Source organism: Neomonachus schauinslandi, chromosome 5 (assembly GCF_002201575.2).
Source record: "Neomonachus schauinslandi chromosome 5, ASM220157v2, whole genome shotgun sequence".
Classification (NCBI taxonomy): domain Eukaryota; kingdom Metazoa; phylum Chordata; class Mammalia; order Carnivora; family Phocidae; genus Neomonachus; species Neomonachus schauinslandi.
This window is the reverse complement of record NC_058407.1, coordinates 90,272,648-90,416,826: the sequence shown is the minus strand read 5'-3', so window position 1 is coordinate 90,416,826 and position 144,179 is coordinate 90,272,648. Positions and strand designations below refer to the sequence as shown.

General features: G+C 35.9%; 2 protein-coding genes and 1 non-coding gene across 6 annotated transcripts in view; 1 reads left to right on the top strand and 2 right to left on the bottom strand.

Annotated features, from left to right (window-relative positions):
• Window positions 1-39,661: 39,661 nt before the first annotated feature.
• LOC123325028 lies at window positions 39,662-39,783 on the bottom strand. The gene has a single exon (XR_006540196.1). It is a non-coding gene; the product is annotated as a small nucleolar RNA SNORA40 (small nucleolar RNA).
• A 21,996-nt stretch (window positions 39,784-61,779) lies between these two features.
• Window positions 61,780-131,620, top strand: LOC110581104 (activating transcription factor 7 interacting protein). 2 transcript variants are annotated; one of them, XM_021690828.1, is made up of 14 exons: window positions 61,780-63,318; window positions 72,276-72,356; window positions 73,934-74,079; window positions 75,618-75,755; window positions 85,966-86,031; window positions 96,295-96,371; window positions 96,927-97,015; window positions 100,217-100,852; window positions 119,420-119,484; window positions 120,935-121,013; window positions 121,992-122,147; window positions 124,223-124,405; window positions 126,485-126,597; window positions 130,187-131,620. In XM_021690828.1, the coding sequence occupies exons 1-14, from the start codon at window positions 61,785-61,787 to the stop codon at window positions 130,604-130,606; spliced, it is 3,783 nt and encodes a 1,260-aa protein (XP_021546503.1). In that variant the 5' UTR covers window positions 61,780-61,784; the 3' UTR covers window positions 130,607-131,620. The 2 variants fall into 2 exon arrangements, with proteins under 2 accessions (XP_021546503.1, XP_021546502.1); XM_021690827.1 differs by having other exon boundaries at window positions 72,273-72,356.
• A 4,085-nt stretch (window positions 131,621-135,705) lies between these two features.
• The window catches only part of PLBD1 (phospholipase B domain containing 1), a 69,946-nt gene continuing 61,472 nt past the window's right edge, over window positions 135,706-144,179 (bottom strand). For 2 of the 3 annotated variants that reach the window (XM_021690604.2, XM_021690603.2), the window contains exons 7-11: window positions 142,584-142,784; window positions 142,337-142,477; window positions 138,612-138,797; window positions 137,892-137,998; window positions 135,718-136,004 (exon numbers count right to left, since the gene is read on the bottom strand). In XM_021690604.2, the coding sequence (XP_021546279.1) occupies window positions 135,822-136,004; window positions 137,892-137,998; window positions 138,612-138,797; window positions 142,337-142,477; window positions 142,584-142,784 (818 nt within the window). In that variant the 3' untranslated portion in view covers window positions 135,718-135,821. Of the gene's footprint in view, window positions 136,005-137,891; window positions 137,999-138,611; window positions 138,798-142,336; window positions 142,478-142,583; window positions 142,785-144,179 lie in introns of all 3 variants that reach the window. The other variant, XM_021690602.1, reaches the window with a different exon arrangement.

Below are 144,179 nucleotides of genomic sequence, written 5' to 3'. Positions count from 1 at the left end.
GTAATACTAGCCTTATAAAATGAGTTTGGTAAGTGTTCCCTCCCGGGGCGCCTGGGTGGCTCAGATGGTTAAGCATCTGCCTTCGGCTTGGGTCACAATCTCAGGGTCCTGGGATCAAGCCCCATGTTGTGCTCCCTGCTCAGTGGGGAGTCTGCTTCTCCCTCTGCCTCTCCTGCTCCCCCTGCTCATGCTCTCTCTGTCTCTCCCTCTCAAATGAATAAATAAAATCTTAAAAAAAAAATAAAAAAGAAAGTGTTCCCTCCTGTTTTTTGGAAGATTTTGATAATGATTGATATTAATTCATTTTTATTTATTTATTTATTTATTTATTTATTTTTTTAAGATTTTATTTATTTATTTGTCAGAGAGAGAGAGACAGAACACAAGCAGGGGGAGAGGCAGGCAGAGGGAGAAGCAGGCTCCCTGCTGAGCAAGGAGCCCGATGTGGGACTCGATCCCAGGACCCTGGGATCATGACCTGAGCCGAAGGCAGCCGCTTAACCAACTGAGCCACCCAGGCATCCCTATTTATTTATTTTCTAAAGATTTATTTATTTGAGAGAGAGAGCACGCATGTGAATGAGGGAAGGGACAGAGGGAGAGGGACAGAATCTCAAGCAGACTTCCTGCTGAGCGTGGAGCTTGATGCAGGGCTTGATCTCACGACCCTGAGATCATGACCTATGGTGAAATCAAGAGTTGAATGCTTAACTGACTGAGCCACCCAGGTACCCCTTAATTCATTTTTAAATGTTTGGCAGAATTAATGAATGAAGCTATCTTGTCCTGGGTTTTATTGTCAGATGGTTTTTGATTACTAATTCTCTTTACTAGTAATCAGTGTGTTCAGATTTTCTATTTCCTCATGCTTCATTCTTGATAGATTGTATATTTTTAGGAGTTTATCCATTTCTTCTAGGCTGTCCAACTTCTTGGTGTATAATTGTTCACAGTAGTGTCTTATGATCCTTTGTATTTCTGTGGTATCAGTTGTGACATCTCTTTCATTTCTGATATTATTTATTTATTTTCTTAGTGAGTCTAGATAAAGTTTTGTCAGTTCTGTTTATCTTCTGAAAACCAGCTCTCAGTTTCATTAATATTTTCTATTGTGTTTTCAATCTCTATTTCATTTATTTCCACTCCGATCTTTGCTATTTCCTTCCTTCTGTTAACTTTGGGCTTTGTTTATTCAACTCTTCTGAGTTCCTTGACGTGTAAAGTTAGGTTGTTTGAGATTTTTCTTGTTTCTTTTTTTTTAAATTTTATTTTAATTTATTGTTATGTTAGTCCCCATACAATACATCATTAGTTTTTGATGTAGTGTTCCATGATTCATTGTTTTCGTATAACACCCAGTGCTGGGGCGCCTGGGTGGCTCAGTCGTTCAGCATCTGCCTTCGGCTCAGGTCATGAGCCCAGCGTCCTGGGATTGAGCCCCACGTTGGGCTCCCTGCTCCGCGGGAAGCCTGCTTCTCCCTCTCCCACTCCCCCTGCTTGTGTTCCCTCTCTTGCTGTGACTCTCTCTGTCAAATAAATAAAATCTTTAAAAAATAAATAAATAAAAATAACACCCAGTTCTCCATGTAGTACGTGCCCTCCTTAATACCCATTACCAGGCTAACCCATCCCCCCACCCTCCTCCCCTCTAAAACCCTCAGTTTGTTTCTCGGAGTCCACAGTCTCTCATGGTTCATCTCCTCCTCCGATTTCCCCCCCTTCATTTTTCCCTTCCTTCTCCTAATGTCCTCCATGCTATTCCTTATGTTCCACAAATAAGTGAAACCATATGATAATTGACTTTCTCATCCTGTTTCTTGATGTAGACATTTATTGCTATGAACTTCCCTCATAGAACTGCTTTTGCTGCATCACATAAGTTTTGGTATGTTGTATTTCCATTTTTGTTTGTCTCAAGGTATTTTTTTCTCTTTTGATTTCATCTTTGACCCACTGGTTGTTCAGGATCGAAATAATTTTATTAAAATGAAATCATTTATAGTTCTAGAACTCGATGTAATTTAGTTGCTAATTTAAAAATTGAATATCATGTTTCATTTATCTTACATCAACATCTACACGTATGGTGTACAAATATAAAATTAATATGGATTATTTAATATTTCAAAGTTTTTCAGAAGCTAAGTACAAATGTTGAAAATACTGTAATAAGTTCTGAGTACCTACAGAACCACAAACTGGAACATGAAAAAAAGCAAGAAAATGGAGGCTTGACACTACTGGCAAATGATTGTTAAGGAAAAATCTATTGAAACTGTACTAACGGGAGGAAGGATCTGAAAAGTTAATTTTTAAAATTTATCTTGCTGCTCAAATCATTACATACTCTGAAGTTGTGTGTTTGTCTCAATCCACTGACCTCCATAGTATTCTGATAATTGCCTTTTGTTTTGAGGACATGGAACAAAAAATATGGAGAAGCATTCCCCTGAGGCCTTTGGGAATATTAACAGAGCAGATGTTTTAAGGTCACAGTTACCATTATGGTACTGCTGAGTGTCAGATTCTGAGCGACAAAGGCATCCGTCTGTTCTTGTAAGTCTGTGTGTGTATGTTTATGATATATAGGGGCCCACTAAAATATGGGGACCAGAAAAGAGGCCCCTCTTGTTGAGATATAATTATAGTACTGGTTCTACCCTTTTTATTGAGTGCCAGTTAAATATTTTCTAATAGAACCCATTTCATGCATTTAGATCACGTATGTACCTTGGAAAATGGTTTAGATACCCCTTCCCTTCTCTGATGACTTCCTGTATTAGTTTTCTATTGCCAAGTAACAAATTACCACAAATTTAGTAACTTAAAGAAATATGTACCTATTATCTTGGTTTCTGTGGGTCAGGATTTTCGGTATGACTTAGATGGATCTTCTGCTCATAGTCTCACAAGGCTTCCAAGCTCATTTAGTTTATTTATAGAATTTATTTCCTTATCGCTATATGATTGAGGGTCCTGGCTTTTTCCTGCCTGTTGGCTGAAGCCCACTCTCAGGCTACCAATTTAGTAAATTTCCATGTTGGTTTCTTCAACATAGTTGCTTACTGTGTCAAGCCAGCAAAGAGAAACTCTCTCCCCAGGGAAGGCCTAGCTCCTTTTCAAAGGGCTTTTTCTAGATTCAGTCAGGTCTTTCCAAGGTAATCTCCCTTTTGGTTGATTAACTTGAAATCAATTTATTTGAGACTTTAATTACATCTGCAAAATTCATTCACCTTTGCCATATTCTATTGCCTAGAAGTAAGTCATGGGTTCTGCCCATACTTAAGGGGAGAGGATTATACATGGTATGAACACAAAGAAGTGGAGATCATCCTAGAATCCTGTTTCCCACATTTCCTATTCCCAAAATTGCTTCCTGAGTTTTCCCAGGGTTGTCTACTTAAAACTTCAGTAAAGTTCTCTGCAAATTGGAGGACAATAATAAAAATTATCAGGTTAATTCATATTTTTTCTTAATGATAGTATAGCATGTGCAGATAGAAACCACTCAAGCTGGGGCATCTGGGTGGCTCAGTCATTAAGCATCTGCCTTCGGCTCAGGTCATGGTCCCAGGGTCCTGGGATTGAGTCCCACATTGGGCTCCCTGCTCGGCGGGAAGCCTGCTTCTCCCTCTCCCACTCCCACTGCTTGTGTTCCTTCTCTCACTGTATCTCTCTCTGTCAAATAAATAAATAAAATCTTTAACAAAAAGAAAAAAGAAAGAAACCGCTCAAGCTTGAGCTATGTCTGCACTTTTACCATTTTGACAAGTACTATTATTATTCTACTACTACTACCACTAGGATGATTACTATTAGCTGACCACTTATCAACATATTACTATATATTCAGTATTGTTTGAAATGTTTTATCAGAATTTAATCTTCATAAAAACCTCATCAAACAGAGGCTATTTTTTGTCATCCCCATTTCATATTTCTGGAACCATTTGTATAGAGAAGTTTAGAATGTGCAGCAGTAAAGAAGTAGCGACAAGATTCCAATTCAGGGGGCACCTGGGTGGCTCAGTCGTTAAGCATCTGCCTTCGGCTCAGGTCATGATCCCAGGGTCCTGGGATCGAGCCCCGCATCGGGCTCCCTGCTCGGCGGGAAGCCTGCTTCTCCCTCTCCCGTTCCCCCTGCTTGTGTTCCCTCTCTCACTGTGTCTCTCTCTGTCAAATAAATAAATAAAATCTTAAAAAAATAAAAAAGGATTCCAATTCAGGTAGTAAGCTTTCAAAGCCCATTTTTGTAATCACTACATTAGGTGGTCTCATTTTGTAGTACTTAGAAACTTCAATTTTACTCATTAGCTATTCCTTTTTCAAGTTTATGCTGTTTTTCAAAAGTTCTGTCTTCCTTGTTCAATTGCTGCTCAATAGCTACAAATGAAATTCATTTATGTTTATTATTTTAGGGTTTTGTTTTTTGGATTTTTTTTTTTTTTGAGAAGCTCTGTGGTTTACTAAAGCTTTTTTTTTTTTTCTAGAATTTTCAGTGTTTGTATAAATAAGGACAAAATGGTGGATAAAATCTAGAAATCCTTAGGTACTGATTGGCAAGTAGTTGCCCCACCTCTGAATACTCCTCCTACCATCCAGTCTGCCTAGGTCCCCAGCTGAAGAAGCCCTGGACCTCTTCACAATCCTATAACTAAAGGATTGACATCTGACAAAGTAGAAGGTCTTCAAGTCGGCTTCCACTCTGACTGGCCAGTGCCTAGTGCCATAGGGAATGAGAAACATTTTGCATTTCTGTTTTACCTGACTTGAATTCTCTTTCTTTTATATTATTCTGACAGCCACTTTAAGCTCTTCATTATGAGTCAGGTCAAGCCTCACACTTATTACAAGAAACAGGCAAGAAATTTTCCTATATTCTATGAGGAAGATTTAGGTCCTCTTGTTCTGTATTTCTTTTATATTTAGAGTATATCTTCATTGTAGTAATGATTTCTTTGTTTTTTTAAAAAGATTTTATGTATTTATTTGAGAGAGAGAGCACAACGAAAGAGAGGGCACATGAGCGGGGGGAAAGGGGGGTGGGAAGGCAGAGGGAGGGGAAGAAGAAGACTCTCCGCCGAGCAGGGAGCCCGATGTCGGGCTCGATCCCAGGACCCTGGGATCATGACCTGAGCTGAAGGCAGAAGTTTAACCACCTGAGCCACCCAGGTGCCCTGATAGTAATGATTTAATAATGTTCATCTGTATATATGTTTCTTTCCCCATTAGAGGGAGTGTCATTTCCTCTGGACATCTTTAGGGCCTAGAATAGTGTGTGAGTACATAATAAATACTGTACTTGTGGAATGAAACAAATAAATGATTGGTTAGGCCAACCAGCAGGTGGAATGGCTGAAGAGACTATAAAGGTGTGGTTGAGTATATTTGGGGAGATTCAAATACAATAAAGCTGTCTAGTTAGAGTCTTAGGGAGGCACGTCTAGAATATGAGCATATCTATGAAAATTGACTAACTGGTGAGTTAATGCTGAATTATTTTTCCCTTTGGCATTAGTCTAAACAATTGAGAGTGAACTATTATAAACATGATTCTTTTTTATTTGTTTATAGAAAACATACAAAGTGAAACCTGATGGGCTCTATTATTCCAATCCCATTTGTCTTATTATTATAGAGTGAAGCTTTTAATATCTATATTAATATTTATAATTTGAGTATATATATAACTGAGCACCTATGTACTAAATAAATTATAATATATAATGTTATCATTGAGCCTGTATTTATAATTCTTTTGAACAATCATGTACAATGTTCTGTGCAAAGTACTTTACAAAGCTTAGCAATAAAGCAATGCAAATCTGTGTTATTTCCTGACTTATTACCTTTCAAGTGATCCCTCATTGTTCTACAATGAAGTTCAGTTTTTAGGCAAAAAATCTTTTAAATCAGTTCTCATTTTAGAGTTCACCTTTTCTAGGAAGGCATTACTGATTCTCCAACTCTGGATTAGGTGATTCTCCTAAAGCCACCCAGTGTTTCAACTAAGTTGAAAGACCCAAATTCTAAAAATAAGTATTAATCACCCTCCACTAATTTCTTATTACTTACACAAATGTCCTGTTTACTTTTATTTCCTCTAGTATAGATTTCTTGAGGACGGGTGCCTAATATAGTTCTAGAACAGTGATTGCTAAATAAAAACTGAATGAATGAAGGGAAAATTACATTAAAAAACAAGATAACCAAACCTTATCTGCTCTTCTTGCTTTGCAAAACACCTTTACATTTATCCTGTCATTTTGTTCTCTTAACCGATTTGAATCATAGGCATTATCACCATTTTAGAGATGAGAAAATTGTGTCAACACACCTGTTCAAGAAACAGGCAAGAAGGCAGGAGTACTTGGACGTGAGTCCAGATCTCCCAACAAACTGAGTAGCACCTTCTCCACTACATCTCATGGCCTTCATTAAGGACTGGCTCCTAATATAAAATTGCATATAAGGGATATAACTTCCGGTGGAAGGGTATGATTGGAAGTGCTAGCTCTGGCACAAAACTGAAAGAAAAGATGTGTTTTCGCCATTCTCTCATTACTTACAGTTTAAAATATACTTTGTGAATTTTTAATATAAATGATGAACAAATACACTTCAGCCTTTTCCGAAAAGCTTTCTCTCAGCTCTCTCACCTACCTATTTCCTTCCTTCTTTCCTAAAGCTCATAGAGGGCGCTAACAAAGTGCTACTCACTGGTTGAGCGAAGCTCCACTCAAAACACACCTCACACTGCAACTGAAAGGCGCAGCGCCACCACCTCAGACTTCCTTCTCCTTTCCAAGGCAGGAGGCGTGGTCAATTTCCCTCATTCAAATAAAAAACCAGGAGATTTGCATGGGGAACGGCTGAGCCGAGAGCCTATTGGCTGTTAGTACCATGGGCGTGGCCAATATTACGACCATGTAGCCACGCCCACATCAATTTGCATAACGGCCCGGCGCGTGCAAGGGAGAAGCGGGTTTGTTTTTGAATCTGCGGAGGCGGCGGCGGCAGCGGCGGCGCGGCGACTGAAGCGCGCGATACTGAAGCGGCCGCGTTGAGGACGGTTGCGCGGAACGGCTCTGTAGGAAGGAACTTGGTTCCCCCTCCCTCATCTCCCGCCCCGAAAGGTATATGTGACTCCTAGGGGCTGTTATAACCACATTTTCTTAAATTACTATTGTATTTATGAAGAGTCAAGACCGCATTATGGCGGCTGCGGGAGTTGTGTGTGCGCCTGCGCGGTTGCGGAGCTGCGGGCGGGCGCTGCATGGGAGCACGTGATCTTGCGGGGTCGGGCTCTAGCTGCAGTTGTGCAGCTGGCGGGGCGGTGGCTGCGCAAGCGCAATATTCATTTTCAAGATCTAATGTTCTTGTTGGACGCCATTTGGGTTCTAGATTTAATTTTCCTCATTCTTGAGGAGTTTCATTTTCATATCCTCAAATTCCCACATTTTTCAAGGAAAACGTTTCTCTTGTGTTTTACTCTTATACCGACCTCAAACTCTTTTTATATTTTTCTGATTCTCTGAGAAGCTGTGAACTTAATTTTCTGTAAAGATGATTGTCACTTGTGGTTCTCGATTATAATTTCACTTTTAGGGTATTGCTGGTTTCAAGTTTATATTTAGGGAGATAAAGATCAGCACCTAGTGGTGGTCTCAGGGGAAGTACATTTAATTGAACTGTATATTTGCAAATACATTTTTGACCCTATTTTTACCAGTTCTCTTATCAGGGAATGTTTACAAAACAGAAACAATTTGAGTTTTGGAAATATGAGGGGGAAAGGGTATTGGAAAAATCAAATCTCAATCTAAGTTAACGAAGTCTTAATTTTATCAGTTTGTGTGCTTCTGATACTACTTGCATTTGAGTTTTAGATTTTTTCAGTCTCTGAGCTCTTGGCCATAACTGCTTCAGTTTGGACATTTTTGTTACTCTGACTTTTAAAATTAAGTCTTTTTTTTTTTAGCATTTTATTTGTTATGTGAAATAAAATTTGGTTGGTAAACTTTTCTTATAAAGGATTCTGCAAAGAACTAACTAAACTGAGGCCTTTATGAAGAATTAAAAAGTTAACCATCAATGAAAAAAAATCAGTTGATTCTTTAAAAAAATGCCCCATATACGTGTGTATGAGATACAGTTTTGTTTGATTTCTTAGTGTTCCTAGTTTTCATTTCTTAAAGAAGGTAGTTGTAAGTATGCTACTGATTTATTTTAGTTTACAATGGTTGTGTCACTATATTTAAATCTTATATAACACCCCTGGAATAAGTGTTACACAATTTGATACAATTCTCTTGTGCAAATTATTTCTTACTGGACTAAAAACTTGTAACTGGTTTTCATAAACTTCACCTGTGGTTTGTGTGTACAGTAATTGGTTTCTTGGTTGGTTATATAACACTAAGTTTAAATCAGTCATCTGCCAAATGAAGAAGTGGCTAGTACTTTATAATGGTTGGTTAGGGACGTTTTTCTTGCCCAAAGCAAGTACTGTTAGTATTAAGTAGATGTTATTGAAAGGAAGAGTTTTGGTTGGTGGATTTTTTAAAAATGACGTCACATATGAGATAGAATGGAGTGATAGGAAAGAGAATTCTTTTTTCTCAACAGAAAATTAGCCGTTCATATAATTCCTGGGCCTCTGGACTCTTATACACAGAAATATATTTAGAGGGCAGTTGTGTAATCTCTTCCCTTTTTATACTTCTGGGGTGGATTACCCAGCACACCCTTCCCCCACTTCCTGGGTCATTATTTCAGATGTTTAGAGTTGAAAATATGTTGTATTGTCTATAGCTCTATTTTTGTGTATTTATATACACATACATATTTAAGTTAAGAAAAGAACTTTGATCTTAGGGCATGGTACACTTTGCACTTCCAGAAAAGTGAAATATTTTGGTTTGTATATTTAAGCTTATGTTTTCATTTGAATGTACAAATGATTGCCTCTTAGGTTAATGCTGAAGATTGTAGTACTTGAAAACACTGAGGAACGTAATGTATAATGTAAATATTTCTTAGTAAGATAATTTTACTGTTTGTTAGAAAGGCAAATACACTTCTATAAACTTGGAAAACCAAGACCAACGAATTGTCTGACTGTCCACTATTTGTTTATTATTGTTCTTTCAATAATAAGGGTGTTTTGAAATTTTAGTTTGGTAGTTATGATACCACAAAATTTTGGCACATATGCAACATATATAACATTAAGACTAGATTACTTATGGAACAAATACTAAGTTACTGGGGTCATTTAAAACCTTTTTAGTTTTGTAGATTTTAAATATCACAAAATGTATTTTATTTTTATTTTTATTTTTTTTAAAGATTTTATTTATTTATTCATGAGAGACAGAGAGAGAGAGGGAAGCAGAGGGAGAAGCAGGCTCCCAAGGAGCAGGGAGCCCGATGCGGGACTCGATCCCAGGACCCTGGGATCATGACCTGAGCCGAAGGCAGACGCTTAACCGTCTGAGCCACCCAGGCGCCCACAAAATGTATTTTAGACAAAAGGTTTGTTTAAGCCATAAACCATTAAAATTGTCTTTTTTTCTTTAAATTATGATCTGAATATATGATACATATATTTAAATACTTTTTTTTTTTTTTACTTATTATAGCACATTTGGAAAGTATTGAAAATTAGCAACATTTAGAAATAAACACTCTAAATGTTTTGGTGATTTTTTTTTTTCCATGGTTGATCAATCAGTAAATATGGATTGCTCAATAAATATTGATCAGTTAATTTTTCATTTGAACCATAATTTCATTCCTATTCTTTTAATTCAGTGTCATATATGGACATTTTCCCATTTCCTTATTCTTTTAAAAATACTTTGATTTTTTTTAATATATAATATTCTTTTGAAAATGTTTAATGGCTACATAATACTGTGTTTTGAAAATATCCTAAATCATGAAATATTTTTCGAATGTTTTTAAGTGGTTACATAATATTGTTATCTCTAATAAGAATGTACTGTGACTTACTAAACATTTTTTTTTTTTTTAAGATTTTATTTTTTATTTTTTTGACAGAGAGAGACATAGCGAGAGCAGGAACACAAGCAGGGGGAGTGGGTGAGGGAGAAGCAGGCTTCCGGCAGAGCAGGGAGCCCGATGTGGGACTCGATCCCAGGACCCTGGGATCATGACCTGAGCCGAAGGCAGACGCTTAACGACTGAGCCACCCAGGCGCCCTAAACATTTCTTTTATTGACCATTTGTTTGTTGTCTTTTTCTCTGTTATAAATAATGCTACAGTGAACATCCTTGCGCATGAGTCATGAACTGCGTCTCATAATATTTCTTTGAAATTACTGCTTCAAAGGGCTTTTAAAGTAATTTACACAATTAATAAAAACTTAGTTTTTTTGAAAAGCATTTTCCATACCACCATCAATTTGGTGGCTGAAAAATAGTAGCTCATTAGTTGTTTTTCTTTTTTTCTGATAACTAGTGAAGTTGAACTTTTTAATGTTTATAAATGCAGTTTTCTCATTTTTGTGAATTAGCTGTTTGAGGCTTTTTAATGTATTTTTCTATGGTGGATGTTAATGTTTTTCCTATTGGTAACAGCTATTTATCTAGCCCTTTGCTATTCATATTTTTGGCAGGTTTTTTTTGTTTGTTTTTATTACTATTAAAATTGCTTACGGTTTTATATATTCAGAAGTTTTCCATTTTTATGTAGTCTAACGTACTGCTTTTTTTTTTCTTATTTGTGAGTTCTTCCAGGACTTCTTTGCCTAGAAAATATGACCTGTTGTGGGATGAACTAAATATTCACCTATTTTGCTTATTTTTTCTACATATTGTAATGATCTTAAAAAATATGGTTTTAATCTGTATGGTGTTTATTTTGCCTTATTGTATGAAGATGGGTTGCTAGTTTCCAGTTTTTCCAAATACCTAGTTTTCTTAGAATTTTATTTTGGTGATCTCTTTTCTTACTGCTTTGAGTTGCTAATTTTGGTCATAAGTTACTAGGTTTGAGCTATAGTTCTGCTTCATTTACTAGGGATATTTAAATTGGAGTCCATTGGCCTCAGGAGTTCCTATAGATAGGCTTTAAGAGGAATCCTTGATCGTTCCATGGATTCCTTGATGTATACAACTTTATGTGAGTGTGCATATGTGCATTTTTCTGGGGAAAGAGTTACAGTGTTCATCAGCTTTTGACAGGAATCATGTAATATAAAATCTAAAAGCAGGTTAACAAGCACTGGGCCTTATTCATATAGCAGTACTGTATTGTTTCATTTGCTCTAGTGCTGTAGACTATATAAATATGTGGAGGGGCAATACTCATAATTCCTTTTCAATTTTCTTAGCTAGTCTTCCCTGATTTTGCAGATGAACTTTAGATTCATTTGGTTAAATTTTTAAAAAGCCAGTTATTTGAAGTTTTGTTTAGAATTGCATTAAACCTAGATTGGGGTGAGTTTACATCTTTATACTGTTCGTTTTTTTTACTCATGAATAGAATACACTTCCTGCAGATTCCACAAAATCTCCTTTTTTAAAGAACACTGGGAAAATTTGTGGTATCTGTTACTTTTCATTAAGGTGTTATTTTACTTGTTACCTAGTGCTGATATAATGTTAATAGGGATAAATTGTTAGAGGATATAGGACTGCATTTCTATTTTTAATCTGCCTTAGGACGTGGTGATATGAAAATAGTGCAAGTATGAAGTTAGAAGTGGGAAAATAGGTTGGCAAGTTAAAGAGTTCTACAACATTTGAAACCAAAATTTTTCTTTAACATAGCCTTTTTTTTTTTTTTTTTTTAAATAGAGGAATGTTGAAAAATTATTCATTTTTCTGGCCAGGATGGAGCCTAATCACATCTTTATTTTTAGTCTCTTTGGTAACTGTAAGTTATTCTCTCATAAGGATGTTTTCCTAATTACTAGTATAAATTTATTGTCCACTAAATCTGTTCTTTGTGCTGATGGGTTTCATGAAAATAAATCTAGGAAATAGGCAGAAATCAATTGTTAAGATATTATTGGCTCTTATCAAACTTTTTAAATGAAAAATTCCCATATTTGGGTCTTTTCCAAGCAAAACCATTTACAGAAATTTGCATATTTTATTTTTTTTATGAGACCTTTGCTCTTACTTGAAAACTTTTTCTAGTTCTGACAAAGTATGATACTTGGTTTTTTAGACTATAATAGGTGAGGAAGAGCAAAATAGTAACAGGAGAAATGCTACTAGAGAAACATATGGATAGGAGCAAGAAGTGCTGGCTAGCATCTTGATAGTGAAGAGGGGTCAGGTTTCAGGTGTTAGAAGCAAAAATTTAAAAACTTTTTTTTTTTTTTAAAGATTTTATTTATTTATTTGACAGAGACACAGCGAGAGAGGGAACACAAGCAGGGGGAGTGGGAGAGGGAGAAGCAGGCTTCCCGTGGAGCAGGGAGCCCGATGCGGGGCTCGATCCCAGGACCCTGGGATCATGACCTGAGCCGAAGGCAGACGCTTAACAACTGAGCCACCCAGGCGCCCCTAAAAGCTTAGTTTTGAGGTCATTTAGTTTGGGAATTAGTATTCCGAGAGCTGAATCAGTCTTTGTAACATATTCATTATGGTAATTGATGATCTTATTAAGGATTTTGGGTCATAGAGAATGTTTAAGAAGGCAAAGAACTGTATGATTTAGTTTCGAAAGGCTTCTATTGTAATTTTTAAGATTCATACATGGGCATATGTACTTTCTCAAGAGAGTCGCATGTGGGGTCTATTATGGGTAAAAATTAGGTGATGTTTTAACATACTGTAAATGGTAGAGTACAAAAAATCATCAAGTAGCTCTGGGAAGCCATAGTCCCTGTAAGTTCCCTAGGGTATCTAGAAATTACCCATTCATTAGTGGAGCTTCTCTTGAAATTCTTGCCCATTTGACCTCATTATGTTCTTTACAGAGTACAAAACTTTAAAAGTGATTTTGCAGTGTTCTTTCTCAGATTGTCTTGAAATCTAAAGAGTAAGTCAGTGGTTTATCCAGTCATTTTGGCTTGTTTAAAACAGAAATGTGAATTCCAAAAAATTAAACTTTGTTTATATATCCTTCAAGTTAAATGGTAGAAACCCATTTTGTATTGGAAATAGAGAGTATGAGTGCTGCGCAGCATTTTCATTTTTTTAATGCCTGCAAAATGAGAAGGCCAGGGCACCAGTGCTTGTTTGTACAATGTGAATGTCTTCAGTTTTGAATTTTGATCATTTGCATTTTTGAGTCTTTAAGAGAATGACTCAGGCATCTCCTTGGCCTCTTTCCAAAAAATGTGATAGGCCTAAGGGTACCGTTGACAGTGCTTTTCTCAGAGACTTTCTAATTGGACCTATGTAAATATGAAAGTCTGAGAAATGAAGATGACTTATTAACTTTATCATGAAAAATATTCATTTACTCATGTCTGTAGTTTTTCATTGCTCAGAAGATTATAAAAATATTTTGTCACTTTGTATCTAAATAACTAGGAATAACTAGCTGTATACCCTTTAATTTGGGAGGGAGGGCCCCTTTGTATGATGTGAGGTTGTATTGTCATAATGTCTTACTGTACAGTTCTTTGTCCCTTTCTTTGTTGTTTGTATAGCCCTGTGCTCTTTGGGGAATTATTGTCTTGGTGGGTGGGTACCTAGGAATTATGTGTCCAGTACTTTATGGCACTTTTACATTCTAATGAGAATTTGACTCGAATGTTAGAGTAGTGATTCTCCGAACTGACAGAGCCATTAAAGGATTTCTCCTTGAGTCAGTAATTGTCAAAGATAATGCCGTCCAGTTTGTAAAAAGGTAAACCTAGAAGGTGAGAATAGAATCTGCCATTTTGAGAGCCAGGAGAAAGTTTGGTGAAACAGTGAATGATGTGACTGCTTCGCTCATTCTCAACTAAGGCTTTGGAGTTTAGTAGGAATGTATCTGCCCTATTACCCTTATTAGATTAAGTGATTTAAAGGGAAGAAGTAGTGAAAAATACGGAAGAGGAAAGAGAATATCTTTGAAATTTTCTCTTATTTCCTATTAGGTGTTAAATGTCAGGAGCTAATTGGATTAGAATAAAGGCTGAACTGCTCTGTGAGACTGTTACCATGGTTTAAGGATGATAAATGTTTATTTCTTTCCTGTAACAATACAGAAAAAGACTGTTTAGGGTTTAAGGTGGCTTTGACTTAACATATGGTTCCAGGTTGAACATGGCTACTCCCCAGTTTAACCAACCAGGGACAAGAGAGAAAGGGCAATGGGAGTATACACCTCATTCTTTTGAGAACATGATCTGGAAATGGCACGTATCACTTTGACTCATGTTTTATGGGTGAGAACTTAGTCATTGGAACATACTTAGTTGGGAAAGGAAGGCTTGGGTTAATGTAGTATCTAGGTGGGCAACCATGTGCTCACCTAAGGAATTTTATAAACCAAAAGAAATGGGTGTTAGGGAACAACTAGCCCTTTCTGCTATAAAAGTAAGCTGGAGAAGTAGTCTCTCAAAGTAATTCATAATTTGATATTGAAAACTAGTTTTTTGTTTTAAGAGTTATAGTTAAAATTCTATGTCTTCCTTGGTTTCTTCTTCTTCTTTTTTTTTTTTGAGAGAGAGAGAACAGGGGAGAGGCAGAGGGCAAGGGAGAGCAAGAATCCTAAGCAGGCTCCCTGCCCAGTGTGGAGTCCAGTGTGGGGCCTGATCTCATGACACTGAGATCATGACCTGAGCTAAAATCAAGAGTCAGACGCTTAACTGACTGAGCCACCCATGCACCCCTCTATATCTTCCTTTGAAGTGGAATTTTGAGAGCTTTGTATTCATGATTTGTGGTTGAGATTCTAGTTATTATACTTACCTTATTTGGTGGAATACTTCCCCTTTCTGCGTGACTTTGCAAACATATTAAAGTCATGTTTAGCTTTGCAAGATTGGAATTTTAATTTAATATTAAAATTTCACTGTAATATTTTTGTTATTTATTCAGTTTAATGTTTTTAAACTTTGCCAGTTAACTTGCTTATTTTAAAAGGATGAAAGATTGTGGGTAAGGACTGTGGGTAATGACAATTGTGAATGACAGTTGTTTGAACTACTTGTTTTAATCTCAAAGTTGAGTTTATATTTAAAATTTTTTTTTTATTTTTAAGTAATTTCTGCACCCAACTTGGGGCTCAAACTCATGACCCAGAGATCAAGAGTTGCATTCTCCACTGACTGAGCCAGCCAGGTGCCCTGAAGTTATGTTTTTATCATCTTTCCAGATCCTATTTTTTTTGTAACTATATATGTGAAATATACATATTGAAGATAGAAAATGTGATTTTTGAGGACCTTGTAATGTACACAGGTAAAAAGATCGTGGTTGTAAATTCTTTGCATATAGGTAAAACTTACTTGATTAATAAGTAATTAAAAGCAGCTTTCTATATAAGTAAAGAAATAGTATTCATGTAAGGCACAGAAAATGAAACTGTAATAGGGGGAGATCAAGGAAATCTTAGGGGAATTGTATTTTAAGGGATGAATTAGAAGGATATTCTCAGGAAAGGAAATAAATAGGGTGTTCAGAGTATCAGAAATGAGAAAGAAGGTAGTGTGTTTGGAGAACTCTGAATAGCTCCCTGGTATACGACAGACATAAGAGCCTTGATTTTTGTAAGAGTCAGTGCTGCCATGGTGCCTACATAATATAACTAATAAAGGATGTTGTTATTCTTAGCTGGAAGTTATCTAATTTTTTTTTTTTTAACACTCTGCTTTACTTCCTGTCTCACTTAAAGGCATTTATTCCTTTCTATTTCTATGTTTATAATTGTGTAGTGCTTCATAAGCTTTCTGAAGTTAGGAATTATATCTTATTGATGTGTCTGGCAAATGTCACATTTTAAAGAAAAACCCCATCTAATTTGGAATGATAAGGCCACTATTAAAAGTATAAGATTGCTTTCCACATTGCCTTCCTTAATATTCAATAAATATTTGCTTATTGAAAGACTAGAACCCTTTTGTTTTGGGTGGAGGTGCAAGAAAGGGAAGTAAGATATGTTAGTTGCTTTTTTTCATTTAACTCATGATTATCCACAGATGTCAGACTTTTTTTTCTAAGTAATTAAATACATAATTTACTTAAGCACCCACTGGATAAATTGTCAAAAGATTTTACAGGCACTTCGCATATGAAAATTACAAATTGTAAGTCAAGTTTTAGGAAAAAACTCTTCCATTCATTCATTAAAAAATAGAAGAAAACAAGGAAACACCATTGCTGATTACCTATTATTAAGTTTCTGAGATATAACTCTGTGGGACATAATGTATGCAACTTAATAAGGTTTTGATGAAAAGATGGAATGACATAATTATTTTCTGTTTTAAGTTTGTGTAATTCTTTCCTTTCCCACCAAACTTAAGTGATTTAAAAGTTGGAAGATAGCAAAAATGAAGAAAGAAAAACGCAGAGAATTTTCCTGAAATCAGTAATATGGTGACCTGGAAAGAACAGTAATTTTATATTGGGATCAGGGCATTTAGAATCTCCCAGTTGTATTAATATAAAATGGTGGTACCACCTACCTGGTAGGGTGGTTGTGAGGGTTAAATGAAATTAGATATAAAAAATGGTTAGCAATTTTTCTTGGCACATTTTTCTTCTCTGTCTTCAGTCAATTGATGAATCAATTAGTCAGGCATGAATATTTAAGAGGCAGCTAGGTGCAGCTATAGAGAGCCCTTTAATGCAGGAGATTTATAGAAGATGACAATTCTTGATTACTGGAGCTAGAATTAAAAAGTTTAAAAAGTAATTTAGAAAAGTAGTTTTATGATACCACTCACTAGTAGGGCAAAATAAGCATTTAAAGAAGTAGTGTATCTGCAAAGGTTGAAGGAGTCTAGATTTAGGACTGTTTTATTTTAGAAGGTGTTTAACAAAAGCCCTGTGAAGTTACTAAATTTACTAAGTTTACAGTAAGCTTCTTCATGGTAAAGAAGCAGCCATTTTCTCACATTAATTATTTATCTTCAAAGTTTGTCAGTTTTTTTCAGATAATCATTATTGCCAAATTTAGAGATGAAATCATTTATTCTGGGGATTAGATCCACATATGCTTCCCCCCCCCCCCCCCGTGTGCAAAGTGCTCCCTCCCCCTTTATTTACTTTAGTATGGAACTTGGTGGACATGCTCACTCAAAGTTGAGGCAAAACAAAGTGTCAGTTTTCTTCCATAACCATTCCTGTGGCCAAGCTCCTGCCGCTTAAGACACAAATTTGACTGCATAAGTTTGTTTAATGATCTTATTCTTTATTTTTTTTTTGATACTTTATTTACACAGGTCTAAAGAGAAGTTGTTTAATACCGAAAGACTTCCTTATTGTCTTGTTAGCAAAACTACATACGTTTGACAAGAGGTTTAAGAGTTAACTTCTGTCTAGACGTTTTGTAAAGTGTAATAATTTATTTATCTGCTTGATTACAAGATCAGGAACCAAGAGCCGCTAATTCATCTCAGTGAGTTTTCATCTGCAGTACTTAAAACTAGGGTCTTATGGTTCTGAGATTTCCATATTTGTCAATATCATTGTCAGTTGGGAAGTGATATTCTTTATTCCTATTAAACCTGGGAATCTATAAATTAAAGAAGACCTACTAAATTAGGTTCTGGGAGGACTTACTAGGCATCATTTCTACATTTGAAATGCAGTCATTTCTACATTTGAGGAGCAGTCCTTTTTCCCTGTCATACCTTATTATAAGCTTTTTCTTTTTAAATGTCACATTTCTCTTGTAGTCATGGTTACCAATTTGATTTATCCAGTTTTATCCTGATAGGAAGGAAAACATTCTTATTGGAACTATGTAAAAAAGTAAAAAGATTCAGTTTGGATAAGGCCAATCAATATATTCAGTATTTTTCTATAGAATTGCTCTTTAATTGTTCTGGTGGCTTCTTATAACCCATATTAAGATCTTTCACAAGTTAGTTTTTCCCCTGGAATTCTGAGGATATTGGATCAAGATATTATTTAAATTATTATTCATACAAAGTACATTTTAAATTGAAGGTTAAAGATAGATTAAGAAGAGTTTTCCCTATATAACCATTAAAAATATTACCCATAGTTAAATCAGTTCATTTAGTCCTAGGTAATTATTGTTTTACTCAGTTAGGGTTAAGTAATCTACTTACACAAAGTTGTCTGCACTGGACCAACAGAATCATAGAAATCCCGACCCATTCTCTTGGTATAGTTATGACAGATGTTGATTCATGAAGGTAATGTCAACTTTATACCAGGAGGCCTGTATCCTGGAGTCTCTTCTACATAATAGTGATAGTTAAGATGATTTGGTATGGTCCTTTACCTAAGGATCTTTTGATGTTTATTTAGTAGACAAACCTCCCTCAGGTACAGTGGCAGCAAGGATCTTGACTCATTTTTGTTTGAGTTTCATTGCTACAGTTGGCCTAGTTGCCCTCTACATGTGGACACTGCTGTGATCAGAATTATATTTACCATGTAGGGAATTCCTTTATTCTTTGTGTAGCACCTTTGTTTTCCATGTATCATGTCTTCTTATTGGTTTATTCTGTCATTAGGGGAAGGAGACCCTATTGTCTAGTAACTTTTTGAGAAGGAGTAAATGGGAAGTATAGTCTTTGAAACCAGGAGTGTGTGAACATTGTCACTATATTTTTAGATACTTGATTGATAATTTGGCTAGGTATAGAAATCTAGGTTGGAAAATATTTTTCTTCAGAATTTTAAAGGCACTGTTTCATTATCTTTTTGCTTCTTTTATTGCTGAGAAATCTGAAGCCATTCTTATTTCTGATTTTCCCCTCACTGGAAGTGTTAATCTGTTAATAGTCTTTAGTGTTTTGCAGTTTCACTGTAATTCTTTGATGTGGATCTGTTTATCATTGTTTGCTGGCATTCATCAGGCCCTTTCAGTTTGCCAACTCTTGTTTTTCAGTCTTGGAACTTTTTCTTAAATGATTTCATTGGTGATACCTTTCTTCTGCCATTCTGTCATTCCAATGTGAATTATTGGAAGGGTACTCCACTTTTCTTAGATTTTATTTCCCTCTTACTTACAACTTTGTATTTTTGTTCAGTTAGATTTCTTCAACTTTATCATCCAGTTCTTCTACTGAGTTCTTCATTTTTTCTATCATGTTCATCATTTCTACTTTTTGGTCCTTGCCTGTAGTATTCTACTTTTTTTTTTTTTTTAAAGTAAACTCTATGCCCAATGTGGGTCTAGAACTCATGACCCTGAGATCAGGTTTCATCCTTTGCTGATTGAGCCAGCCAGGTGCTGCTAATATTCTATTCTTTTTTTAAAGATTTTATTTATTTATTTGACAGAGAGAGAGAGACCGCGAGAGAGGGAACACAAGCAGGGGGAGTGGGAGAGGGAGAAGTAGGCTTCCTGCAGAGCAGGGAGCCCGATGCAAGGCTCGATCCCAGGACCCTGGGATCATGACCTGAGCCGAAGGCAGATGCTTAACGACTGAGCCACCCAGGCGCCCCAACTAATATTCTATTCTTGACACATGACTGCAACATCTTTTCTTATCTGTGGATATTAATTTTTTTGAAGTTTTTTTTTTTTGCATAGTTTTTGTGTTTTTTTGTTTTTGTTTTGGCTTGTTTTTGGTGTCTATTTTCCATGTTAGACTTTAATCAGGTGCCTTTTTCTTCCTTGCCTGACTATATTATATGTTGTGGAAGATTGAAAAGTTGATTAGAGGGGCACCTGACTCTTGATTTCAGCTCAGGTCATGATCTCAAGGTCATGAGATTGAGCCCCATATGGGGGTCTGTGCTGGGTGTGGGGCCTGCTTAAGATTCTTTCCCTCTCCCCCTGCCCCCAGAACACCCTCACCCCCCCAGCTTGTGTACATTCTCTCTCTCTTAAAAAAATTTTTTTAAAAAAGTTGATTAGAGGGATGCCTGGGTGGCTCATTTGGTTAAGCATCTGCCTTCAGCTCAGGTCATGATCCTGCGATCAAGTCCTGCATTGGGCTTCTTGCTCAGTGGGGAGCCTGCTTCTCCCTCTGCCTGCCTCTCCCCCTGCTTGTGCATGTGTGTGAGCGTGCTCTCTCTGACAAATAAATAAAATCTTTTAAAAATTTTGAAAAAAAGAGTTGATTAGAATATCTACATTTGTCAGCTTTTAACTTCTCTTTGGTTTATCTGGGTGGGCAGTTTTTTGAGAGCTCCCAAGACCTTAAGATCTTGGGTCTTGTGCTTTTTAGATACCCCCAGAGAATAGTTTTCCATTATCTTGAGTGATAGTAAAGCAAAGTTTATTGAGTGACAGTACAAAGCTCCCAAAGAGGGAGGGGATCAGAGAGCGTTGCTCTAGTTTTCCATTTTCATACATGGGGAATAAAGATCTGATTGTCAGCATTTTGGAAGATTAATGGAAGAAGAAGACTAGGGGTCTCTGCAGTAAGCACTCAATCTGTCTCTTTTTGGTATGCTACTCTGATTTTTACCTGTGGATGTTGTCTTCATATTTTTTTTTTTTTTTTTTTTAAAGATTTTATTTATTTATTTGAGAGAGAGAGAATGAGAGAGAGAGCAAGCACATGAGAGGGGGGAGGGTCAGAGGGAGAAGCAGACTCCCTGCCGAGCAGGGAGCCCGATGCGGGACTCGATCCAGGGACTCCAGGATCATGACCTGAGCCGAAGGCAGTCGCTTAACCAACTGAGCCACCCAGGCACCCTGTCTTCATATTTTTGCTAGGATTGGGGAGAGGAGGTATTCAGTGGAATGTGGTGAGGATATGTAGTGTATCTTATTGATTCCCAAAATGCTTTCACTAGTATTCCCTTTTTTAGTTACACCATCCTACTATTTGCTCCCTTCACCTTAGTTGGCCTAGTTCTTTTAGTTGCTATGTCTTTTGAAGTTGCTGTCATGTAATTTAAATTGGTACTTGTCCCCAGTGAAGCATGGAATATGATATTTGGGGAACTGCTAAATTAGTTACCAATGGTTCTGCTTATTTTCCAGCTCCCAAAATCTTTTAGCTCTTTTCTCTTTTACTTTACTCCTTATTCTTTAGGATTTATGCTTTCAAAATTACTAAGTTTTAGTGGGATTTGAGGGAGTGAGATTAGGTGTTTTCATTTCATTATCTTAACATCCTTTTAATGTTGGTTTTCTTTGTATAAGGTTGGTAATAATATGTAACTAAAGTGTATTAACTAAATAAAAATATTTACTTTCTGTAATACAGTGAAACCTTTTATTTAGGTTCCATGGAATTTTTAATATTTTGTATATGCAAAGTATTTTAATAGTATGATATATGTGTATAAAAAGTTATAGTAGTTGATTATAGTTAATTCTCTTCCAATTCTCATTGTCACTTGCGCGACCCCTAGCAAATGGTTACATTCTCTGCTCATAAAACTTTGAAATTATAACACTCTTATTTTACAGGATCATTGTAAGACTGAAATGAAAAAAATATGTGAAAAGTGCTAGTTTATATTTAGGAAGAGCTAAAACATTGGAAAATCATGGAAATGTTTACGTGACATTAGAAATAGCTTCCAAATGTGTTTGCTTTTACAAATAAACAGTGATTCAGTTTATTAAGACTGATCCTATCTAAAATAAGTTTCTTATATGATATATAATCAAACAATATTCTTTCTTAGTAAAATTTAAGAATTTAAAAGTAAATAATATGCTTACGTTCCATAATTTTTTATAGACACTTTTTAGAGTTCAGCTCTTCTAAGCATATAGTAGTTTCTGTGTATTGCCTGTAAAAACTCTCTAAAAGCTGAAAAATGCTCTACAAAAGGTATTTTTTCCATCTTGGATTTTAAAGATTTTATTTATTTTAGAGAGAGAGAGTGAGAGATGGAGAGCATGAGCAGGGGGAGGGGTGGAGGGAGAGGCAGAGAATCTCAGGCAGACTCTGAGCTGAGCATGGAGCCCTATGCGGGGCTCGATCCCACAATCCTGAGACCACGACCTAAGTCCAAACCAAGAGCAAGACACTTAACTGACTGAGCCACCCAGGTGTCCCTACACCCTGGGTTTTAAAGTACAGAGGCTTTTTAGACCAAGGCTAAAAACTTAGTTATTAGTTGACAACTTTGTCCTAGAAAGTAAGAGTTGAGATCCTGAAAATGAAGGTTCTTAACGATGTAGAATTTTCTGAGATTTTTTGTGGTAGAAATGAAAACACTGGGAATTAATTTCATCTCACCATCTATTGAGCAAATACTGTGTTTTGCACTATGGAAGTGAATGGAAAATGAATTAAGATGTGATTTCTGTCCTTGGGGACTCATATATAAAGATAGAAGGAATGAAATATGGTAAGTATAATGATGGTATGCACAAAAGATCTTGAGAGTGAAATTATACCTGGCTTGGGGGATGGGTATAGTAAAGGGAAAAGAGAGTAAGGAAAAGATTGTTACTGATGAGATAATTTAGGTTGAGTCCTAAATAGGATTTATCTGGTGAACTAGGATTGTTTCTTTGGGATAGAGAGTGAAACATGTTGGCAGTGGCACCAGTTACCTGAATAACAGCCTAACCATTTTCCTTTTCTAAACCATTTTCATGATGTGTAGAAACAGAACCAGTGTGGGAAGGGATGGGTGAAGGAAGCTCTATGGGCCCAGACTGAGTGTAGTCTAGCATGTATTTCAGCTCCTAGTACTTTTGTGAAGTTATTTAATCTTTGAGCCTGTTTCCTTCACTCATGAATTGGAGGTAATACCTACCTTGTAGGATTACTGTGAGAATCAATTGAAGTAATGCATGTAAAACTTATCTGAAGGCTTGATCTATATTAATATATCTCCCTACTACTTTGTCTTCTAAGTGCCGTGTGTAAAGTAGATAATCAGTATAGTTACTGTTTTATGTCTGTGCCTTGGGATATTAGAGAAAATCTAGTAAATTGGTAGTAAAATGATTGTAGTGGCTGGGGGATAATTGGTACAATGAGGGAATGTATGTCTTTTACTTTGATATCTAAAGTGGGTGAAAAGTAGTTCTTATAGCCAATAGTAGTAGCCAGCAACTTAGCTTGCTCAGGAAAACTTAGACTGAGAAAAAAGTAGTTAGGATTTACATTGGGCAGGTATTTGGCAAGGCAGGGGAGGCTTAGGGTGAGGAGAATGGGACAAGGTACATTTGAAGGTGTGTTACATAATTTAAATTTTTGTAGAACAGACATCCAAAAAATCTACTATCTGAATATCGGAAGCTGCTCACTTGGCAGCTCTAAAAGTTTTGGTTATTTGTCTCCCCAATAACCTTAGTCCCATTTCAGTGCTACAATAATGTCTATCTTGTTTGAATCTTTTCCAGTTTACCGACCTCTTGCTTTTAAGGAATAAATTTGAGTGACCCTCAGAGCATGTTATTTTTTTGAAGAATTAATGTGGTTTGGTTAAGTGTAACTTTTTTTTTTATCTAGTGTAGTACTTGAATAGTCTTTACATACATTGTATTATCCAGTTTGCCTCTTGGAGAATAAGTAAGGATCTTTTAAGAAGCTCAGTTAGTTAATTAATTGAATTTAAATAAAAAAAAAGCTGAGTTATTTTTGTTTCATTTTAAAATTTTTATTATGGAAAATTTTAAATATATACAGAAATAATCAACTCCATGTGCCCATCACTCAGCTTGAACAGTTATCAACTTATGGGGCCAATCTCCTTTTGGCTATACCCCTCCCACTTCCCTATACTCTTAACGAATTTTAGTAAATATCTACATTGTGTGGTGGATAGACACGAGATCACATAGGGCAGCTAGATTTTAGGAAGGTAAACCAAGGAAAAGAGAAGGAAAAGGTGGATTTCCTAGATGATTATGAGTTATCAAGCAAACAGGTTTTTTCTGTGCACTTGTCCTTCTCTTCTCTTGATGGGTGGGTTACTGCCACGGACAGATTTGTTGGGCTCTCTCTCAAATTTGTTTTGTTAATATACCCACTTTTAGACTGAATTTTACTGTTGTTCTCCCTATTTGCTTTTTTTCCCCCAGGGGTGTCTACATTCTTTATTTTTATTTGTTTTTCGCTCACGTTAAAATGTTGGGAGGTCTGTGGCAGGGCATGAAATTTAATTTGCCCTGGGACCAAACCACTCACCTAGAGATGTCTTTGTGGCCATCTGGACTACGAAAGAGAAGAAATTGTTTTTATCTTTATGGCAGATTACTCAAAATAAGTTTTGTTGCCATCATAGCTCTAATGACTCTAGTCTCTTCCCCACAGTTATTTAAATTATTGTCAAGATTCAAAAATTTGACTGCAAGCTTTAACCATTTTGCTAGATTTGAGTACTTTGGGGCTTAGACTCTGTGGGGAAAAAGATCTTTAATTAGCCTTCTATAAATGGAAATTGACTATCAGGATTTAAATAACTTAATTTTCCAGAAATTATAAAAATTGGCACTCTTTTCATGATAAAAGTACTATAAAAGGCAAAAAAAAAAAAAAGCGGGGCCTTGAGCAGACTTTTTTTTTTCTGGACTGAAATGGAGGCTTTCTTTCAAGCAAATTCCCTGGTGTTTGCTGTGTGTGATTTGGCTCTATCTCTGTAACTGCTAATATGTGGCATGGACTTTAGGCTGTCTGGGATCTGGATGTGCCCAAAGTCTGTATTGCAAGTCCGGATTCACAGGCATTGTGTTACAAAACTGGCTTGCTGCCTTCTCTGGTTTCTGTGTCCTAAGCAGCTGCATTGTTTGTTGCAGTATATGCATTAGCTGTTGTCTGTGTTCAGTTTCCTGCAGACTGACAAAGTGGGAGGGGCTTTATTTGATACATAGCTGAGTTTTCACTGTGTGAGTTCTTGAGTGCACGTTGCAGCCATCTTAATTACACTTTAGTGCAACTGAGACAGTGCAGTTGTCTCAAAATGGCTGCTGACCTAGTCTTTGTAGCTGCTTAGGCAGCAACTATGCCAGTGAGGAGACTTGGCACATGCACCAGGACCAGAGGTAAGAACCAATTACTCTTTATCTTTGAACATTTTAATTAAAAAAAATATTTGAATTCTACTGAGTTTACATAGCAAGGTTAACTTAGAGCTTGCTTGCTAAGAAGTTGAAGTGTTTGCTTTAAGCTTCTTTTATGGAAAGAGTACATAGGATGGTGAGGTCAAAGGTTAAATTCCTGTAATTTCTCCCCATCTTATGTTCTGTCATTGCCAGAGCATTTGATCACTACAATAGTGTTTTCTGGTCCTAATTAACTTAATATTCTTTTTGTGTTGGATATTTTAGTTTGCTTGATATTTTTTGGTATAAATTAAAAACAGTACATGTACTGAATAGATTTTTTTGGGGGGGGGGAAGAAGCCATAAATAAGCCTTGTTTTGCATGAAAAGAGATTTTTCTGTGTGTGTGTGTGTGTGTGTGTGTGTGTGTTTTGGAGCTGTTGTTTGGTAGCTTTCTGGGAAGAATGTTAATTCTCTGAATATAAGTCGTAGTTAGAGAAAGAAAAAAATTTTTTAACACTGTTATTTTTTTGTACTGGGTTCTAATTCTTTCTTGTTATGCTGCCTCCTCTTGGCCATTCACTTCTTTCACATTTTTAAGGGTGCTAACTTTTTATTCTAATTATTTTTTTCTTAAATTGTCATTCAGATTCAGATTTTGAATTTAGAAACAAGTTCACATCTAGGTCTGGATACCCCTTTTCTTTCTAGCTAATGAATTTTAATGCAACAGAGCTGAAATAAATATTCAAGTTGTTTTGATTAATTGATATTGTTGATGCCCACCTTAGTCTTAGTTTAAACCTGTGGTATACTTAAAAATAATGTAATTCAATGATTTTGTAAATTTAGTTTCACAATTTTCAAAAAGCTTTCTTAACATTCTTCTGAAATTGAAACACTTACTGAGATATAGTAAGTCCACAGTGACCCAGAGAGTTAGGAGAATGAAATTCTTATTCACATAATATTTCAGATAGCAGAAAGTTTAAGCTCTAAATGCTTAAATTGTGGTATTTACTAAAATTTTTTTATAAATGGTATAGTACATTTCTCCAGTTTTGTTAAGAGTATTATGAATATACCCCTGACTAATATTACATAGAACAGTAAGTCTTGAACTTTAGAAAACAGCAACTTTTGCACATTAAATTCTTATGAAGGACCCCTGAATTTAAAGGGGATACGTATGGTATTTTATTGTTTTGTATTTACTTTATAATTTAAAGTATTACATTTACTTAATATAAGCTTATTTAATAAAATGAGAACAATTAGGCTGTTATGATGAAAACAAAAGTTTGAAACCAGATCATATATCACAATTATAATCTTGTATTAGTGTCAGGATCAAGGTTGCTTAGTTGTAGAACTTCAGGTGGTAAGGGACTGTAGAATTCATTTTGACAGGTATTCTAGAATGTGAATTCTTTATGTTCTTTTTTAATTTCATGAAGTTAAAGATCTATAGTTACACGATTTAACAGTTATTTGAAATTGCTGCCTTGCCACAAAATTGCATTTATATTTGTTCTAATTTTTTTTAACAAAATAATTTTTTTCTTAACTTAATCATTGGTCATTTATTCAGTGGCTTCACATGTATTTGGGATCACTAGTTCAGTTTCATCAACAGCTTTAGCATGTTTATTTCTCTTTCATTAGCTTACTACTTTGTGAAGTTGTTAGGACTCTTTTTATGCGATATAATGGATTCTAATAACCTGAACATTACTTTATATAAATCCAATAATACGAGCTTACCCCCAAAAGAGAAGAGCAACAAGTTCAGTGCTGTGAGAGAGAGAGATTTTATCCATTGTGCCTTTCGGTAAGGTTTTGCCTTAGAGTGAGTATGCCTAGGAAGTGAATGTGCTGTGCCCTTAATCATTATTATTTTCATGCTTCTCATAGTATGAACAGCTTACTGTATTCAAATATTTCATACAGTGTAAGCCAGCCACTCAGTTTGTTCTTTGTTGCTAGAGAAAAATTGGCTAGGTTGAAATTATTGAACCAATTTATGTTGATCTTCAGAGTAAGACCTTGGGGAAATTTTAATGATCCATTCTTTTTGTCTTCTGTTGTGGATTATAAAATTTACCTTCACCCTCTACAAGGGGACTCTATTGATTTTACTTATACATGGGGAAACACCAACAATGTGGTTACTCAGGATATTATTGCTAATTCTTTCAGTGCCATGTTGCATTTTTGCAACTATAAGCATAAACTGCACCTCAGTGGGATTATTACTTTTGGGACTGGTGACAGTTTTCAAATTGTCCATACTGAATTTCAGGTTACCTATTAGGCTGAATAATTGAAGGCATGATAAATCTGGGAGCTGGATAATTAAGGTTTAATGTTATTATTTTGTCACTTTTTGTGCTCCCTATTTGTTTATCCTTTCTCCTGAGCCATTTCATTAAGCATAAGACTGTAAGGAAAATGTTGAGATAGTGAAAGAAATTGACTAAGAGTTTAAACCTAAATTTGAGTTGTTTTTACTACTTGCTTCTTATATTGGTCATCTCATTCCATTTTCTGACTCTTGTTTCCTCATTCCTATCTATATGGCAAAGATATACTGAGAATAATGTTTCTGAAGAGTACCATGAAATATTCTGCATGCTGATTTTCCAGTAATAGTTTGAATGCTTTTCAGGTTTTTTTGTTTCTCAGATGTCATGTACTTTATCAAATGTGATTGGATTGAGGAATGTGGTATATTTAAACAGTATGGGAAATTTCTTATATAACTCATGCTCAGAAGCAAGAAGTACTGACTTGATAGTAGTACATCCATATCCACTTGGTAATATGTAGTATTCATGTTTGTACTACTGATCCCATTCTGTTACATAGATTAGCCACCTTTTGCTGTATGTGGATATGGTAGATATGTTTATTTAAGTAAAGCCAATATAGAATGTTGGTATTACAGAATTAAGGGAGTAAATGGGAGAAATGTTTCAATTCTAGTCTGACTGAGTCCTCCAAATATACAGTGAGAAAATAATTTCTCTAAAGAGAAGACTTGAATTCAGGGCCTAGAGTTTTCTGTGTTTCAGTACAAATGAGAATCTTAAGAACAGTATAGTTTTCTTTCAGTAGCCACAAATTGGCAGCCAACAGACTATATTCTTTAGCCACTGGTCTATTACTCTGGTTGTTAAAGCTAAATTGTTCCTTTTAAATCCCTCTTCTACTTGACAGATTGTTGGCAGCCTTTTATATTTAGAATATAGCTTCTAACCTAGAAGAAAGTAAGCATAAGTAAAGTCTAGCCTACTTTACTTGGTAGGAGAGACTGCACGTGTAAAGACCATTTATTTAGAAGATATGGCGCCTTTGCTAATCTTCAGCTTTGTCCTGATTTCTCTATATTAGAGTACTATGGTGCTGATTGAAGGAGATCCAGTGACATCAGCAAAAAGTGACAATAGAATGAAAGTGAAGAGATTAAAGAAATAGTAATTAGAAACACGAATACCTTGAGGTCTTTTAATGTGATAATAGGTTCTCTTTTCTTTAAATGTTATGACAGCGATAAAGATACCACTGTTTATCATATTGATGTTCTTTTTTTTTAAAGATTTTATTTATTTATTCATGAGAGACAGAGAGAGAGAGGCAGAGGGAGAAGCAGGCTCCCAAGGAGCAGAGAGCCCGATGCGGGACTCGATCCCAGGACCCTGGGATCATGACCTGAGCCGAAGGCAGACGCTTAACCATCTGAGCCACCCAGGCGCCCTATCATATTGATGTTCTTAATGATGATATTGCATAAGAAAAAGTTAAAATATATTCAAGATACACAGTTTACCAACAGGTAAATGAAATACATTTTATAAAAGATTTGTGTCTAAATTGGTTGAGTTGAGAAGTCTTAGCACTAAAAATGAGAAAGTTGCTAGTAGAAAGTTTTCTTAACTGCACTAGACTAATTTTAGAGGCCATTATAAAGTTATTTTTCTTAAAAGTTTGCTTTTGTTTACATAACATTCACTGTCTTAACTATGTTGAGACTACTTTGATGATGCAGGAAACATGGTAGTTTATGATCATGATGTGATGTGATTTTCCACATTTTCCAGAGTGAAAGCCAGCTTCTTAGCATTCATGTATACCATGACATTGCTAACTCCAGGGAAATTTTACTCTTTTTTGGAAAATGGCTTTAAGTTAGAGGAAACTTCAGTGGAAATTGAAAAAGCATTTAACTTGCACAGGAAACACTGACTCTCCTGTTTTCCAAACTCTTCACACTCCCAAAAGAGAGTGATTTGGGAGAAAGCTTAAAGTCTGTTCAAATAAGGGATTTTTTTTTTTTTTAATTGCTCAAGTTAGAACTTTCACAGAATTCTCTATTAGTAATTTGTAGCAGTCTGTTCTTAGTCATTAATGTGTGAATGTGGAAACGATGAAAAAAGTGCTTATTGACTCAGTGAATCCTTTGAGTTTAATGTAAAAGGAGTTTAACACCATATCTGAGGAGTTGCTTCTCCACCTGCCTAAGGACTTCTGCCTTTCTTATAGTAAACCAGGTGCTACTATCCAGGAGAGTTGTATGACCTGTTGCTTTTCTTTGCTGACATGGAAGTATCATGACATGCATTGTGGAAACTATTAGTGTAGAAGTCAGGAAATGATTATTTTTGTCTCGTACTGCTATTAAGTAATTGTATAGTTTTGAATAAATTACTTAAGCTCTTAATGCCATTCTGCAACCATTAAAAGAGAGAAGTGGTTGGATTTGGGAGAAGACAAACTTTGGAATCAGTCAAGGTGAACTCATTTTCTTTCACTGACTAGTTAGACATTTATATGAGAAATGTATAAATCATGCTGAAAGTGTAATGCCTATCATAAGTAAGTGCTCAGTAAGTCTTAGGCATTATTTTTTATGGGAAGAAGCTAGTTGCTTATTTTCAGACTTTAGTTTTCTTTAAAATGGGGATAAAGTCTACCATACAGAGTTGATAATTGGGATTTAAATGAGCATAGTATATATAAAGCATTTAGTGCAGTGTGGGACACAAATTAAGTATTAGTAAATATTGGTTGCTTTTTCCTCACAAGTTTCCCTCTGGCACAAATTTTTTTTTCTGTTTTTTTTTTTTTTTTCCAATCATTATGGTATTGGGGAGAATTCTGGGCTACTTGGATACTTTAGAAAAGGATCTTTAGGGTGAGGGGTTGTTAGGAGTCTGGCTGATTTATAGTAAAAATGCCAGAAAGCAAGGTGCTTTAATCTCAAAGTGAAGACTTTAAAGAGCTTGAACGGGACACAGTAAGAATTCTTACTGGTGCTAAGGCAGTATGATAGAGTGAAAACAAAAATGGATTGTGAATTGATCAATTGATTCAACAATTTTAGCAAACATTTATTATGTACCTGTTATTTGCCAGGCACTGTTTTTTTTTTTTTTTTTTTTTTAAGATTTTACTTATTTATTTGACAGAGAGAGAGACAGCGAGAGAGGGAACACAAGCAGGGGGAGTGGGAGAGGGAGAAGCAGGCTTCCCACGGAGCGGGGGGCCTGATGTGGGGCTCGATCCCAGGACCCTGGGATCATGACCTGAGCCGAAGGCAGACGCTTAATGACTGAGCCATCCAGGCGCCCCTGCCAGGCACTGTTTTAGTGTCTGGCATACAAGATCCCTGCCCTCGAGGAGTTTACACTGGGGCAGGGGAAACAGGAGGATAGATACTAAATATGAGAAGGTTAAATTACCCAAGGGTTTGAGAATCCTGGGTAGGTGAACACTACCAAAATGTGGTCTGTGGATCAGTTTCAAGGTCAGTTCAGATTAGTTTGTCTGTTTATTCCTGGTCTTCCATGAGATAAGAACTGAAATTAAGAGGGTCTAGAAATTTTTATATCAATCCAATAAAGTAACTTTATGTCAGTTGGGTCAAATAATAAAAATAATTGACGCATACATTTTATATGCTTTCACTTTATTTCACTTTCCAAGTAATTCTTTTTCGTTGAGTTTACAAAAGTGTTGATCTTTGATGGATTAGAGATAAAACATTGGCTCTTTACCATCATTTGCAAAGCATTGAGCTAGATTAATAACATTGTTGGCACTTCAGTAAACAGGTTATAGAGAATTTAAGCTTCTTATGATTAATTCACTGTCAGGTGATTGTTTTACTTATTCAGCTTAACAGATAGTTATATACATTATATTTTATGATGGATTAAATGATTTTAGGTCCTTTGATTTTCAAGTACTTTTATTCAAAGAGCTGGCTACATAAAGTAGGAAGAGAGAGGGCGGACACAGCTAACAAAATTAAAACCGGAAGGAATACAATACTTGGATGATTTCCAACTCTGAGATGTTATGATCAATAGCCAAATATTACTTAAACAGTGTACACTATGTGGAATGACACCATATTATATATATTTGTTTCTTTCCTCCTTCTGCTGCTGGTGGAGTACAGATTCTGAAAAGAATATATAGTTGTTTGAGGAAATCCATTATTGCTTATCAAAGAAAACCGAGGTAACACTTAGGATTATGCACACATTAAAGTCTACTAATTACTGTTGATGTGTGATAACTTTATTTTTCCTCTAATTTAGAGCCCCATTGTCTTTATTGTGTAATAGGGGTAGTTTAAGACTGATGTTTTAGAACAGCTGAAAATACAGGTGCCCTAGGTGGCTTAGTTGGTTAAGCATCTTCCTTCAGCTTAGGTCCTGATCCTGGTGCCTGGGTTCAAGCCCCGCATTGGGCTCCATGCTCAGCGGGGAGCCTGCTTCTCCCTCTCTCTCTGCAGCTGCCCCTGCTTGTGCGCTCTCTTTCTCTCATAAAATAAGTAAAAAAAAAAAAAAAACAAAACAGCAGAAAATAAGATTAAAAAATAAGGAACATGGGCACCTGAGTGGCTCGGTCGGTTGGGGGTCCAACTCTTGATCTTGGCTCAGGTCTTGATCTTGGGGTTGTGAATTCGAGCCTCGCGTTGGGTTCCATGCTGGGTGGGGAGCCTACTTTAAAAATAAGGAACATATTTTGGATAACCCTTGGTTAGCATATTAAGTACTTTCCATTTTATTGTCATAAAATATGTGGCACTAAACTAGTTTCTAGGCTATTTGAAAATGAAATTTAGTATAGTTAGACTCACTAAAATAAATGGAAAAATAGAAGTGAAGAGATAGAATTATGTATTAGGTGATAAAGTAATTGAAAAAAATTTAAACAAAGGACTTCATAGGCAGTGACTCAACTCTTAGATCTGGCCAATTAAAACAGCATAAGAATGATTTAGGTTAAATGAGAATGTGCCACTGACAAAATAAGTTCTTGTGTAGATATTTGTAACTTAACATGAGCTTTTTGAAAAGTTTAGTAATATTAACTAGTGGTAAATATGTTGAATTACTTAATCATTGTACTAATGTTACTTGAATATGCAGTAAGTCTTATTTGGTGACACATAAAGCTGTGTGGTTCTAAGAGCAAATCTATTTAATGATCATTTACTATTTAAATGATTAACAAAGTTTGAAAGGTGGCTGTATAGTTGAATGAGGACAGCTTTTACCTAATGTGAATTATAATTTATATTTTTAATGATTGTTAAAAATAGTAGTTACTGGATTTATGTAATATATTGGTCTATGTCACAGAAAACTAAGGCTTTTGAATATCTCTGGGTGTTAAACATATTTTTGGTGTGGTGGGGGTAAAATGTCAGTTACATAAGAATTATAAATTGATTTTGTCTTATTACCTGGATTTGAATCATTGGTAAATAGATAACTAGATACATTCTAAAACCAGTCGGGGCCTGTTGGGGAACGAATGGGGGAGGGTTTACTCAGCAGTATTTTCCTTTAGTTTGGTCATGAAATGAGGACTGCTTTATGTAAATTGTTCTTACTGGTGCCAGCTAGCTGTAACTGCAGTCTGGCTGTGCTAGGGCAGCAAATAATATGTGTCATGGATTTTCTGTTTGGAATGTATAAGAATTCAGCCTTTAGGACTGAAAGGACAGAGTTGATGCTTTAGAATAAGAGTACTGAGACCTCCACAACTGACAATATGTGGAATAATGAGAAGCTATAAGCCTTTGAAGCTTTTAGTTCTGTTTTTATAGATTTATGCCTATTGATACTATTGGGTAATATGTGGGAGGTACTTAACTGCACACAGTTGCTGCAGTCCTAATAGTTGGCAGAATAGAAAGCAGTACAAAAGAATTCTGATTCTAGGCATCTTCACTTGCAACAGTCCTTTGGAAGATGTACTTTGTGTGTTCTGTGAGCTTCATTGGCATACTGGCTGACGTTTTTTGGCTTTTGTGGTTATTGGGTTGTTTGCTGCACAAACTACACAACAGATGTGAATCACTGTTTGCAAGGAATTTTAATATGTAGCCAATCTACTGTATTCCTGTTTTTTTATGATTATGAACCAAGCAAGGAATTTAGGCTCAAGAAGGCTGTTCTAGAAGTCTGCATTAGCTTTTACTGTTTATACAAATGAACTAAGTTGCAGTGGTTTACAGAAGAGGAAGTCCTTTCCACAATATCAAGCTACCCACAGGTAAGAGATTCAGGTCCTTTTTTTTGTGACCACCCCCACCACCCACCCCCCGACCCCTCAGGCCTTATATCTGTCTCTCACTTTTGGAAGGTTTTTTGTTTGTTTTTAATTTCAGTCATACCAGGATTGGTAGATTGTTTAATGTAAATTTTCAGGGGATTGTGAATACCATATTTGGATTTTTTCTTTTAAAAAATGATTTTTTTAAACAATTTTCCTCAGGTTTATATTGAAATGAACTAACAGTGGGCTTCATATATGAACATTACTCATGCATGCAATATGTTCATATTACATAGAAATCAGTTTTAGACCTCTTTTCATTATAGTCCTGTTACTGTGTTTTCAGTTGTAGTGACACCAACTGGTACATACAGAGAAATGACGTTTTGTAACCTTACTAAACTATAAAGTTTTAGAGTAAATGTACCACTTTGAATTCATCATCAAAATCTGACTGCTTCTGTTTTCACAAATGGTTCACTGACATACGTTAGATAATGTATATTTATACATATAACATGGTCAAGTTTTCCAGTTCCACCCTTATGCTTCCATTTCCACATATTTAAACTTATCACTGTCTTAACAAAGTGAAATTAAGTCTAAAACTAAAATGAATATTAAAAATTTTAATATTTTATTAAGTTAGGTGAAGGTGACAGAGGCATTTGTTATATTATTTTTTTTTTTTGGTATGCTTGAAAAATTGCATACAGAAAACCATTATCTCATTGAAATAAAAAGTATATAATATAAAGAATATGTAACCATACTATAAAGATATAAAGATTTATGTTTATACAGAAGTGCAGATATGTGCGTCTGCTAATTATCAGTATGGCCAGTGATAAAATATATTACTGATTGATATAATTTGGGGGGATGAGTGTGAGTAGGTGACAAAGCAAAGGGTGATAGTGAGGCTAGCTTTGAGAAATAGAGGAGGAAGAAAGGTATTAGGCAGTTCTTTGGTCTTCACTTCCTTTTCTAGAAGTTGAACAGCAGGATCTTTCTGCAACTTTGAAGTGTTAGTTTTAGATGGGACTTTCAGTTCTCTAGACTCTGAAAGGCCATTGGTCATTTATTACTACATGGTTGGGTACTTAAAAGCTAGAGGCCAGCTAGATTGAGCATGATAGAAGCCACACTCATGTTTCAGGGGTACAAACTGTTTCCTCTTGCCTTTTGAAAATGTTGCTTAGGCTTTTGAAAATTATTGTTCTAATATATGTTTTGTTGAAGTATAAAAATTTGTATGTTTGTGGATGTTTCATTTGAGTAAGCACCTTCACTAGGATTAGAGAAATGTTGGTACTAGAAAGATACCAATTTTTATTAATTTACTAAAGGTTGGATTGGGAGAAAGGTATGCTTCTCTTAGTGTGGAGAACACATATATCTAAAACAATTGGGAAGTTTTCACACTTACCTAGAGCAATAATTGTTAGGGAGAATGTTAGATCGGGAAGATAGTTGAGAAATACTGAGGGGGTTTTATTAATAGGTAAAGAGGCAAGGAGTTAGACCAAAATAGCATTCAATAAATATTCAAATGGGGGTCATAGCAAAGCAAGAGGAGGGAAAGTTGCACAGAGGAGTTTTTGTATAGACACAAATAAATCTAAAGGGAATCATGTAAGACAAGGGATAAATGTCTTGAGGATAAAGATGTATAGTTTTTGAGACTGTTTAAGTTGAGTATGAATGATCCAAAAATCTGAGGGATACATTTTGAGTTTTCAGTTTTTGTGTTCCTCTTAGGCAACAAAATTTATTAGTAAGCAATGTCAAATAACAAAATCTTGAAAGTGGAATAGACCTAGGTGGTCAAGTAGTTGTAACATCACACTTTCTACAGGAGCCTACTGTTTATTATTCTTGACAGATAATTATCTAGTTTCTGCTTCAACATTTCTAATGACAGAGATCTCTAATTTCATAAGGCAATTAATTCCTTCTTTTGTTGGATATCTGAACAAATCAGTATTTGTTGATTTTTAGGAGAAATTGGCCTTTCATTGTTTTTGTTTCTGTACTCGTCTGTCTGCCTGCCTGCCTGTTTTTCTATCTTTATCTGTTATACACACATAATAGATCTGCACTACTTAAAGAAAGCCATTAAAATTCCTGTGTTTTCTAGGCTAAATATCCTCCATTTTCCCAACTGTTTCTCATATAACATGTTGTTCTAGGTCATTCTTTAGCCTGGTCATCCTGTTTGTCCTACTGTTTCTTTAAGAGTCCCTCTTTATCTGGGCCACTCAGAACTAAATGTAATACTAAAAAACGTCTCCCTTTCCTTAGACTGTGTGCTTCTGTTCTGCAGCTTAACTTTGTGTTGACATTTCTGGCAGGCACCTAGCACTGTTGAACTTTATTGAGTTTGCAATAAGTTCAAATCCCTCAGTATTTTTCACACATACCATTGGTAACCTTAAATATACTTGAATATTTGAACCAAGTGTATTGCTTTATATTTGTAGTTATGTCTTTATTATTTCTAATATTGTTTATTATGCTTTTTTTTCAGTTTTCCTTGATGTATTTTCCACTTTTTAATAGTTTTTTTTTTTCCCAAAGAACTGGCTATTGGTTTTATTGTTGCTTGCTGTTTTATTGAGTTTTCCCTCATAATTTTTGCTTTTATTATAATTCCTTGCTTTGGGTTTGTACTTTTCCTCCTTTACTAGCATTTTTGAGTTTGTGGGTTTTTTTATTAATATGTGCAGCTTAAGGCTATCACTTTTCCTCAGAGTTATTATTTCACCACTGATTTCCTCCTTAATCCAAAATACATATTTTTTTAATTTATAAGGCAATCCTTTTCCTCTTATTTCATTGTTGCTCATCTAACTTTGTTATCTTATGGCCAGAGGATGTGGTTTTGTGTGATTTTTTTTGTTTTTTTGTCTTTGAATTTATTTCCTTGTTACCACATATGTGGTCAATATTAATGTATGTTGGATGTGTTCATGAAAAATGCATATTCTGGGTCTGTTGGATATACGGTTCTATTTTTCTATTAAGAAATACATGCATTGTTTATATTACTTTCATTTTCTTCATCTGTAGATTTTATAATGAGGTATGTTTATCTCTTGTGGATTTATTAGTTTCTTCCTGAAATTTTTAAACCTGTTTTGTTTTATGTGATTTGAAGTGTTGTAATTTTATCTATAGGAAATATGTTTTTTTTGTCCAGTAACTTGATCTTCAATTTGAATTGTTTTTAATATACATTACTTACCCTTTTTTGGTTAACATTTGCTTAGTGTATCATTTTTTTTTTTTTAAGATTTTATTTATTTATTCATTTGACAGAGAGAGAGCACAAGCAGGGGGAGCAGTGGAGGGAGAGGGAGAAGCAGACTCTTTGCTGAGCAGGGAGCCCAATGTGAGACTCGATCCCAGGACCCTGAGATCAGGACCCGAGCTGAAGGCAGTCGCTTAACTGACTGAGCCACCCACGTGTCCCTAGTGTATCATTTTCTATCCTTTAAAATTTTTAACCTTTCTATGCTATTTTGTTATAAGGTGTATCTCTTGTTTATAATGCATATCTGGTATTTTTGTCACTTTTCCCAGTTTGAAACCTGGTAAGTTATTTTTAGACTGAGAGTTTTCTTTATTTTTGCCCCACATTTCACAGCCCCTAAGTTGGCTATCTCCCATCATATAATTATCTTGAGATTTTAATTCCAGACTATTTATTTTAAAGATGATGGATCCTCAACAGCCAGCCCATGAGTTCTACTTGTTTTTTGGAGCATTGATGTTTCCTTTTGGAGCATTATCTGAGTTCCCTAATTTGAATTCCTCCCCCATTTCTTAGGGTCTTTTGATGTCTTGAATCTGTATTGTATTTTTATGTAATTGTTTTAGCAAGGGTCTATATCCTCAGTCTTTGCTCAGAAATAATATCTTTATTTTTTCATCCTGTTGATTGCTAGTTTTTCTGGCAATAGAATTCTAGGCTAAAAATAACTTTTCCCTTGAACTTTGAGGATATTGTTGTTTATTTTAGCATTCAGTATTGCTGATGACAAGTCTGATGTCAGTTTAATTCTTATTCCTTTGTAGTTAAGTGATCTTTTACTCTAAGTTATTAATATTTCCTCATACTGGTTTTCTGAAGTCTTAACACAATATGTCTAGGTGTTAGGGTTTTTGTTTTGTTTTTTTTTTTGGCTTGTTTTAATTTAGTCTGTTTTGGTATAATTAGCAGGTCTTTTCTCTGGAAAACATATATATATATTTTTAATTTTAACTCTGTGAATTGTTTCTTTTATTTTCTTTCCTTCTTAGTTCTTTTTTCTAAAACTCATCTTCAGTGAAAGTTGTTGCTTCTGTGTATGTTCCCCATCAATTAGCTTTTCTGTTTTTCCTTTGTGTAATATTTTGAGAGGACATCTGGTCTTGATTACCTATGTCTTACTTCAGCTGTGTCCATGCAGCTCTTGTTTTGAATTTCTAAGGTTTCAGATTGATTTCTTTTCATATCTGCTTGTTCTTGTGGGTACAATACCTTTTCAGAATATTTAATATACTATTTTAAAATGTTTTCTGTTCATTTTACTAAGTAGTTCTTTTGTTTGAGGGGTTTGGCATCTATTTGTGATTATACTCATTTTTGTATTCGAGATTTCCTGTTTTACTCTGGGTTGATGCTGACTGAAATGATTGTGAGGGGGTGGGAAGTGGTACTTGTACTTGCTGCTCATGGGAAATGCTGGCAATTTAGCTTTTGGATTGTAACTTCCCTTCTCTGTCTCTTCTGGAGTTTAGTGTCTGGGTGGGTCAACTAATTACATTTATAAATGTCATTGCTGCTCTGGCTTATTATTAGCATGGAAGAGATTGGGGAAAGTGGAATGAGTTTAAGATACAAATTACGTGACTGTGCCTTCATTGTGAAAATTCAAACTGGCACATCTAAGTGAAACTTGGTATTTATATTCCTTTGTCTAGTTAGGCATTTATCCTTCCAGACTTTAAAATACCACTTGTGTGCCTGTATTAATGTTTAGAAATATATTATTTTTGTGTGTGTGTTTTAATACAATGACATAAAACCTGGAAACAATTTATTGACTACTTAGGCATCTAAGTACTTTCTATTTTATTATCCCATTTAACCCCTTTAACATTTTTATGAGGAGAGGCATTGTTAGAATTTTAGTTTCATAGTTGAGGATACTGAGGCAAAGAAGGAATATATTACTGAACAGGTAACTTAGCTAGGAAATGATAGTACCAGTATTCAAAAAGGTATGTCTGGCTTCAGATTTTATGTTAAAGTGTTAAGAATTCTGCAGCTCCTTTGTTGTACCCTTAATATTCATGCCCATGAAAGAAACCTACTACATTCTTAACTTTTTAGTGTTCTTTAGTGAGGATTCTTTACAGTATTTCTTAAAAGTTATTATCTTAGTGATGGATGTTATATTTCTTGGTAGTTTTTTAATTTAAGGTCGACAAATTGTTATTTAAGGAATTTCACATGTGACTCCTACCACTGTCAATCACCCTAGTTCCTCCGAAGTCAGACTCATAATCTTCAAAATAGCCCTTTTAAGAAGGACTTTTGTTCAATCCACAGTTGTCACTGTCAGTCCACAGTTTTGTTTGGTTTGGTTTGGTTTGGTTTGGTTGGGCTTCTTTGATTTCCACTTGAATATGGACATACTTCAAAAATTCCCCACTTGTAATTTTTTGGATCCAATTTCTTTAAGCCATGTTTAGGATCTGCATAGTTCTCAATTTCAGACACCCTCGAACATGACTAAGTTCAAATCCTATTCACCTCTAAATTATCACACCCTAGAGTTGTACAGATTGTTGGGATATGCCAATACTTTTAAGTCCAGACATTGTGCTCTCAATTGAAAAGCCTAAAGAAAGAAAACATCTTTGTTTCAAGTCAACATTAAAATTAGAATACGAATTCAGTATAGCTGAGATTCCCTTATATCCTGTGCTTTTAGTTGTTCTGTAGTCCTGGAGCCAACCTTCATGTTTATGAATGCTCTCATCACTTTAATCTTTTTTAGGTATCATATTCCTTCTTATATGTATCAAAACTCATACTTGAACAGTGAGTTCTGGATTACAAAAAAAGATTTATTTTTCCCACTTGTCTAAGTCTTTGTGCACAAACTAAACAAAAACAATTTGTATTTTTGCTATTTTGGTGCAGCAGTAGGAATCCTGATATGTTCCTTTTAAAAAAAGTTAGTGTATCTTTTTTTTAAAAAACTTCTTATTTTTATTTTTTAAAGAGGGTAGTGGCAGAGGGAGAGGGAGAGAGAGAATTTTAAGCAGAGAGAAGTTTAAGCAGGCTCCACACCCAGTGCAGAGGCTGATCAGGAGCTTGATCTCACAACCCTGAGATCATGACTTGAGCTAAAATCAGAGTTGGACGCTTAACTGACTGAGCCACCCAGGTGCCCCAGTATGTTAGTATATCTTAAGATATCTCAATGTCTTTGGTGTGTCAAAATGGTGCACAGTTTTTGCCTATTTGTCTTTAAAAATGGTTATGACAATGATGTCTTTTACCATCTGTGTATGAGACTACTCACTGCTGTATATTATTGCTAACTATAAATAGTTGCCAGTCAGATATGTAAAAATGTATCTTCTTTTTGTTTAGTCTTTCTGTGATTATTAGTGAAGTTGAACATCTTATGTTTGTTGTTTTATGATTCCCTATTTATGATTTTTAATTTTTATTTTGAATTGTTTATCCTTTTTATTCATTAATAGGTGTTCTTTTTTATTCTGGATACTAATTCCATATCACTATGTTTTTTAATTTTCAAGTATTTCTTTTTTTTTTTTTTTTAAGATTTTATTTATTTATTTATTTGACAGAGAGAGACACAGCGAGAGAGGGAACACAAGCAGGGGGAGTGGGAGAGGGAGAAGCAGGCTTCCCGCGGAGCAGGGAGCCCGATGCGGGGCTCGATCCCAGGACCCTGGGATCATGACCTGAGCCGAAGGCAGACGCTTAACGACTGAGCCACTCAGGCGCCCCAAGTATTTCTTTTTTTTTTAAAATTATTTTATTATTTATTTATTTATTTATTTATTTATTTATTTATTTATTTGACAGAGATAGAGAGCACAAGTAGGCAGAGTGGCAGGCAGAGGGAGAGGGAGAAGCAGGCTCCTTACTGAGCAAGGATCCTGGGGTGGGACTCGATCCCAGGACTCTGGGATCATGACCCGAGCCGAAGGCAGATGCTTAACCGACTGAGCCACCCAGGTGTCCCTCAAGTATTTCTCAAAATTTGTGATTACTTGTAGTGCTTTCTGCGCCTTTGAAATTTTATTTCATATCTAATCTGTTTGCTATTGTACTGGTATGCTCAACTGCTATTTTGATCCATTTTCAACCATTTATTTCAAAATCCACTTAATCCCTGTTAATTTGTGATGCTGTTTGTCAGATATTGTATTGCTTTTGTCTGTCTTCTAGATAATCTATTGTACTCATCTCTTAATACTTAAGATAATTACTGCTTTGTCATATTCTCTCACATCTGAGAGGGCAGGCATCATTTTTTTTCTTACTTTTGACTTTCAATTTTCTTCCTGTTTTGCCATTTTTTGTACAGATTAATTTTTTTTTTTTTAAGATTTTTTTTATTTATTTGACAGAGAGAGAGACAGCGAGAGAGGGAACACAAGCAGGGGGAGTGGGAGAGGGAGAAGCAGGCCTCCCGCTGAGCAAAGAGCCCGATGCGGGGCTCGATCCCAGGACCCTGGGATCACGGCCCGAGCCGAAGGCAGACGCTTAACGACTGAGCCACCCAGGCGCCCCTGTACAGATTAATTTTAAAAGTTTGTTATGATAATAAAAATAATTAGGTGACATTTGGTTTGGAATTACTTCTAATAAGTTGCATCCAGGAAGAATTGATAGTTTTCTACATCAAGCCTTAAGCCTTATGTCCAGCATAGCTCTAATATTTCACATATTTTTATAACTGAATTTTTTCATATATGTTAATGTTTCTAGATATCTTTTTCTTGCTATTCTGAAATAAATGTTTCCTTCATTGTATGTTCTTACTGTGTTTGAGCTCTTACTGCTTTGGTAGGATTTCTAGAACAATATTGAGTATATTATCACACTTTTTATTTTTGCCTTGAATGGAAATAGCTTTTTTTTAAAAAAAAAATTTTATTTATTTATTCATTAGAGACAGAGAGAGAGAGGCAGAGGGAGAAGCAGGCTCCCAAGGAGCAGGGAGCCCGATGCGGGACTCGATCCTGGGACCCTGAGATCATGACCTGAGCCGAAGGCAGATGCTTAACCATCTGAGCCACCCAGGCGCCCAGTTTTTTTTTTTTTTAAGATTTTTTTTTTTTTTAAAGATTTTATTTATTTGACAGGGACACAGCGAGAGAGAGAAATAAGGAGGGAGAATGGGAGAGGGAGAAGCAGGCTTCCCGCCGGGTAGGGAGCCCGATGCGGGACTCGATCCCAGGACCCTGAGATCATGACCTGAACCGAAGGCAGACGCTTAACGACTGAGCCACCCAGGCGCCCCCCCCCCTTTTTTTTTTTAAGATTTTATTTATTTATTTGACAGAGAGATAGTGAGAGCAGGAACCCAAGCAGGGGGAGTGGGAAAGGGAGAATCAGGCTTCCCGCTGAGCAGAGAGCCTGATGCAGGGCTCCGTCCCAGGACCCTGGGATCACGACCTGAGCCCAGGACAGACATGTTAACAACTGAGCCATCCAGGCGCCCCTAGCTGTGGTGTTTTACTACTAAATATAAAGTTTTCCATTGGTTTGAAGTAGCCTTTATCGGCATAAGGAGCAGTCTTTATGTTCTTAATTTTTATTTTTATCAATGAATGCGTGTTGAAACATATTCAGTGCCTTTTCAATATCTGTTGAAAAGTGAGTTAATTTTTGTAACCATTTTGAGTTGTGAATAAATTTCTAGATATGCTTAATTTTTTAATTATTAGACATCCTTAAAATTAGAACTGCAGTTTTGGGTAAAATTATCTCTTCTTTCAGTAGTTGACCAGGCATATGAGGATAAAGGAATTTGAAGAAAATGTATAGTTTCTTGTCTCCTGGCCTTCAAAACTCAACATAGAAAGTCTCAGTCATGTCCCACAGACTGTTGTTGTAGTCTCTTCGAGGGCTATTCTTTGCACATTATATTTTTTAAGTTAGCTGTTCTGCCTTTAACGCGATACGACTAATCATATTTCTTCTCTTCCCCACGAGAATAACTTGTCTTAATTTCAACATTAAAAAGATGATATAAAATATTTAAGAGAGAGATATAATAAATATTTAGAAATACCAAAATGAAGTTCTTGATCTGAATATGTGAATCTTTTAAAAGAGTTTGGCAACTTACTCTATTTATTATTTTGTCTCTTTGGAATTTTTCTTTCTTTTTCTTTTCTTCTTCATTTTGTAAATTCTGGAGGCTCTAGGCTCTGTTAAATATTTTCATGTGGCAGAGAGCCAGATTTCAATGGCTCTGAACTCAGCATGTTCTGTTGCTTAGCAACTACTTGTGAAGTCTTGTGGATGTAACTGAATTATAAATAGGGTTATGAGCAGAAGTGAAATTGAAATTGTAAAGAGAGGCATACTCTTCCCCCCTCTCAGCTGAATTTGAGTAATTCTTTATGCAGAGTCAGTTTTTAGAAATCTGGTTTATAAAAATTAGTACTAACCCTATCAGGAAGACTTAAACAGCGTTCTGTAGAGGTTTTGTTTATAATGACACATTTGAAAGCATGATTTTGATTATTAAAAATAATCTGTTTCAGAGAGATGATAGTTAATGGAAAATAGAGAACTTCTAATTTTCATGGTCATTCATATAGAAAGATATCCATGCATTGTATTACTGCCTGCATTTCTCTTCCACATTTCTATTAAAATCTACCTGAGGTAACACTTTAATCTTATGGGATGTTTTTGTACTTTTAAACACATTGTTTCTTTAGAGTATCTTAAAAATTGTCCTGTAATAGTGACCATGGTAGGCATTTGATAAATATTGAATACATGAAAAAATCTAATCTACCTTTATAATTTCTCAGAACAGGACATTTTGGAGTGGAATTTATTAAAATTTTATTTAAGAATCAAAACTTAAAAGGATCCTTTCAGGTCTTCTAATTTAATTTCTATTTATTCCAGATGGAAAACTTCAGACTTAAAGGTGTTATTAAATGATTTATCTAAGCCAGCAGTCCCTGCACATATGTGTTTTTCTGCATTAGTCTCTCTTACTGATGTGTATCTACCAGCTCTTTTTTTTTGCACTCATATTTCATTAGTTTATACAAAATTCAGTTGTATTCTATAACTTATAATAAAAATGTACAGCTAAATTCAGTAACAAGCACAACCAGTATGAACAGGTTTAGGTGAGAACATGAGATCTCAGTGTATTTGTGGTCATCAGTAAACCAGAGAGAACATTGGTTCATTTGCTTTGATGGTTAGGAGGAGAGAGGTTGAGAGAATTTCCAAAGTATAGTGTTTTTTGGTTAGATCTCTGCAGATTTTTTTTAGGTTCTAAAAGATAAACACAGTGATAATTCATGGTTTGGGGTGAAGGAACTCTGTATTTTCTTAAATTACGTCATGAACTGTTGATAGTAACTTCTGACACTCCAACCTGTGAAAGTAAGCTTCTTAGGAATATTTGCTAGGAACAAGTAGATTGTATTTTTATGCATCATTAGTGAGAAAAATTTTAGATTGGGAATGTAATTTTTCTTTGTTTGCTCTGTGGGGGTGTGCTAGTCCATTCTGAGTTGTATGCCCAGGAGAGGTCTTGCCATCAAAAGCATAACTTTTTTCTTAAATTCTAACTGAAGAAAGATAGATTTGTAAAGATAGAGATTTGATCTTTTTCTGATCAGCCAAAAAAGGTGTGGTAAATATAATTCTACTTAGATCTGCAAGGAGGGATAACATATCAACAATATTGCTTTGCTATAGAAAAGAAAAATAATAGGTACAAAGAGGAATTTCAGTTTGCCTCAGGATATGAAAGAAGATTAGGGTTCTTCCTTTAGTTATGTTTGTTATTAAAACTACACTTTTGTACACATAGGCTAGGGCCCCACATCATCTGGCTCTGAGCTGGCATTTTAAACTTCTTGAGGGAGAGGGCCAAGAGAAGGAGAAGAGAATGGAGAAGTGAAAGGTAAAGTTTCTGGAACTGTCTAAACTTCTCCAGGGCATTTTAGTTGCTGTACTAATTAATTAAAACTGAGGTGTCATTGACTATTCAGTATCCCCCAAAATTCAGATTGGTATGTGATAATATGTATGGCTATTTTGAATAATATCCTGCAGACATCATGCTCTTTCTGTTCTCTTGAAATAAAACTGGCGAATATAATAGTGCATTTTTAAAAAAAGTATTTTAGCTGCTTTAAGTAATATTTAAGAAAATATGAAGTGCTGAGATTTATATTTAAAATATTTGATTTATGTATCTAGAATTATAAAATAAATTTTCCCACTTTTTAGTGCCTTGATACCACATTTGACCCATTTGTTATGTTATGTTCTCCCACACTAATTGCAACTCACATTGCTTCCCTTTGTGATGAGGATTATAGTTTATTCAGATAAGTAAGCAAGATCTATCTACATAAAAGATTTAAATTATCTTGAAGATGTGATACAGTGTAGTTAGATTTTGGATATCCAAGTCACAAATGAGTACAACAGTAAGAAAAATAAGTAAGTCAATAAGCTCAGTTACTTTTCTACTCAGACCAGTGTTTAAAAGAACAGTATTTATGCTTTCAAAAGCTTGGTTAAACTTTATTTTAAAATCTAGCTATGTTTAAATGTTTAGATTAAAAGGATGTATTACTCTTTGCTCATTTGATTTTATATTGCTCATGTTTCTCCATCCTTCTCTGGAGTTCTTTTTGTTCTTAAAAGTGTTCTATGTTCTGATATGTTTTCAAAGGATCCTTTCTAGGCTTTATTTATGATTAAAATAAGTCCTTTACAAATAATTCTCAAAATTAAATTTTTAGTATAGTATGAACTAAATTTTCTGGTATCAAATACATGAATTCACTTTTTATTTTGGATAACAAATAGTGACCAAAGAAAACATTTTAAAAAGTAACTTTCCATTTCATTAAAATACATTGATGGAAAGTTTGATGTAAGAAATGCATAAAACATGCACTTTGGTAAATAGCATTTGTTTTAATGTGGCTGTCTAACCAGCCTTTTATTTCAGCAGGTATAATTTTAATTTCTTGAAATTAAAAAGCTTTTTTTTTTTTTTTCTTTTTCTCCCCCCTCCCTCCCCCTTTATGACTTGGTTATTTCTTACTAGCCAACAGTCTTTGTAGTTACTACATTAGACTGCACATTGTTTGTGACCTTTAGGAATTAAAATGTACTACAGAGTAAATTTGTAATGTACAAAGAAACGTATATTAAACACTATTAGCTTGGAAAGTTTAGAATGATGAAATAGGTTTTGTTATCTGGAATAACAATAAGAAATGTTAGGCATTGTCAACTTCAACATTATCCCACTTTAGGCAAAATTGAAAGATCAAAGATAGCAGTATTATATAGATTATAATATTACATGTTAATTTAACTTTTACTTGACAGGAACAATAAGATAATTTGTTTTTCTCACAGAAATTAATTTAAGAAAAACAATTATTGAATGACTACTGTATGAAAGGCACTACTGTATGTTAGAACAAGTTTGTTTTAAAAAAGAATAAGGTGCAATCCCCACTCTAGAGATCTGCTTTGATAAATTATTTAATCTTTGTATTTTTAATACACAGTAAATGGTTTTTTACCTGTAACTCAGAGTCCCAAATTATTTCAGGGAAAAAGTGATAGGAAAAAATGCAGTGCTGTTCAGACTTGGATAGATTTTATAGAGCCTTGAACGTTTTAGAGCTGTGATTAAAATGCCTCATCATTCTCCTGAAGAAGAAAAGTGCTTAAACATATACGTACATATACACACACATACACCTATATGTAAATAAAATAGTATGAACAATGACATGTAATTTGATGTAGCCCGTAGTTTAGTGTTTATTTTTTCTTTAATTGCCATCTAGTAAGAAAAGATGCCAAGTTACTATTTTAGATGATGAAATGCAAGACACATCTTTCCCCCCAAGAAAATAAAGTTTTTGCTGATAGTTTTGCTTTTATAGTCACATCTATTCTGGGATTTATACTAGTGTATTCTATTTTTAGGCTGTTGCCAGGCAGATTTAAAATTTCTCCTTTTATGGTTGTCTAATTTCTAGCTTTCTGACTGGTTACATGAACCTGCTTTCTTTAGCCAACCACAGTGACTATGCAAACTGTATTTCAGTTTCTGTTGCTGTGAGAGAACTGATAAGATGGCTGCAGGGGGCTCCCTTTGGGTATGTTCAGTATTGTAAAGAAGATTGTCATGATATAGTAATAAGCAAAAGTAAATTCCTTTCAAAATGATACTTTATTTTTTGAAATATGAAATCAAACTAAACAAATATTATAAGGCTTGAAAAATGCCTCATGTCAGATTTGATTAATTTTAATAATGCTGTGTTTTGCATTTTTTCTGAGGCAGCATTGTGTGTAGGTGGGCATATATTGTTACTTGTTGTTAGTAAATAAGCATCCTGAGTCCCCAAAGAAAGGTTGTCCTCTCTATGTACACCTGCTGTATGTGAACCTGCTAGCATGTTAGTCTACAATTATGTCAAAAATATTGTTACTATTTTTGCTTCCTAAAAGGGTAATTCAGTTTTTTTCCCCTTAATTCTATTTATTGATTTGAGATCGAGAACACAGAGAGAGAAAGAACAAGCAGGGAGAGGGAGAGGGAGCAGGGAGCCCTACGCGGGGCTCGATCTCAGGACCCCTGAGGTCATGACCTGAGCTGAAGGCAGACGCTTAACCAACTGAGCCACCCAGACACCCTGTAATTTAGTTTTTAATTTAAGAATTATTTTAGATAATAGTTATATGTATATAGTTCGTCATTCTTTTAGCCAATATTTACTAAGTGTATACTATGTGCCAGACACTAGATACTTATTAATATTGTATCAGAATACTTACTTTATTTCTCATTCTTTTGTTAAATTACCTCTGAAGCACATCATAATGATACCAGCATATTTTAAAATGTTTTCTGACAACAAAATTGTGGACACTTAAAATGTTTTAATCTTATACTAGACACATGAGATATGCCAAAGTGTTTTGTTAAACATTATATAAATATAGATATTAAAGTCCATTTTAATAATTATTTCTAAAAAAGTGCATTTAAAGTATTGGAAAATGCAGTAATGGTGGCAAGACCATCATTTTGAATAAAGACAGTGTTGATAAAATCTGACAAAGCTTTATGTAACTCCAGAAAGTTCACTAAGTATACCTCATTTTAAAACAAATCTGTCAACATTCATTACATATACATTTTTGGTTATAGTTCCAGTTTGTGATAGAAGCAAATGCTTCTGTTTTACTTAAGACTTTCTAGTTCTTTTGTTAACTTTCCATGTGTAGAAGATTTTATTAATTTACATACATGGAGTGTTTATCCGCACCATGCTCAGTACTGCTTCATTTTTTTTTTTTTTGCTGATAAATTTTTATTATTATTTTTTACCATATACGAGTATCTCATACCCATTATTATCATCCTCTGAGATAAGCATACTAAAGAATTGTTCCATTTAGGACAGGGAAAAAGAATAACTCATTTATTTAAGCTTAGTGCAGGAGAATAAGGCTGCCGTTATTTTATGTATATTGCCTTTCATCACTGGTATGATTATAGATAATACTTCTTGGCCCAGAAATGTAAACTCCCTAAAGTATAACCCAACATTCAGTTCTCTTGGTATAGAAAGTGTGACCTAGTAAAGGAAAGTTAGGTAAAAAAAAAAAAATTAACTGTAGTTCTGCTATTTCTTTTTTTAAAGAACAGATTTGAGATGTAAATCATATACCATACAATTCACCTGTTTAAAGGGTACAACCCAGTGGTTTTAAAAATATTTACATAGTTTGGGGCCTGGTTGGCTCAGTCATTTGGGTGTTGGGCTCTTGATTTTGGCTTAGGTCATGATCTCAGGGTCATGGGATGGAGCGCTCCGCACTTGGCGTGGAGTCTGAGATTCTCTCCCTTTCCCATTGTCCCTCTCCCCACTTGCGCACCTGCTCTCTTTCTCTTTCTTTCAAATAAAAAAAATCTTTTTTAAAATAAAGCTTTATTAAAAAAATATTACTGGGGCGCCTGGGTGGCTCAGTCGGTTAAGCGACTGCCTTCGGCTCGGGTCATGATCCTGGAGTCCCGGGATCGAGTCCCGCATCGGGCTCCCTGCTCGGCGGGGAACCTGCTTCTCCCTCTGACCCTCCCCCCTCTCATGAGCTCTCTCTCTCTCTCATTCTGTCTCAAATAAATAAATAAAATCTTTAAAAAAAAATAAAAATAAAAATAAAAAAATAAAAAAATATTACTTATTTGAGAGAGAGAGAGACAGAGATGGTGAGAGACAGCATGAGCGGGGAGCAGGGAGCCTGATGCCGGGCTTGGTCCTAGGACCCAAATATCATGACGTGAGCTGAAGGCAGAGGCTTTACGACTGAGCCACCCAGGAGTCCCTAAATAAATAAAATCTTAAAAAAATATTTTCAGAGTTTGCATCTATTACCACAGTTAATTTTAGAACATTTTTATTGTCCTATAAAGAAACTCTGTACCCTTTAGCAGCCAGTTTTCATTTCCTCCCCAACTCCCCAACCCTAGGCAATCACTAATGTGCTTTCTGTCTTTACAGATTTGCCTATTCTGGACATTTCATATAAATGGAATCATTCAATATGTAGCCTTTTGTGACAGGCTTCTTTTACTCAGCATATTTTCAAGGTTCATTCATATTGTAACATTTATCAGTACTTTATTTCTTTTTATAGCCAAATAATATTCCATTGTATGGATATACCACATTTCATTTACCTATTAGTTTTTGGACATTTGGGTTATTTTGGCTATTCTGAATGGTCATTTTGGCTATTATGAATAGTGTTCCTGTGAACATTTGTGTACAGGTTTTTGCATGGACATATGTTTTTATTTCTTTTGGGTATATAGCTAGGAGTGGAATTGTTAGATCTTATGCCAACTCTATGTTTAACATGTCAGGGAACTGCTAGACTGTTTCCCAAAGCAGCTGCTTCATTTTACAGTTCCACTAGCATTGTATGGGGTTTCCAATTTCTCTGCATCCTTGCTAACACTTGTTATATTCTCTTTTTGATCATAGCCATCTCTCTGTGTATGTAGTGTTCATTGTGGTTTTGATTTGCATTTCTCTGATGACTAATGATAATAAACATCTTTTCATGTTTATTTTTTATTGGTATATCTTGGAGAAATATCAAGTACTTTCCTCATTGTTAAATTGGTTTTTTTTTTTTTTATTAATGAGTTGTAAGAGTTTGTATGTTCTAGTAGTTACAAGTCTCTTATAAGGTACCTTATTTGCAGATATTTTCTCCCATTGCATGAGTTGTTTCACTTTTTTGATGTGTCATTTGCAGCATAAAAGTTTTTAAGTTTTGATGGAAGTCCAGTTAATCTTTTTTTTTTTTTCTTTCATTGCTTGTTCTCTTTGGGTCATATATAAGAAACTATTGCCTATTCTAAGATTTATATCTATGTTTTCTTTTAAGATTTAAAACTTTTAGTTCTTAAATTTAGGTCTTTGAACCATTTGAAGTGAATTTTTATATATGGTATGAGAGGAAGGGTCTGAATTCATTCTTTTGCATGTGGCTATCTAGTAGTCCCAACAGTATTTGTTGAAAATACTGTTCTTTCTTCATTGAATGGTCTTGGCACCCTTGTCAAATATTAGTTGACTGCAAATAAATATGAGGATTTATTTCTTGACTGAGAGATCTATTCCATTGATTTATATGTCTGTCCTTTTTGCTAGGAGTACCACACTGACAGGATTACTGTAGCTTTGTAGTAAGTTTTGAAAATATGAAGAATGAGTTTTTCATTTTGGCTATTTTGGGTCCCTTGCATTTCCATATGAATTTTAGGATCAGTTTGTCAATTTCTGCAAAGAAGAAAGCTAGGATTTTAATAGGGATTACCGTGAATCAGTAGATCAATTTTGAATGTTGGCATCTTAATATTAAGCCTTTTGATTTAGGAGTATGAATTGTCTTTGTGTTTATTTAGGTCTTCTTTAATTTCCTCAACAATATTTTATAGTTTTTCAGAGAATGAAGTTTTATACTTCTTTTTGTTAAGTTTGTTATTTTTGATGCTATTGTAAATATAATTGTTTTTTAAATTTCACTTTTGAATTGTTCATTGCATCTGTATAGAAATGCAGTAGATTTTATATATTGATCTTGTATCTTGCAGCCTCCTAAACTCATTTACCAGTTCTCATGATTTTTTAGTGGATTCTTAACAATTTTCCATATACGAGATTTTGTCACTGAACATAGAGATAGCTTTACTTTGTTCTTTTCAAGTTAGATGCCTTTATTTCATTTTCTTGCCTAATTGCCAGGGCTAGAACCTCTAGTCAGTGCTGAGTAGAAGTGGTAAGAGCAAGCATTTTGTCTTGTTCCTGATCTTAGGGCAAAAGTTTTCCATCTTTCACTATTAAGTATGATGTTATTTGTGGGCTTTTCCTAAATTCCCTTTATAGTTTGTTGAGTGAATTCTATTATTTGCTAAGATGACTTATGGGTAAGTTACTTTTAAAAGATAATTGAATATTTAGGATCCTGCTGGTAGTATTGTTGTGGCTAATATATGAACTAGTGTGCAGGTTGGGTAAAATTAAGAGTCTTCTCTCAGACTGCATTTACTCTGTGGATAGTCTTTAGGAATTATATTGAATGATTTCCCCATTTTCAAAGAGATAGAGAAGAAAATTGTGGCAAATACCATATACAATTTACTCTTGAACAATGTGGTTGATAGGGTGCCGATCCCTAATGCAGTAAAAAATCTGCATATAACTTTTGACTTCCCCAAAACTTAAATATTAATAGTCTGTTTATTGACTGGAAGCTTTTCTGATAACATAAACAGTCAATGACCACGTATTTTATATGTTATGTATATCATATACTGTATTTTTATAGTAAAGCTAGAGAAAAGGAAATAAAGTCATAAGGAAAAGAAAATAAATTTACAGTACTATACTCTAAAAAATTTGCATGTGAGTGAACCCGTGCAGTTCACACCTATGTTATTCAAGGATCATCTGTTGTTTATTTATTGCTTAACATTCTGAGAAAATAGAACACCCCTTGGTAGCGAAATTTAAAGGATGAAATGTATAAGAAGGGCAATCAGTGCTAATGAAAACAACTTTGTACTGAATTGGGTGTCTGGTTGACCTTACCAAGCTAAAATTACTGTGTAAAGAAATGCGTGATAGCAGCATGGTTATTGATGTATTCGTTCAGATCATATGTAAACATGAATTGATATAAGTTGTCACTTAAATAAATGAGAAAAGAATATGACTTGGTATAGTGTCTGACATGTAATTGCCCCTTGATAAGTGTCAGTGTCTTTTTCTCCCTTTATGTTGTTTAGTTAACAAACGGGAATTTATAATGTAGAAAATGTATAAGGCATGCCTAAAAATAATAAACATCAAATTCAAGATTATGCTTAATTTTGTGTTAAGGAGTTGGGGATGGGGAAGGAGGAACATGCTGGCTGGTAGTGTTATACTGAGGGCTTTGTTTTTTATTTCTAGTTTATGTGGGTGATGGGTACACACATGGCCATTATATTTTGCATGTTCACAGTATTTTATAATGAAAACTGAATTATAAAAGAGCATCAGTATAGCTAGACATTTGTAAAATAATATAAACTTTGAGCTAGAATGGAATTTAGCAAGCATCTGATCTCCTCAGTTTTACACTTGAGATGAAATCTAGAGAGTTAGGGTGATTTATCCTATCTCAACTGTTAGCTAATGTTAGAACAGACATTGAGTAGACCCAGTTTTTTTAGTTTAGAAATCCTTGGTAGGCCAAGCTTTTTATAATTATGTATTTTTAAAGCATGGTAGATTATATGATATTTCACCATTTTTCTTTCTTCCTGTAAGAAGACTACGTATTTATGCCTTTTGCCATGCAACATGAAGTGTTTTCCAGTGGTTGCTTTTTACTTCTCCACCCCCTTAATGTCTAATGTGGCTTTAACCAATAGACTGTGAGTGAAAGTGGTGTATACTGTGTCTAAGAGATAGCTTTAAAACCCTGGTATATTGTATCGTTCTGTCATTGTGGTCTTTTCCCTTTGCCACAAGACCTAAATTTGGGGTGAGGGTGCTGCTCCTTCAGCCAATGACCTAGAAAGAAGAAGAATATTATTAGCCAGTAAGATTTTGAGGATGTGGGTTGCTGCCCCAATATTATTTAGTGAAAGCTGGCTAATAAACAGAAAGTAAGCTTTCACTCTTTCTCCTTAGATTGGGTCACTAAGAAAAGTTAGAGCTGTTTCCTAGCATTTGAAGGATTTACATCTTTCAACTTCTTATAAATCATTCTGTGTGTTTTAATTCACCCAAGCCAATTGTGAAAAATACATTTGGACAACTGGTTTAAATTCCTGAAGAAGTTAATACATGGACTTCTGTAACTTCACTATTACCTGCATAGGTGGTAGAGTTTGGTAAGTGGGCCAAGCTAGTGGATAGGGCCCTGATGAATAAGGTAACTGGCTAATTTTCTAAGGGTGTGTAATTTGATAAATGTATTTTAAAATTGCAGTTGTTGGATCAGGTCAATTAGTTTTAATTTGCCTATATAACAGAATGATCCCCAAAATATACTTGGAAAAGGGATTTTGGGGCATCTTGCATTTTTTCACGTAGACTACCCTAGAATTTCTCAAAAATAGCCGTGAATGTAACAAGTTAGACTGTAGTGACCATTCTGGTTTTCATATAACCAAAATTGCAAGAGAATGATTTGATCCTACTTTGTCCAAGGAATTGTTGATAAAGCAAACTCCCTGTTTCCTTTGTTGATTATTTTTTAAAAATTTAGTTGGGAGATACTTCATTTTGATACTCCAGCTGGTATCTGTAGGTTAATGACAGGTAGAAGGGATTCTTTGTTGAGGTGTCAAATATTATGATCACTTAATACTTTACTGAATGAGTGTTAGATAACAGATTTCACCAATTAATATTTTTTTAAAGATATTAGGATAGCTGTTGAAGGTGTTTTTAGGCAATTGAGAGAAGAACAATAACATTAGTAGAACTGAAGAATTGTGAACTACAGGGGATTCCGGATCCTAAAGTAAATATTGTGCTTTGGAAGTGACTGGGAGAGAAAACCTATAGAAAGCAAGAGAATATGGGAACATGATGAAAATCTTTGTGGGATTTTAAACAGAAGTAGTGAGAGTAGTGATTATATTTTACTGAAATTTTAGAAAAATAATTATTAGCAGAGATGTATCCAGTATTTAAGATAAAAATTTAGAAAGTCTTTATACTAAATTTGTGCAGATAAGTATCAAAGTGGATGGACCATTGCATTATCAGGTTTACCAGTCTCAATGGGTAGTGAACAGTAAAGCAGATTTAAATATTTATTGTGCAACACACTGCATATTCTTCCTGATTTTATTTTCAGGACTGTTACAGAATTCTCAAGTAAAATTTGGGTGTGTGAAATAAAATCACACTTCTCAGTGGAGAATGGGTTCTTAAAGAATCAAGTAGCAGAGTTGTGTTTCTGAAGAGGTTAGGAATCGTGAGCATAAAGTGATTATTTAAGAGTAAGCTATTATTAGTCCTATTGACCAATATTTATTTAAGCCATTTAATGAAAGCTCAAATTTGAGTAAAAATTATTTCCAGCATTCCATTATTCAGAATAATGTTATACTAATGCCAGTTAACAGCATGAGTGTACTTGGAATGCTTGTGTCAAAGATAGAAATGTCAAGTCCACTTAAATGGCTTTGCTTCCTATTTTGCAAGTTTGTGCTAAGTTTCATTTTTAAGTACACTTCATCAGGTATTCATAACTTTGAATTAGGGTAGTGTTTGTGTGTGTCTGTGTTATGTTTTGACTTAACAACCCAGGTACTTCCTATTGTTTTGTTCACTGTTCTTGGAAAGCAGTAGTACAAACCCTTGTTTATTCATCAGAGAAACCCTACAGTAGACTTACTCAAACTATAAATCTGGGAGTATATTGTGAGTATGTTTCCGTTTCATCAAATATGTTTCAGTATAATCCTTCACCTGTATTTTCACACTGTTTGGATTCTTGGTAGAGTACTTGCCCTCATCTGCTTCCCTTGTTGCTGGGCGAGGTTTGTGATGCTGATATCTGATTGGTTTCAGACAACTACGGCTTTGAGCCAATCAGACAGTGAATTTCAGTTCTCTCACAGGACGAAGCACTGAAGCAGCTGCTGATTTATTTTTCCTATGGGGAGATTATATAAACTAAGAGTATGGCTGCAGCAAGCTCCCTCTTGGGTATGTTCGAAAAATTACAAGGTTCATCTGTAACTGAAGGAGAAAAAAATGAGGTTTATTTTTAAAACTTGTTTACTAAGAAAATCTGATAGGTAGTGAATTTGAGAAAAAAATACTCAGATGACAGATTTCCTATTTTTTTTAAATAATTTTATGTTTAAAGGACTGCAGAATGATGTAGTATAGGAAAAATTTCCCTTCAATTTACATGAATATTTACTGTTGTAATGCACACATTAGCTTTATTGCTTCAAAAGGGGAGAGCTCATAACCTGCTGTGAAAGGCAGTAAGGGAGAAAAAGATGTAATAATTGTACTTACAACACTTAATATAGATTGTCAAGAGTCAGGCATTTTAATTTCATTAGATGAATCAAATAAGTCAGTTCGGTGCAGTAGACAACAGAACACTTTATGATGCTATCTGTAGTAAACCTTTGGGTCCAGAATACTATTAATTTTTGGAATCAGAAATCTATAACAATAGTGATAGGTGGGTATGAAAATCTTATTATTTGGATTTAAGGTATTGCTGAATTTTTAGTTACAAATGTTTTATAAATGTTAAGCATTGTGGATTTTTTAAAAAAGAAATATACATTTAAATTTTGCGGATTCTTACCCATGGGGAGAGAAGTGTATTCTTACTGTGTATTGTCCATGTTTGACTCATTCTCCAGTTAGGAAATTGATTTATATTTTTGGACACATTCATGGACATTTAAAGGAAGATAAATTGAAATAGCATAAAAGGTGTTATTTTTATTTATTTATTTACGTGATATATTAAATGTGTACCATATGGATTTAGATTTTATGCGTTTATGTTCTAGATTACTTATATTAGACAAAGAACCTCACTAATGTATTGCGGATCCAGGTTTTAACTATGTTTCCCTGACCTTATTGTCTGTCTCCTGTTGCTGGGCAGGAATCAGAATGCTGGCTACTGATTGGCTGAGTTGGTGAGCAGCTCTTGAACAGCCACTTAAATTCTTGAGCTTTTTGAGCAGGCAGATTGTAGGCTAAGACATTACAGCTTTTGGTAATACTTCCCTTTGTTGTTTCATAGCTATGATCTCTTTGCTAGAAAAAAAGAATAAAAGTTGTAGGCGGAGGGGGGATGAAGCAGAGAAGAAAATAATGTTTTCACTTTAAAAAGGAAGAGGTTCATTGGGCTTTCCTTAAAAATAATTTACCAAAAATTGAAAAAAATTCTAAGCTATAGATACCTATTAGCAGGTATCTGTATCCTTCTTGGTTATTTAAATATAAATTCCTATGGTAAAGGTGAAAAACCTTTTTTAATGCTGTAGAAAAAGATTTTATTAGTGATGGTATTGTCTCAGAGTTCTTGAATCTGAATATATAGAATAGGAACCTAAAAACAGTTTTTGACTATCTTCTTCATGAAAAAATATTTTCTAGAGAAAGTACATCACGTTTTACACATTTACTTCTAGATATGGCAGACATTTTCTACTATAAAATAGAAATTTTTTTCCTGTAAAAATGAATTACAGTCATACGAAAGCTTCATGATTCTAGTGTTGCAACCTAAAAAAGTAGTTTTTCTTTTGTAGAATAGTTTTGTGAATGGCATCTCAGTTCCAGATGACGTATTTAAAATGATCCTTAGAAATGTATTGTTCCGGTAGTACAGCCATGGAGACTTGTTTGCAGGTAACACACCCTCTTCTAATGTGTATCTTTCTTAAATATACTTTCCTTATGCAAAATAGATTTTTAAAAAGTTACTGCTGATTGGTTTGCACAGATATGGCTGAACTAGTTTGAACTGGTTATTCATGTTACTTCCTTATGCTTTGTCTGTTTTTCATTATACTTAGAACCCATAAAAAATGTGGTAAATGGCTGTAGTGTGCTCCCTTGTGGGTATAGATGGTAGTTATTTTGTAATTCTTTGTACAGTACTTTATCATTACCAAATTGAATGGCAATTTAATTTGTAAAACCAGCTTGCTTGGATAATATTTATTTTTATTAAATGTTATTTGGTGGTGGCAATTTAACTTTAAATGTGATGTTTGCATGTTGGATTTTCTAACTTATCTACAAAATATCAGAAGTAAAGAGAAATTTGTCTCAAGGTTCTCTAATTAATGTCTAAAAACATTCTTAATATACATAGACAATTATGATAACATTATTGAGTGTTTACTAGGTTCTAAGTCCTTAATGTATAGAATCTCATTTAATCATGACTACAACTTCTGTGGCAGGTACTAATAATGATACTCCCTTTTTAAGATAGCTGAAACTAATGTTAGGAAACTTGCCCAGTGTTATATATATAGTAAATACATGGGAGAGCTGGAATTTGAATCCATGTTTCTGTCTGCAGAATTTATGTTCTTTTTTTTTTTTTAAAGATTTTATTTATTTATTTGTCAGAGAGAGAGAGAGAGAGCGCGCATGTACAAGCAGAGGGAAAAGGAGGCAGAGGGAGTCGAGCAAGGAGCTCGATGCTGGACTCGATCTCAGGACCCTGGGATCAACCTGAGCCAAAGGCAGATGTTTAACTGACTGAGCTACCCAGGTGTCCTGCAGGATATATGTTCTTAAATGGGTTACTGAAAATTATGAAAATATACTTTTTTTTAAGAGGAATGCTTCCTATTAATGCAACTGTCAGTAACTGTCAGCTTCCATATAACAGCTGAGAAATGGGGACATTATGAGGTCAGAGTCCAAAAGAATTATAGTTCAGGGGGCGCCTGGGTGGCTCAGTCGTTAAGCGTCTGCCTTCGGCTCAGGTCATGATCCCGGGGTCCTGGAATCGAGCCCCGCATCGGGCTCCCTGCTCTGCGGGAAGCCTGCTTCTCCCTCTGACCCTCTGCTTGTGTTCCCTCTCTCGCGGTGTCTCTCTCTCTGTCAAATAAATAAAATCTTTAAGAAAAAAAAAAAAGAATTACAGTTCAGTATTTAAAAATATTTAAAAGGTAATCATCATATTCCTTATGCTATAAATTTAATTATTTTCTGTCTTTGAAGTCAGCAAGAAAATGTGACTACAAAATTTGCATTTCATCTTCTTAAAAATTTTCACTTAGTATGAGTTTGGAATGGATAGTGGGTGGGAAAAAACTTGAAGGTTAAATGGTAGACTATAATGAATAACCCTTAAAATAGTGCCTATGATAATTCTGCATTGAAGTTTCTGTTCAATTGAAAGATAATTTTTCTGAATAGTTTTACTGAGTTCCATAATTAAAAGGCTAGGGAGAATAAGAAATGTAAGTATTTGGCTTAAAGTGAGCAAATGAATGCAGAATGTACCACAGTCTAGAAGTACTGTAACAAAGTGGTAGGTTTTCAAGCTGTATTGGCCTCTAGCAAATAGGCTAGGCCATTGTTTTATGTCTTTTGGTCAAAAAGAACAATGGAACACCAGAATCAGACCTCTAATTGAACACGTTGGGTTTATTACTTGTTGCACTGAGGAAGAATGCTCACCATGGGTAAACTCTGAAGCACATCAGTCAGTAAGAGGATATTAGAAAAAAACATAACATAGGATTTGGGTTTAGTATAGTAGACATTGGCTTATTTGTGGGAGGGTTTGAGGAAATAGAGCCTTACTTTGGATTGGGTGCTCTCAGAAAGTGGGGGCAATTCTGTGCTTGGTTATCTCAATAAATCTTATCTGTAGGGAGGACAGACTACAGTGAGGATAAAACTGTGATTTATTTTCTTTAAAAAAAGTAGCCATCACTCATTTAGTCAGAGAGAGAGGTTTAATATTTCATGGTTGCACAGTGACCTTGTCTAATTTGAATGTGGAGGTGATTTTATGTTCAGGAGAACAACATGGCTTAGCTGTAAGCATCAAGTCGATTTATAACTAGGTCTAGCTATGAGCCTGAGATTAAGTTCCCAGGTGTCAGAGGCTGTTTTTCTCCCCTCTCTCCAGCTACAGCAAGTGTATCCAACCATCATTCCTACAGGTAATGGTGATGATGAGTAAATATCCAGTGTGAAAACAATTTTCTTGTTTCCTGTATATCTTCGTCCGTAAAACACTTCTGTTTTATTCCATTAGAGACTGGTGACATTGTTTTCTCCAGGACGAAGTCCTTGCATCTTTTGCTTGCCTTACTGCACTGGCTAGGTAATGGTAATAGGGAACATCCTTGTCTTGGTTCTGATCTTACTTCACCATTAAGTATGACATCTGTAGTTTTCTTTGTAGATAACTTTTATTACATTTGTTCTCAGTTTTCTGAGAGTTTTAATTATGCGTCAGTGTTGAATTTTGTCAAATGAATGTTCTGTATCTGTTGAGATGATCTCATGTTTATTTTCACCCTTTATTCTGTTTATGCAGTGAATTTTGAATTCATTGCTTATATTTTATTTATGTATGTATGTATTTAAATAGGGAATTTACTGTCTCGTAGTTCTATATGCTAGAAGTCTGAAATCAAGGTGATCTAGGGCCATGCAGGAACTAAGGAAGGGCCTGTTTCAGACCTCTCTGCTAGCTGTGACTTGGGACAGCCAAACTCCAGTTTTTACATGGCTCTCTGTGTGCATATCTGTATCCAAATTTTCCCCTTTTTGGGCAACCCTGTCGGGACCCCTCTTACTCTTGAGAGCTTTTTCTATATCTTTGCTTAATAGACTTCTATTGCTTTACTAAAAAAAAAATTTTTCCCCCTTTTTATAAGGATACCAATCATAGTGGGTTAGGGCCCACCCTAATGACGTTATTTTATCTTTATCTCTGCAAAGACTCTAATTAAATATGATCACATTCTGAGGTGTTGGGGCTTAGGGTTCCAATATATTTTTATCACATGGACACCTTGATTCAACCTGAAATAAAGCCATTATGATTCATGACTCACTTATAATCTGCATTGCTTGAATTTTTTTTTTTTTAGTATGAAACCAACCTTGTATTTTTTTAATGAGCTTCACACAGTCATAATGTATACCTTTTTAAGGAACTTTTAAATAACTGACATGTGAAAGAATAAGTCATAATGGAAATTACTAAATATTTTAAGAGCAACAATGAAGATATAACGCATCAAAATATGAGATGCAGCTAAAGCAGCCTTCAAAGGGAAATTTATAGCTTTATGTGTATTGCAGAAGAGGAAAGATAGAAAATTAATGATTAATGTTTAGCATGATGCAGAACTACCAGACTTTTCCAGAGCAGCTGCACCATTTTATAATCCCACCAGCATTGATTGTGTGATTGTCTCCTTACCAGTACTCATTATTCTCTTTGATTATAGCCATCCTGGTGTGTATGAAGTGTTATCTCATTGCAGTTTAATTTACATCTCTCTGATGACTAGTAATGTGAGCATCTTTTCATTTTTAGTGCTTATTGGCATTGGTTTATTGGCAATTTATATATCTTTTAGAGAAATGTCTATTCAATTCTTTGTCCATTTTTTAAAAAAGATTTATTTATTTTAGAGAGCGAGTGAGTCTGTGCTCCCTTGAGCAGGGGTGGGTGGGGAGAAGTGGAGGGAAAGGGAGAGGGAGAGAATCTCAAGCAGACTCTCCGCTGAGCACAGACTCCCTGCCAAGTGTGGAGCCCGCCATTGGGCTCGATCCTACAACCCTGAGATCATGACCTAAGCTGAAATCAAGAGTCAGACTGAGCCACTCAGGTACCCCAATTACTTTGTCCACTTATAATAGGGTTATTTTTGTTATTATTCAGTTGTAATAGTATTTTATTTTTTAGATGCATGTCTCTTAGATAAATTACTTGCAAATATATGATTTGCAACTATATCCTGTCATGTGAATTGTCTTAGCAATTTTTTGATGGTAATCTTTTGTAAATATGTTATAGTACGGTTAATCTAGATATGCCTGGTTGCAAATGTAATCTTATGTGTTTCTTAATTTTCCTTATCTGTATACCTCTTTTCCATTCCTCTACTGTTTTTGGTCTCTCATAGTTTTATTTTTCTTTGTCAGCTTTTTTGCTGCATATGCTTATGTGTCTCCTTCAGATTCTGACTTCATTAGTTTGCTGAGAATTAAAACTAGAAACTACTCACTTTTTCCTTTTTTTCTCTTCCTTCCTTCCTTCCTTCCTTCCTTCCTTCCTTCCTTCCTTCTTTCCTTCCTTCCTTTCCTTCCTTTCTTCAGCTCCCTTCCTCCCTCTCCCTTTCTTTCTCTCTTTCTTTCTCTTTCTTTTCTTTCTTTCTTTCTTTCTTTCTTTCTTTCTTTCTTTCTTTCTTTCAATGAATGGCCTTAATTGTTTGCAATGGGAAGTAGAAGAAGAGGGGATATGACAGTTCCAGCACCAAGGGTAGCTCTAAAGACCTACTCTTGCTGTCCCCGCCCCAAAAGCTAGTCACTTTTTTTTCCTAATCTTCCTGATAATTGATCTTCTCTGGTTTGTACCTGTCATCAATTTTGTATTACACAAATCCAATTAATATGAAAATTAACACATAGCAAGGATTATTATGCTTTCTGTATGTTATTATTTCAAAATTACATAAAGGGCTGCTTACCTATAAGATCAGTTTGCAGTTCATCTATGATTAGGTGGCTTCTGTTTCAATTATTAAACTCTCTCTCTTTCTCTTTTTAAAGATTCAAAATGGATAGTATAGAAGAACCTCAGAAAAAAGTCTTTAAGGCTCGAAAAACAATGAGAGTGAGTGACCGTCAGCAACTTGAAGCAGTGTACAAGGTCAAAGAAGAACTGTTGAAAGCTGATGTCAAGCTGTTAAATGGCAACCATGAAAATGGAGATTTGGACCCAACCTCACCTTTGGAAAATATGGATTATATTAATGACAAGGAAGAGGTGAATGGCATTGAAGAGCTTTGTTTTGATCCTGAAAAAAGTAATTCAGAATGGAAAGAAACCTCTTGTACCTTAAATGTTAATATAAAAAACAAGCAGGATGATGATTTAAAGCATGAACCTTTGTCTCCTAATAGTATAGCTCCTGAACTAGTCTGTAAACTGACTGCTGAACCAGCTTCTGATGAGCCAGCCTCTGTTGAGCTGGCTATGGCAGATCCAGCTTCTGGAGATTCAGCCCCTGAAGATCTGGCCTCTGAAGTATTAACCTCTGGCGATCCTGCCTCTAGTGATCCCGCCTCTGGTGATCCCACCTCTGGTGATCCCACCTCTGGTGATATCACCTCTGGTGAAACAGTTTCTAATGAAACAGTCTCCAGTGAACCTTTCTCTGGTGAATTGGTCTCTGGTGAATCGGTCCCTGATGAATCAGTCTCTGGTGAACCAATCTCCAGTGATCCAGCCTCTGGTGATTCAGCTTCTGCTGATCTGTCCTCTGGAGCACTGGCCTCTGATGATCCAGCCTCTGGTGATCCGGCTTCTGGTAATCCAGCCTCTGGTGATCAAACCCCCGGTGATCTGGCCTCTGATGAACCCACTTCTGATGAACTGACTTCTGAATCAGCTTTTCATCCCACCTTTGAACCAAGTTCTGTACCAGTCTGTGAACCTGTTCCTGAAACTGACAGTACAGAGCCTAGTAGCAATAAAGGTGATGATTTTCTTGAAAAAAATGGGGATGATGAAAAGTTAGACCAGATTTTCTCATTTGATGAGAAAAATAAAGCTGATAGTAATATCGATGCTGATGAAGAAACCCTGGAAACAGATGATACAGTTATTTGTTCAGATCTACCTCCTGAAAATGAAAAGAAGGCAAAGGAAGATGCTGTCACAGAACCTGCTCTTGGAGAGGAGGCTATATCTAGCAGTATGGAAATTGACCAAAGTGAAAAGAATGAAGATGAAAATTCTGCAGACCTTGCAGAAACCATTAGTGAAAATGTTATAAAAGATGACAAAAATGAGATTATCTTGGAAAATACAGATTCTATGGAGACGGATGAAATTATTCCTATTTTGGAAAAGCTTGCACCTGCTGAAGATGAACTTACTTGCTTTTCTAAAACTTCTCTCCTTCCAATTGATGAGACAAATCCAGATTTGGAAGAGAAAATGGAAGGTTCTTTTGGTTCACCATCTAAACAAGAAAGCAGTGAGAGTTTGCCAAAAGAAGCCTTTTTGGTCCTCTCTGATGAAGAGGATCTTTCTGGTGAAAAAGATGAATCTGAAGTTATACCACAAAATGAAACATGCTCTCCAGGTTAGCATATTACTTAAGTTTTAAAGATTTTGTTTAGGTTTAATAAACTGCTTAATAAAGCATTCTTACCATGTTTAAATTTTTTTTAGTTGCTGAGAAAGTTGAGAATGATGTGACTGGAATGATCTCTAAACTTCATAAATTCTTAACAGAATTTAGCAACATTGTGTGAATTGATAAGAAGGGAGTTAAAATAATTGGAAAATATGGCCTTTGCCCTTAAGGGGCTTATGGTCTAGGCATAGAGAGATAAGCTGGACCATTGATCAAAGTCCTAACAATTGTTTTTGCTATCACTTAGCAACCAAATAACTTAGAATGTAAAAGCCTTCTTGTTTAAATTATTTGCTTCAAGTGTAACAAATCACATTTTACAATTAATTTTCCCAGTGAAATATGATTCCTTTAATATTCTTTGTTAGAGAATGACACCACTATTGCTAGAATCCAGAAACCCTGAAGACTGATAATCTATTTGATAAAGACTTCATCCATTTGCTTCCTCAGGCTTCTTGATTCTCTTCCCCCCGCATCTTCTGAATGATCTCTCTGTAACTTAAATCTGTTTTGATTGTGTTCTTCTCTTTTGTTGGATCCCTGTTACTTTTAGATTAATTCCAAACTCTTTAAATAAAAGGAATATAAACTTCTTAGTCTGTTCAAAAGCCTGTCTTTCCATCTCTTCTGTTATTCCTGGAGAAAAAGGAAAGAATGAGAAAAATCCTATTTTGCTTTCATGGTCAAACTCAAACATGATTTCTATTTGAAATTTTCTGAACTCTTTTCAGAGTGGCATTAATGCCTTTATGTTCTTATTGTATCACCATTCCCTTAGCCTTAGAACTCTGAGAGGAGTGACCTTGTAGTATGAAACACAGCATTTGGTTTCTAATTTGTTCAAAAGAAATAAGAGACAGGCCTAGGAGACACAGAGATGTTTTTTCCCACAATATATTGGAGGCAAAGATTTTTTTTCTTATTAGATTTTCAGAGAGCATTTATTCATTATTAAAGCTATATTGAGAGACAGGCTAAGCTGTTTTGGTTCTGGGGATTTAAAGATAAAATTTAGTACTTGTCCTCAGGATGCAGACAGTTGCAGGACATTAAATACAAGGCTGTGAACACACTAATAATGTTAAATTGATATTCTGGGAGTGTAGAGAAGGGTAACTTTATAAAAACATAGATGTATTTATATAATGTAGGGTTTTAGTGAGGATAATCCCTCTTAATTGTAGCTCCGTCCTACTTGCTCAGGCCAAAATCTTGGAGCCATTCTTATTTTTTTCTTTATATTGCATATCTTACCAGTTTATCAGGAAATCCTCTTGGCTCTGCCTTCAGAGTAGATTTAGAATCCAGTCTCTCTTATCATCCACTATCATCACCCTTGTTCTGAGCCACCATCATCAGGCCAAAACAATGCTTGGCTTACAGTCAGTGCTTAGTAAATATTTGTAGAATGAGTGAATAATTGATAATATAAGAGAAGTATATCATGAAGGACCTTGGTTACCATGCCATTGAATGTTTCAGGCAGAGGAGAATGACGTAATGAAGTTACATTTTGGAAAGATAATAGGTAACCATATTTAAGGTGACCTTAACTCATTCATTGAATAAGTATTTATAGAGAAAGTGGTATTGGGGTAAGTCCTTAAAAAACCTTTTGGTAGTCCTAACAAATTTCAGATTATTATTTAATGAGTTTATACATTTTACCTTTATGTGAGGGTTTTGATCTTAGGGACCATCCTTCCCACTTAATGCTATTAAATGCCATGAGATGACTATTAAGCCACCCATGTTGCATACTTTGAAAATTCAAACTTGCGTTTATTTTTGGTTACTCACTTTTATTTATTTAGTTAAAAGATTATTTATTTATTTATTTGAGAGAGGAGTGAGCATGAGTGGGGGGAGGAGCAGAGGGAGAGGGAGAAACAGACTCCCCACTAAACAGGGAGCCCGATGCTGGGGCTCGATCCCGGGACTCTGGGATCCTGACCTGAGCCAAAGGCAGACGCTTAACTGTCTGAGCCACCCAGGCGCCCCAGTTACTTACTTTTACTTTTATCTGATTGTATGGTATTAGCAGAGTAAGTGTAGTGATAGATTTAATTTCTTAGCTGATAACTAAACTTTTATTTCCTGCCCTCCCTTCCCCAATCCCCAAGGAAATTTTGTGTATAATACGTAAAGTATAGTTTCTTCATTGGTCTTAAAACTGTACTGTGTTCTCTTTACATGGGAGCGGAATCTGTTACAGTTGTCTTCTTTTATCAATGGTTTCACTTTCCATGGTTTCAGTTTTTGCAGTTTTATCTTTTTTTTTTTTAAAGATTTTATTTATTTGAGAGAGAATGAGATAGAGAGAGAGAGAGCATGAGAGGGGCAGGGTCAGAGGGAGAAGCAGATTCCCTGCTGAGCAGGGAGCCCGATGCGGGACTCGATCCCCGGACTCCAGGATCATGACCTGAGCCGAAGGCAGTTGCTTAACCAACTGAGCCACCCAGGAGCCCCAGTTTTTACAATTTTAGTTAGCCACAGTCAGCCATGGTCTGGAAGCAGATTATTCTCCTCCTAACTTATTCTCAGTAGTATTAACTTTCAAGGTCAGTAGTATCCTAATGCTGCATCACAATACCTATGTCATTCATCTCACTTCATCTTATCACATATGCATTTTAACATTTCACATCATCATAAGAACTGTGAGTATAGTACAATAAGATAATTTGAGAGAGAGACCATATTTATATAACTTTTATTGTAGTATATTGTTATTATTTTTAGTTATTGTTGTTCATCTCCTGTGCCTAATTTATAAATTAACTTTTATCATAGGTATATATGTATAGGAAAAAACATACAGGGTTCAGTACTGTCCATGGTTTCAGGCACCCACTGGGAGTCTGGGAACATAGCCCCTGCAGATAAAGGGGGACTATAGTACATGTCATTTTTATTGCTGTGTACCTTCTGAGATATTACTTTCATCATTTTTTTATTCTTGACCAATTTTTTTTTTAGATTATTTATTTGAGAGAGAGCGGGAGGAGGGGTGGAGGGGCAGAAGGAGAGGGAGAAGCAGACTTCCCACTGAGCAGGGAGCCCTATGGGCTCGATCCCAGGACCCCGGTATTCTTGACTAATTTTTAATGTTTTCAGAACACAGAATTATAAACTGAAGTACTGAGGACCACTTCTTCCCTCTAGCTACTAACATTTATGTGCTGTACTAATAGAAAACATAAACCTCTGTCATTTCAGGTACTTCTTTAGCAAATGTGTTTTAAATATAACAGTTACGATAGCTATGAGCAGCAACAAAAAATAATGAAAGATATCAGAAAGCAAATAAAAAAGCCATTTTAATTTTACAATAGTAAGAGAAAGGCTTAAGAAAGTATTGCAGATATACTGAGTAGGCCTGAAGATACTGTCATATTGTTGCACAGTACTGTATGATAACTGATATTCATTAGATGATTAAAATGATAATCTGTTTATTAAGAAGGCTCGGAAAATAAAGATTTCTGTCTGGAAAAGTTTAAACAGCAGTAGAAGAGGTACATCCATTAGTTTATCTTCTTCACTTTCCAGGCCATGTACTCTTTATCTAGCTCCTGTTCCATCTCTTTACTCTCTTTTATAGTCATTCTTTAAATTCTGTTAATAGGCTAGCACTATTTTTTCTCTTCCTCTTATTCTTTAATTGGATTTTGATTTTCATCTTGCCAGTCCCCCCTCCTTGTTTTCAGTGAAGTGACATTGATGCTCATATTGTTAAAAACCAGGGATTTAAATCCAAAATTTTGTCTTTATTCTCTCACACTTGGATGCTCTCTTTAATAGTCCCTCCCTCTTGAGACTCTCTAGCTTTTGGGCTATAGCATTCTCCATTTTTCATCCTTCTTGGCCCTTCTCATTTTGTTTCTTAATGGAGAAATAGGAGGGAGAGCTCTTCTCTGCCTGCTTTTTTGTTTTATAAACATTGCTATTTCTTAATATTTTTGAGGAGAAAAATATGTTTTAGATTAAACCAGATTTTACACTAAATTCTGATAGTTTCCTTCCAAATTTTATTTCATTTTTTTAATTAATTAATTTATTTTTTTTAAAGATTTTATTTATTTATTTGAGAGAGAGAGCACATGAGAGGGGGGAGGGTCAGAGGGAGAAGCAGACTCCCTGCCGAGCAGGGAGCCCGATGCGGGACTCGATCCCGGGACTCCAGGATCATGACCTGAACCGAAGGCAGTCGCTTAACCGACTGAGCCACCCAGGCGCCCCCAAATTTTATTTCAAATGAAAAATGTATCTGTGGTTGATTTATCAAGTTTTTCCCTATTCGCTCTCTAGGTAAATATTATGAGTATAAGTGCTTATGAGGATAATTGCATAGGAATAGAATTTCATGGGTTTTGTCTATTTTTGCTTTAGATTAGTAGTGGTAGAATTACTGTGGTTTAGTTAATTAAAATTTATTGATAATTTTATTGTCACTGTTTATTGTGTTCAGCTAAAGTTCTTTATTTTCTCAATCCATTTATATTCAGTTATTTCTTACTGTGTTTGGTTTTTCTTTGTGGAACCTCTTATTCCTATACATTGGTGGAAATTGCAGATTTTTCTTCTCAGAGTTGAGGAAGATCAAAGAAGCAGGTTTTGGAAAGGGAAGTATGGGAGGAACATCAGTTTCAAATGACTGTTTCTGTCCAAATTAGATACGTGTATTTCACGGCAGGGGTTTGGACTGTTTAGAAAAATTTAGGAGTAGATAGCATATAGACCTTAGTTGAAGTTGAATGACAAGATGAGATCACCTCAGTGAGTATAAATGGAGATGAGAGGAGGTATAAGAACTAAGCTCTTGAAATTCCAGTGTTTAGAGGTTGGGAGATGAAGAAGAGAGACCAAGGAAAGAGCAGCTCTTATATGTCAACTATACTTCAATAATAAGAAAAACAATAAATAAGTATATGAAACAAAAAGAAAAGAAAGAGCAGCTTTTCTGGTAGAAAGTCAGGAGATTCTGTTATCTTAGATGTCAAGTAAAGAGGATTTTGCAAGGAGGGAGTAATCAACCCAATTCTGTTTATGTATCAGATGCTGCTATTTTGTTCAAGTAAGATGGGAGACAAATATTTAATAACCTAAAGATTATTTGTGACCTTGACATGGGGTGGTGGAATTGAAAACCTAATTGAGATTGGGTTTCAGAGAAAATGGGAGGAGAATTGGAAATAATAAAATAGAACTTTTCCCCCAAGTTTGCTTTAAAAGGGAGCACAAAAATTCACTGTAGAAGATATTATTTGGAAGTTTGTATTAAATAAAACTTTTAAGAATTTTTCTGGAAATGTCTTATTAATCATGACACATTCTCCTGGTATGCTTTGTGAGGTTGAGAATTTTTATGTTTATTGGTCATTTGTATTTCCTTATCTATAAATTGCCTGTTCATCTACTTTGCTCATTTTGCTAATGGATATATTGTCTTTAATTAATCTGTAGGAATTTTTGTTTTGTTTTAAATATTCTTATAGAGCCAGTAATTTCAGACAGGGAATGGGCAAACTATAACCTATAGGCTCTGTTTTTGTCAATAGAGTTTTATTGGAAAAGAGCCACATCTATTTGTTTACATACTACATATTGTTTATCACTGATTCCCACTACAAGGACAGAGTTAAGTAGTTGCAACAGAGACCATATGGCCCACAAAACCGAAAATATTTTTTGGGTCTTAACAAAAAATGTTTGCCAGCGTCTAATCTAAGGTGACACTTTATTTTTGTCCATATTTCATTGGAATAATGAAAATGGGAAACTAACTCCCTATTGTCCTCTACAATACACTTTTTCCACCTTTATTTTATGAAATCTTATTTAAGATAGTAGTCATCAGATAGATATTAAACATCTACTTTGTCTCAGCTCTTTCCCCAAGTTTTTAGGATTACCAAAGTTACAAGATATGGTATCTGTTCTTAGTGAGCTTATTGTCTAGTCTGGTTGAAAGGAAAGAATGCCACACATAGAACTGTATATGAAAATGGGCTAATTTGCGATAAGTCTGTACTCAAGACTAGAGGAATTAAAGCAGAAACTGTGAATGAAGACAGATTCTAAAAAAGACAGTCTTAACCTAAGTATTTGGATGAGTTTCAGGTGTTCCATGAACTACTTGAAATTATATATAAAAATGTCTATTTGCGTGGGCCTTTTGTTATTATTCTGGGTTTAAGCAGGTCCACTCTCAGATTCTCTAGAGGCTTTTTGTAAAACAAAAAATTAAATATAGGACCTTGTTCCTTTTTGTAGAATCTGTTAATAATACCATTTTTCTTATTCCAAAGTTCTTTCCATTGAATAAAACTCACGTATAAAGTTTAATCCAATGTGTCTATTTTAAAATTCCAGTAAGTGTTTTAAAGTGTTGAGAATCTAGTCATATCTTTCAGGCATATCTGGAAAATGGGAATTGGGTGATAGGAGGAGGTTTTTAAGAAAATGGAGGAAGCTCAAGCTAAGTTTGACATATCTGTAAGAGGAGAGGGAGCTAACATATGCGTAAAAGAGACAGCTCAAACCAAATTGGCAGGCCAGTTGCTCTGTTGTATTATGGCTGATCTGGCTTGTAGTTACCTTAATTGGAGCCATAGCTAATTTTGTTCTTTGGGTGGTATCATAATTTGCCAAATAAAGACTATTAAACCTTCATCTCAAGCAACCCAGTTATTCTATGACTCTGGAGACTCTGGGGACTAGGAAACTCAGGAGTCACCACCCTCAGTATTAAAATCAGGAGGATTTATAAAACTATATGTAGAGGGGCGCCTAGGTGGCTCAGTCGTTAAGCGTCTGCCTTCAGCTCAGGTCATGATCCCGGGGTCCTGGGATCGAGTCCCACATCGGGCTCCCTGCTCAGCGGAGAGCCTGCTTCCCCCTCTCCCACTCCCCCTGCTTGTGTTCCCTCTCTCTCTGTGTCTCTTTCTGTCAAATAAATAAAATCTTAAAAAAAAAAAAACTATAGAAAAAAATGGTTTGTAATGAGTTTGTGATCTACAAGGGAGCAAAACATTTTCATTTCATTGAAACTGAAGTTGAGGGATGGAATCTTAAAATATTTCTAATGAGCATAGTAAATGGAAAGTTAATTTTCTGATACTCATTTATTTTTATTTATTTTTAATACTTCTTTATTTTAAAGCTTAAAAATAGTTTTAGTAGGGGTGCCTGGCTGGCTTAGTCTGTAGAGCATGTGAACTTCTGATGTCATGAGTTTCAAGCCCCACATTGGGCGTGGAGCTAACTTAAAAAAAAAAAGTTTTAGTAATCTTTATGTGCTGTTTTGTTTTGACTATTGTCATGTTTTACAGCTTTATTGTTTTACCTTAGTGTAAAGAAAAAAAAATTTTTTTTTTTAAGATTTTATTTATCTATTTGATACAGGGAGAGAGACAGCTAGAGAGGGAACACAAGCAGAGGGAGCGGGAGAGGGAGAAGCAGGCTCCTGGCCGAGCAGGGAGCCCAATGCGGGGCTTGATCCCAGGACCCTGGGATCATGACTTAAGCCAAAGGCAGACGCTTAACGACTGAGCCACCCAGGTGTCCTGAAAATATTTTTAAGAACCTTAATAGTTTCATCAATGAGCCTGGTAATCTGCCTGTTTTCACCTAAAAGGTCTTTCCAGTTATTTTAGCCTTGACTTCTACCATCAGGGCTGTTGGGATTAAACCTTGTTGTTTGGAGAAGAAATGCCATATCAAAATCTTTATATAATGTTTATTCCTTGTGATTACGTATTTAATTTTGGTTGTAGAATATAATGAAACAGCATGCCTTATTGAAACCCCTGGGGAGCCAGTTGCAGTGATGTAAGGGGAAAAAATAGAAACCCAAACATACTAGTGATTTGTTCTTCTCCCCCAGTTAATGATTAGGTTAGTTGAGGAGGTAATAGATTGACTATTCTGGTACATGTGGGGTTTTATTTATTGTAACAATGCAATTATATAGACATTTTTAGCAGTATTTTTTTGGTAGCACTCTGTTATATTTTATGTGCCTTGTGAAAATTACTTAAATGTTTTTGAACATTGGACTTTCCTCATGTATGTGATGGCAGAAATAATGTTTATAGTGTAGGATTATGCTAAGGATATAAAGTAATGTATGTCATGTGCTTAACTCTTGTTGGCACTGGCATCAGTTAACTATTAAGTTAAACTTTTGTTATCTTTATGATAGTTTTTACATTTCTATGTTATGAACTGTCTCATAACCATTAAAGTAACAATGATTTAATGTGGCTAAAATGTTAGATGTTTCAAATTTGGCAGTACTTTGTAATTTTTTTTTGTAATTGTCAAAACCACTACAGTATTTTAGGTTTTGGGTTTTTTTTTTAAGATTTTATTTATTTATTTGTCAGAGAGAGAGAGAGCACAAGCAGGGGGAGCTGCAGGTAGAGGGAGAAGCAGGCTCCTCGCTGAGCAAGGAGCCGGATGCGGGACTCGATTCCAGGACCCCGGGATTATGACCTGAGCTGAAGGCAGATGCTTAACGACTGAGCCACCCAGGCACCCCAGTGTTTTAGTTTTAATAATTGAATGTAATGGAATCCAAATGCTTTACAATAGGTTTTATTAATCTACTGTTGGCAGTAAATTACTAAGTAAGATTCTTTGTTTTAAAATTTATACTATTAATTTTTTTCCATGTTTAAGAGCTTTTTATGAATTTGGAGGAACATTTGAAAGTGGATTTGGTCATTCATTTCTACCAGTCCATGCTATGTTCCCTTTTTATTCCTAAAATTTCACGTTTTGGGACTGATTTTATAAAAGTTTATTCACTGGATTGTTAACACCAGAATTGTAAATTATAATGAACTGCAGTGAATTCTGATGGAAGTAAGATTTCCTTTTCTTTGTTACAGCAGAAGTAGAAACTCATGAAAAGGATAGCAAACCTGAGGAAGAAGAGCAAGTGGTAAATGAAGATGAAAGACCTTCTGAGAAAAGTAAGCATGTACAAAAAACCTGACCCGGTTTAGAAAAATAGTTATTCATTGTTTATTCTTTTAAGGCTGTGAAATATATTTCCTTTCCTGAGATGATTTTAAAATTTTGCAGTTTATGTAAAACACAGTTAAATCATTTTGTTGATAACTAACCTAAGGATTTTTGAAAGTATTATTTCATATACTTCAGTATTTTATTTTGTTTATTTATACTTTTCATTGTTTTATAAGAAAGATTTATGCTTAATATTTAATAAGGTACTGTCTGAATGTCTTGAGATAAATGGTTTTCGATTTATGTTGAGAGCATGGTGCTCTAAGAATTTTGTCGGGGGTGATATAAGTTAATGAAAATTACGTGTCTGTCTCCTTGGGTTCCTAAGCTTCATGGGAAAGGGGACTTGATGGGCCTGGGTGTTGTTAGGTTTATAAGATTATCATTGGACTAGAAGTCAGGAAACCTAGGTTCTGTATCTCTCCTTGTCATTCTGGTTTCCGTGTATGTCTATAAGTCATGATTATAAGAGAAGTCATGGAGTAGAACTGGATTTTAAAAGTAGGCACATAGATATATGGGTATAGAGAAAAGCAAAGAGGGATACTTACGGTTACATAAGGACAGTTTCCCTTTAATAAGTGGAGATTTTAGTATTTTTACATTTTATATATTGAAAAAGAAACCAGATAAAATTTGCTTATAATCTCATGAATGTTACCAGTATTTGAAATACAAATTTTCTAAGTGAAGATCTTTGAATATCTTTACCAAATTTACTTTTATAAGGACATAAATTTTATTATTTTTATTTGAAATTCATTAGGTTATGTTAAGAAAAACTAGCCTTGGGTGCCTGGGTGGCTCAATCAGTTAAGTGTCTGACTTGTGATTTTGGCTCCAGTCCTAATTTGAGGGTCATAATCCAAGGGTTTTGGGATAGAGCCCTATGTCGGGCTCTGAGCTCAGCGGGGAGTTGTCATGAGATTCTCTTACTCTCCCTCCGCCCCTCCCCTGTGCAGACTCGTGAGTTTTTCTCTCTCCCAAATAAATAAATCTTTTTTTAAAAAAAAAAAGAATAACTAGTCTTATGTTATTTTCCTAAGGCTAATGATTAAGACTTTTTTCTAAATTCTGAAAAAAATGTATTTAGAGGAAGAATTAATTAAAACTATGTACAGTTGTTAGATATCTGTGACATGAGAATGAATATTATATTTTGTCAGAGGATTCATGTGCACTATAAAATTTAGCAAAGGGAATGAGCATGAGATGATCTCTTCTCATCTCATATTCATATTTTAGGTGATTCTCCATCTTAATATGATTTCAAGGAAAGAATGTTTTATGTGCACATTATACATTGCTTAGCCATGAGGGAGTTCTTGTTTAGCATTTGAAAATCATTTCAAGATCAAAGTTTAAAAGCTACCTGTCCATTTTTCTAATCTCAAAAACAATCATTAAATAACTGATTGAGAATGATATTGGATAGCTAGGAATAATATTTTGCTGAGAATGGAACACAGTCATTAGGGTCTGTGATAAAAACCTGACTAATCATTATTCTTTTTGTCCTCAGGTGAATTTTCCAGAAGAAAACGTTCTAAATCAGAGGATATGGACAATGTACAGTCCAAACGTCGTCGATATATGGAAGAAGAATATGAAGCAGAATTTCAAGTGAAGATTACAGCCAAAGGAGATATTAACCAGAAGCTACAAAAGGTGTTACAAATTATAAGTTAAAAACCATATTAAATAAAAAACTGACCATCTTTGTTCTTGTAGGTTTTTGACATTATTCTGTATTTTACTGACATATTTAGGTTTTTCATAGAGAGAACTTGAAGGAAGTGGGTGAGCTTATTATTCTTAATAATTTAATTTTTAGAACTTTCTGATTCTTTTTAAAAGAGTTTTCAGATTTTATTTTTTCTTTTATATTGAACTTTATTCCATGGAAATATTAGAGTCTTGTATTTTAACTTTTTTTTAATATGTTAACATTTTAATCTTTATTATAAGCCGGTTTCATGATTGTAAGTTCCTACATTGTAAATCTTTGTTATGTTGTTTAGGCTTACTATTAAAAATAGTAGGGACAGGGCTTTAGGATGACTAGGGAAGGGGAGTATTTAAAATACAGACTTTGGAAACATCTGCCTATGTCTATTAGAGTTAGAAATATTGAAAATATGTAGTATTTAATATATTTTTCAAAATGTGTTAACAGATGTGTATGGCAGATGCCTTTTTAAGAGGAATATGAAAGGCGAGTGAAATTAATTTTTTAAGGTCTTAATTTAATTTGATAATGAAATTATAGATTTAATAATGAAATTATAAATAATCTAGGTTTTAGATTATTCCACTAAGATACAGTATAAATACATTAGAAAAAGGCAATTAATTAGGCAATAAAAAAGTGTCATTTTTCTTTCCCAGCCTTTTTTACTTGTCATATGGAGGTAATAATGTTTATTTAGTCCTTTTTATAGAGCTGTTATAAATATGAAGATAGGTATGTGAGTTTTTTAACTCCTATGTGTACTCAGAATGTATTCCTCTGGAACAGTGTTACTCAAGTATGGACTGTGGACATGTACCATGTATTCTATTTGTTACAGATCCATAATAAGATAAATAATGTAAATTGTAAGTAGGCATTTAGAATTTTTTTTTTTTTTTAAGATTTTATTTATTTATTTGACAGAGACAGACACAGCGAGAGGGAATACAGGCAGGGGGAGTGGAGAGGGAAAAGCAGGCTTCCTGTGGAGCAGGGAGCCCGATACGGGGCTCTATCCCAGGACCCTGGCTGGGATCATGACCTGAGCCAAAGGCAGACGCTTAACGACTGAGCCACCCAGGCGCCCCAGCATTTAGAAGTATTTTATAGAAATTTCATAGTGCAGTGATATTCTTAGTGTCTCACAAAAATATCATTTGCAACAGATTAGAAATTTTAAAAACTGATCCTTTAACTGGTTTCCTTTGAATCACAGTAGAAGGTATGAGAAATAAATATTAAAACTTGAATATAAAATTATTTATGAAATTTTCTGTTTTTAGTATAATTCTATCATAGTAGACATATATGTAGAAGTAGAGGCTTTCAGCAGATACTGTGTTATGAATGCCAGCTTGTTTTCTCATTAAACTAATCAATATATTGGTACTGTCTTATTAGTCCTTAAGAATACTCTTTGCTGCTTGCTGAAATGCCTTCTTTGACTGTAACAAAGAAATATATATCTCCTTAGGTTGTACAGTGGTTGCTGGAAGAAAAATTGTGTGCACTACAATGTGCTGTATTTGATAAGACTTTGGCAGAATTGAAAACACGAGTGGAAAAGATTGAATGTAACAAGAGGCATAAAACAGTTATTACTGAACTACAGGTTCGTATACTGATTTGAATTGTATACCCATGTGTCATTATTTTTATTACTTATTTTTGGGGATACATTTTCAAAGTTGATAATAAATTACATTTAACTTCTAAATATTAGAAGTAGAAGGAGTCACGATTAGTTTGCTAGGGCTGTCATTAAAAAAGTACCATAAACTGGTAGCTTAAACAACAGGGAAGTACTGTCTCATAGTTCTGGAGGCTAAAAGTCTAAGACCAAGGTGTTGGAAGGATTGGTTCTATTTGAAGTCTGTAAGAAGGAAACTTTCCCATGTGTCTCCTCTAGCTTCTGATGGTTTGCTGACAGTCTTGGCCATTCCTTGTCTTGTGGAAGCATCTACTGCTTTGTCTTCATATGGCACTATACGTGTGTGTGTGTGCGCGCACGCCCAGATTTCCCCTTTTTACAAAGATACCAGTCATATTGGATTGGGGCCCACCCTACTCCAGTATAACCTCATCTTAACTAATTACATTTGTAAAGACACTATTTCCAAATTGAATCACATTCTGAGAATACTTGGGGTTCAGACTTCAATATATGAACTTTTCATATAGTTCAGCCCGTAATAGAGCCTTAGTCACTGAAGAAAGGCTGGTATTTTCTAGCATGTCATAAGTACCAAATATTTATTATAAGTGATTCTTTTTATATTAACCCACTTCCTGCTGTGGATCTTATGATGTGAAGATACTAGTTTGTTAATTTGTATTTGTTAATAATCACTACATTTCATTTTTTGTTAAATATAATTATACATACACATATAGTGTCAGAGCTTCTAAATGACTGAAATGAATGCATGATAATATGCTATAGTAAATCATTTTATTCCAAGGCTAAGAAACTGGAAATTTTTTATCAGTACATTCATTCTGTCGTAAGTAAATGTGTGGTTTCTATTAGGCTACCTGAAATATGAGCCTAGTCTACAGATGCTGAGTTTGCAAACCACTTATAGAGCCTTACTTTACAAATGAGGGAAAAGTGGTCCATGAAAATAAGGTCTCACTGTTTTCTAGTTATAAAGCAAATTGCAACCAAAAGTGACTAGAATTTATATATTTCTTAGCCTAGAAGTTATTTTCTTGGTTTCATATTGTTAATTTTGTTTGAAGTGAGACTTTTTTTTTTTTTTTTTAAGATTTTATTTATTTATTTGAGAGAGAGAGAGCACATGAGAGGGGGGAGGGTCAGAGGGAGAAGCAGGCTCCCTGCTGAGCAGGGAGCCCGATGCGGGACTCGATCCAGGGACTCCAGGATCATGACCTGAACCGAAGGCAGTCGCTTAACCAACTGAGCCACCCAGGCGCCCATGAAGTGAGACTTTTTTAATAATATCTAAATAATATCTTTGTAGTAATTTTGTAATGTACCATTTAGGACATTACTAGTCCTCTTTTTTACCTTTAGCAGGTCTTTCTAATAGTGATAGTGTTGTTTAATTATTAAACTTTATTTTACTATACTGTTAAGAATTTTGAATTAGAATTTTAAAATGTTTGATGAGTTAAAAAGAGTGATTTCATTAATTGTTTCTCATTTTGTGTTTTGAAAATCTGAGACTTTGACTTCCATATTCTCATGTAACATGCAAGTCCAAATCTCTTAACACTTAATAAACTTTTTACTTTGATATTTCACTTTGATATATTTATTGGTAGCCTCAGAATCTGAATCCTTTAAATGCCAATCCAGTCTCTTCTTCACAAATAAATCCCCCATGCCATTGTTCCTCTTACTTGTAATTCTTGAATTCTTAGAAAAATCTTTAAGCACTATCTTCCCATTTTTCTTCTCATTGATAGTTTTTGAGTTCTTGGAAATTGATTTCTCTCAATCAATTCACATATACAGTGGGTTGCCAAATTATAACTGTTTTATTTCTTATTAAAGTCTATCTTTTGCTTCCTCTTACTTTTCGCAAGGCACAGGTCTGCTTACATGTGGATTTTTTTCAGTAGGTACAGTACTGTAAATATATTTTCTTTTTCTAATTCCTTGATTATAGCAATAGCCTTTTACGTGATTACTCTGGTTCTACTTTTTAAATTCTTGCTGGTCCTTCCCAACCATTGTACTCATCTTTCTAAAATACTGTTTGTTTCATTCTCTTGCATATAGTCCAGATTCCTCAACCAAGTGCCATTATTCATTTTTTATTTTTAATTTCTGGATCTCCTAGTTTTTGATCCACTTTTCCTAATACCTGCTACTTGCTACACTGTCCTTCAGAGTATCAACGTTCATAGTATTTTTATTTTAGGCTTTCAACTTCATACTATTTCTCCCATTCAGTTACCTATAATGATCTGCCCTTACCATGCTATTTAAGTTTTACTAAGCTCAGTTTAGTCCCTGTCTCTTTCTGTGTTGTTCTGATATTTAGTATTTTATGGAAGTAAAATTCAGATAACAAAATAACTGTTTTAGTTTACAAATCAGTGGCATTTAGTTCATTCACATTGTGTGACTGTCATCTCTATCCAGTTACAAAACATTTTCATGAACCCAAAAGAAAACCTATGTCCATAAAATAGTCACTCCCCATTTTCCTTTCCCCTAGTCCTTGGCAACTGCTAATCTGCTTTCTGTCTCTGTTGATTTACCTATTCTGCATATTTCTTTTGGACAGAATCCTACAATATATGACTTTTTGTGTTTGGCTTCTTTCTCTTGGCATAACATTTTCAAGATTCATACACAACGTAGCATGTATCAGTACTGCATTCCTTTTTATGGCTAAGTAATAATTATATTTGTATGCTATTGAAAGTATTTGTAAAGTACAGTGAAAATAAGTAGGTATTCAAGATGTTAAGTGTAATTTGCAGAGTAATCACTAAGGAAAAAACTAAAGTATATATAGCTATATAATATATAATATAATGGGTCTGTGTTATATAAATGATTGACCCTTGAATAATGCAGGGGTTGGGTGCTGACCCCCTCCCCTGGTGTAGTCAAAAATCCATGTATAACTTTTTTTTTTTTTTTAAGAGAGGTGGGGGAGGTGCGGTGGGAGAGGGGGAGAGAGACTTAAGCTGGCCCATGCCCAGTACAGAGCCTGATACAGGGCTCAATCTCACAATCCTGATCATGACCTGAGCCAAAATCAAGATTCGGATGTTTAACCACTGAGCCAGCCAGGTGCCCTGCTGCTGAATTTTTTATTTCAATTATTATACTTTCTGCTCTAGATTTTCTGTGTTTTCTTTACACAACTTCTATCTCTGATATTCTGTTTGGTGAGACATTGTTTTCCAGTTTCTTGTGTGTGTGTGTGTGTGTGTGTGTGTGTAAGTTCTTTGCCCATTGTTTTAGCTCTAGGAACAGATTTTTAATCCATTTATTTAAAGTCTTTGTCTAGTAAGTCCCAATACCTTAGCTATCTTTCTTTTCATTATTTTCTTTCTGTGAATGGCCCATACTTATTTATTGTTTCTTTGTATGCCTCCTAATTTTTTGTTGTTGAAATTTGAGTATTTTGAATATTATAATGTGGCAGTTCTGGGAATCAGATTTATTCCCACTACCCAGAGCTTGTTGATGTTTCTTGTTGTGGTTTGTTGTTTGTTGATTTGATGACTTCTAAACTGTTTTTGGAAAGTATAGATTCTTTGTTGTGTGTGGCCACTGAAGTTTGTGTTTCATTAGCTTAGTGGTCAGGTAATGTTCTGACAGTTAAATGGAGCATAAAAAAAAAAGGAAGAAAGAAAAAAATACTCTCCTAATCTTTGCAGATTGGCTCTGTTGGGGCACTCCTTCAGTGCTTATTAACCAGGCCATTTACAACTTGCTCTATCCAACTTGCCTTATCCTTTACTTCCTGCTTGCATAAATGAGAGCTTAGGGTCTTTTCAGGCCATTTTGTGCTTTTTTTTTTTTTTTTCCTGGGCATTTGCATAGTTTTCTCAATTCAAGAGCTTTTAGAGTCCCTTTTATGTCATGTGTCACCTTTCCCAACCTTTTCTTACCCAGGCTTTTCTATTTATTGCTTGTCCAAATTGTAGTTCTTTGCCCCAGACTGCTGTGCCAATACCTGTGCCTTCAAATCTTTTTAGGAAAAGCAGTCTGTGATGCTACCCCAGCCTTGGAATTACTTGAGTTGTGTGAAACAAAGGCTGGCCTGTGTGCTGATCCTTAAGTTGCCAGTGAAAATAAGGTCCATATGCTTCCTGTGGCACTAGAAGCCTATACCAGGCATTCTGTCATCTTCACAGCCACTGCTGATCTGGGTGTGGGGAATAATGAATGGACAACCTAAAAGACCATAATGCTCGCTTACTGCAAAGTAGCAGCTTTATTCTTCCCTAAGTCTTCCGTTGGCTGTTCTGAGTTTTTTTAAGTAGGCTACACACCCAGTGTAGAGCCCATCATGGGGCTTGAACTCATAACCCTGAGAACAAGATGTGAGCTGAGATTAGGAGTTGGACAACAACTGAGCCACCCACATACCCCACTGTTCTGAGGTTTTTGTTTTTTTTTTTTTTAAGATTTTATTTATTTATTTGACAGAGAGAGACACAGCGAGAAAGGGAACACAAGCAGGGGGAGTGGGAGAGGGAGAAGCAGGCTTCCTGCTGAGCAGGGAGCCCGATGCGGGGCTCGATCCCAGGACCCCGGGATCATGACCTGAGCCGAAGGCAGACGCTTAACGACTGAACCACCCAGGTGCCCCTGTTCTGAGTTTTTGAATAGATTCCAGAGTTGTGCAAAAGTTGATTCTAACAGTGCATGTCAGCTCATTAGTTGCTTTTGGGAAGGGACTGAACCCTGAAGTTCCCTACTCAGCCATTTTTGGTGATACCACTCTGTTCCAGTATCTTTATTATAATTACTTTCGAGTTCCCCAGTATTTAAAGCATATATATCGCATAGTTCCGCAAATAATTACATACTTTGCTGAATTATTTATGTTTCGTAGTTACAGCTGACAACAAATGTTTGAAAATACTACCATATATATTTTCTATAGCTCATTCCATAGCAGTTGATGAGTACATATCCCTGATTAGCATATATATATTCATTTATTTATCTGACTGACTTTGGCAAAATCTAATATTGAGTTCAATAAAATTCAAAGTTAAAACATTTAAAAACAAATACATAAATTGGGTTCAGATATTTTGCTGTAAGGAATAAATTAATGTAATAACAAATTTTAATATTAGTGCCTTCTTTTTTAAAACACAGCAGTTACTACAAAAAATACTTTTAAGAGACTCATGATCCTTTTGCAGTAGTATAAAAATTTACTATACATTGAAAAATTTGGTGAGAGAATAGAATTGAGTCATGTAGACTTTAGAGGAAAGTTCATGAAGTGCTCTTTTCTGCTAAAATTTTTAAGATATAAATTTCTCTAGATATAGGAAAGTAGATTTCTATTGATTTTCATATTGTCATTCTTATATATTTTTAAAAATGGGCTACTTTGGGATTATTTAAAATAATTTTTAAGGTTTTAATAATTGGTTTGTTGTGTGATATGACTTTTGTCCACATCCTTTTACTAAAGCCTATTTTAAATTATTAAATCCTTTTCTGTGTCCTAAACATATTTTATAAGAGCTGAAAATAATTTTCAGCATTGGGATATCTTGTATATTTTTTTAGGGTTGTTGCTTTTTTTTTTTTTAAGATTTTTTATTTATTTAATTGACAGAGAAAGAGAGAGTGGGGGGAGGGCAGACGGAGAGGGGAAGCAGATTCTCTGCTGAGCAGGGAGTGCGGTATCCAGGGACCTCCGATATCCAGGGATCCCTGGATCATGACCTGAGCTGAAGGCAGATGCTTAACCGACAGCCACCCAGGTGCCCGAGGGATTGGTTGCTTCCTGAATCATGAAAAAGTTTTGTGTATTTTTGCTTTTTCAGAGATGTCAAATGGTAAAGTAAATCTCAACAGTTATTTCCTTGATTTTTATTATTATTATTATTATTTTTTTAAAGATTTTATTTATTTATTTATTTGACAGAGAGAGACACAGCAAGAGAGGGAACACGAGCAGGGGGAGTGGGAGAGGGAGAAGCAGGCTTCCTGCTGAGCAGGGAGCCCAATGTGGGGCTCGATCCCAGGACCCTGGGATCATGACCCGAGCTGAAGGCAGCTGCTTAACGAACTGAGCTGCCCAGGCACCCCGATTTTAATTATTTTTTAAGTGTAAAATGTCGTATAATTTTTAGATTTATATATCTTTGATGCTCTGTCAAGATGAGCATTATAGTAACTTAGAAGAACGTCTTAAAATGCAGATAGTTGTCATTTGCTGTGGAGTCAGTAGCAAATGTGTAATAAAAAGAGAAATTATCAACAAATATTTAGCTTTTCTACCTTCCCAGACCATAACCACCCGCCAAACATACTTCCAGATAATTGCAAAGAGGAAGTAAAAATGGAAGTTCTCCGCTCTTTATTTTTTTTTAAGATTTTATTTATTTGAGAGAGAGCGCAAGAAGGGGGGAGGGTCAGAGGGAGAGGTAGACTCCCTGCTCAGCAGGGAGCCCGATATGGGATTCGATCCTGGGACTCCAGGATCATGACCTGAGCCAAAGGCAGTTGCTTAACCAACTGAGCCACCCAGGCGCCCCAATTCTCCACTCTTTAGATCAGAAATGTAATTAAAGTACTACATATCGAAACCTGTAAGTGAAAGACACAGCAGTATTCAAAGGGAATTTTACAATTTTAAATTCATTACTACTGAACAGGAAAACAGAACATTATGTGTTCATGTCCTGTGCTAGGAAAAAACAATTACAGACTAAACTCCCAGAAGGCAGAAAGAGTTAATAAATTAATAAAATGTAAAAAACCCAACCCTTTTTGAATATTGAGCAATGAAGACAAAACCTTATTCTTTTGTGAAGACTTTAAAAATAGATTAATTTTTTATTTATAAATAATGAGTACAAATAAGCTACATAAGGATTCAAAAAGGAGACAAAGATCCAGAAGAGATTCTTTAAGTAAGAGGACATTATTATATAAACCTTATACCTATTATGTCCATTTTATTTAGTAAGGAAGTAGAAAGCCTAAAATTATAAGGAACTCTGTTCAGATTATAACCCATATCATATTTACTAGTGGATCATGGAAGTATTTCTATTGAAGTTGCGACTAGGACAAAGATGTCTATTATCTATGCTGCTATTTAGAGTTTTGGTGGCAGTCTTAGCAATAAAATAATGACAGGAAAAAAATTAAGAGTAATGATTGGGAACACAATAGAATTAACTTGGCAAACTGTTGAAAAAGTAGTAAATTTAGAAACTGCCTGATTGAGGAAGAACTTTCTCCTGGTTTTTCTATATATCAACAATAAACAATAAGAAAATATGAGATAAAGGTTGTACATTTGGTAGATATTTAAAAATGAATAAGTAGTTAAGAATAAACCAAAAAGAAAATTTCAAGACCATTGTGAAGAAAAAGGACAGAAAAAGAAAATCTGAGTCAACAGGTTCAACTGTAAATGTAACATGTTCCTAGATAGGAAGCCTTCATTCCTTTCAAATCATTGTACAGATTCAGAATACTCAAAATTTCAAGTGGATTTTTTTATGGAAATGAAAAAGCTATCAACACACCCTGGAATACAATATTTCATTGGTTATAATTTATAAAATGCCGTCCTAAGTAGTTTTAACTGAAAATAGCCACCCCCCCAACAAGTAAATCTGTGGCTGCCTAATCCAAGAGACAGTTTTGAGTAACGGATATATGTGTCCATTTATTCAGTAGCTTTTTTTGAATGCTAATATTTTAAGTGAGACTTGATACGTGATTAGCTCTTTTCTCAGATGATTATTTCCTAAGAGGTTCCTTGGTACACGAGCAAGGAAATCCCTGGTTTGCCTAGCTTGCTAAGTAAGGCTCAATGTGTCCGAATCTCAACAATTTATGTGACTTATATTTAAATAGCTACCCTTATGCCATTGTACAAGAAATGATAGATATGCCTAAGGAAGAAGCAAAGAGCAAAATGAAATAAAAGTAGTAAAGACATAATAATAGAATATGACTTTCCTAGACTAAAAAAGTGACTTGTTTATATAGTTTCTTAAAAATCTCATGTAGTACTTCCCAAAAGAGACCTAATCTTAGACACATTATTGACAGATATTTTGAATTATAATTTTAAAAAATTGCACAATTTCCTAGATTAAAATAACAAAAAAGCTGGTCTTTGATTTCTTTTTTTTAAAATAATATTAAATGGCAGACAGTGAGTCAGTGTCCAGATTTTGATTTTATTTCTCTGCTAATAGTTTAATTTTTTAAGTGATAAAATTCTTTTTAAAAAGCATTTAAATATTACAGCTGCGTATGACTTGAAAGTGAAGTCCTCTTTACATTCTCCCTCACTTCCTGCCAGTTCTAGCCTCTAGAAGTAACCACTTTTTAACTTTGGTATTTATTCCTTCTAGACCTTTCCCCATATACATCATATACAAAATGATTTTTTAATTTAAGTAAAAGTAGTATAATAATACTCTACAAACTATGCAACTTACAGAATACCCACCAGATAGACTCAAGAATGAAAGACATTCTTGCATAAATTGTGGTACAGAAAACACCTTCCCATATAGCTTTCTTGAAAAAAATTATTTGAAATATTTTAATCACAGGAAGGTAAATCCATATTAAGAATATAAAATTATGCTCTATGTCTTTGGTATTAGTAAATATGCATAAATACTCAAGTCCTAAGGAAAATCTTCGTCCTCAGGGTCATATGTGATCGATTGCATAGGCTCTGTCAGTGGACTTAAATACTTTGTTAGGTTTCGGGTCTCCTTCAGAAGTGACTACTTTCTGAAAGAAACTTTAAAAGTAAATAATACCATTTTCTTTGTAGATACGCTTATACTGGATAAAATAATTTTTCTGGAGGAATTCCTCCTTAGGCGGGCCTCCTGAACACGCTCAGAAGTTTAATTTAAATTTCTTGAAAATATATTTAACATAAAATGGCAGCAGCAGTGGGGTGCCTGGGTGGCTCAGTCTTGATTTCAGCTCAGGTCATGATCTCAGAGTTGTGGGATCCAGCCCCAGTGTCAGGATTTGCGCTCAGCGGGGAGTTTGTTTTTTCCCTCTACTCCTCCCTCTGCTTGCACATGTGCTCATGCGCTCTCTCTCTCTCTCAAAAAAAAAATAAATAAAAACAAAAACTTAAGACTGGCAGCAGCAGTTAACAGCAACAAAAACAGTTGAGTATTACATCTGTACTTTAGTAAAAGACTTAAATACAAAATAAATCATGTAGTAATGAGATACTGTTTTTTCTTTTCTGTTTTTTTTTCTTAAAGTTTCTGTGAATATGTATTTGCGCAAATATGTGATTAATCAGTTTATATAGCAGTACAAATGATTAATAAAATAATTTCACTGAAATGTTAATAGTAGCAAGGTAACATTTTTGACAGATTATTAAAATTAACATAATATGAAAGTAAATGTTTTAAAGAGTAATATTAAATGAGCACACATATACACTGATGTTGAATGTACAGATTAGCAAAGCCTTTCTGAAAAATTGTCATTTAGATAAATTTGATAATTATTAGATAATTTAGATAAGAATCATTTAGACAAGAGCTTTAAAAATATATTCTGTCTTAGAAGTTACATCTATGTGAGTGCTACCCAAGGAAATAATCTGAAAGAACAATATTGTCAATTGCATTATTTGGCTATAGCAGTACATTGAGAAACACTGAACATTTCCACTGGGAAACAGTGTATAAATAATGATTCAGTATATTATACATATATCCATAAGCCATGGCATTGGATCTTTTATGACTTACAGACGCGTTTAGTTCAGAATTCTCAGAAAATTGTATGGTTACAACATATTAAAAAATAACAACAAAAATCCCCACAGTTATACATACCCAGAAATGTCTTGGTCTGTGAATTCTAGGAGGGAAAAAGCTAACCTTCTAAAATTAAGAGTCTTTACCTCTGGGTATTGAGTTCAAAGGTCATTTTAGTTTTCATTATGATTTTCTGTATTTTCCAAATATATATTTTATAATCAGCTTGCCTTATTTTCTTTGCTGTTGGTGATCTCAGGGTCCTTTTATTTGTGGGTTTCTTGTAATATATGCGTGCGTTCCTTTTTAATACCATAATGTTACTTGATTTCTGTTTCATTTTTGCTTTTTTTTTTTTTTTTTAGGCCAAGATAGCCAGGTTAACCAAACGCTTTGGAGCAGCCAAAGAAGATCTTAAGAAAAGACAAGAAGTAAGGATTTCTATTCTTGCATAATTAATATTTAGCTCTAGGTGGTAATCTTAGGAAGTGGTGAGTTAGGAAGAAAGTCTTCCTTTATTACAGGTCTGAAATTTGCTTTCATACTGTGTACTTCTGTGTTCTCTCTGGAGCTGCAGCTCTAGAATTAATTATTAACCCTTTTCTAATCCTCAGTTACTGTTTTCCATATATCAATACTTATATTAATCTATTTTATGGCATTCTGGAAGTTATATTTTCATTTCATTTTTAAAATTACCTTTTTGGGATTTGTCTTACCATGTTTTTTTCTTTTTAAATTCTTGCCAGTGTCTTAGTCTAGTCTCTTATTTCCTCCAAAGTATGTTAGTGTTCCATTCCCTGGAGTAGCCCTCTTCTCTTCTTTGCTTCCCCGATATAATTAAGTCTGAACATTGTAGCATAACATAAACTACAATGTATAGTCTACCTTTTGCTTTTGTTGTTTCCTTAGTTACTCTGTAATACATATTTTTAATATAGCACTTGTATATTGCATTATAGTTTTTAGTTTAATTTCTTTCATTTCCTCTTGACTTTTTTTCTATTTGGGCAAGTTACATTTCTTTGTCGTGAGAGCTCCATTGTCTGGCACTTACTAATTGCCAGTAACAATTATTTCAGTAGTAATCATTATTACCATTGGATTTTTCTGTTTTCATTCATTTTGACATCTTCTTTACTTGACTTTAAATAAAGTTATTTTGAAATAATTATAGATGTACAGGAAGTTGCAACAGTAGTACATAGACTCTGGTGAACTTTTCACCTACCTTTCCCCAGTGGTGAAATCTTATATAACTGCCGTACAGTATTAAAATCAAGATACTGATAAATTCTGTTAAGTAGGCTGTAGACCTTACCATTTCTCACCAGATTTTATATGAATTCATTATGTGTATATGTGTGTGCACACATGCGCAGTTCTATGCAATTTGATCCCATGTATGGATTTATGTAACCTCTACCACATTCAAGATCTAGAACTGTTCCATTTCATTACTATGAAGGGACTCCCTCAGTGCTGCCTTTTTACAGTTTAAACCTACCTTATTTCCCCCCACATCCACCTCCTCCTGTCCCCTGGCAGCTGCTAATCTGTTCTCCATCTTTGTATTGTTTTTACTTAACTTTTAAAGCTCTGGTTGCTCTCTTTTCATGAGCAACTGATAGCTTTTTTGGGGTTTTTTTTTTGAAGATTTTATTTATTTATTTGACAGAGCAATAGAGAGAGAGCACAAGTAGGCATAGCAGCAGGCAGAGGGAGAGGGAGAAACAGGTCTCTGCCAAGTGGGGAGCCCGACGTGGGGCTCGATCCCAGGACGCAGGCTCCCTGCAACTGATAGTTTTTATCTTTGTTCTACACAGACTAATCTTACCAAACCTTCCTTTGGCCATTCCCAAAGATTTTTTTATTATAGTCTTCTTCAATTATATAATTTCCTGATTCTGAACACTTTTTCAGCTTCGTTTTTTTTTTTTTTTTTTTTTTTTAAGATTTTATTTATTTATTTGACAGACAGCGAGAGAGGGAACACAAACAGGGGGAGTGGGTAGAGGGAGAAGCAGGCTTTCCACCTAGCAGGGAGCCCGATGCAGGTCTCGATCCCAGGACCCTGGGACCATGACCTGAGCTGAAGGCAGACGCTTAACAACTGAGCCACCCAAGCCGCCCCCATTTGTTTGTCATAATATAAAAATTGTGGTATTTTATTTCTTAGAAAATTGATGTAAACTTTTTTTTTTAAAGCTTTTATTTATTTATTTGACAGACAGTAGCGCACAAGCAGGGGGAGCGGCAGAGGGAGAAGCAGGCTCCCCTGCAGAGCAGGGAGCCCAATGTGGGGCCTGATCCTAGGACACTGGGATCATGACCTGAGCCAAAGGCAGACACTTAAGCGGCTGAGCCACCTAGATGCCCCGATGCAAACCTTTTTTATTTGCTGTGCTTGAACCAAAGAAAGGGCTTTGCAATTTTTCCTTTGTTTTTGTACAGTGTGAATTTCCACTTTTATCCTTATGTTTGAACCAAGCAGCATGCTGCCCCACCATATACTTTCCAGTGTTTATGTATGTCTGTTTTGTTTTCAAAACTAATTCTAGTTCTTGTTTATTTATTCAAAAGTGACAGACAGAGACAGAGACAAACTTTAAGGAATAAGATGAAAATAGTACAATCCCTGAAGGGTTTGTTATGGATAGCTATAAGTATTATGGAAACAATAAATAGTGTATAGTTCCTGAAGATTAGAAAAGATTAATTTGAACAATTAGGGTATGTGGTGCTTGAAGAAAAATATTGAGGTGGTCTTCAAACTTTCAAATTTTGTTCCATCCTTAATTAGCTTTTGGGTAAGGCCACCTTTACATGCCCAAACTGGGACGTCTTTCTACCCATTCTTGTTAATATTTTCTTTTGTGAGAGAGATTTCTAGAAATCTCAAGAATTTGTTCATTAATGTCCTAATTCCCTTTAATTATAGTATCCAATATAATTTTACATCAGTGTCATGCTAGGTTTTAAAAACAGGAGAGATATAGAATGAAAGTTTAAAACTTTAGTTCTCCCCTCTTATTAAAATAAATAAGGAAACAATAATAATGCTTTTCTTCTATTTAGATTTGCTCCTTGATCCTCTGATATTAACCAGTTAAAAACAAACCCCACCATGCAGGTTTGTCTTAAAACATTTTCTATTTTAATTTTTAAGAGAGCACAAAACCCTCATAGGCAGTTTGCTATTAAGTCCACATTTATAATCTAGTCTGTTACTGCCTTATGACTGATATCTCTAACATATCCTTTCTAGTTCTTACTATAAAAGAAATGTAAAGATATTTCTTAGCTTTTCTGAAAAATCAATGATGTAGTTGAGTAAAATTTTAGATTACATTCTACATTTTAATTTTTTAAATTAAATTCTTAAAATTGTTTTAATTGTGCTACAAACACATAACCTAAAATGTATCATTTTTAACTTCACAATTCAGAAGTATTAACTATATTAACACTGCATAATAGATCTTTAGGTGTTTTTCATCTTGCAAAACTGAAGCTCCACTACCATCGAACATCTCCCATTTCCTCTCCCCTCAGCACTCAGCTACTTTTTGTTTCTATGATTTGACTACTCTAGATATCTCGTAAGTAAAATCATATAGTATTTGGGTTTTGTTTGTTTTTTTGTTTTTGTTTTTGATGACTGGTTCATCTGTATTATAGCATGTAACAAGATTTCCTTTTCAAGGGTGAATAATATCCACTGTATGTATGTATATATATGTACATATATATGTATATATATAGTATATACTGCATTTTCATTCATTCATTTATTGATGGATATTTGGGCTGCTTTCATCTTCTGGCTTTTGTGAATAATGCTACAGTGAACATTTGTGTGCAGATAACTCTTTAAGATCCTGGTTTCAAGTCTTTTGGATATCTATCCAAAAGTGAAATTGCTGGATCATTTGGTAATTCTGGTTTTAATTTTTTGAGGAGTTTCCATACTGTTTTCTAAAGAGGTCGCACAGGGTTCCAATTTCTTCACATTCTTGCCAACACTTGTTATTTTCTATTTTGTGATAGTGGCCATGCTAATGGATGTGAGGTGGCATTGCATTGTGGTTTTGATTTGAATTTCTCTAACAAATAGTGATGTTGAGCATCTTTTCATATGTTTGTTGACTGTTTTGCATATCTTTGGCAGAGTGTCTGTTTAGGTCCTTTGCCCATTTTTTAATCAGGTTGCTTGTTTTTTAATTGTTAAGTTGTGGGCCCTTTATGATATTCTGGATGGATATTAACCCCTTATCAGATACATGATTTGCAGCTATTTTCTCCTGTTCCGTAGGTTTCTTTTTCATTCTGTTCATTGTTTCCTTTGATGTGCAGACGTTTTTAAGTTTGATGTAACCTCCTTTGTTTTGCTTTTGTTGCCTGTGCTTTTGATGGCATATCCAAGAAATCCTTGCAAAATTCGATGTCGTGAAACTTTCCTCTTATATTTTTTTCTAGGAATTTTTAGTTTTGGTGTTATATTTAAGTCTTCGATTTATTTTGAATTAATTTTCGTATATGGTGTAAAGGCCCAGCTTTATTCTTTTGTGTTTGGATATCCAGTTTTCATACCATTTGTCGAAAGACTGTCTTTTCCCTATTGTGTAGCCTTGGCATCCTTGTTGAAGACTGATTGACCATATATGTGAGAATTTATTTCTGGGCTGTCTATTCTGTTCTGTTGGTCTATGTGCCTGTCTTTATGCCAGCACCACACTGTTTGATTTACTGTATCTTTGTAACATGTTTTGAAATCAGGAAGTATGAAGCCTCCAACTTTGTTCTTCTGTTCCAGGATTGTTTTGGCAATTCAGGGGCCCAGGAATTTCCATATGGATTATAGAATGCTTTTCTCTATTTCTGCAAAAAATGACAGTGGATTTTGATAGAAATTCCATGGAAGCTTTTGATCACTTTGGGTAGTATGGACATTTGAACAATATTAAGTGTTCCAGTCCACGAACATGGAATATCTCCATTTATTTGTGTCTTTTGTTTCATTCCACAGTGTTTGTAGTTTTCAATGTAAAGGTCTTTTGCCTTCTTGGTTAAGTTTACTTCTAAATATTTTATTCTCCTAATGATATTATAATGGGATTATTTTCTTAATTTCTCTCTCAGATTGTTTGTTGTTGGTATATAGAAATATGATTGATGTTTGCTTAGGGATGATGATGATGATGATGATTTTTAATCCTGCACCTTTGCTGAATTCATTTGTTTGAATTTTTTTGTGTGTGTGGACTCTGGAGAGCTTTCTGACTATAAGATCATGTCATCTGCAAACAGAAAATTTCTCTTCTTCCTTTCTAGTATGGCTGGCTTTTATTTCTTTTTCTTGTTTAATTGCTCTGGTGAGATACTTCCAGTACCATGTTGAACAGAAGTTGGTGAGTGTGGACATCCTTGCCTTGTTCTTGATCTTAGAGGTAAAGCTTTATTGATTCACCATTGATGTTAGCTGTGGGCTTTTGACATACAGTTTTTTTTTTTTTTTTCCTGTTGAGGTAATTTCCTTCCATTCCTAATTTGTTGAGTGTTTTTTTATCATGAAAGGGTGTTGAATTATATGAAATGCTTTTTCTACAACAATTGAGAAGATCATGTAGTTTTTTTCCCCTTCGTTTTGTTAATGTGTTTGATTGATTGATTTATACATTGATTGATTTTCATGTCAAGCTCTCCTTGCATTCCAGGGATAAATCTCACCTGGTCATGTTGTATAATTCTTTCAGTGTGCTGGTGAATTTGGTTTGCTAATATTTCGTTGAGGATTTTTGTATCTATGTTCATCAGGGATATTGGGCTGTAGTTTTCTTTTATTGTGGTGTCTGGTTTTGGTATCAGGATATACTGGCTTCATAAAATGTGTTTGAAAGTTTTTCCTCCTCATCAGTTGTTTGGAAGAGTTGGAAGACTGTTGTTCATTCTTCTTTAAGTGTCTGGTAGAATTCTGCGTTGAAGCCATCTGGTCCTTGGTGTTTTTTGTTATTAGAATGTTTTTGATTACTGATTCAGTCTCACTACCTGTATAGATCTTGTTCAAATTTTTATTTTCTTCTTGATTCACTCTAGGTTGTGTATTTCTGGAAAGCTGTCCATTTTTTCTAGGTTATCCAATTTGTTGCCTTATAATTGTTTATGGTAGTCTTTTGTGATCCTTTTTTATTCTGTGGCATCAGTTGTAATGCCTCCTCTTCCATTTATTTTATTTATTTATGTCTTCTTTGTTTTTTCACAGGTAATCTAGGTAAAGTTTTGCCAATTTGTTGATCTTTTAAAAGGCCAACTCTTAGCTGATTTTTTTTTCCTATGGACTTTGTTTCTCTGTTTTATTTCTGCTATAATCTTTATTATTTCCTTCCCTCTCCTGGGCTTACTTTTTCTTTTTTCTAGTCCTTTGAAGTGTAAAGTTAGGTTGTTGATTTGAGATCTTCCTTCTTTTTTAATGGAAGCATTTACCACTATAAATTTTCCTCTTAGTACTACATTTGCTGCATAAATTTTCCCATAAATTTCATATGTTGTGTTTTTGTTTTTATTTGTCTTAAGATATTTTCTAATACCTCTTGTGATTTCTTCTTTTATCCATTAGATTTTATAAGTGTGTTTTAATTTCTACATATATGTGACTTTTCCATTTTTTCTTCTGCTGTTGATTTCTACTTTTGGTCTATTGTGGTTGGAAAAGATACTTGGTATGAGTTTCATCTTTATAAATTTGGTAAGGCTCATTTTGTGACCTAATATGTGATCTATCCTGGAGAATGTTCTGTGTGCACTTGAGAAAAATTTGTATTTTTCTGCTGTTGGGTAAAAATTTCTACAAACGTCTGGTCCATTTGGTCTTTGGTATTAGTTCAGTTTTGCTATTTCCTTATTGAATTTTTCTCTGGATCATCTACCTATTATATAGAATGATGGACTGAAGACTCCTATACTGTGTGGGCTGTCTGTTTCTTTTTCAATTCTGTCAGTGTACCATCATTTGGTGGCTTTGATGTTATGTGCATATAAATGTATAAATATTTTATTTGATCAGTTGATGCTTTTGTCATTATATAATGTCCTTTTTGTCTCTTGTGACAGTTTTTTACTTCAGCTCTATTTTGTCTTATTTTAAGTATGGTCACTCCTTCTCCCTTTTGGTTACCATTTGAATGGAGTATCTTTTCTCATCCTTATAATTTTGGCCTGTGTGTGTCTTTAGATCTAAAGTGTGTTCATTGTTAACAGCCTGTAACAGGATCTTCTTTTATTCATTAAGTGAATGTATGTCTTTCTATGAGAATTTAATCCATTGGGATTTAAAGTAATTTCTGTAGGGAGGGACTAATCATTAACATTTTGTTAATTATTTGTCTTGGAGCTGTTTTGTCTTTTTCTTTTTTTGCTTGCTTGCTTCCTGTGTATTTATTTATTGTAGTGACAATCATTAATTCCTTTCTTATTTCCTTTTGTGTATCTTCTATAGGTATTGTATCTGTGGTTACCATGGGGATTACGTAAACTGTTTTAAACTGGTAACAACTTAACTTCAATCACATTTAAGAACCTCACTCTTTATACCTTGCTCCCACAACTTGGTTATTAGTTTTATTATATCTTTTTACATTCTGTATCCTTTAACATAAATTTACAGTTATTTTTATGCTTAAATTGTATACAATTAAATGTGATTTAATGCACCCACTTTATAGTAATGCAGGATTCTGTATTTGTTTGTGTATTTACCTTTACCAGAGCATTTCATCTGTTTGTATGCTTTCAAGCTGCCATCTTGTATCCTTTCATTTTCACTTGATTGACTCGTTTTAGCAATTTTTTTTTGTATTGTATTGCAGATCTAATAGTGATAAACTTCCCCAGCTTTTTTGTTATCTAGGAACATCTTAATTTTGCCTTCATTTTTGAATAAAAGTTTGCTGGATATAGTTATTTTTGCTTGGTAGTTTTCTCGTTCTGTACTTAGAATCTATCATCCCACTCCCTTGTAGCCTTCTAGGTATCTGCTGAGAAAACTACTGATAATCTTGTGGGAGCTACCTTGAATGTAATGGGTTGCTTTTCTCTTGTTACTTTCAGAATTCTTTATCTGTGACTTGTGACACCTTGTCTGTGCTTTTCAGTATAGATCTCTTGAGTTATTCTAGTTGGAGGTTTCCGAGCGTTTTGAATTTGAGAACCCTCAAATTTGGGGAGTTTGGGGCCATTATTTGCAGAGGCTTTCTGCTCATTTTCTCTCTCTTCTGTTAGATTCCCATATTCATGTATTGGTCTTTTCAGTTGTGTCTCATAAATCCCTTGGGCTCTGTTCACTTTTTTCCTTCTTTTTTCTTTTGCTCCTATAACTTGATAATTTCAAATGATTTGTCATCAAGTCCACTAAGTATTCTGCTTGATATAGTCTGGTGTTGATCCCATGTAGTGAATTTTTCAATTCATTTATTCTTCAGATCCAGAATTCCTTTGGTTCTATTTTAGAGCCTCTGTTTCTTTGTTAATATTTTTATTTCTTCATGCACAATTTTTCTAATTTCATTTAGTTTTCTTTCTGTGTTCTCTTTTACCTCATTGAACATCTTGATGTTGGTTATTTTGAATTCTTTAATGGGTAATTCACAGATCCCCATTTCTTTAGGGTCAATTTCTGGAGATTTATTTCTTTGTTGGGGCTGTATTTCCCTGTTTCCTTGTATGTTTAGTTTTCTTATGTTGAAATTTGGGCATTTGAAAAAACAACCACCTTTCCCTGTCTTTTCACAGTATCTTTGTACAGAGGAAGACCTTTACTATTCAGTTCAGGTATATACTCTGGGAACCTCTCAAACCTTTTCTAGAAATGCATTTTCTCTGAGCTTGTGTGTATAATCTTTTATCTGAAGAGGCTTGTCTCTTTGTACTCAGAAGCTCCCCACTGACATCTGTCTTCCATAACCAAACCATTTTGGTTTTATAAACCATGCTTTTTGGAGGTCTCCCTGCTGTCTGTTAGTATGATTTTTCTGGTGCTGTACCAAGCTAATAGGCTCACCTTTGTTCTCATCTGGCCCCTAGATATTCAACATGTGCTACTCCGTCCAAGTCAGGTGAAACAGAAACCAGTGCCTTGGACAGCCCCCTGAAAAGCCAGAATATTGCATGAAAGTTCCACTCTTCTCTTTCCTTTTTGAAGGAGAAGCCAGAGTGAGGAATTTTGATTGTGCCGTACTGTATCAGGAGGGGTTTAGGATATGGTGGATAAGTGCAACAGACTTTCCTACCCATTACAAAAAACCTCTTCTTTGCCTTGCTGTTGCTTGGGGTCCTATAACCTCTTGACTGGCTTCTGGAATTCTGACAAAGGAAATTTGATCCATCCCATGAGTGATGAGGGTGTTGGTCTTCCTATTCTGCCATCTGCTGGTGTCACCACACTGTAGTACTTAAGGTCTTCCATCCAGGGACCATACCATGTTCTAAACCAGTTTTATTTGTTTATTTATTATGCTTTTACTCCTTCTTTTTCTGTTTTTCTCCCAGAAATGTTCTTTATCTTCATCTTAGCCATTTTGGATGTACTAACCTATATGAAGATGCATTTTCCTCAAAAACTTTTTAAAAAACTTTTTCCGTTGGCACTGCACTGTTACTTTAATTTGCTTTTCTATTTGTTTCATATGTTTTTGTCTACAGGCAGATTTTAAGCACCTTTAGAGCAAGTCATTGTAATTTTGTCTCTTCTCTACATGTGTAACTAGTATAATGCTATACTTCTTGGTTAAAATTATTCTTTTATCCTATAAAAAGCATCAAGATTTGTTGATTGAAAAGAGTGATTAGTAGCATCTACTTGATGTGATCTTAAGCACCTACCACCTTTGTTTTAATATTTATTATATTAATTAAACCTTGAGCAGAATTATTTATATTTCTTAATTTAAGAAATAAATGATGATAGAGTAATTATTGACTGAGGCCCAAGTAATGGTAATTAATATGTATGAGAATCCCATTTCTATATTCCCTGTTTTTTTGGGGGAAAAGGCTGAAATTAGTTGATACTTAAGTAAGTTTAGAATTGAGATATCCCTTTATGATGTTATAAGTTACATAGTGGCAAGTAGTTATTTTTTAAGCAATAATTGAAAAAATAATTTTGATTTGAGAATTTTGATTTGTGACCTTAGGCACCACTTTGTTGGTAATCAACTATTTCTGGGAAAGAATAAATACGTACTTTTTTGAGTTTCTCTTGGTAATTTGGTGCCTGCTATGTGTGGTATGTAGTAGGCATTCACTTGATATTGAATGAGTATGTCTAGTTATTCTTTAGATTCATATTAATATTTATTAAACCCTTACAGCATGTAAACCATTTTCACATTCTTTATTCATCTTAAAAAACTGAGGTATAGGAATTATTATATTAATCTTTCACATAGTAAGCAGTTGTTGCAATGGATTAAGTAATTTGTTTAAGTGGCAATGCCAGGATTCAAATTCTTTTCTCATCTAGTCATATTTTCTGGAAGTAAAGAGATAGTATATTGAGAAAACATTTAAGGTTTTATTTTTTTTATAGTATTGGTTTCAGGTGCACAACAGAGTAATTCAACACTCAGATACGTTTGAAATGATCACAATAGGTCGAGGTAATGTCTTATTTTACCTGGGTATTTTTTCTCCCCCAGAATCCACCGAACCCACCAGTATCACCAGGGAAGTCTGTAGTTGATGTCAACAGCAATAATAACAATGTGCCGTACAGGTGAGAATTGTAAACAATCTGTTTGTGAAGCTTTTAAATAACAGAACAAGGTTCTGATTTTATTTTACAGGAAGATTTTGCAATGTATTCCTATTTGTTTATGTAGAGATAAGTGGTATACTGGATTTAGATTTTCTTCTTTTTTGTTTTGTTATAATTGCTCATTTGTGGTTACTGGTTTTGCTAATTAATTTTGAGGCTTTCTTTGGTCACTGAAGACTTCTTTAACCACTTGTACTAAATAGTATTAGAGAAATGATTTGATCAGGGTGATAAAAACTAATGTCTACAGATATTAGGATGTACGTTTGGCTTTTTGTTAAAGTGTTGAGGACATTATAATATAAGAGAAAGACTCTTCCTTAATTCCATAGACCCTGGCATGCTGAAGTCTGTGTGCCGTCATTACCTCTGCAGTCATTTGCACTTCAGTGCTACAGTACCCAGGTCTTGCCATGCTTTCCCCTATCGGCCACTGCTTTCTCTGTTCATTAATTGATGTCCTCCTGAATGGCATTTTCATTGACTGTTTGTGTGTATATATATATTTTGTAGAAATGCAGGCACAGTGAGACAGATGCTGGAGTCTAAAAGGAATGTAAGTGAGAGTGCAGCACCAACCTTTCCAACCCCTGTGAATACAGGTAATATTTTTTTAATTTTTTAAAGAAAACTGTTTAATTTTTTATTATTTTATTTTTTATTTTTTTTAAAGATTTTATTTATTTATTTGAGAGAGAGGATGAGAGGAGAGAGAGAGCACATGAGAGGGGGGAGGGTCAGAGGGAGAAGCAGACTCCCTGCCGAGCAGGGAGCCCGATGCGGGACTCGATCCCGGGACTCCAGGATCATGACCTGAGCCGAAGGCAGTCGCTTAACCAACTGAGCCACCCAGGCGCCCAAAAAACTCTTTAATTTTTTAAAGAAAACTCATTTTCTTAGGAATTGAAGGCTTTGGTTCTCTTTAATTACATCTTTTTGAAATTGAAATGATCTAAGGGAATGAGGTATTTATCTGAAATTAAATAAGTACAAAAATTTATTAAAAAATCAGGATTATAGATATGAATGCAAATATAGAAATTCAAGTCTAGGGATTCTCACATTTTCTGGTTTCTGTATCCTGGTATAATCTTATAATAATAATGTAAATGTGGCTTATATGATTTGATTTTTACTGTAGTAGAAATTAAAACATAAAAATTTTTATTTTTTTTATTTTTTATTTTTTTTAAAGGTTTTATTTATTTATTTGCAAGAGAGAGAGAGAGTGAGAGAGAGAGCCCAAGAGGGGGTAGGGTCAGAGGGAGAAGCAGACTCCCTGCCGAGCAGGGAGCCCGACGTGGGACTTGATCCCAGGACTCCAGGATCATGACCTGAGCCGAAGGCAGTCGCTTAACCAACTGAGCCACCCAGGCACCAAAACATAAAAATTCTTAAATGTCTATTTAAAAATAATAACAAACCTATATCATGTAACACAAATAACATGTTTTAATGAAAAATAACTTTTTCAGGCTTAAAACAATTGGTGAGAAGAGTTATTGTTTACAGTTTTACAAATTCTCTTACACTTAAAACATTAAGACAGTTGAAGATAGCTAGATTCTTATATCTATCTCTGCATTTGTCTATTGCAATTTGTTGTTTTGATTGAAATATGTGAAGAAAATTCAGCCTCATAAAAATAGATAGTTACAAAAGGGCTAGCCCTTTTAGAGTATTTGTGCATATTTTTCTTTGACACAGGCAGCAGTTTTTTAAAGGTTAGTTGAAAAATGGAATGTGAAACCATAACAATGAATTTTTCTGACTTTTTCATTAAAATCCATTTGTCTGGGGGCACCTGGGTAGTATAGTCAGTTAAGCGTCTGACTCTTGGTTTTGGTTGGACTCCATGCCCAGTATGGAGTCTGCTTGGGATTCTCTCTCCCATCTCTGGCTGCCCCACCCCCACCGGCCCCCATTCTTTAAAAAAAAAAAAATCCATTTGTCTGTCTTGTACTTGGTTGGATCTTTTGCTAGTATCATTCATCAGTCATTTGGAAAATATTCACTGAGTTATGTAAGACTTCAATTGTTGACATATCTCATTAATAAACTTTTAAAAAATCACATTTATTTATTTCACTGTCGATTGGTGTCAGAAAAGTCTTTGAAGATTTGGGAAGTTGTCATGCTCTCAGTGGCATATACAAGTTTTTCCAAAGTTCTAATTTTTGTTTTCAAACTCAAATGTATCATTGCCAATAAACTCAGTAAACTGTACCATTGCAGTTATTTTCTTTGAACTGACTGCCAAGGTTTATTTTCAAGAAAAGATAAGTCAAATACCCAAATGTGAATAATCACAGTATGTTTATAAATCGTTCTTTCAAGTAAAAATGGTCTTCCATGAAAAAGGCTGTTAGCTTTATAACTTAGACAATAATAATATAAGCTCTTTTCCCTGAGCCAGCCATGCTACTTCGGCATGCAGTGGTAATGCTTACTGTGTATTTCCTATTTCTTCACACAGCATATTCAGAAGACCTGTATTCAAGGGTTGAGATTTAATAAAATAAATCGTTCTTACTACTAAACAATGGACATTCTTCAGTGAAGTTCACTTTGTCTTTTACTGTAAATATGTGGTGGTAAAGAATGCAGTGAGAGTTAGGGTACCACTCACTGCCTTGAGTTTTGTGCTGAGGCATCAAGTTTTACTCACCATTGCTTTTGTTCTATCAGTGCAAATATTTACATGGTGAAAAAGTCAAGTAATGTCTTATTATTGTTATAAAAATAGTTTTGACATTGCCAACTCCCTGAGAGGGTCTCTGTAATCCCAGGTGTCGTTCCGCCGCCCCCCCGCCCCGGATAACACCGAAGATTGGCTGCTCTGGTGTGCCTTTGAGTTTGGAAAGAGTACAGATCAGTGAGAAAGACACTTGGTCATCAGTTTGAAACCCATTTAATTGAGAATAAACAAATAGTTAAACCAAAATTATTGTAAAATGCCAGTGACCAGCATTTTGATTTTTTCTGGTCTTTGGTATCAATTCCCTTATTTCTTAATTCATCTCCCATCTTTACTCTTTTATTTCCCAAATCCTATAATGTCACTAGAGTGTCAGTAGAGGGACCCTCCCCATACTAGCTCCTGCCAGGTAATTCAGTAAAACTTGATCCACAGATAGAGGTTTCACACATGGTCCAAGTGATAAAATACCATGATGAAGCTTATTTTATTCATTAATAGTGATGACTCTTGGGCACTTGGGTGGCTCAGTCGGTTAAGCAACTGCCTTCGGCTCAGGTCATGATCCCAGAGCCCTGGGATCGAGTCCCACATCGGGCTCCCTGCTCAGCGGGGAACTTGCTTCTCCCTCACCCTCTCCCTCTGTGTATGCTCTCTTTCTCTCTCAAATAAATAGATAAAATCTTTTAAAAAAATAGTGATGACTCTTACTAGATTGTCTGTTTGAGTTTATATATTGTCAGTGTCCTAGGCATTTATGTTTTTACTGTAGTTTCAAAAATATCTGTACAATTTTACCAAGTTTTCAGTGTTTTTCAGTCATTTTTCCAGTTACTCTGAAGTGATGATAATAATTTTCAGACACTGTTTTGATACTGAGATAGCAGTCTTCCATATTAATCATAAGCTGTGTGCCAAACATAGATGCAAAAATGCTTCTATAAATTTAATTCCAAGAATTTCCAGAACTTAAATCTGGAAGAAACTTTATTATAAAAGACTTTACTGTATCTACTGCAGTTCATTAAATTTTATCGTGTTGTATTATGCTAGCTGATAAATGAAGACAGCCATATAAACTGAGACTTCTTTTTTCTTTTTATAGTATCTTCAACCAGTCTTGTCACTCCTCCAACAGTTGTCAGTAGTCAACCTAAATTGCAGACTCCAGTGACTTCTGGTTCTCTGACAGCAACGTCAGTTCTTCCTGCACCCAACACAGCTACAGTAGTTGCTACTACTCAGGTGCCTAGTGGAAATCCCCAACCTACAATCTCTTTACAACCTTTACCAGTGATTTTGCATGTACCTGTTGCGGTATCCTCCCAGCCTCAACTCCTACAGAGCCATCCAGGGACTTTAGTGACCAATCAACCATCTGGCAACGTTGAGTTCATTTCTGTACAAAGCCCACCTACAGTGAGTGGTCTTACCAAAAATCCAGTATCCTTGCCAGCCTTGCCAAACCCCACTAAACCAAACAATGTTCCTTCTGTGGCCAGTCCTAGTATTCAAAGGAACTCTCCTGCCAGTGCTGCACCATTAGGAACAACGCTTGCTGTACAGGCTGTTCCAACAGCACACTCTATTGTACAAGCCACAAGGACTTCTTTACCTACAGTAGGCCCATCAGGACTGTATAGTCCATCAAATAATCGAGGTCCTATACAGATGAAAATTCCAATTTCTGCTTTTAGTACTTCATCTCCTGCAGAACAGAGCACTGCTACCCCAAGAATTGGTAAGTCACTGTGTAGGCTTAATAATAGAAATATAGTAGTCATGTTAATGGCCTATTTAGATAATTGAACATTTGTGTATGTTTGTGGAAGTGGCTATTTTTATTTGAAGAAGAAAGTAAATAGAATATCCTAGAGATGATTTTTAGTAAGTTTTTACTTACCTTAAGAAATAATGTTAAGATGGTATTTGAGAGAGAGTTTATTTTGAATGAAAAGTTAGAATTTTAATTTAGCTTTTAGTAATTTTTCCTAATCTGGGTGAAATTTTTTAGGCTTTGAGGCAAGCATTATGAATTAAAGTATATCATTCTACATAATATATGCTTACAAGAGGAAATGACAAACCACGTATCTTCCCTACCATTTATTAAAATCCTTTGTGCATTCATCACTCACATCTTCCAAATTGGAACAATTTAAAAAATAGGTTCTTCTCTCTCTGATTTACTATAAAATGTTTGCTTCTTGTTTTCTCTTTTATATATTTCCCCCATGACATATGATTATGTTTGTATATGTCTGTATATTTTCCAGTATTGCAAAAAGGAGAAATTGATTGTACCTGTATTTAAAATCTGTAAAATTGTATGTCTTCCTTGTTCTTAAGAAGCGTACATTTTGTATGCATTCTTAAACTTCCTCATTCTTCATTGCTGGCTTCACATTTATTCCCACTGTTGTAAAGATAGGCGCAAAAGTGGGTAGGAATTGTGCAATAGTGAAATTGCTGCTGGTTTCTCTCTTATTGATATAGTAACTATGAAATAGAAGAAACAGATTCTAGAGTGTGAAATTTCGTAAGTGAGATAGATATATAAGCCTTTTGTTTTTTTAAATTTGTCATGTAGCCATTAGTAGTGTACTTACCCTCTGAGTATATTTTCTCATATAAAATAGTGCTTGTAGTATTTTATAAGGTTGTTGAGAGTAGATGATCAAAATGAGTAGATGATCAAAATTATCAATCTCATACAAATTTACATCTGGGATACAAGAGGAAATCTGAAATTTTATATAAAAATGTAATTATTGATAGTATTTAAAATGTAAATGCTCGCATAGTATAATAACAATATTTGTTAGCCCTATGTGCTACCACAGTACTCTTAGACACTCTCATTCATGTTTGTAGCACTGAAAGATGCTTACTTTTCAGTGAATGAGCAAGATTTTGGGGGGTTATTTCATTTTTCTTTAATTTCTTTTTCTAATCCTTAGTATATTTTAATATGTCAGGTAGAAGGTGATTTCTCATAAACATTGTTTTATGTGATTTTTAGAGTTTTTCCTCCTTATGAAGTATTGAGCCTAAGTTGACACTTTTTAATTCATGGTCAGAAGATATATTCTTAAACATAGAACTTTTCCTGATAGACCATGGCTTGAAAAGAAATAAATAACTTAAAAGATTTTGCTTAGTTTTGTGAATGCTTATACCCTAAACACTTCTGCGGGTATCAGAGTTATCATTTAATTATTTTGTTTTCTTAAAATTTTATGACCATTTGTTGACACAAAGGGTATATTTTTTCCCAAAATTAGCTAGCTAATGCACTCTATTAGTTACAGTGTTAGTCTGTTTTGTATTTATTTAGTTACTTGACTGTTCTTAATTGTTTTTGTATGTAAAACTAATAGTTTTCACCTCTACATCATTTCTACCTTTGCGATAATATACATTTATCCTTAAAATTTTATATTTTAACATATACTTATTTAATACATTTTTATGTACTTTATTGTATAAATTAAGGAGATCTTCATTTCAAGTTCTGTTTATAGAGTGCTTACTTATTTTTGAAAGTAGATGATTGGATATGATAAGCTTTTTTGTATATTTTTCGTCATGCTAATTAGAATGAGATCTGATGAAATGATATATTCTTTAATCATGCATAATTTTAGAGGTGCCATAAATGATGTTACAGTAGGTATTTAGCTGTTTAGGCTTCCCAAAACCTAAGCTGAAACCATATGGCAAATTTTGGCTGAATATGAAGGTTGAAGCCAACCTTTAGTACATTTGTAATATGATAAATCAGTTAGTTGTATAATTAAAACTTTTTGTTTTTTTAAAGATATTTTATTTATTTATTTGACAGAGAGAGACACAGCGAGAGAGGGAACACAAGCAGGGGGAGCAGGAGAGGGAGAAGCAGGAGAGGGAGAAGCAGGCTTCCCGCGGAGCAGGGAGCCCGATGCGGGGCTTGATCCCAGGACCCTGGGATCATGACCTGAGCCGAAGGCAGATGCTTAATGACTGAGCCAGCTAGGCGCCACCTTTTTTTTTTTTTTTTAAGATTGATTGATTGATTGATTGATTGATTTGACACAAAGAGACATAGCGAGAGAGGGAACACAAGCAGGGGGAGTGGGAGAGGGAGAATAATTAAAACTTTTTAAGTCTTATACTTATGTAGGTATTATTGACTTAATGAGAACATAGGCTATCTAACTAGAATGCATGCGTTTGTATGTCTTTTATTATAGTTCATGTGTCCTCATAGAGTAAGTAAGTCAGTATTTTCTGTTGACAGTAAAGTAAAAATCCTCCTAGAGACTTCTGGGAGATTTAGGGCCTAAATTATAATTTTTATTCATTCATGGGGAGGAGTTGAGATGCTGGAGAAGTAAGGGGACCCTATGCTTGCCTCATCTCTCGAGTACATTAGTAGTATCAAGCTAGGTAAATATCAAATCATTTTAAATGCCCAAGAAGTCAGTTTGAGGGAGCAAGCTACAGAACTAGGATAGAGAAACAGTTACATTGTGGTACATAGAAGCTGCAGAGAGTTGATTTGGGGGAGATAAGAACTGTAGGAGGAGAGGGAGCCCTGATTATGGAGAGAGAAAAGGGAGAGAGAGAGAGAGAGGGAGGGAGAGAGAAAAGCAGTATACAGGGGATTACACTAGAAAAACTTTTCCTCAAAACTATTGACTGGGAAAAGGAGAGGGACTGACTACTGCAAGTTATTATAAGCAGTGGATCACAAAGTCTGAAGTTTTAGAAGGCCTTGCCATCACCACGTTCGTGCCTGGCAGGCTTAGTCGTGCTCCTGTGGGGAAGGAGGACAGAGACCTGGGAGTGGGCAGCATGGTCTGAGGATCCCCTGGGTCGCACAGGGAGAAACAATTCCCTCTCTTGGAGTGCATTTGGGAGTGGTGGCACAGCCTGTCCAGGGACAAAAGAACTGGTGCTGCCTTGTTTCCTATCATAGGAATAAAGACAGGCTTCAGGCAGCAAACTTTGGTGCTGGCTTTTTGCTGCACTTACCATAAACTCTGAACTGCTGCCTGGTTGTGCGACTGCTTTTCTGGGACAAAACAGCAAACAGCAAAAGCATGGCGAGACCATCCCCCAGAGGATCAGTGTTGCTCCCTAAAACTTGGAGTTTTATCTCAGCACGTGCCTGAGCACTGTGCTCCCTGGCAGGCATACAGCTTGGACACAAACAGGGTGAAGGCAGGAATCTGACAGAAACTGGGGACACAAGAAGGGTGATTGTTTGCTCTTCTACGAGGGCTTCCTCACAGAAGAGTGGCAGGGGTGAACTCACTCCCCTGCACTGGTTCTAGGTACAAGAGAGGGGGCTGATGCCATTCCTCCCCCACTTCAGCACTGACCTACTAGAGTGAGCAAAATACCACCACCCAGTGGAGGCCAGAGCTGCTTACACCAAACCCTGCCCCCATGCACCCTGCAGGTGCATCTTCACTAGGACAAGTCTGCCTGAAGAATCAGCACAGCTCGCCACTCCCGCAGAAGACCAGCATGAACCCCACACAGCACCAAGTCTACTGAAGAGAGTGCTTTAAAGCTTCAGCTCTAGGGGAAATAGAGTCTAGCTGCCTTTTTTTTTTTTTTAACCTCCTCTTAATATAGCCATTCCTCTCAAGATCAGTAATATAACAGGCTTTCCCAACAATCACAAAAATCAGTGACCTGAAAAGAAGAGGGAAAAAAGATACTGGATTACAAATGTAGACTTACGGAACTCATCGACTCCTTAAAGCATAGTAGCATTTGTATCATAGGAGTCCCAGAAGAAGAAGAGAGAGAAAAGGGGGCAGAAGACTTAGCCAAGCAAATTATAGCTGAGAACTTCGCTAATCTGGGGTAGGAAACCGACATCAAAGTCCAAGAAGCACAGAGAACTCCCATTAAATCCAAGAAAAGCTGACCATCGCCAAGGAATATTATAGTCAAATTCACAAATACAGGAAAGAATCCTGAAAGCAGCAAGGTAAAAAAAGTCCTTAACCTACAAGGGAAGACAGATCAGATTCGCAACAGATCTGTCCACAGAAACTTGGCAGGCCAGAAGGGAGTGACATGATATATTCAGCATGCTGAATGGGAAAAATATGCAGCCAAGACTACTTTATCCAGCAAGGCTGTCATTCAGAATAGAAGGAGCAATAATGGGTTTCCCAGACAGACAAAAACTAAATGAATTCATGACCACTAAACCAGCACTATAAGAAATATTAAAGGGGACTCTGAGTGGGGAAAAAAAGACCAAAAGCAACAAGGACTAGAAAGGCACAGAAACACCCACTTTACAGGTAACACAATGGCATTAAATTTTATCTATCAGTAGTTACTCTGAATGTAAACGGACTAAATGCTCCATCCAAAAGACATAGGGTATCAGAATGGATAAAAAAAGACACATCTATATGCTGCAAGACATATCTATATGCTGCCTACAAGAGACTCATTTTAGACCTAAAAGCACCCCAGATTAAAAGTGAGGGGATGGAGAACCATCTGTCATGCTAATGGATGTCAAAAGAAAGCTGGAGTAGCTGTACTTACATCAGACAAACTAAATTTTAAACCAAAGACTGTAACAAGCGATGAAGAAGGGCACTGTATCATAATTAAGGGGTCTATCCACCAAGAAGATCGAACAAAGGTAAATATTTATACCCCCAACTTGGGAACACCCAAATATATAAATCAACTAATAGCAAACATGAAGAAACTCATTGATAATAATACAGTAATAGTAGGGGACTTTAACATCCCATTTACAGCAATGGATAGATCATTTAAGCAGAAAATCAACAAGGAAACAATGGCTTTGAATGACACACTGAACCAGATGGACTTAACAGATAATATTCAGAACATTTCATCCTAAGGCAGCATACACATTCATTTTTCTTTTCTTAAGATTTTATTTATTTTTGTGAGAGAGAGTGTGCGCGCATGAGCAGGGGAAGGAGCAAAGGGAAAGAGCAGAGGGAGAAGCAGACCTCCTGCTGAGCAGGGACCCCCCCCCCCCCGACTCGGGACTTGCGCTTAACAGACTGAGCAACCTGGGTGCCCAGAATACACATTCTTTTTGAGTACACATGGGACTTTCTCCATCATAGGAATAAAGACACTGGCTTAGGGCAGCAAACTTTGGTGCTGGCTTTTGCTGCACTTACCATAAACTCTGAACTGCTGCCTGGTTGTGTGACTGCTTTTCTGGGACAAAACAGCAAACAGCAAAAGCATGGCGAGACCGTCCCCCAGAGGATCAGTGTTGCTCCCTAAAACTTGGAGTTTTATCTCAGCCACATGCCTGAGATAAAACACAGGAGAATAAATCATGTACTGGGTCATAAATCAGCCCTCAACAAGTACAAAAAGATTGAAATCATACCATGAATATTTTCAGATCACAACACTATGAAACTTGAACTCAACCATAAGAAAAATTTGGGAAAGGCCACAAATACATGGAGGTTAAAGAGCATTCTAAGGAATGAATGGGTTAACCAGGAAATTAAAGAAGAATTTTAAAAAGTACATGGATGCAAATGCAAATGAAAATACAGCAGTCCAAAACCTTTGGAATGCAGCAAAGGCAGTCCTAAGAGGGAAGTATATTGCAGTACAGGCCTACCTCAAGAAGCAAGGAAAGGCTCAAATACACAAACTGACTTTACGTCTAAAGGAGCTAGAAAAAGAACAGCAAATAAAGCTTAAAGCCAGCAGAAGAAGGGAAATAATAAAGATTAAAGTAGAAATAAATCATATAGAAATAAAAAACCAGTAGAACAGAGCAATGGAACTAAGAACTGAACTATTAATTCTTTAAAAGAATTAATAAAAGCGATAAACCCCAGCCTTATCACAAAGAAAAGAGAAAGGACCTGAATAAAATCACAAGTGAGAGAGGAGAGATCACAGCCAACACCACAGAAATACACTTAGAATATTAATGAAAAATTATATGCCAACAATCTGGGCAATCTGGAAGAAATGGACAAATTCCTAGAAACATACAAACTACCAAAACTGAAACAGGAAGAAATAGAAAATTTGAACAGACTCATAACCAGCAACGAAATTGAATCAGTAATCAAAAATCCTCCAACAAACAAAATTCCAGGGCCAGGTGGCTTCCCAGGGGAGTTCTACCAGACATTTAAAGAAGAATTAATACCTATTCTTCTCAAACTGTTCCAAAAAATACCAAATGGAAGGAAAACTACTAAACTCATTCTACAAGGCCAGTATTACCTTGATTCCAAAACCAAAGACCTCACTAAAAAGGAGAATTACAGGCCAGTATCCTGGATGAACATGGATGCAAAAATTCTCAAGATAACTAACAAATCCAGTCCAATGGTACATTAAAAGAATTGTTCATTATGATAAAGTGACATTCCTGGGTTTCAGGGTTGGTTCAGTATTTGCAAATCAATCAGTGTGATGCACCATGTTAATAAAAGAATGGAAAAGAACCATATGATCCCCTCTATAGATGGAGAAAAAGTATTTGGCAAAATGGAGCATCCATTCTTGATAAAAACCCTTAACAAAGTAGGTATAGACGGAACATACGTCAACATTACAAAGGCCATATACGAAAGACCCACAGCTATTATCATCCTCAATGGGGAAAAACTGAGAGGTTTTCCTCTATGGTCAGGAACACAACATGGATGTCTGCCCTAACCATTACTATCTATCTATCTATCTGTCTGTCTGTCTATCTACCTATCTATCTGTCTATTGATTGATTTATTGATTTTATTTATTTATTTGACAGAGAGACAGCGAGAGAAGGAACACAAGGAGGGGAGTGGGAGAGGGAGAAGCAAGCTTCCTGCTGAGCAGGGAGCCCGATGCGGGGCTCAATCCCAAGTCCCTGGGATCATGACCTGAGCTGAAGGCAGACACTTCACCAACTGAGCCACTCAGGTGCCCCTAAACATTACTGTGTAGCATAGTACTGGGAGTCAGCCTCAGCAATCAGACAACAAAAAGAAAAGGTATCCAAATCAGCAAGGAAGAAGTCAAACTTTCACTATTTGCAGATGACATGATACACTATGTAGAAAACCCGAAAGACTCCACCAAAAAATTGCTAGAACTAATACGTGAGTTCAGCAAAGTTGCAGGATATAAAATCAATGTACAGAAATCTGTTGCATTTCTTATACATTGATAATGAAGCAGCAGAAAATAAATCAAGGAATCGATCCCATTTACAATTGCACCAAAAACCGTAATATACCTAGGAAGAAACCTAACCAGAGGTAAAAGATTCGTACTCTGAAAACTGTAGAACACTTACGAAAGAAATTGAAGAGGACAGAAAGAAATGGAAAAACATTCCGTGCTCATGGACAGGAAGAACAAATATTGTGAAAATGTCTACACTACCCAGGGCAATCTACACATTTAATGCAATCCCTATCAAAATACCACCAGCATTTTCACAGAGTTAGAACAAACAATCCTAAAGTTTGTGTGGAACCATAAAAGACGCTGAATAGCCAAAGCAATCCTGGAAAAGAAAACCAAAGTGGCAGGCATCACAATTCCAGATGTTAAGCTGTACTATAAAGCTGTAATCATCAAGACAGTATGGTACTGGCACAAAAACAGACACACAGATCAGTGAAACAATATAGAATCCAGAAATGGACCCACAACTATATGGTCAACTAATCTTCGACAAAGCAAGAAAGAAAATATCCATGGAAAAAAGTCTCTTCAACAGATGGTGTTGAGAAAATTGGACAACCACATGCAGAATAATGAAACTGGACCACTTTCTTACAACATGCACAAAAATAAATTCAAAATGGATGAAACACCTCAATGTGAGACAGGAAACCATCAGAATCCTAGAGAAGAACACAGGCAGAGACCTTTTTACATGGGCTGTAGCAACTTCTTACTAGACACGTTGATGGTGGCGAGGCAAACAAAAGCAGAAATGAACTCTTGGGATTTCATCAAGATAAAAAGCTTCTGGACAGTGGAGGAAACAATCAAAACTAAAAGGCAGCCTACGGAATGGTAGAACATACTGACATACATCATTGACAAATGACATATCAGATAAAGTGTTATTACCCAAAATCTATAAATAACTTACCAAACTTAATACCCAAAAAACAATCCAATTAAGAAACAGGGCAGAAGACATGAATAGATATTTTTTCCAAAGAAGACATACAGATGGCTAAAAGGCACATGAAAAAATGCTCAGCATTACCCATCATTAGGGAAATACAAATCAAAACCACAGTGAGATAACCACCTCACACCAGTTGAAATGGCTAAAATTAACAACTCAGGAAACAACAGATGTTGGTGAAGATACAAAGAAAGGGGAATCCTTTTGCACTGTTGGTGGGAATGCAAACTGGTGCAGCCACTCTGGAAAACAGTATGGAGTTTTCTCAAAAGGGTAAAAATAGAACCACCCTGCAATCCAGCAATTGCACTGCTAGGTATTTACCCAAATGATAAAAAAATACATAGATTCAAAGGGGTACATGCACCCCGATGTTTATAGCAGCATTGTCAACAATAGCCAAATTATGGAAAAAGCCCAAATGTCCATCAAGTGATAAATGGATAAAGAAGAGGTGGTATATATACACAATGGAGTATTACTCAGCCAACCAAAAAAAAATCTTGCCATTTGCAATGATGTGGAGGGTGCTAGAGTGTATTATGCTAAGCAAAACAAGTCTCAGTCAGAGAAAGACAAATACCATATGATTTCACTCATATGTGGAATTTAGGAAACAAAAGATGAACATATGGGAAAGGGGGATAAAAGAGAGAGGGAAACAAACCGTAAGAGACTCTTAAGGTTAGAGAAAAACTAAGATTGATGGAGGGTTAAACGGGTGATGGGTATTAAGGAAGGTCACTTGTTAATGATGAGCACTGGGTGTTATCTGTAAGTGATGAATCACTAAATTTTATTCTTCAAACCAATATTTCACTATATGTTAACAAACTAGAATTTAAATAAAAATTTGGAAAATTTCATTCATTCATGAAATACTGAATACCTGTAATTGGTTTAAAATCTTGCAGACACATATAAATGTACATACGGTCCCTATTCTCACCAAGCTTGCAATCAAATAGGGAACCTTGCCATTAAATAAGTAATTAATTGTAAATGTGGTTAATGTTAAGATTGGAGGTTTCTGTGAGGATGTTGGAGATCTGGAAAAGGTATGTGATAATAAATGGAAAGATGGTGGGCAATGGGATGAAAGGATTTTTGCAGGGGAATTTTGCAGCCATGAACACTGGCTACAGTGAAGAATAGGGTTTGGGGGAGATAAAAGGTAGAGTTAGGGAGACCAGTTAGGAAGCTCTGGTAGTGATCTAGATGAGAAATGATGTTGTGAAAATGATTTAAAAGTTTTGAAATTCATTTAATACACTGAAAATCCAGCACCTACTAAGGGACACTCCTGTGAAAACCCTTTCATGACTCCAGTAAAAATGCAGTGTTGGCTAAAAGTGACAGTATGTTTTAACAATCATGAGAATTAGAGATGTTTCCCAAGTGATATAAAGATTTTGTGGTATAATTTCTGATTTCTCACCCTCACCAGTTTTATTGGTTGATAGATTGATTTATACTTATCTGAAGTAGATATTATAAGTGAAATGGTAAACTGTTATATTAAAAATCAGGGGGCGCCTGGGTGGCTCAGTCATTAAGTGTCTGTCTTTGAATCAGGTCATGATCAAAGGACTGTGGGATCGAGCCCCTCATCGGCCTCCCTGCTCCGCGGGAAGCCTGCTTCTCCTGATCCCCCTGCTTATGCTCCCTCTCTCAGTGTGTCTCTGTCTGTCAAATAAATAAATAAAATCTTAAAAAAAAAAATCAAGAAAAAAGTCTACAATAAAGGAGCAGGGAATGTTAATTAAAACCTGGATTAAGGAATAAAAGTTATGTGAATAAAACTCTATTCTAAAGCCAAGGGAATATATTCTAATATTATATATAAGAAACTTTGGTGGTAAATCACTGATAAAGTTTTATAATGACATCAATGTATTTTACTACTCTACCATGTAGGAACAGTAACCTGGAATTTTTTTAAAAAATTTTTTAAATTAACATATAATGTATTATTTGTTTCAGAGGTACAGGTCGGTGATTCATCAGTCTTAGACAGTTCACAGCGTTTACCATAGTACATACCGTCCCCAGTGTCCCATCACCCAGCCACCCCATCCCTCCCACCCCCTCCACTTCAGCAACCCTCAATTTGTTTCCTCAGATTAAGAGTCTCTTATGGTTTGTCTCCCTTTATGGTTTCGTCTTCTTTCATTTTAAACTCCCTTCCCCGATGATCCTCTTGTTTCTCAAATTCCACACATCAGTGAGATCATATGATAATTATCTTTCTCTGACTTACTTCGCTTAGCATAATACCCTCTAGTTCCATCCACATCCTTGCAAATGGCAAGATTTCATTTTTTGATGGCTGCATAATATTCCGTTACACACACCACACACACCACATCATCTTTACCCATTTGTCTGTTGATGGACATCTAGGTTCTTTTCATAGTTTGGCTATTGTGGACATTGCTGCTATAAACATTGGGGTGCAGGTGCCCTTTGGATCACTACATTTGTATCTTTGGGGTAAATACCCAGTAGTGCAACTGCTGGGTCGTATAGGGTAGTTCTATTTTCCACTTTTTGAGGAACCTCCATACTGTTTTCCAGAGTGGCTGCACCAGCTTGCATTCCCACCAACAGTGTAGGTAGGTTCCCCTTTTTCCACATCCTTGCCAACATCTGTCTTTTCCTGACTTGATAATTTTAGCCATTCTGACTGGTGTGAGGTGGTATCTCACCTTTCTCCACATCCTCGCCAACACCTATCGTTTCCTGACTTGGGAATTTAAGCCATTCTGACTGGTGTGAGATGGTATCTCACTGAGTTTTTGATTTGGATTTCCCTGATGCCGAGTGATGCTGAGCACTTCTTCATGTGTCTGTTGGCCATTTGTATGTCATCTTTGCAGAAATGTCTGTTCATGTCTTCTGCCTATTTCTTGACTGGATTATTTGTTCTTTGGGTGTTGAATTTGATAAGTTCTTTATAGATTTTGAATACTAGCCCTTTATTTGATATGTCATTTGCAGATATCTTCTTCCATTCTGTCAGTTGTCTTTTGGTTTTGTTGATTGTTTCCTTTGCTGTGCAAAGACTTTTTATCTTGATGAAGTCCCAGTAGTTCATTTTTGCCCTTGCTTCCCTTGCCTTTGGCGATGTTTCTGGGAAGAAGTTGCTGTCTCTGAGGTCGAAGAGGTTGCTGCCTGTGTTCTCAAGGATTTTGTTGGATTCCTGTCTCACATTTAGGTCTTTCATCCATTTTGAGTCTTACTTTTGTGTGTGGTGTAAGGAAATGGTCCAGTTCATTCTTCTGTGCAGAAATGTGGCTGTCCAAATTTTCCCAACACTATTTGTTGAAGAGACTGTCTTTTTTCCGTTGGACATTCTTTCCTGCTTTGTCGAAGAAGGTTAGTTGACCATAGAGTTGAGGGTCTATTTCTGGGCTCTCTATTCTGTTCCATTGATCTATGTGTTTGTTTTTGTGCCAGTACCATACTGTCTTGAGGATTACAGCTTTGTAATAGAGCTTGATGTCTGGAATTGTGATGTCACCAGCTTTGCTTTTCTTTTTCAACATTCCACTGGCTATTCAGGGTCTTTTCTGGTTCCATACAAATTTTAGGACTATTTGTTCCATTTCTTTGAAAAAAGTTGATGGTATTTTGACAGGGATAACATTGAATGTGTAGACTGCTCCGGGTAGCATAGACATTTTCACAGTATTTGTTCTTCCAATCCATGAGTATGGAACATTTTTCCATTTCTTTATGCCTTCCTCAGTTTCTTTCATGAGTAGTGTATAGTTTTCTGAATACAGATCTTTTGCCTCTTTGGTTAGATTTATTCCTAGGTATCTTATGGTTTTGGATGCAATTGTAAATGGAATCAACTCCTTAATTTCCCTTTCTTCCATTTTGTTGTTGGTGTATAGAAATGCAACTCATTTCTGTGCATTGATTTTATATCCTGCCACTTTACTGAATTCCTGTATGAGTTCTAGCAGTTTTGGGGTGGAGTCTTTTGGGTTTTCCACATAAAGTAGCATGTCATCTGCAAAGAGTGAGCGTTTGACTTCTTTTCCAATTCTGATGCCTTTTATTTCTTTTTGTTGTCTGATTGCTGAGGCTAGGACTTCTAGTAGTATGTTGAATAGTAGTGGTGATAGTGGACATCTCTGCCATGTTCCTGACTTAGGGGAAAGCTCTCAGTTTTTCCCCATTGAGGATGTTCGCTGTGGGTTTTTCATAGATGGGTTTTATGATATTGAGGTATGTACCCTCTATTCCTACACTCTGAAGAGTTTTAATCAAAAAAGGATGCTGTACTTTGTCAAATGCTTTTTCTGCATCTATTGAGAGGATCATATAGTTCTTGTTTTTTCTTTTATTAATGTATTGTACTACATTGATTGATTTGCGGATGTTGAACCAACTTTGCAGCCCAGGAATAAATCCCACTTGGTCGTGGTGAATAATCCTTCTAATGTACTGTTGGGTCCTGTTGGCTAGTATTTTGGTGAGAATTTTGACATCCGTGTTCATCAGGGATATTGGTCTGTAGTTCTCCATTTTGATGGGGTCTTTGTCTGGTTTTGAGATCAAGGTAATGCTGATCTCAAAATGAGTTTGGAAGTTTTCTTTCCATTTCTATTTTCTGGAACAGTTTCAGAGGAATAGGTATTAATTCTTCTTTAAATGTTTGGTAGAATTCCCCTGGGAAGCCATCTGGCCCTGGGCTCTTGTTTTTTGGGAGATTTTTGATTACTGCTTCAATTTCCTTACTGATTATGGGTCTGTTAGGTTTTCTATTTCTTCCTGGTTCAGTTTTGGTAGTTTATACGTCTCTAGGAATGCATCCATTTCTTCCAGATTATCTAATTTGCTGGCACATAGTTGCTCATAATATGTTCTTATAATTGTATTTTTTTGGTGTTGGTTATGATCTCTCCTCTTTCATTCATGATTTTATTTATTTAGGTCTTCTTTTCTTTTTGATAAGTCTGGCCAGGGGTTTACCAATCTTATTCTTTCAAAGAACCAGCTCCTAGTTTCGTTGACCTGTTCTACTGTTCTTTTGGTTTCTATTTCATTGATTTCTGCTCTGATCTTTATTATTTCTCTTCTCCTGCTGGGTTTAGGCTTTATTTGCTGTTCTTTCTCCAGCTTCTTTAGGTGTGGGGTTAGGTTGTGTATTTGAGACCTTTCTTGTTTCTTGAGAAAGGCTTGTATTGCTATATACTTTCCTCTTAGGACTGCCTTTGCTGCATCCCAAAGATTTTGAAGAATTGTGTTTTCATTTTCATTTGTTTCCATGAATTTTTTTAAATTCTCCTTTAATTTCCTGGTTGACCCATTCATTCTTTAGTAGGATGCTCTTTAGCCTTCATGTATTTGAGTTCTTTCCAACTTTCCTCTTGTGATTGAGTCCTAGTATCAAAGCATTGTGGTCAGCAAATATGCAGGGAATGATTCCAATTTTTGGTACCAGTTGAGACCTGATTTGTGACCCAGGGTGTGTTCTATTCTGGAGAATGTTCCATGTGCACTAGAGAAGAATGTGTATTCCGTTGCTTTGGGATGGAATGTTCTGAATATATCCGTGAAGTCCATCTGGTCCAGTGTGTCATTTAATGCCTTAATTTTCTTGTTCATCTTTTGCTTAGGTGATCTCTTCATTTCAGTGAGGGGTGGGTATTAAAGTCCCCTACTGTTATTGTATTATTGTCAATGTGTTTCTTTGATTTTGTTATTAATTGGCTTATATAATTGGCTGCTTCCCATATTAGGGGCATAAATATTTACAATTGTTAGATCTTCTTGTTGGATAGACCCTTTAAGTATGATGTAGTGTCCTCCCTCATTTCTTATTATAGTCTTTGGTTTAAAATGTAATTTGTCTGATATAAGGATTGCCACCCCAGCTTTCTTTTGATGTCCATTAGCATGATAAATAGTTTTCCACCCCCTCATTTTAAATCTGGAGGTGTCTTTGGGTCTAAAATGAGTCTTGCAGACAGCATATCGATGGGTCTTGTTTTTTTATCCAGTCTGATAGCCTGTGTCTTTTGATTGGGGCATTTAGCCCATTTACATTCAGGGAACTATTGAAAGATATGAATTTAGTGCCATTGTATTGCCTGTAAGGTGACTGTTACTGTATATTGTCTGTGTTCCTTTCTGGTCTATGTTACTTTTAGGCTCTCTGCTTAGAGGACCCCATTCAATATTTCTTGTAGGGCTGGTTTGATGTTTGCAGATTCTTTTAGTTTTTGTTTGTCCTGGAAGCTTTTTATCTCCCCTTCTATTTTCAATGACAGCCTCGCTGGATATAGTATTCTTGGCTGCATATTTTTCTCGTTTAGTGCTCTGAATATATCATGCCAGTCCTTTCTGGCCTGCCAGGTCTCTGTGGATAGATAGGTCTGCTGCCAATCTAATGTTTCTATAATTGTAGGTTACAGACCTCTTGTCCTGAGCTGCTTTCAGGATTTTCACAAGTCTCTGAGACTTGTGAGTTTTACTATTAGATGTCGTGGGGTTGATCTATTTTTATTGCTTTGAGGGGGGTTCTCTGTGCCTCTTGGATTTTGATGCCTGTTTCTTTCCCCAAATTAGGGAAGTTCTCTGCTATAATTTGCTCCAATATACCTTCTGCCCCTCTCTTTCTTCTTCTTCTGGGATCCCAGTTATTCTAATGTTGTTTCACTTTATGGTTTCACTTATCTTTCGAATTCTTCCCTCGTGATCCCATAGTTGTTTATCTCTTTTTTTTAGCTTCTTTATTCTCTATCATTAGGTCTTCTGTATCACTAATTCTCTCTTCTGCCTCATTTATCCTAGCAGTTAAGCCTCCATTTTTGATTGCACCTCATTAATAGCCTTTTTGATTTTGACTTGGTTAGATTTTAGTTCTTTTATTTCTCCAGAAAGGGATTCTCTAGTATCTTCTATGCTTTTTTTCACGCCCAGCTAGTATTTTTATAATTGTCATTCTGAACTCTAGTTCCGATATCTTACTAATTTCTGTATTGATTAGGTCCCTGGCTGTCGGTGCTGCCTCCTGTCCTTTTTTTTGAGGTGGTTTTTTTCCTTCTTGTCATTTTGTCCAGAGGAGAATAGATGAATGAGAGAACAAAATGGTAAAAGCGTAACAATGACCGCAGAAAAATATACACTAAACAAATCAGAAGAGTCCTGAAAGGGAGGGGGAAAGAATGGGGAGGAAAAAAAGGAATATGATCAGGCTGGTGAATAGAACAGGGCCACACACTAGATTTTGGGTGTATTTTGGTCTGTTAGAAGAAATTGCCTCCCAAAATTTTAAAGAAAGAAAAACATATATATATAGAAAAATAAGAGTCCATATGATGAAGGGATGGAATATGACTGTAAAGATGAAAATTTAAAAAGATTTTATGGGGCGCCTGTGTGGCTCAGTCGTTAGGCGTGTCTGCCTTTGGCTCATGTCATGATCCTAAGGTCCTGGGATCGAGCCCCGCATTGGGCTCCCTGCTCAGCGTGAAGCCTGCTTCTCCCTCTCCCACTCCCCCTGCTTGTGTTCCTTCTCTAGCTTTGTCTCTCTCTGTCAAATAAATAAAATCTTTGTGCAAAAAAAAGGTAATTAAAAAAGATTTTTAAAAAGGAATTGATAAGTTGGTTGATAAAAGAACAAAAAAATTTAAAAATAGAGAATGTGATCAGGTGGGAGAGTAGGACAACATCATACACTAGATTACACAGGATATACAGGATATATTTTGGTCTGTTAGAAGAAACCATCACAAAATTTTAAAGAAAGGAAAGCATATATATACAAAAAATAAGGTTAAATACAATGAAGTGATAGAATATGATTGTAAAAATGAAAATTGAAGATTTTAAAAAAGGAATTGATAAGATGTTCATTGAAAAAGGAAAGAAGAAAAAGTCAAGTATAAAAAAATAGAAAAGGAAAATAATAAAGTTTTAAAAATTATCTTTGAAAGACTGAGGAATCATGGGGATAAAATCCATGAATTCTATGTGCTGTATTACCCTTGTGCTGGGGTTTTGCTGTCCTCATTGATCGGTAAACTTTGTCTTGGCTGGATGGTCTTGCTGATCTTCTTGTGGAGGGGCCTGTTGCAATGAGTATCAAATGTCTTTGCCTGATGCAGAATTGCACTGCCGTTGCCAGGAGCCAGGCTATGTAATCTGCTCGGGTTTGCTCTCGGTAGCTTTTGTTCCCTGAAAGCCTTCCATACAGCTTTGGAGGACAAGAGTGAAAATGGCGGCCTCCCAATCTCTGTTCCTGGAGGAGCCGAGAGCTCGGGGCCCCACTCCTCAGTGAGCCCTCAAGAGAAAAGCAGTCAGTCACTTCTTTCTCACCCATCTTCAGCCTCACTCCGTGCTCACCAGGCTTGTGACTGAGCATTTCTATCTCTGGCACACGACCCTGTGTGGAGTCTCCAAACCCAGCAGATCCCTGCAGTGCACTCCCACGCCGCTCCTCCCTGGGGAGGAAGGAGAGTCTCCCCTCATCTGCCGCTTGTTGGGTCCCTGCTGGAGGAGCAGTGGCCCGACTGTGCCGCGGATCACGGTTTATGGCAACCCCGAGCTGAGAGCCCGTGCCTTGGCTCCATCTCTGCAGCCAGCTTCCCCACTCCGATACCTGGGAGCTCTGCCGCACTCAGGCACCCCCAGACTTTCTGTGACCCCGAGGGTCCTGAGACCACACTGTCCCACGGAGGGTTCCACCACCCCCCCCCGCTTAGCCACCAGAGCTACGTCCATCCGCAGAGCAGACTTTTAAACGTTCTGATTTTGTGCTCCACCACTCTATCGCTTGCCCGTAGCTGGCTGACGGAGGCCCCGTCCCCCCGCGGTCTGTCTTCCCAAATACCACCTCAGATATACTTCTCCATACGTCCTATCTTCCAGAAAGTGGTTGCTTTTCTGTTCATAGAATTGCTACTATTCTTTTCTTCGATCTCCTGTTGAGTTTGTAGATGTTCTGAATGGTTTGATAACTATCTAGCTGAATTTCTGGGACCAGACAAAATTTAGGTCTCCTACTCTTCCACCATCATGCTCCTCCCCGAAATTTGTTTTTTATTAACTACTATTTCAGGAGTTTCACCATCTGGAACAGATGTTGATTCATTATAAATGAAGTAATTTTAAGATATTTTTTAAAAGTAAAGAATATATTAATATATTCTTCCTACAAGAAAACTAAGATAATTCAGAAAGGTAGAGATTACAAGGGTCTCCTTGTTACTTCTCTAGCCTGGAAAAAACCTCTTTTAGTAGGTAGATGTTTATCCGTGTTTACTTTGATGTACAGGCGATTGTGTGTATGTGTGTGTTTTATATATAATGAAATAGATAGTTCTACCTCTCTTTTTTTTTTAGCATGAATGATTTACTCTATATGTGTTCTAAAGATTTGAAATGAAAGAAATGCCATATTTTGACCACGAATGTTATTATCTACAGGAAGCAAGGATAGGATGTTTCAACATTGGAAATTCACCACATTACCCAAGAGAAAAGGTTACATAATCACCTCAGTAGATGCTAAAGACATTTGACAAAATTTAATACCTTCTCTTTAGAAGTTGAGGCAGAAAAACATACCTGATTTCTTTGCTGTTCTGGAAGTAACTTTCGTGTGTGTGTGTATGTGTGTTTATCACAAACTCAATTCAAATGAATTGAAAAATGCATTAAAATATCATCTGTGATTAAATACTGAGATTATGCATATATATTTTCTCAGAATCACTGTGTAGTTTGCTAATGAATTTATTATATTTTTGCCATGTCATTTCATCTTTTTCTCCAAAGGCATATAGTATGAAACAATTATGTTTTAACCATTTACTTATGTTAGGACATTTAAGTTATGCATGTCCTAAATTACTTCTCTGAAGATATTTCTTAGGATAGAGTTAAATATTCTGGACAATGAGAGTATATGAAATTTTTTTCTCTCTATTGTGAATTTGCCCTTCTGAAAGTTATTGTAGCAGTGGTCTATGAGAGAGTTCATTTACATATGTGACATGTTAAGAGAAAAAAAAAATTGGAAATAATTACATTAATTGTTGTATGTAAGATAACCAAACCTTTCACATTGTGTGGGTGTTTTTAAAAATGGCCTCTTTTTTTTTGACTCCTCAGAAAACCAGACAAACAAAACAATAGATGCTTCTGTTAATAAGAAAGCAGCTGATAGCACATCACAGGTAAGATTTCTTCATTGTTTCAAAGTAAAATTATAATTACAGTGCACACGATAATGGATTTCCATCCAATAATCTTTAATACAATGAAAATTATTCTAATTTAGTAATCATACTTTTCAGACCTAGAATTTCTTTTTGTTTTCCAGTTTCTACTTTTGAGATTTCTTGTACATTCATTAATATTATATTTTCCTTTATTTCTTTGAATATATACTTAAAAGATGCTTTGAAGTCTTTGCTGAATTCAACATCTGGTTCCACTTGGAGTCATTTTCTTTTGACTGTCTTTTGTCCTTAGTTGGGTTCTACTTTACTGGGCTTTTGCATGTTTGTGTAATAATTTTTGATAAATTTAAAATTTAGTAAATTTTGAAAATTGGACCTTATAAATACATTGCAGCAAGTAGATTCTGTTACATTCTTTAAGAATTTGTTACGAACTTTTAGTTTTGGATTTTAGATTGTTGTGTTAGTTAACAAATCATTTTCTATTAAGTCGTCATCATAGAAAGATTTATAATTGTAAGATTTAGAATTACATCATTATTTTTGGATTGGGCCTGAATTTTTCAATGTCAAGGAATTACTTTCTTCAATTATGTAAAGTCTGAATTTTGCAATTGAAAACCTTAATCATTTGGAGCTGATCTCAGTATAATATAAAGTAATTATGATTAGTATTTATTACACAGCACATGTTATGCCTGGTGTTAAGCTCTTTGTCTGCATATTTGGTTTGATCCTCATTACAGACCCCATATCCGGAGTTTGGAAATTGAGGATCTTATCTTTTAACATAAATTCACATTGCTAATATGAGCTGGAACTAAAAGATGCCCTCAGTCTTTTTGACTTAAAGATACTGGTTCTTTAGGTCTGTATTGTACTGTTGCTGCTATTATGTAGTTAAAAATTTTTTTTAAATTACATTTCTAATGATTTGGGACAATGGGTTGACTTAGGTCAGGTTGGATGTCAGTTAACAGTGTAGCACACCATATCTTATCATAGCATACCTTTTTTTTTAGGGGGGAAAAACATAGATTATTTTATATAACTTAATTCTAGCTTTGAAGTTGCCTTTGGTGTTTTGGCGAATTAATAGTGATAATTTAATGTAGTATTGGTCAACATTTTAAATTCTGGAAAATGGTGTTTGTGTTGAATCAAGCACCTAATCACTTTAATAGCCCTATGCAATGGACAAATTAAAAAAAAAACTTTTAGAAATTCTTGTGAAAGTCTTTCAGAATTATTTTCTGTATGACAGATGTATAGCTCATGAGTTTTCGGGGTCATTTGTCTGACAAACTGTCTTTTCAAGGAATGCCATTTAGTGGTCCAGATGAACCAGCCTACTCATTATCCTTGTTGCCCCTTAGTATTATTTCATTTTTCCTTTATGTCTGCCAGAGTTTCCTTTGCAAAACGCAGAAGTTTTGTTTTTCAGAGTGGAAAAGCCACAGGCAGTGATTCAGCTGGTGTCATTGATCTCACAATGGATGATGAAGAGAGTGGAGGTTCACAAGGTACTTATAAGTAATTGTACCAGTACCAAGGAATGTGTTGATAACATTTTTTCCTTTTAATCCACTGTAGTAATCAGTGAAGACAGATCTCTACAACATTATGCTTGATGTATTTTTTTTTTTAAAGATTTTATTTATTCATTTGAGACACAGAGATAGAGAGAGAGAGAGCATGAGCAGTGGGAGAGGCAGAGGGAGAGGGAGAAGTAGACTCCCGGCTGAGCCAGAAACCTGATGTGGGGCTCGATCCCAGGATCCTGGGATCATGACCTGAGCTGAAGGCAGACACTTAACCATCTGAGCCACCCAGGCGCCCCTATGCTTGATGTATTTGTATCTATTTTATCTATTTTAGAATAAGAGTTTTTATATTATGCCATATAGTGGTTAACTGTTTTTAAGGGCTTCGTCTGAGATGCAAACATTTATTCCATAGGCTGTCATATACCTTTTTTGAGATTAGACACTCTATGTGTATCTTATTTTAATGACTGGATAGTGTAAATCAGCAACTGTCTATATTATCAAACAAAAGAACTTAAACAGCAGTAGAGTAATTGGAGTTCAAGATCACTGATAAAAAAAACTCATCAATTTATAGGTGTTTGCTTAGGGGAATGTCCTTGCTATAGATAATAGATGCATAGATGTGTATGAATATAGGAAATGAAATTATTCTGATTGACAGGATATTGTATTGAGTTCAATAATAGGATTCTTTCATGAAAAACAATGTACAACTATATTTCTATAAATGTGAATTAGAGTATGTGGTAAAATCAACAGTGAATTATTTAAGGCCATGATGTGATGTTTTAACCTGGTAAATGTGCACATAATTAAAATAGAAATAAACTGTTCTCTTAGTGGTAAATGTGACTGAGTGGCAAGCAAATGTAAAATTCACAAATAAAAGAAAAACCTGTATTTCTCATTTTTGTCTATCAATAATCACCATGTCTCACTTTTAATTAATAGACCCTAAAAAGCTAAACCATACTCCTGTGTCAACCATGGGTTCTTCTCAGCCTGTGTCTCGACCATTGCAACCCATCCAGCCTGCACCACCTCTTCAGCCATCTGGGGTGCCAACAAGTGGACCATCTCAGACAACCATACATTTACTACCTACAGGTAAACTTGCTGAATCATTGAGTTGAAGCTTTTAGTTTTGCTTACAGTGAAATATGACTATGGAAGTAAGTGGAAAGATTAGATAGAAAATTAAGGGTAATTCTCTGTTATTTTGAGGACAGGGCATCTTTTTGAGTGTAGTGTAACTTAGATTTGCTGACCATCTTAAGTAGCACCACTGACTGATACAGAGTGGTTATAAGGAAGAAAAATTACATATGTTTTTGTCATCTGCCACTATAAGCAGCAGAAATGAATATAGTTTCTTTTGAGGGGATGGCTATAATGATTCATTCTGATTATGACCACAAAGTAATAATTGACTGATGAAGAAAAAAATTTTAAATGATTCTTAATGTGAACTAGTTTTAACTGGCCTAACACTACCATTTGGAGATATATACTAATGTTTTACACACTGCCTCTCAAGAAGTTATAAATCCTATATTTTCAAGATGTAGCCTAGATCTCCTAAACTATGGGGAAGCCAACCAAGAGAGTTTGTCTTTTTTTTTTTTAAGATTTTATTTATTTATGTATTAGAGAGAGAGCATGCAAGTTGGGGGAAGAGTGTAGAGGGAGGGGGATAGAATCTCAAGCAGACTGTGGAGTGTGGAGCCCAACATGGGGCTCAGTCTCACAACCCTGAGATCATGACCTGAGCCGAAATCAAGAGTCAGATGCTTAACTGACTGAGCCACCCAGGAGCCCTAAGGCAGTTTGTCTTTTTTTTTTTTTTAAGCATTTTATTTATTTATTTGACAGAGCAGGAGAGTACAGGCAGGGGAAGCAGCAGAGGGAGAGTGAGAAGCAGGCCCCCTGCTGAGCAGGGAGCCTGTGTGGGGCTTGATCCTAGGACCCTGGGATCATGACATGAACTGAAGGCAGTCACTTAACTGACTGAGTCACCCAGGTGCCCCTGTTTTGTTTTTTGTTTTTTTTTAATAAAATAGCTCATCACTAGAGATTTATCTGCAAAATTATATGTGGACTTTTCTCATTAAGGAAAACATTGAATTCACATGGAATTGTATCTAGTGAAATCAAAGTTTAAGTCACCAATTTATATAATTTAGAAGGAGATATCATTATGCAAACCATGTGCATAATAGATAATAAAATGGGTAATAAAGAGATAAAGAGGTAAGTATTCCTCCTTGTGTACTTTCTTCCCCTTTCTCATATTGAAAGTTCAGATATGTAAAGACTAAGTTAAGTAAAGACGTTAGTAAATAAGTCATTAGTAAAGAAACCTTTTTATCAGACGTCTCATATCCAGTGTTTACCTCCAAATTTGTTTTATTATGGAACCCATTTTCCATATGAAAGTAGATTTATTATTATCTTTTATTATATAGTCAATATGTGGTTATTTGTAAAATGTGATGATAATTCAGAGAGTTATTAACTCCTAAAATAATTATTGTAGTTCTATGCTGCCAGTGAACAGTTAGGACTTTTTTGATAAATATATGTTAACATCACTCAAGGCATGAATGTTCTCTAGAACATAAATTAGGAGGAATGCTAGAGTAGAGAAGGAAGAATTCTGTATTTTAATTGATGTTTTATTGTTTTGAATTAAGAGATGGTTTGGTTCACCTAAAGAAAACGTCTGTTACAATAGCCAGCCAGATAGAAAATTAAGGATAATTTCTTGAACTGTGGGAATACAGTTACTCCTGGATTTATGCCATTAGTAGAAGGCCTTCAGGGCCCCAAATCCCACTCTGCTAAGAATAATTAAACATTGAGGAGTGAAAATGTGCTCTTTTAAGTCATTCCCATAAGATCATACTCTCAAGTCTTTATCTTTACATGCTTATCATCAAGTCAAACTGAAGAGTGGGGAGGTCATTGGACATGGTTGAGGTGCTCTTTCCTTCTGAAGTTTGGATTGTAATAATAGTTACTATTAATTTTGGTTGGCCATAACACTCTTCTCTTTCAAGATTACAAAAGGAGACTGTTGTCTGTATTTCTGTCTTTATTATAGTTAGATTTTGTGCAAAATTAATCACCATTAATAACTGTTTACTTAACTGGCATTTTAATGTTTTTCTGCTTTTCATTAGCTCCAACCACCGTGAATGTAACACATCGTCCAGTAACTCAGGTGACCACAAGACTCCCTGTACCGAGAGCTCCTACAAACCACCAGGTGGTTTATACAACTCTCCCAGCACCACCAGCTCAGGCTCCCCTGCGAGGAACTGTCATGCAGGCTCCTGCTGTTCGGCAGGTCAATCCCCAAAATAGTAAGAGACTCTTTTCTTGTGTATGGCCTCAAAGTTACATGTAGTCCTTCAGCATTTAGTGGGCTTACATTGACATTAGATTTAGCAAAAAAAATTGCTTATAATATTATATTAAAACTATTGATAATTTTTCTTCTTCCCCTAGGAGAGTTAACCAGAAAAATTGGACATGTGTATCATATGATTTGTGCTCCATGTGTTGTCTTCAATTTAATTTTATTTATGGCCTGTATTATTATCACAATGCTCTATTTGATAGTGGTCTGCACTCTCTTAAGAGATACCTTACCTAATTAAAGTGGGAATGATTAATTGTGGCATAGCCCAGATAATGGAAATGATGGTTAAGGATAGCCTCCAATGAGAGAGAGTCTTAAGGGTGTGGAAGATGGCTGAGAAATAGAAGATAGGAATATGTTAAAGGAAATCTGTTGTTTCTACACACACACACACACACAGATATATATACACACATATATATAATTATATATATATACTGTATTTAGTAGTAAAATATAGCATACAAACAGAAGTTTATATAAAAAGTATATGTGAAGTTTAAAGAAAACTAGCAAAATGAACCACCTATGAAATCTCCACCAGTCTAAGAAATAGAGCTTTATCAGTATCCTACAAGCCTACTGTATGCCTTCATTGTATCCCTCTCCCTTTTCATCAGAGGTAACCACCATCTTCATTTTCTGCTTTTGTGTATGATTTTGCCACCAAATAAGTATCATCAAAAATAGTTAGTTTTGCAAAATTTAATAGCAAGGGCAAATCTAGCTGTTTAAAGAAACTGCCATTATTAGGTGATGATTTCGAGGAGAAAATAAACTAAGCAGAGTCTCTGGTTCACAATCTGGCTTCAGTTTTTCTCAAGTTTACAAGAGCGTTTTCTGGGAAATCAGTCAGTGGGGTCATGAATGAGTTCTGGGAAACTGGGCTCACTATAGTCAGGGTACCTGGCAGAACTATAGTATGGGCCAGGAACTGAATAAATGGCAGTAATATGGTCCGGACAGTAGTTGACTTAAAATTGTCTGTTTCTGTTACCCTAACATATGTCAGAATAGTTTTCTGTTCAGTAAATTGAGTATCCTCAGCTGTTCACGGCATGGAGAGAAAGTGAGGAACCTCATTAACACGAACCAAGGATAACTTATAGTTGAGATTTCTGTTCTAGTTGAAAAGATGAGACAGCTGAGATTTTTTTTTTTTTATTTATTTATTTGAGAGAGAGACAGATAGCGAGAGAGAGTACACGAGTGCGGAGGAGAGGGAGAAGCAGGCTCCCCAGTGAGCAGGGAGCCTGACGAGGGGCTTGATCCCAGAACACTGGGATCATGACCTGAGCCAAAGGCAGACGCTTAACTGGCTGAGCCACCCAGGGTGCCCCAAGCAGAGATATTTTTGAGGACAGCTTCAATTTGTCTACCTTTAGAGTTACACTGCTCCATTCTGGCCTGTTTGACTTCTACATGTGGTGTACCACTGTGTTCTACTGTTCTAGGGGTTTTGCTTATAGTCCTCCTGGTAGGGATTCCATTTATTTCTCTTATGTGCTGGATCTCCACTGTTTCTTGTATCTCATGTTTTCCTCTTTCTTGATTTTCACTCTCATAATTAGTGGCACATATCCTCCAAAGGCTTCTTGAGAAAGGGTTTATAGAGATAGATTTTTTTTGGTTGCTTGCATACAGGAAAATTTCTTTCTCCTCAGGCTTATCATTTGGTTGAGTGTAGACTTCAAGGTTAGAAATGTTTTTCCTTCCAAATTTTAAAAACATCACTTTGCTGGCTTCAAGTGTTTAATCTGTGTTCTACCAAATTTAGACTAGAAATCTAGGGTTTTTGTTTGTTTGGGTTTTTTTAGAGAAGGAGAGAGATGGGGGGAAGGGCAGAGGGAGAAAGAGAAACTTAAGCAGGCTCCATGCTCAGCACAGAGCCTGTTGCAGGGCTTGATCTCACAACCCTGAGACCGTGACCTGAGCCAAAATCAAGAGTCAGACGCTTAACTGACTGTGCCCCCGAGGTGTCCCTAGAATTCTAGTTTTATGCCTTAATTTTCTTTTGTAGGTGTCACAGTTCGAGTGCCTCAAGCAACTACGTATGTTGTAAACAATGGACTAACCCTGGGATCAGCAGGACCTCAGCTCACAGTGCATCACCGACCACCACAAGTGCATACTGTAAGTGTTGATGTTTGGATTTCTAAACTTTTCAACCGTAGAGCTGTCAAATATTATTGTAGTTAGCATTTATCCTTCAACCTAGTTGTATCAAGAGGTAATGACAGGTCTTCTGTTTTTCCAACAGAAGTTTATTTAAGAAATAGGTCTTACCATTATGAACAAATGTTCTTAGGGATGGTAGCCATCAAGGATCACTGAGTTTGCTTGTGGTGGTATACAGTGTTCAAGAAGCATCCATACCTGAGGCACGTGAAGTAAAATAGACCATTTTTTAACTCATGGTTACATTAAAAGAGTATTTTTGAGTATTAGTGTTATTCATGTTCTAGCTTTATTCTTTTCCTCAAAACCTTATAGCAGTTCTAACTGGTATATTGCCATCACTTTATTGTTTTTAATAATCTAATGGTATTGGGAATTCATTTGTTAAGAGATGACAGAGAAGATCAAAGATGTCATCTTAGTTTTAGGCTGCAAAACAATGTCACATTATTCTGTGACATGATTATAACAGTATATGCTATAACAGTAAATGCTGGCTTTATGAGAAGGGAGGAGATTGAGATTTCGTATCACTTTTCACCAAGCAAAGAGTCCCTTTTTTAAGTATGCATAATAATTACTAGCATTTCTTGAGTGCTTGCTACGTGCCAGGCACTGTAAATATACTTGGTCCTCAGGAATCCTTTAGGAGTCTTGCTCTCCTTTTTTATTCTTTATTATCGATATGGCAGCTTATACACAGAGAGTAACCAAGTAACCCAAGGTCATACCTCATAAAAACTCATGCATTCCAGCTTTCTAGTCTATCCTCTTATTTTTCTTACTCCACTACAATGAAAAAATGAATGTTAATGGAGCACTAACTATATACCAGCTACTCTACTAAGTACATGTATTATTTTATTTAATTCTCACAACCCTATGAGGATTATTATTCTCCTTTTGATAGAAGAGGATACCATGTCACAAAGATGTTAAGTGGTTACTCAGGTTACTCAGTGTCATTACCCAAGCTAATGTCAGAGCCATTTTAACACAGGTTGTCTGATCCCAGCACTTGCAGTGTTTCAAATCTGGCCCTGTTAGAATATATGTGTGAATATACCATTACTGTTGTTTGCAGCTACAAATAATTTCTTTCATTCCATATTCCTTCAAAAAATATAGAGTAAAAATCTCTAATACCATAGTTTTACAAATTTTTAAAAAAATTTTTTTAAGATTTATTATTTTTTATTTTTTTTATTTATTTGACAGAGACAGCGAGAGAGGGAACACAAGCAGGGGGAGTGGGAGAGGGAGAAGCAGGCCTCCTGCGGAGCAGGGAGCCTGATGTGGGGCTTGATCCCAGGACCCTGGGATCATGACCTGAGCCGAAGGCAGATGCTTAACTGACTGAGCCACCCAGGCGCCCCATAGTTTTACAAAAGCGCCAGCTTTTTTTCAAAAAAACAGGAGCCCATGTGTATTGTCTTATAATAAACTGTGTATCTTACAGGAGGAACTTTTTCTTTCAGAAGGAACTTTTTTTTAAATTTTATTTTAATTAATGTAAAAAATGCTTTTAAATGAGAATTTGCAAATATATCAGAGAGTATACTGTAACGATTCCCACTTACCCATCACTCGTCACTTATCAGCATATGGCTAATCTTTTTCATATATAATGCCACCCACTTATTTTGACAATCCATGTATACACGGGGTTATTTTAAAGCAGATCCCTATTGTATTATTTTATTTGTAAAACTTGAATAAAAACCTCCATTGCAATGGCAAAAATGAAAAAACAAAACTCAGTTGACTTAATACTAAGTTTCAGGATATGAGCAGATTCAGAATCCTAGAATTTTAAGAATTAGAAGGGACATAACAGCCATTAAAGCTGTTGTCAAACTCCTTAAATTCTTGTGCTCCCTCCAGTCAGATTCATGGCTTCAGCCATCTTCGCTTGGATCTTGCTGTTTATTTAACGTTATTTACTTAGGTGACTAAATCACTTAAGGAAAAAAAAGATAATTTGAGAGAGTAAATAGAGCAAAATGTCCAGCATTCAAATCACTTCTACTTTTTCAGCTTTCAATATTTTATTTAAATTTGATTTTTTTCCCTTCTAACTTTATATTCATTTTAGCTTTTTAACTGTGGATTCTGCCTTTTTCCAGATATGTATATGAATTTCTTCCACTAGGCATATGAATTTCAACACATTTGCTTTCCTTGAAATTATCCAGCATATCCTTTTTGAATTCTTACTATGTGCACATTACTGCTACTAAGCTTTGACAGGGCATGGAGATTAAAAACATAGCATCAGACCTTCACAGAATTCATTGTTTAGTGTATGTAAATAACTCATTTTATGAAATGCATATTAAAACATAGTTCTTATTCAGTGAATTTTAGTTAAGGAAATCTTATTTGTTTCATGACTTTTAGTCTAAAGTCAGTGAACAAATGACACGTTTCACTTGGGAAAAAAAAAGATCACTCCATATCCCTTTTTCCTGGCTCACACTTGAATCTTTTTAGAAAAAAATTACCATCACTGTAATCTTTATTAAAACCTAGATATAGGGTGCCTGGGTGGCTCATTCGGTTAAGTGTCTGCTTCAGCTCAGTTCATGATCCCAGTGTCCTGGGATCAAGTCCCACATCAGGCTCCCTGCTCAGCCAGGAGTCTTCTTCACCCGCTTTCTCTGCCCCTCCCCCATACTCGTGCACTCTCTCTCTCAAATAAAATCTTAAAAACAAACAGACAAACCCTAGGTATAATAATAATGTCCAGTGTTAGAAACAAGTCAGTTTGAATTCATACACTTACTATTCATGCTTTTTCATCATATGGCCTTTACCTTTCCAAATGTCTTTTCTTATGCATATGCCCTATGTCTTAGTAAAAGTTAATACTTGTTTTTGCCCATAAATCCCCTACTTTCCTGTAGCCCCATGCCCTTATTCATGCTTTACCTATTGGCTGAAAGGTTACACACTATTTCTCCATTTCTAAATCTTACCTTTCATAGTCCAACTTAAATGTCACCTTTTTTGTGCAGATTGACTAAGAACATAATATGTACATTCAGCTTTAAATGCGCTTATTTGTGATCTGCTACTGTCCTTAGGTGGAAAAAATGGCTTTAAAATGAAAGAGTTGAATACTCAAATTACATACATATAGTAGACTGTCACACATGATGTTTAAAACTCTTACATTATTCTAAAATGAGAATCTATAGCATAGATAATTAAACATAAATTATTTTGTTAGAGATAGATGATTATTTTAGTTTCTGTCAAAATGATTTTCCATCAGCAAAGGCTTTCCTTTCTCAAGGAAAGCTTAGTATTTTAGATATAGAAGGTATATTGGAGTATCAATAGACAAATAATATTGTTTATGGCATGACTGGTCACAAATCAAATAGAGCTAGCCAAATGTGGTACAGTATTTGGTATTTCTTAGTATTCTTGATGTAAAATGATAACTCTTTAAATGATGTCTGAGTTGGTTTAGTTCTAGCATTCCGAAATAGTCCTTTCTGTGATCATTATTAAATCAACGTGACTCTTCTTTTATTAGGAGCCCCCACGCCCTGTGCACCCAGCACCCTTACCAGAAGCCCCACAGCCACAGCGTCTGCCCCCAGAAGCTGCCAGCACATCTCTGCCTCAGAAGCCACACTTGAAATTAGCACGAGTTCAGAGTCAAAATGGCATTGTACTGTCATGGAGTGTCCTGGAGGTAGACCGAAGCTGTGCCACCGTTGACAGCTACCATCTCTATGCTTACCATGAGGAACCCAGTGCCACGGTGCCCTCCCAGTGGAAAAAGATTGGAGAAGTAAAGGCACTTCCCTTGCCCATGGCATGCACTCTCACCCAGTTTGTATCTGGCAGCAAATACTACTTTGCAGTACGAGCCAAGGATATTTATGGACGTTTTGGACCTTTCTGTGATCCTCAGTCAACAGATGTGATCTCTTCTTCCCAGAGCAGTTAAACCTTGGAGCCTTTATCTCTTCCTCTTTCCGAGTTCCACTTTTTGGTCTTGTTTTAATCTTGTGCATGATATCCATTGTAAAATCCACATTGTGCAAGATTTCTTGGACAGATGTGTATATACACTACATTTGTTTATAATCAGAAGTAAAATAAACAGCCCATAAAGCAAGAGTCTTTTCCTGGACAATTGAAGCTTCAGGGTTTTGAAGTGTAAATGTGCACCTTGCTTTAGTTTTAAGGCTGGGGAATATGTGTGGGTGTTTATGTGTGTTTTTCCCTATTTATATGTTTACTGCAGTGGAATCTCCCATTTCCATTCTCACATTTACCTCTCTTCAAGTATAAAGTAAGTAGATCAAGGGATCCGAGGTATGGTATGTAACTGGCATGATTCTGCTTCTGAGGGATCTGTAGGTTCATAGCTAAATGAATCTAAAGGAAAGAAAAAGCAAAATGGTTAAATAGTTTAAACTAGGTTAATTTGAACACAGGAAGGATCTGTTCATCTTTTTTCTTTGCTTGGTTGTTAATTAGGTGAAAAAGATCTGCATTGGCCCCTCTTTCCTAATCTGGCTCTTACATTTATTTTGTGCCTTAAAGATTAACTACTAAAATAAACATGACCATTTATCCATTGTTGATCTTCTCTTTCAGCCTTTTGCCCTTCATTTCTCCTTCATCTCTACTAAATATAGCACATTCCCCTCAAGTCAGTTTTAAACTTAACTAAGGCTTTTAGGTATATTCTTACCAGTGGCATCACTACATTTAACTCTAAAAATTTGACTGCTCTTTTCTTCTAAGAACATAAGTGCTTTTTATCTTTGGTCACTACTTAAATTAACTGTGTAAAATGGACCAAGAGAAGAAAGACCATAGTGTGTAAGAAAATTGTCCTTCAAACATATTTTAGAATTTATATTGCATACTGTGTTAGAGATTAGGAAAGCAATGCTAGTTCACTTTATCACCCAAAGCGTAGTATTCTTTCGTAGGTAGTAAAATTCACAAAATATAGTGAGCTAAAATATCAAAGGGAAAGCTTTATTTCCTTATTATTCTCCTATCATTTTTTTCTGTTTTAACCTTTTAACTTTGTTTTGATGGTGCCAAGTTTTGTCTGATTTACCCTCTGTCAACTTTGGACAGAATTTAGAGTATATCCTTTGGGGTTATTTTATGTAACAATTAGATAATACTCTCTGTGCGTCTCTGTTCCTGTTCAGAGTTACTCAAATTCTGTTTAGATCATGGATTTTCAGTATGAGTGCCAGCTCTACTGGTATCAGGTAGGTGTTCAAGTGTAGGTAGTTTCGGGCAGGAGAGATGGGGTAAGTTTGGGGATGAGAGTATGGTTGGGAGTAGTTTGGAAGAAATTCATGGAGTTTGTGAAATAGTTTTTCAAGGCATCTTCCCTTACCATATTTGAATTCATATTCCTTTCTTCTCAAAATAAATACATTTTTAATTTTTCTTGGGATTATAGGAGGGAGCTATCCCTTCTATTAATGCTGCTTTGTTTGCAGCTTTGATGGCTTGTAATGGGAAGCATTCTAGCTGTAAAGAACTCTCATTAGAGACTTCACCGGTCAGTATACTGTCACATTAGGTGTAAAGTTTGATTGATGCTGAAGAAAGCCTACAGATTGCCAAAATGTAAGTGCTCCAGAACCTTCCTTTCACTTTCAGAAAATGAGACCACAATGAGAAAGTTTTCATGAATCCAGTTTGCCAACCAACTACGTAGATGTTACGCATTCTAGGACTAATGATGGTAAAAGAAGTTGTCAGTGTCATGCCAATGAAAATTTTAAAAGGGAGAAACTGATGATCTTCTAGCGTATATGAACACCTATCTATATCTGCATGTATATATGTTTTTACCCGCAATGGTGGCATTGTTGATTATGTGTTCAAGATCATTCCTGTCTATAGAATGGAAAGCCTGTGTTCAATTAAAAATGTTCTTTATTGGCCGGTTTTATGGTCATGTGATGACAATTTGCTTACCTAGCCTAGAAAAGCTTCCCTTGGTGAATGTTTTTATTTATATTCACTAATCATTTTTTTTAAGCTTTCATAGCATTATATAATCAGGTGAAGAAAGCTCAGTAGAATGAAAATACTATTTTAGCCTATATTGTGTGTCTTCTGTCAAAGAAAAAAAAAATTCTCAAATAGTAACCCTAAAAATACACTTACTATGGCAAAATAAAACTTTTTATTCCAGATGGTGGAAGGAAGGTACAAAGAGAGACTGTAATTATTTGAGGAAAGTGTATATTACGAGATGCTTTCCTCAAATTAGCATGCCATGGGATTTATAGGCAACAGCTATATTGAATTTACTGAAAACTGCTAGGCTAGGACTATAGGCATTTATTTTGGGCAGGTTTTGTTGATGAGCTCTGAGTTTGTTTTGTTTCTTTTGAGAGAGAGAATGGAGGACTGAACTAGAAATAGCTACTGATTACAAGACTATATTGTAGCAGTTCATACTCCATGGTACCTTTTCACAAAGTATTACAAATAAGTTTGATTATCCCATTTTGGGAATGCAAGTTTGTTAACAGTTTTAGCCTGACAGTACTTGTGTAAGTATTGCCTTATTGGAAATCCCGAAAGCTTCTGATATTTCCACCTGAAATATAGGATGTTCATATGGCATTTGAAGGTAATGGTGATGTTTGTTGCTCTATGTTTTGCACTTTGTCAGAGCAATTTTCACCCTGTTTTAAGTGTAAGCCTCATTTTAAAATTATGTTCTTGCCAGTTAGTTTATAAAGTACAAAGACAACATTTCTTGTTAACTGTTAACTTTATGAGGTAACTATATCCCTGTTTCCCTGGACTCGCTTTAAAATATGCAGAATACTGTGTACTGTTTAACACAGTAGATGTTCATGAGAGAAGTGAAGAGTACAGCTTTCTTCCTTGAAAAGTGCATATTTATTGGGATGCCGTTTGCCTCACAGAGAGTGTTCCCCACTCAGCCCACCGCCATTGCTGGATAGTAAATGAAAGATGGAAACATGACCGAAAGCAAGGAGCTTAGAATTTTTGGTACATCTGTCTGCAAAATTCCTTAGGCAGGCTGCACTATACAGTTCTCTTACTGTATTGAGTAAGTGTTAACTTAGTTTTTATCGTTTGCTCTTTTGCTTACATTTTCCAAATTATTTATGCAGCAAGGTGAATGTTAATATTGCATGATACGCATTTACCTTGTTCCATGGATTTTCCAGTACTGTACAAGATTAACAAAATAATGCCTGTGGTATCCTCTTCTCTTCTCTTTGATACACTGTGATTTTAGCACATTAGAGCACTGAAAAGACCTTCCAAGTGTTCTCCCCAACTTTCCTTCTTGGGCTATTTCAGAATCATATGATTTATTCATTATTTTAATTTCATTGTTGACCGGTCGTTGGCCTGTTTTATTCTAATTTCCAGAAAAACCATGCCCCAATATTGGATTCTTGGAAATAATTCTATTTAAAATCAGTGCAGGATTCTGCCTTCCTTACTATTTACTGAGTGATGCCCCTCTCCCACTTTTTAACATTTTTGGACAAACAGAACAATCTCATGAAGGGTTTTCGCTAGTGTGGAGGACTTAGATTTAATTCCTAAAATGCATTCCCCTTGAGCCAGCCAAATGGGGAGGAATGATAAAACACATGTTTTGTCTTCTCCAAACAGTTTTATCATGCTGCATAAGTTTTTTTTTTTTTTTTTTTTTTGTAGAGTCAGCTAAGTACCCATCATTTATATTTAAATGCTGGGGGCGGGGGGGAGTGTTTTTCTTTTAGTTTTGTTTGTAAATAAGGTAACTGGGCAATCAAACACCTTTTGGGGATCCTGGCTTCATTATTTTCTCCGCTATTTCAAAATTAAATATAAAAATAAATCCTTTGTAGGAAACTTGCATCCTGATTTTTCTTTATTGCAGTTGAAAGTGTAAATAATAAGACAATGTAAGACCTTCCTAATGTCTAATACAAACTGGGCTATAGCAGGTTGCCCTATTTTTATTAGGTTTTGAAGGTTTTGTGGGTTTTTTTTTTCTTTTTAAAATGTACAGTAGAGTGGTGTCTGTATAAGTGTTAACTGTAGTGGGATTTTGTCCAGCAAGCCTGAAATTTATACTTTGAAATAAACTACTGGGTTTTTAACATTTGAGTATTCTGATTCATTCTAGTTATTCTCAGCCCTTGTGTTGCTTTTGGAAGTCTCTCACCTTGTTAAGAATCACCCATTATACTGTATAATATGGTTTATTTAACCCACTTGGCAATACCACAGCACTCAAACAACATACAATTCTCTAGCTTTGAAGGAGTTGTTAATGTAGAATTGCTCCCAGATTAGATATGCTACTTTTAACTGATGGGAGAGCACATTAAGGTTATATTGTGTGCCTAGTCTGTACCACGAAAAGACTCAGCTGGTGCTTGTTAATGGCTGGAAGAATCACTGACTGTATTCTATTAGAGGTTCCTTTGAAAACGAAGCTCCACCATCCCCTAGGTCTTTGTCATTAAGTATATCCAGCCCGGGGAAGGATAAAAAGCATGGAAGAGTGTACAGGTTCTTAGGGGCAAGGCCTGGAAGTGACACTAGTATCAGATTCCTTGGGCAAGAACCCTATCACATGGCACAGCTATCTAGGGGAACATGGGAGATGTGGTCCATGTGGCCAGGCATGAAAGGAGAATATGGATCTGGGTGAGCAGTTTCTGCCATACTGTCCTGTATATGAACTTTTATGCTAAAGCCAGGTGTTGTTATTTATCTTCTAGAGTATTTCTTCTACAGTGTGTCACCCTGTAGAGAATGTGTGTTGTAAAAAACTACAAAATCAACAGAAAATGAAAGTGACACGCTGAGGGGTGCCTGGGTGGCTCAGTCGTTAAGCGTCTGCCTTTGGCTCAGGTCATGGTCCCAGGGTCCTGGGATCGAGCCCCGCGTCGGGCTCCCTGCTCGGCGGGGAGCCTGCTTCTCCCTCTGCCACTCCCCCTGCTTGTGTTCCTCTCTCACTGTGTCTCTCTCTGTCAAATAAATAAATAAAATCTTAAAAAAAAAAAAAGTGACACGCTGAATTTAATATATTTTATTAAGACTAATTCTGAATGGAAAAGCATAGCTAAAATAGTGCCTTTGGAATCTTACTTGCAACCTTCTATTCCCTTCTATTCCCTCAGCTCCCTCCTTCATTTTATGTCACGTTTCAAAACTGGTTTCATGGTAATAAAATCAAAGTCATAGGTCTCTGGCATGCCCTTGTGGAGAGTTTTGTTGAAACGGGTCCAGTGAAAAACAGGGAGGCCACCTTGTACTGTGGGACCGCTAATGGCATAGGCTGTATACGCTGACGCGAGGTAGATATCTGCCACCTGGAAAGCGAGAGGAGAGGGACATTTTAGAAAAGCGTTTGGAAAAAACTAGATTCTTGTTTTTCCTTTTTTTTTTTTTTGTCCTGCTCTTTCTCCAAAGTCACAATATTAGCCCCCTTTTAAAATAAAATATCGCAAGCTTCCACAACATGCTCTTCCATAACCATTTGGCATTCAGATGTGAATTGAGTAGAAGTGCATTTACAGCCAAAAGTGTGAGATCTGGAGTCAGAATGCTCATATTCAGAATTCTAGCTCCAAAACTTGTTTAAAATTAACCCCTATAGGACTCCGTTTTCTCATTTGTGAAAGGGTTTTAATAACCATACTTCATAGAAGAGTTGTCATGGGGATTAATGAGAGCAAATGCTTGGAGCAGTGCCTAGAATATATTCTTCAGCAAAAGTTGTTACTAATCAGGGCGGTAACAAGAGTTTTAAAGTAGAAGGAACTCAACATCCAAAAACGAGGTCCATGGGTTCTCAAAAGCACCTAACCACTGGGTAGCAGCAAATCTTAACCTCAGGAAAAAGATGTCTCATAGCTTCTGATTTTCCACATATTCAAAATGGCTAAAGGAAAATGATAGTAAGTATATCCTTCAACAGAAACTCTTTTGATGAAAAATTGGCAGACTCCTCTCTCCAGAAGAAAGTAAAACTTGGCAGGTTGAAGGTCGGCTTGGGTTCTCTCCGGTAAGGCGGCAGTCATTCTCTGTGTATCTGGGAATGGCTAGAACACTTCTTGCACGCTCTACTGAATGTTTGCAAATACCATTAACAAGAAATAAGCACTCACTGGGGTTTCATGGGTGTCAGGCTTTCTACACCCACTGAATTTTACTTTACACAACACATTGGGGCTCATTAAAGCTAGAGCTTTGGTATCATCATATGGCTAAAAAGTAGCTTGAGTAGGAACTAGACTATTCTAAAGCATCTTCTGTTTAGGCATTAGGCTGATAGAAAAAATTATGTGTAGGGGGATCAGCATTCTTAACAGTTAACTCCACTTCTAACAGATTTCTCCCAGAATTTAGGACTGAAAGTGCAAACAAAAAGACAAGCCCAAACCAGGAGTGCAAAAGGACATGGTAGAATGATTCTTTTCCACCAACCACATGGCTAACTCATACCCTCGGACACCCCAAATCCAGTAGTGTGCAGGAAAGTTTTTAATGACCAGCTCTCTTGAGAGGAAAAAAAGACCCTGATTTGTAGTGTTTGCTGATTTGCATGGTGTAAATACTCCTCCATGGCTGATTTCAAGCTATCCACATGATGTCAACGGATTTTAACAATTGGTTCTCACAAGCCTTTATGAGCTGGCTTCAGCCCACCCCTGCAAATAAGTAATGCCTATTTATTACCTATATTAGGAGACGCATTACAGCACTTAATAATTCTAACATGGTGAAAAACCTTTAGTGCTTGTCCAATAAACCTGTTCCTTCAGCTAAATTCAGTTCCTGTTTAATGTGAAATCACACTGCTTCCAATAATAGGTTCTTTGGACTTTGGGCTAGTCTGGTAAAACTTAAGACATCAACATCATCATCATCATCATCATGGTGTACATTTACACATAACACAACATCGGTACTAAATATTCTTCACAACAATCCTATAAGGCAAGTACTGTTATGTCCGTCTTACAGATAAGGAAACAAATATTCCAAGATTATGGAATTTTCTATTAAGTGGCAGGGCAGGGCATTAAAGTTAGGCAATGAGACCTACCACCAGAATCTGCAAAAGCTGATTCCTGAATTGAATTTATGGTCAGAGACAGTATTGTGTTTTATGTCACAAAAATCTCTGCAGCTTTGCCTTTGGATAGGCCTAGGTGCAGGTAAAAATTAAATTCAAAAGCCAATTCGCATGTTACCTTTGTGTCATAGCAACCTCCAGGACTTGGGCTAAGTGAGTTCAGGTCTTCACGGCAGCAGATGGTATTGCAGGGATCGCCCTTACTGTAAGGATCCTTCCTATAATCTAGGAGGAAACAGTGATGGGGAAGAGGGTGAGTACTGGTTGTTCTGAGATACACCTGCCCACAGGAAGCCTTTGGACCTGTTCAAGTCTAGATAATCAAGAGTCCACCCTAGTGGCCTCATTCACCCAGCCGCTCTCAAGAAACTTGCACAGTGAAGAGTGGGATGGAAGAGAGAATAAAGGATAAATGTGCATCACTATTTTTCTACAAAATAAATACAAATTTGATACTGTTCATCAAAAACAAAGTATTTATGAATAATTTTTGTTTTATTAGCTGCTTCTGTCCTTGGAAGAAAACCTGTGTTAAGGTTGAGGGGGAGTGGTAAAAAAAAAAAGTACTCTGTATGGGTTATTGCCTCTGTGTTTTATATATTATTTTTTTCAGTGAAAAAAATCTGTAGAATCTTCTTCCATGTCATTTTATAAAAGAAGACAAAATTCTATCTGTTGAGTATAAAATACGTATAGTATTGATTGAATACTAAAAACTTCTTATAATTCCTTCTACTGCTGAGATGGATTCTTAACGCGGGAAAACGTACATGGATTCTTTATTCATGCGGAAGAAAGGGAGTTTTGAGGAATGATTCTTGAGAAATGTGCTACGTACTGTTGTATCGCATGATATATTTCATGGATGCCATATCAGTCACGTCCCCTTGGTCACGCCGGAAGATTTTGGCTCGTGAAGCCATATCATAGGAGTACTCCAAACCCAGCTTCTGAACTAGCATTGGATAGCCACTCCAGCTGTAGATTTTTTCATGGAAAGGAATGTTGTAGGAGGGCCAATATCCTGATTTGGGATGGAAGGAAGGAAAGGTGAGATTGACAGGGAGACAAAAGAGAGATGGAACAAAAGAAATGTTATTAATGATAGTTTCTTTTGAAAATCGGCACAGGTGTGTGATTGCAAAATGATATTATAAAGAAAATAAAGCTTTGAATGTGAACACTGGCCTTCAAACTGATCCTTTTAAACGTACAGAATCAGTATACCTCTAGATGATTCCATTAGGGAAAGAAGAGCATCAGAATTCTTTGGTTTTCACCCAAAATTCTTTCTTATTTTTTAAAAATATTTTATTTATTTATTTGTCAGTGAGAGAGAGTACAAGCAGGGGGAGCAGTGAGGGCAGAGGGAGAAGCAGGCTCCCCGCTGAGCAAGGAGCCCGACGCGGGGCTCCATCCCAGGACCCTGGGATCATGATCTGAGCCAAAGGCAGGCGCTTTTGGACTGAGCCACCCAGGCGTCCCTTCACCCAAAATTCTTAAAGCAATCTATTAACCAGAAAATAACCTTATGATCTGGATAACAAAATGATGTGTAACACAGAGCAGTCTGGGGAGCTAGTTTAAGCGAACCTGGTTCCTGAAATGTCGAGATAGTTTCACAGTGTGGCCCTAACAGGGAACAGGCCAGGTGCTAATCATGGGACAGTGGAAGAATATAGTACCTAGAGTTCAGAAAACCTAGGCTCAGGGCTAAATCACCAGGTCTTAGGCAGTTAACCTCACTTATTTTCTCCTTTTAACAGGGAAAGGAGAAGGAAGAATCCATAATTTGAAGAGACTGGAGATGATCTTTAAGGTTCCAGCAGGCTTTAACTTCTTTTTGTAAGCGTTCCTTAAGGCTTAGTTTCATCCCAAGCTTCATAATGTGCCAAGGCCATAGAGCACATTCGTCACTAAGTGTCAGACATGTGACACAGCTCTAGTACAATCAATATTTCAGGAACAGCCCAGATTCCAGTGGCCTGGGCTATTGTTTATAGGACAGTTAGTCAACGCAGGGACTCTTCCACCATTCAGTGTTTATTTCCCATCCCCTATATTGTCTTGGCCTTTGTCTGCCTTTCTCCCTTTTGACTGTTTTATAGGATCCCCTTGGTAATCATTATGCTTGGTAAGCATTAGATGAATATTAACTATTATAATTATTATACTTCTCTTTATATGAACGCAGCTGAAATGAATAATCAAAATGGCTGCTTTACACATCACATTTTCATAAAGCTTCATGATTTACAAAAACATTTAGAGTATCTTGTATAATCTCACAACAACCTAATTATGTATATAAGCATTACCATCCCTCCTTATAAAGAAAGAAACAGAGGTTCAGAGATGTTCAGTGCCTCCCTTCTGACCAAGGGCTTCCAGCAATATACCACAGCTGCTTCCAAATTCTAAGAGGTTTGTGGAACTTTCTGTCTTTTATTATAATGGCTATATGACATCACGTAAGTATTTGGGCAAATCACTTTCTGAGCCTTTCTTTCCTTACAGTAAAATGGTAACAATGCTACTTATCTGGAAGTATCTTAATGAAGATCAAACAAGAGAACATAAGTAAAAGGCCCGAAAGAGTGCCTAGTATATAGTAGACAATGAATTTAACTCTCTGTTCTTCCCACCTCCGGCAAAATAACTACAGACTGATGAGCATTAGATTTTTTTTTTTTTAGTCTCAGGGTAGATTTCTTCATGGGATCTAGGAACAAGATCACAAAGAACTGGACTGCCATTCCATAATCAGCGGCAGTCCAAAGAAGAAAAGGCCTTGAATAACCTGTCCCCTTTAGTACACATCTCCCTCTTGAGGCTGCTAATTTTGTCGGGCTCTTACAAGCTGGATGGGCCAGGCTTCAAGATCAGACAGCTGACTTCTCAGTTTTGAACTGCCATCCTAACAAGTGACTGTCAATGATTTGACTTCTCTATTGACTTGGTGATCTCTGATCTGCTGGGCAGCTGAAGTCACCACCTTCACTAACTGTTTTCTGCATATTATGAGCATTTGGTTGGTGTCATTATAAAGTCTCTGGGAACCTGGGAGCCTGAGGACCAGGCCCTGATTCCCGGGGTCCGTATCTTCCCTTGGTTCTGTTCCTGCTCATCTATCAGCTGATCTATTGCAATAGCTTCCTAATTAGTCTCCTGCCTTCTCTCTGACTTCCAGTCTTTTCTCCCTTTTCAAAAACTCCCATTTTCTAAACTGCTTAGCAGGATAGAAAAGCACCACCACCTTCCACTACATAGCCCTTCCACTAGCTATCTCGAGCTAACAGTCTCTCAATCACATCAGTTTTCATGCCTCCATTTGTTTGACCTTGTCCCCTTGTCAAATTGCTGAGCTCTTTTGTGACCTTTAACCATCACTCAGACATCATCTTCACTCTCATTTATTCAAGAAATATGCACATATGTTGTGTGTGCCAAACACTATGATCGATGCAAGACAAGAGTGCTTGCTTTGTGTCAGCAATGTGCTCAAGAATTTACAAGAATTATCCCAATTCACTCTCATAACAACTTTGTGAAATTACAAAGGTCCACACTCCCACATCCAAAATCTCTTGGAGGCCAGATAATTCAGTACTCAGGGTTTTGCAGATTTTAGAACAGCAATGGGGTGTGCATATCACATATGACATTGCATTCTCTGTGGGCAACACTTCATAATCAAAGGCATTGAAATTTCTGTAGCCTAAGGTATAGTCTCCCTGGAGGAGAGGAAATAAAGACTAAATAGTTCAAGTCTACCGAACTACCAAACGGGTAGTTTTTGCTACCAAAAGGAGGTCAAACTACTAAGTTTGCTAGGAAAGAACAATAAAAAAATTTTTTGAGATTTCAAAATTACTGATAAGTGATTGTGGACCTTGTACTGCTACTGTCGTGTTTTACAGATGGAGAAAGTGAGGCTTGGAGAGAGTGGATCATTTGCCCGAGATTTTGAGGAGCAGAGATTCAAATCAAGGTGGTGCTTCAAATGTCGGGGCTCTTGTCTTGCCCTCCAGACCCGCCTTCTCTGATCCTCCCACTGACCACAGCCCCCCCTGGGCTTGGTGCCGTGGACGTTATGACGGCTCTTCCCTTTCTGGGTTCTAACGGCTATTTATGTGCCTCCCTTCCTCACTAGGCTGCTTCTCAAGGTCGGAGATTTTGTACCTGCAGCCATGCTTTTCCAGTCCCTGGGCCAAGGAAGCACTTCTGTAAATATTTGCTGAATTTGACTAAAAGCTTTACCCCGGACCTACCCAGGAGCGAAGGTAATATTAGAGCTATGAGAAGTCCTAAGACTATAAATGCCTGGATTTGTCCCCAACTATACAATGTCCTATAAGAGTTTGCGGTGCCGATTTTACATGTTGTGCTGAAGCTGGGAATTCTTTCCCAGTGTAGCTAGCAATGGCTTTCTCATCCTTTCTTCCCCACCATTCAACACCCCCGCACCCCATCATATAGCCCCGTACCACACATTCCCCACCACATACGCATACACACTCACAGACTCATCAGACTTCCAGACTTCTAGCATAAAGACAGTACCTCTCCGTAGAACCTCAGTTTGGTCAGAATATTCTACATATGTAGGAATTTGCTCCACAATGTAGAGAGTGCCTGCGTCAAGGCTATACTTCGGCTTTACCTTCTTCAGGTCCAGGACCATGTACTGATTGTTATAGGTGCCTGAAATATTGGGAGACATGAAGTAGGGTATGGGTATGGATCTACTGGTTAACTCGAAACCTAAACATACATACCTGCCTAAGAGCTATCCTGCCGGGCCACTTACCAGAGTTGTAGTTTGAAAAGATCTCTGCCCACTGCCTTCCATCATTTGCCATCATATTGGCTACACGAACTCTTTGCCATGCGAGGAGAGACTGGGGTACCACAAGCTTTAGTAGGGTTTTATTATACACGCTGTTTGTGGTCTGTAGCAATATTAAACCACTGCTAAGAATGTAAAAGTCATCCAGAGACTCCAAAAACCCTACAGGAGAGACAATTATACAAATCAGCATACATATAGCTCGTATATTCAACCAACATTATTGGTGTAGAGCTTTGCATACACAATGCATTTTGCAAAGAGTATCAGTTATTATGATCCTTGATCTGCAGTAGCCTCTCTTGGTTTGGGCTCACCTCTGTGTGCTTACTTAGCAGCTGCTTATAAAACGGTGCCAGTGGACCTCTGACCCTAGATTCTCTATTGATATTTTTTGATTTTATAATTTGGACACTAAAAATATCTTAAATCAGGACTATTCCAATTTTCCAAAATGATAAACAGAAATAGATCTCCACTAACTAGGATTTTGCAGGAGAACTTGTAGTGAGGGAGAGGTATTAACAGGGTTCATGGTTGGATAATAAGATTAGGGATGTCCTCTTTCTTCTCTTTCTACTTTTCTGTATTTCTGTATTTCCCAAATTTTACATAATGAGTCTATAGGATCTTTAGAAAGAGGAAAAACATCTACACTTACCAGAGGAACTTCCCAAACTTACACCATTTTTATACCACCTTATCATTTCTGCCATATCTGATCACTTGTACTATTATTTACTTACTATTTTTTCCTTAAATTAACTCTCTTGTCAAACTTAAAGTACTTAACTTGTCACATACAATAATATCCAAAGAACTGTGGGGTTAATGTTTTGGCTTTTTTTCCCTCAGGAAACACATTAAATCAAACACATTTCTACTAACATGCAAAAAACTACTTGCCCATGGACCACCTAATACCACCTCACCAGCACCATGCAGGCCACACCTGGAGAAACACCAACGGATCTGAAGCTTTTGTGTTCGCAAAGAACAAGATGAGGCTCAGAGAGGTGAGGACACCTGTCCAGGACCATACAGCCAGCTTGACCCAGTCCAGCACTCTTTCCACTAAGTGTGAACCCCTATGCTCAGCCTTCATGGCTTTCCTTCTTCTGGCTTAATGAAGGCTGGAGGAGAAAAGCTTCATGGAGGAAGCAGACCTGGAACTGAGTCAGGAAGCTTGTATAAGAGCTGACTAGGGGGCACCTGGGGGCTCAGTCAGCTAAGTGACCGACTCTTGGTTTTGGCTCAGGTCATGATCTCATAGTTGTGAGATGAAGCCCGTGTGCGGCTCTGTGCTTAGCATGGACTCTGCGGGAGATTCTTTTTTTTAAAGATTTTATTTATTTATTTGAGACAGAATGAGAGAGAGAGAGAGAGCTCATGAGAGGGGGGAAGGTCAGAGGGAGAAGCAGGCTCCCCGCCGAGGAGGGAGCCCGATGCGGTACTCGATCCCGGGACTCCAGGATCATGACCTGAGCCAAAGGCAGTCACTTAGCCGACTGAGCCACCCAGGCACCCCTCTGTGAGAGATTCTTTTCCCCTCCTTCT

What these genes read in the sequence shown, in the direction of transcription:
- LOC110581104 (XM_021690827.1), top strand. Translation starts at nt 61,785, where the DNA reads ATGGATAGTATAGAAGAACCTCAGAAAAAAGTCTTTAAGGCTCGAAAA. An exon ending in ATCTTAAGAAAAGACAAGAA is followed by an intron (nt 86,032 to 96,294) that starts GTAAGGATTTCT and finishes TTTCTCCCCCAG; the next exon opens with AATCCACCGAACCCACCAGT. An exon ending in AATAACAATGTGCCGTACAG is followed by an intron (nt 96,372 to 96,926) that starts GTGAGAATTGTA and finishes TATATTTTGTAG; the next exon opens with AAATGCAGGCACAGTGAGAC.